Source organism: Pimephales promelas, chromosome 24 (genome assembly GCF_988280905.1).
Source record: "Pimephales promelas chromosome 24, fPimPro1.hap1.1, whole genome shotgun sequence".
Taxonomy (NCBI): Eukaryota; Metazoa; Chordata; class Actinopteri; order Cypriniformes; family Leuciscidae; genus Pimephales; species Pimephales promelas.
The window spans coordinates 3,089,844-3,209,631 of NC_142792.1; the positions used below are offsets into that span (position 1 = coordinate 3,089,844).

Here is a 119,788-nt window from a genome sequence, read left to right on the forward strand (position 1 = left end):
AAGCAGAAGAGACCTCTTTCCAAAACATCAAACATTGACCGGTAGTGTCTGCATATGTTATATTATAGTGTTGGGGACGGCTCTGTCTGCCCGTGGAGCGCACGTGTGCAGCGTATGTTTCGCTCAACTAGATTAGAGAGAATTAATCTGTCATTTCAGCTCCCATGAACCAATTAATGTTCAACACACGAGCCGTGCAGATTACGGGCAATTTGTTTGAAAAATGAAAGCAAGAAAAATGGGAAAATAAAAAGAGTTATAATACTCAGTCATAATTGTTTTGAGCCTGGATTGTGCTCGGACCACGTAAACCCCGAGATAACCGTGTTGTCTCTCGTCTCGCGTCTCGCTCCTCATCCTCTTTTCTGCCTCAGCTTTAAACTCTCCAGCGTGATGACGGTATTAAAGAAGTGTCAAAAGTTTAGTCGCTGAGGAGCGTGAACAAACCCGTGTCAAATTTGTTTCCACTGACATTTCCAAATGAAGGGTGTCTGATTTTAACAGTAGCCTATGTTCCCATACTTTATATGCTGAAAAGTCCTACTGAGACATTTCATGTCATTTTGAATGTTGGTGCGATTAATATTTTTATTGTTGTGTGTTTTCTCAGCTCATGCATTCCCTTGGGAACCGAACCCGTGACTTTGTTGTTGCGAGCATCAGAGTTGAGGACAATAGATCTTTTATGTGATGATATTTGGGACACACGCCGAATCATAGCGATCAAATCTCAGTTTCCACCCAAATCAGCCGAAACGGACGTAATCCAGGAGTGAACGTGATCGTGTAGGAAAAGAGACGTGATGCACGATGATGAAATGCATGTTTTGATCCAACAAGGGTTCCGCTTCCTCCAGAAGTGCATTTAAACAGGCCTCCATCTGTTGCCATAGCAACATCTCCCTGAATGATGCCATTCGCAGATCATCTCTTCTCTTATACGGTGGCGTTGCATTGGGTGTTTAAACACACACACACAAACACGTGCTAAATCCCCCAAACATGCTTTAAAGAAACATATTTATCATTTCTTTTCCTTTTTAATTATGCAGCTTTCTCTAGTTGAGCTTGGAGTATAGTCAAATCCGCCCGGAGACTTAAAGCGCCCTCAGCCAGCTCAGAAGAACAAAGCCACTTCAAAGATTTTAATTTGGGATAAAACCTCATCGCACAGACACCAGAGCCGAAGCTGGACGCGTGATGATGTCAGAGACGAGTATTCTCTCTGGCGGAAATCCATCACGCGTCTGCTTGCGTTTGATAAGCGACGGAGGAAAACCCCCTCGCTCCCCCGGCAGGGCTAAAAATAGCAGGCTATTAAAAGAACGGGGCGGAAAGAGAGAAAGTGAGCGAGTCGGGCTTCCACCCATCCATCGGTCAAGCGTTTACAGCCATTAAAGCGCGTTGTCTTCAGGCTAGTGCGATTAAAGATGGCATATGCCTTGATTTTGATTCTGGGCTTTACTAAAATAGGTTTTCAGCATTTTGCCACTGCATTTAACCCCACTTTTAGACATACACTTCCCTAAGCACTTTTCCTCGTGGCCATTTTGAAGTGCGCTCAGCTTGGTCAAGTGGACATGGGTTGTTTATTAGGACAGACCCTCGACCCCTTGATTTTGACAGAGGGAGTGAGTCTACTGAACATGTACACTTCAGGCAGATCCAGAGACCACAATGCAACACAATTACATTTATTCATTTAGCTGACGCTTTTATCCAAAGCCACTTACAATTGCTATGTCAGAGGTCGCATGCCTCTGGAGCAACTAGGAGTTAACTAAAAAACTTCAAACTGTTCAAAGGGCTTTAAACGATTCCAGACGATGAATAAGGGTCTTATCAAGCGAAACGATCGCTCATTTAATAAATAAATAACAAAGTTTAGGTTTTATATGCTCAAATGCTCGCCTTGCTCTGTTCTGTGACGCACGTTTGTGACTCTCCTGTTCGAACTCGGTCATCAAAATGAACGAATCTTTTTCTGAGTCAATTCGTTCGTTGAATGAATCAAATGACTCGGACATCAGGGCGGAATTAATGAGATAATTTCCATTTTTGGGTGAAGTATCCAGTTTAAATGAACTTTTACGCTATTGTGGCTGTTGTGTAACTTTTCCAATTATTTTGCAGTGCATTTTGGGATTGTGAAGCATTTGGCCAGAATAATGTATCTTAAAAGACAGCATGTGTTCCTATCTACCATATCTTCACGTGGATTGTGCACCTCTGAGGCCTTAAATGCTATGCAGGTCTGTATGAACAGAGCAAATAAAGTTGAACAATATCATTGTGTACACTCCAAAAACAGGCGATGAAGCTGAAATGTGTCGGATGTGGATTTACACACACCGAGATTGAGCGAGTTTAACCTTCACGAAGGTCTGTTCTCTCCGGGTTGGCTGGGCGTCTGGACGCGGGTCTCATTCGTCTCTGTTGAGGAACACTATTTGTATGCAAATGATTTGGGCTCGCAGGCTGAATCGGGCTTATAATGGGCTTCCATCGATCATCACAAGAGCAAACTTTACAGCGCGAGTATATGATCAGTCTATCTAACGTGCCTCCTGTTACCGGCTGACATTGTGAGGAGAGGAAGAGCGTTTTATCAAAGCAAATGTCCTTGGGCTGCCGGGCGGCTGATAACACACTTCTGTGTGAGAAACAAAGATTATCGGTCATTCGGCTCACGTGAAGTTTCATTAAAACAACTCTGTGAGCATCATGAATCTCGGCAGACCGCGAGTGTGTGTTGCAGTGATTTCAGCAGGTTTAAGAAGTTGCTGGTACAAATTAAAAGATGTTTTGATAGCCAAAACATTGCTTTGTAGTTGCTGAAGGTTGTGAATTTACTGAATCACTTTTGCTAATTTTATCCACCTGAGAATAATCTAATCGACTGCTTTGAATAAGTTGCTTGCTGCTATTTATGATTATATGTATTTAAATCACTAACATTGAGCAAGATTGACTGTGAAGTTTGACTTAGAAAGCAATCACAGCAGACTGACACATCCGACCAATCAGAGCAGAGTAGACCAATCACAGCAGACTGATACATCCGACCAATCAGAGCAGAGTAGACCAATCACAGCAGACTGATACATCCGACCAATCAGAGCAGAGTAGACCAATCACAGCAGACTGATACATCTGACCAATCAGAGCAGAGTAGACCAATCACAGCAGACTGACACATCTGACCAATCAGACCAGAGTAGGCTAATCACAATAGACTGGGTCATCTGACCAATCAGAGTAGACCAATCACAGCAGACTGGATCATCTGACCAATCAGAGTTGACCAATCACAATAGACTGGGTCATCTGACCAATCAGAGTTGACCAATCACAACAGACTGGGTCATCTGACCAATCAGAGCAGAGTAGACCAATCACAGCAGACTGGGTCATCTGACCAATCAGAGTAGACCAATCACAACAGACTGGGCCATCTGACCAATCAGAGTTGACCAATCACTACAGACTGGGTCATCTGACCAATTAAAGCAGAGTAGACCAATCACAACAGACTGGGTCATCTGACCAATCAGAGTTGACCAATCACAACAGACTGGGTCATCTGACCAATCAGAGTTGACCAATCACAACAGACTGGGTCATCTGACCAATCAGAGTTGACCAATCACAACAGACTTGGTCATCTGACCAATCAGAGTTGACCAATCACAACAGACTGGGTCATCTGACCAATCAGAGTTGATGAATCACAACAGACTGGGCCATTTTTAGACAGACTGGACATAATTTAGGTGATGTGCTTCAGAACTTGGACAAATATTTATGAACCCACTAGAAGTGAATACTATCATTAAAACTTGTGATACATCATATCTGTTAAAACATTTCAAATTAATGAATATATTAGAACTAAAAAGTAATTCTATATTAAAGGGAAAGTTACAGGCCAAAGCTTGATGCTTCGGGTCAAACTCCAACCGTGAGCAATGAAACAATCACAAGTAATAATCGGATTTGTGCAAGAGCATTGAGTCTGTTGTCACGTGTGTTTTCTGGCGTGTTGCTTGACGTGCGCGGTCGGCGTCACACGTGCGCATCAGAGCGTTTGATCCTGAGGACGTAAGGAGAGGCATGTTGTATCTAAGCAACAGGATGGTTGCCAGGTGACAGACACGAGGTCCTGAGAGCAGAAAGGGTGTGTTTGGTGTTTCTTAGGAGGCGAGAGACCAATCGAACTGCCAGTCAAAGCGCTGACAGAGATTCGATTGTGTGCAGTGTGAATCTGAACTCTCCTCTGAGATCACATGCAACATGTTAATGGCAAACGGGTTGGGATCATCTTCTCAAGACGGTTCTGACAGAATCAAAGAAGATGCGGCAAACCTCATCAGAGCCGAGCATTGATCGCCCAGCGTGAGCAACAGATAATGAGCTCTCCTTTCAGCCTCCCATGATGCTCTGCTCTGATCTGACCCGACACACACGCTATTATCACATGTGCAACTGAGTTTGACATCATTAGTGTTGGTAATGCTAAAAAGTTTCTGTTGGCAGCAGATTTTCAATTAAAGGCTTGGACTGTGCCTCTGGTATGCTTTTTGTGAAGATTACTATATTCTTTGTCATGCAGTGTGTAATATATCTGGTCGATATAATGTAAAAGGTCTTCAGAGTTTGATTCTTGCTGCCGACATGTTGAGAAGACTTGAATTGATCAGGGTAAAACTGATGCCATTATTACTGTTTGTATCACTGTGTATGAGGAAGATCGGGAGGTGAAATTCAGATACAGTAATGTGCGATTGGTTTCCGGCACATGCTGTAAGTGGTAGACCAATCACAACAGACTGGGTCATCTGACCAATCAGAGCAGAGTAGACCAATCACAACAGACTGGCAAATCTGACCAATCAGAGTAGACCAATCACAACAGACTGGGATATTTGACCAATTAGAACAGTAATCTCTCGGTAAGGCAGGGTTTAGAGAGACCGAATCCTTTATTGAAGTGTTTGAGACACATGTGAGAAAAGAGCTGATGCTGCAATTATGAGAAAATGAAAGTGTTTTTGACCTTGGATAATAGGGGCACTTTAATAGTAATGTGCATTTGGTAACACTTTACAATAAAGTTTCATTTCTTAACATTAGTTAATAGAACTAACAAAGACCAATAACTCTACAGAATTTATTCATCTTAATTCATATTCATTTAAATATTTACAACATATTAAGATCAAAAGTAGTTTGTTAACATAAATTAATGCCGTTTGAAATAACATGAACATTATTTTATTAATCAACATTATCAAATAAACATGTTAATGCTGTAAGTGCTGTAACTTTTTAATTGGTTAGTTTGTTAGTTAATGCATTAACTAATGTTAACAAATGCGACCTTATTGCACAGTGTTTACATGTTTCAATAATTAAAGCTTTTAATAGATATCATCACCATACACCCGGTTTTTAATCATATTAAGACAACAAGTTTTCTGAAATGTTTTCATTTGTAAACAAGGCATCTATTTTAATCATGCCATAATTTGCATATAATTTCCAGATCAGAAAACTGAACATGTTTTACCAGGTTTCAAATATTTGTTGACAGATATAGAGTTAAAGGCTTTTTTGGATATCTCTTTTTATTACGCCATTAATCAGAAAATTCTGAAAAATAACAACTAAATCAGGCAAATTATATATTTATATATAGCTTTTCATATAGTTAAAGCCTTTGTAAAATCCTTCAGAATGTAGATTGGAATAAAAATGTAAAGTTTAATGTAGGTAAAGATTTCTGACTCAAACTTACCGCTTTAAATATATGTATTTTTAACTACAACACTCTAAAATTGCTGGGTTGTTTTAACCCAACTTTGGGTCAGATATGGACAAACCCAGCCATTGGGTTAAATTTCTTAATTACATTTTTAACCCAGCGTTTGGGTTTGTCCATATTTGATTTAAAGTTGGGTTAAAACAACCCAGCATTTTTAGAGTGAACCTACAGATGCAAATAAGACGTAATTCTAGTTTAATAAAGTATTTGGGATTTTTTTCTTTCCACTAGTCTTAAAGAAAATCAAAATAAACCAAAAAAATCCAGTCCTTATAGTCTTACTTTTAGTTACTGTATTATTACACTGTAAAAAATCCTGGGTTGTTTTAACCCAAATTTGGGTCAAAAATGTACACTAAAAAATGCTGGGTTGTCTTAACCTAATTTTGGGTCAAATGCAAATTTTGGATTAAAAAAATGCAATTAATAAATTCAACCCAAGATTTGGGTTTGTCCATATTTGACCCAAAATTGGGTTGAAACAACCCAGAACTTTTTAGAGTGTAATTAAAAAATGTACAGTTGAAAGTGAAAGTTGAAGCTTTAAATTTCATTTTTATCCCAGGATTGGGAATATTTGACCTAAATTTGGGCTAAAACAACTCAGCATTATTTAGAGTGCAATAATCATAAATGATGATACATTATTGAGAAGCAAACTTGAGCAAGTGTTATGATGGCAGTTGTGTCGTAGTGCCCTCTGGTGGGCAATGCTGACACTATCCACAGCTTCTGCCCAAGGTTATTGTAATTTTGGCTCAGTGTACACAAGACAATTTTGCCCCAATACCTAATTTATTAGACTACAGTACAGATCTCTTATTATCTCATTTGTTTCATGGGCTGTGTGTAATTGGGTTGCTGTATTGGTTCTTTTGAAATATGCTGGTCACACTGCAAGAACAAAAATAGCATGGTATTGCATTGCCTTGAAAAAAAAAATGCATTCATATTGATGTTTTCATAAATAGAAATCAAACAAATCTGTTACCAAAAAGCATTAAATGGATATTGTTCCAATGCACAACATCTTGATTTTCAGTTTTTGAGATTAAACCGATTGAGACACTCAGAGTTTCATTTTGTTTTTTTAATGATTTTTTTGCCATGCTACAAAAATAGAGTTGGCACTGATGGCAAAGTAATAGTTGTCATTTAAGTAACTAAGTTAAGTAATTAAAAAAAAACAAAAAAAAAAAACATTTTACTAAACTGATATCAATACCCAATATATCAAATGCAAATATCAAAACTAGTTTCAGTACAACGTCCGTAATTGTGAAATACTCGCATAGGAATGTAACCACCCTCTCTCTCTCTCTCTCTCTCTCTCTCTCTCTCTCACACACACACACACACACACACAACACACAATGCATCATTCCTGAAAGATCCCGACAATCATTCAGTTCTTCAGATTTGGCAAATGATCTTGATTTATACAGTTATTTCATTAGCACTCATTTGTGGCTAAAACTACTGAATGTCATTTTTTTTTACATGTGAACGTTCTTATATTTGCACACTCTCTCAAAAAGGTAGAAAATAACATGATAATAATGCAATAAACTTTACAATAGAAGCTTTACATAAGCTGGATGTCTAGTCCTCCACTCGCCGTAAACATTTGTCTTTTGTTTGGAAACCCTTAAGAACATTGGAGTGCATTCAGACGAGCGATACAATCACATTTGCAGCACCGCACAATCCTCCAGGGCCTTCTGAAACAGCGTGACGCACCAGACCAACTAAAGTGTGTTTATCGTCGACCACACTGCAAGATCTACAACACTGACGCGTTTATGAAATACTTGAAGAAATCCGGCCTATAGTCATCAATACATTCATCAAGCGTTTGATAGGGATGCACCGTTCAAGTTCTCTGATTGCTGTTTTTATATTATGAATCTAGTTTTGTGTTTGATTTATAAAAAAAATACAATGAACCTTTAATCTTAATTGCTGTTTCGTGTAAAATTTGATATTTTAATGTATGTAACGCCATAGGCTGTATATATACTTCCAACATTGACCAATAATTAAAAAAAAAGAAGAAAATATTTAATTTATTTTATTTTATCGGTTTCCAGTTTTGGTCATAGGAGAATATTTAAATTATTATTATTATTATTTTTTTTGTTTTTGTTTTAAGAAATCTGTTTAAATTTGAGGTAAAAATAATCTGCTTCTAATATTGGCCAATATTATTATAATTATTATTATTTTAAGATGTTTAAGTTGGGGTAAAAATAAGTCATGATTGTATCGGATTCTAATATCAGCCAATAATTGAAAGAAAATAATCAACCTGCCATGGGTAAATAATTAAATTATCATTATTTTAAGAAACATTAAAGTTTGGTCCAAAGTATGCCCTGATTTTATATACCAATATTTTATTTTAAAGGGATAGTTCACCCAAAAATCAGTATTTACTCACCCTCATGTTGTTCCAACCCCGCAAGACCTTCGTTCTTCAGAACACAAATTAAGATATTTTTGATGAAATCTGAAAGCTGGATCACTCCTCCATACTAGTCCATAGGCTTCTTGAGGGATTGAAAAGTCATTAAAGACATCGTTAAAATAGTCCAAGTGACTACAGCTCAATCTTAAGTTTATCAAACAACGACAATACTTTTTGTGCGCAAAAACAAACATAAAAAACGACTTTATTTCAACTATATATCTCATTTCCTTATCTCTGGGCCTCGAGTCAGGTTAACAGTGTTGTTGTACGTCACACACATCACACACACGACCAGTGCCGGCCAATAGTGAGCCTACGTGTGACATAGCTCTACGCAGTTATAGTTAAACTGACTAGAGGCCCAAAGAGAAGGAAATGAAATGAAATGAAGAAAAACGATGTCTTTAATAACTTTTCGAGGCCGGCAAGTTTCAATCCCTCAAGAAGCCTATGGACTAGTATGGAGGAGTGATCCAGCTCTCAAATTTCAGCAAAAATACCTTCATTTGTGTTCCAAAGTTGAACGAAGGTCTTGGTTGAAACGACATGAGAGTGAGTAAATATTGACAGAATTTTAATTTTGGGGTGAACTACATGTTTTAAGTTGAGGGAAAAATAAGCCAAGATTTTATCTGCATCCAATATAAAATAGTCAAAATTGTCCATTACCGACATAATCACTGATAAATAATCACTAATATGAATAAATGTACAGATTCTACACCTGAAAACCTTTTCTCTAAACACTTCAAATATCAGGGTTTCTTAGCAACTGAGAGAAGGAAGAGGCGCTCAGACACACTGAACTCTATCCGGCGGGCAGTGACGCGTGTCTTTGGTCGACAGACGTGAGCGTACAGCTGAAAACACACACACACACAAACACACACACACATTAGCGCTCTCCTTTGGGATCACGCTAGCAGAAGGGCTTGTGGAGTGAGAGCGAGTGTTTAAAGTGACTGCAGTGAACCATGTGATTCTAGAATACCGTAGCGAGCATCTTTTATTGCTCTCAAGTGCAAAATGAGTGACTTACATCATTGAAGTAACCACATAAAAGACGTATCTCGAACACTTGGATATTTTTGAAAAGGAGAGGAAAACATCACAGCATTGATGAATGAGGTCTGGTAAAGCGTTTAGTGTTTCCTCATCTGTACCTGTTTCAGACCTGCGCTATGAAGGCATGTCAAATATATACTTAAACTGAGTGAATCTCACAAAACCTGTCAAGATCATATTTCATCCTGAATCTAAAGAAATAGATTTTTTTTTTTTAAGCATTTAATAAGATATTCTGCCTTTTCAAACACAGCCATAAATTCATACCCGGGTTCGTGAGGAGGAGATCAAATCTAATAATACTTATTAATACTCTTTAAATTCTTCTAAAAAATGATAATAATTGGAATCAGCAGTTGAATTTTTAAACAGCTTCAATGTCTATGATAACAATCCTAAATCATAAAAATGACTTTAAAATGACGATTTAAACAACTTTAGTGTTTAATTAATACAGGTTTTATAAAATGATTTACCTTTAAACCATTCTGAAATATTATTACAACTTCTATTTTAAAATGTAATTTATTCCCATGATGCAAACCTGAATTTTCCGCATCATTACTCCAGTCTTCAGTGTCACATGATCATTCAGAAATCATTTGAACAATTTGGTGCTTTTTTACCATTTATCATTTACCAATGTTGAAAAGTTTTTGCTGCTTAGTAGTATTTTTGTGGAATGTTTCTTGAGCAGCAAATAATCATATTAGAGTGATTTCTGAATGATCATGTGACACTGAAGACTGGAGTAATTATGAAATTTAAAAAAAAAAAAATCAGCTTAGATCACCGGAATAAATTACAATTTAAAATGTATTCACACAGAAAAGTTATTTTAAATTGTAAAAAATATTTCTCAATTTCTTCTGTATCTTTGAACAAATTTTAATGCAGCCTTGTTGAGCATGAGAAGAACATTAGCGCATTTATGTGTATGCGATGATTTCGATTTTTAGTATTGCCAAATAGTATTTTTAGTAACTTTTTTATTGCCATACACCAGTTAAAAATGTGCAACACTCCACATATGCCGACGGGTTTGCTGGTATGAAAATAGGGTAAATGTGGATTTATTTCTTTAGATATCTCAGTGAAATGTGACCTGACAGGTTTTCGTGAGATAAACTCCTGCATTGTGGGACGAGTAAACCGACTGGTTTGCTGGATCAGTGCTGGTCGGGTCACATGGGCAGGTCGGTGCTGTTGTGTCGAGTTTTCCTGGATGTGCCGTCATCCCGTGGCTGTGCTTTCTGCAGGCTGGACATGGCAGCCGTGCGCTCGATGTCGATGACGGCGTACAGCTCAGTCCGCCGCGTGGGGGTGGGTGGTAAGGGTGTGGTGGGTGTTTTTGGGGTGTGAGGTCCACTGGAGTCCGACACTTTGTCCATTTCCACCTCGATGTAGTTGAGCTGCCGGAGCGGGTCGCCCACCCCGAGCCTTCGGAGGTCAAAGCTGAATACGGTGGGCTGAGTGCTGGAGAGTTTGTGTGCGCTGAGCGGCACCGTGACGTTCTCCGTGTTGACGTAGTTGTGCTGGGGATCGAGGGAATGGAAGCCATTCAGAGAGGGCGACTTGAGATCGTCCTCGTCCTCCGCCTCGCTGTTGGGTTTGCGCGTTTCCCACACGGGCGGCAACGCCGGCAGGTTCTCGTAGTTGAGCAGCGCAGTCCGCCGCTGGGCTGAGTTGTTGGCGTTGTGGGCGTCGGGAAGCGGTACAGGAGGTCTGTTTCGTCTCGCTCCGGACCCGACGGGTGCGACCACGCCGTTTTGCTGCTCGTGGGGCGTCTCTTTGCGCTCATCGCTATCGTAACCGGTGTCGCAGTCAGTCGCAAGGCCTGTGCAGCCATTTACTGTCTTTGCAGGAGAAGTGGCGTTATCTGTGCTAGAGCCGGGCACTCCCCCGTCCCGCTCGCTGAGATCTTGCGGGCTCTCCTTGAGCAGCATCTGTCTCTGGACAGGCGTAGGGCCTAAAACAAACTTTACACCCTCCGAGTCCAAAACCACGTGCGGCTCAGTCTCATTGGCCGACGTTGGGAGTGCGCTCTCGGGATTGGACGTCCGGAGCTCCAGAGGGGCGTGGCCACTGCTACGACAGCGCCGTTCCTCTTGTAGACCCGTCGTGTTGACGTAAGTGTGCACCTGCACAAGACAAAAATATGAATTAAGAGTTTTACATTTACACTACTATTTTTGATGTTTTCAAAAGAAGTCTCTTATGCTTATCAAAGTGCATTTATTTGATAAAAAAAAAATCGGGGAAAAAAACAGTAATATTGTGAAATATTAGAATTTAAAATAATGGTTTTCTATGTTAATATACTTTAAAACAGTGTTCAGACTCGGTCTCGAGACCATATTTTAATCGTCTTGGTCTTGTCATGGACTTGTGTGCATTTTGACTCAGAATTGACTCGTACTCGAACATATTAGGACTCGGACTTATTCCCGAGTCCCATTGAAAATATGTCATGAATATTACTGTATGTTAATGTTTCTTTAAATTGTTTGATTGAAACGTCCAATGATTGCTGACTTTCTTGTGTGCAACTGCGCATGACTTGAGACTATAACGTTCGCGGCATGCAAATGCAGCAGGACCCAGGTCAGGACCCAGGTCAGATGTGATGTGGATCCTCTAGCTCAACTATGTATCAAGAGCCACACAGAATTTGTGTGCAGTGATGTTATGTGAAAGAGCACTTACTGATTGTAATAATTGTAAGTCATAATTATATGTGGCCTTTATACCATTACAGTGTACATGATTCCATGGTATATTTAGTTTACTGTTTGAGTATGGTGCCAAAGTCTGGTTTGAGACCCAACCTTAGGTTATCCAACCTCTCTGGTCTCGACTAGGACTTGACTCTCTTTGGTCTCGGAGTCGACTCAGACTCGACTTTCTTCGGACTCAACTGTCTTTGGTCTCGGCCTCGACTTTATTTGGTCTCGGACTCGACTGTCTTTGGTCTCAGTCTCAACTTGGACTCAAGTATTTGGTCTCAGACTCGACACGGACTCGACTCTTTTTGGTCTCGGTCTCGACTCAGACTCGACTGTCTTCGGTCTTGGTCTCAACTCGGACTCGATTATCTTTGGTCTCGGCCTCGACTCGGACTCGACTTTATTTGGTCTCGGACTCGACTGTCTTTGGTCTCGGTCTCGACTCGGACTCGAGTATCTTTGATCTCGGTCTCGACTCAGACTCGAGTATCTTTGGTCTCGACTCGGAATCGACTCTTTGGTCTTGGTCTCGACTCAGACTCGAGTATCTTTGGTCTCGGACTCGACTCGGACTCGAGTATCTTTGGTCTCGGACTCGACTCGGACTCGAGTATCTTTGGTCTTGGTCTCGACTCAGACTCGAGTATCTTTGGTCTCGGACTCGACTCGGACTCGAGTATCTTTGGTCTCGGTCTCGACTCGGATTCGACTGTCTTTGGTCTCGGACTCGACTGTCTTTGGTCTCGGTCTCGACTCGGACTCGAGTATCTTTGATCTCGGTCTCGACTCAGACTCGACTCTCTTTGGTCTCGGCCTCGACTCAGACTCGACTCTCTTTGGTCTTGGTCTCGACTCGGATTCGAGTATCTTTGATCTCGGTCTCGACTCGGATTCGACTCTCTTTGGTCTCGGTCTCGACTCAGACTCGAGTATCTTTGGTCTCGACTCAGACTCGAGTATCTTTGGTCTCGACTCAGACTCGAGTATCTTTGGTCTCGACTCGGACTCGACTCTCTTTGGTCTCGGACTCGACTCTCTTTGGTCTCGGTCTCGACTCAGACTCGACTCGGATCTGAGTCTCGGTCTCGTCTCGGTCTCTACTCGGACTACAACACTGCTTTAAAATATCATTTATTTCTATGATGCAAAGCTGAATTTTCATGAGCCATTACTCCAGTCTTCAGTGTCATATGATTCTTCAGAAATCTTTCTAATATGTTGATTTGATACTCAGGCAACAAACAAAACCTTAATGTAAAGTGTTAGCCTATGTTTTTAAGTGAAGTGCATCTGTACCGTTTCATCATTGAGCAGCAGTGGGTGTGTTGATTCCTCCCCCACTGATGGTAACCTAGTGCTGCCCACTGAAGGATGGCGACTCGAAGGGCGCGAGGACGCGTCGCCAAATGACGGGTAACGGCCGATTCCATTTGCCACTGTTGGGACAGAGTAACCTGGAGCTGTAGAGAGAGCAATTGAAGAGTTAGTAAGAGAGTCCAATATGAATGTGAGATCTGGAAGTGTGTCTGTTCTTACTGGTGGGAGTGTGTGGCGTCACTGGAAGCTCAGGCTCCAGCACTGGTTCCTCCACAACACTGATGCTGTTGTTGTGCATGATGTCCTGCAGCATGTTAAAGATCTCCTCGGCCCGCGTACACTTAAACGCGAATATCCCTGAAGAGGAGTGAAGAATGAATATGAATGACACAAAGCAACAAATATCGTACAGTAAAAGCAGATGTGATGGAGAGTTAGCTCGTGAGTCTCACCTTGACCGGTTTGGCAGCGCCGGCCGCTCTCAAAGGAGAAGAGGTTGGAGTCGTACCCATATCGACGCAGGCAGAGGTAGGGCCACTTCACGGCGTCTCGTTTGCGCGTGTGCAGAATGAGCTCTTCCTCCGTTAACTCCATCACGCCCGAGCCCAGCTCATTACCATCATCATCCACGTTTATCACCTACAAACACACACACACCACTTTCAGCATATGCACACTGTTAAAATGAATAAAATAAAAATACAACTTTAGGGTTTACATAATGCGCATATTACACTGTGATTTCACAGTTTTGTGATTATTTTTATTTTTCCTACTTCATATTTGAGTCTAAACTGCGTCAAAACTGGTAGTAAATGTATATGGCGTAGTAAGAATCTGGCCTCGTTCTTCCATAGACACACACAGAGGCATCTTGGGTAAAGTAAGAACAGTTTCTGATCCTCTGAGAACACAGGAGCTGATTTATTTTCTTTTTAGAGCATTTAATGATTTGGTATGTTAATAAAAATGAGAACTTTACTCTCTGTAAAGCATGGAGTCTGTTCACCGCAGTACATGTGTGACAGACAGACACCTTCAGACCGTTTCGTTGCTCACTTTGAATTTGTTGTGATGGTTGTCAGGGATGACCTCTTTATCGGGACAGCTACAACAGCTCCCCATGGCGCCTTTAACACACCATTGGCCCCCTGCGCAAAAGAAACGATGTGAGAAACAGTTGAGATGGAAAAGTGCAGGGGGATATGAAGACATTTGAGAAACATCACACGTGTTGTGTTTGCTATACTGTTGTTTATTTAGAGGATGGTACAGCCAAAACATCCATCCGTCCCATTTCTGTAGATGTGTGTTAACTGTGATCGTCCAGCAGAGAGCGCTCCAATGCTCACCTACATCCAGCCATCAACAGTTCTGCTTCACAGCTCAACATCGCACTTCCAGCACATGTGCGTGTGTGAGGGAGAGAGATCAGCTTCCTGTGGAGGCAAAAACACACAAAACACGTTTTGTTATCATACTGTATTTTTCGTTTTATGCCAGAGACGGGAAAGAATGGCTCTGTGCTTCTTAGTTAAGCCCTACCTAGTTGTCAGAGAGGAGTATATAGAAAGATCAGAGATGTACACATATGATACTAAGTTATGATACCACGATTTTACAAGAAAATACTATTTCAGTTACGTTTAATTCAACGTTTTGCTTGCCGTTTCTTCGTAATTGTGAACTTAACTAGCAATTCCTGAGTGAAAATGGTTTCAAAGCACATTTTTTTTTCTAGTGTTGAGGATTTAAAACAAGCGTAAGCAAAGACCGGATTTTGACTCGAGTCCCCGGCAGCCCAGCACATTTATAATTCATGCACACACTTCATTTACATGAACATCGAGAAGTACGTCCCAGATCACAACAGCTGTTTGATTTTAATACATTTTTCACTGGTTTAAAAGGATTTTTTTTTGTGTGTTGTGCACTTGAGCTTGCTGCTTTTGTTGCCCCCGATTTCTCTTTCTGTGACCAATAACGTTGCGACTTCCATCATTTGAGTCTGTTTCTGGGGTCATTAAGAGGTCATGCAGTCCTGCTACATAATGAGTGATATATGGATGATGGACTGTATAATTAGGCTAGTTTCAGGCTCTTGGGAGGCTTTTACTAAGACGTGTCTTTGCGTTTAAAAACTGCTGGACTAAATGCACCAGCATCTTTAGAAAAGGCCCTGTTTACACCTGGTATTGGTCGACGGGATCACAAGTAGACGAGGGAGACAGTCCCATTTACGCCTGGTGTTTTAATCCATTTCTTTTGTCCTCTTTCATCCTCTTCCGTCTAAATTTATGGGCTTTTTTAGATCTCTCGATCTAATGGACGAAACAAGCGCGCGCAGTTTATAAATGAGACGTTTGTGCTTGTACGTTTCGCATCTTCAAACCAAACTTGGGTCTTCTTCAGCGCTCCCATAATGTTTAAGTATTACACTGTAAACCCTAACGGTCCAAATAATTCATTGGTTTGAGTAGGACAAACTTAAATTCAACTAATTAGTTCAGTCAAATTATTTTTTATGAGTATTTAGCACTTTCTTTTTCTTTCAAGTTCACAGAACTGATATATTTGAAGTAAACTGAACTGTTTCATTGTTTTGAGTTTTATGAAATTATTTATTTTAACTTAGACGAACTTAAGTTTAACTGAAACGGCTGGGATATCTATTTCCCAGCATGCTTTGCCGATGGCATTCGAAAGAGAGTGTAAATGCTAAAATTAAGTGCAATATAATGTTTTTTTTGTGTGTGTAAAATTAATATTAAGTGTGAGATGTTTAGTAGTGATTAATGTTTTGTTATGCTAATTTAGAGGAATTTCTGTTAATGTTGGCTTTCGGATAGTTACCATCATGGCGACAAGTGATGCATTCAGATTGATTTGAGAGCAAATGGGCTCTATGCACGGCGTTATTTCCGGTGAAGGATTAAGGATGCTCGATAACTTCCGCCGATCATAGAGTCCAATGCAATACCGAGAATTTATATTGAATTTTATACTCCATGGTGATACTAAAGAAACATTAGTCACAAAAACAGATAAAACAGACACCCCTTGTTGTGTTTATGCTTCTTTTTAAAATTATATTAAATAAACATAACTATATATAAAATTACATCTAAACGTATGTACGTTTCGTTTCAAAGACGGGAGGACATTAAATATTGAAGACTCTGCCATAATCCCGTTTTCTCCGGTTTTCCTCCGCTTTAATCTACACAACCGTAAATGGACGAGCATCCTTACGTCAAATGCGGAACTTATGCGTGCATATAGCCCATTATCCCTTTTATTGTTACGCTCATACAGCAAGTGCTTCTGTGCTTGTAAGTGCTTGTATACTTGTTAGCATTTACTATGTCAGCAGATTAGCTTTTAAAGCTAACTAAGTTTATACTATTAAAAGTGTTTTGAGTTCTGCCAACTTATTCGGGTTTACAGTGTACTTCATATATTTAAGTTATAGTAACTAATTAGTACTATTCACTTTATTTACCCAAGTTATCTTAACAATAAGTTATTTAGTTACTTGGAAACAAATAAATTTTTTTTATGCTTAAATTGTTTGAGTTAATAAACTTAAATGATTTAAGGCAATCGGTTGAACTAACTCATCAGGTTTTACAGTGTAGGTTTGCAGTCGCATTCGACCACATGAGCGTCTCTAGACTATAAAAAGCAATATGTTTACGTCTATCTCTGGCAGAAAGTGGACAAGCTCAAAACGTTTAAGACCATGTTTATGCCTGTATGTATTTAACACGAAACATTTCTTAACAACATGGTCAATGTTGGAAAAATTGCCCCAAAACTACAAGAATTCATTGCAAAGTTCAAATCGTGGCTCAACCTTTAACAAAAAAGACAACAGACGATTTTTTAAATAAGAATTTGCAGCATGACCTAAAGCTCAGTTCATTATCGCCACTCATGAGGATGAAACGTAAATAATTCACGACCTCCAGACAGTAAAGCTCTGCTCTAGTTTACAGTTCATCTTCCTGCAGGAAGCAAACCGCTCTTTCACTCACATTGTCACTCATCATACATGGTTAAATGGTTTTAGTACGCCACACACACACACACACTAAAAACAAACTCTGACTCGCTCAGGCTACAAAAGTCAATCTTCAGAGTCTGCACACCTTGTTATACGTCACACCTCCTTTATGCAAAATTAACAGTCAGCACTGCAGCGCTCAGTTTTCTTCTATATTTAATGAGTGAAGTATGTAGGGCGTAGCGTGCAAAACCTGGCACCAGCCCGAATGTGTCCCACCTGCCCAGGTATGCGAAGCACACAGGTACTGCTCACATTCCATCAGTTTAACATCCATCAACCACACTAATGCAAAACGCTCACAGACAGTGTCAAATCTCATTCGCTTGTGGGTTCAAATCAAAAGACTCGAAACATTCAGTGATTAGGCATGTTTAGGCAACTTGCACAACATTAGAATGAGCATTAAGGATCATCATGACACCCGCTGCAAATTTCAAGTCCAAACGCCTACGACAAACTCACCAGAGCGCACACCATCTCTGCCTCTCCGTACGAGACAGATTAGCAGCGGCACGTCGAGATTCACTCATTCCTACTGCATGTTTGGGCAATTATCACCCCACATAATGAGGGAGGTCATGACTAGCCTGCTAAACCACGAGCATGAGTCAGCCTTCTCAATCTCAACTCACAAAGGTCACATGACCCAAACTGAAGAGGTCATCATCGCGGCTCTACCTGGCGCGTACTTGATCAAATTGGTTGCTTGCAGATGTTTGTTTTTGCCGCGTGCAACCAACGAGGATCATGCTAAAGAAAGCTGGAGAATGTTGAGTTCATTTATTTTTATTTTTATAATTTATCCTTATCATTTATTATTGAGATCATTTATTTTCTCTCCCATTACATTCAATTTAAGCTCACAACTCAGCTTAAGCAAAGTTTCTTATGGTGTGATGCTAGAAATAGTCTGTCAAACACATTATGCAAATTTTCATGATCGTTAAGAAATTGAATGTGAAATCATAAACCATGTTTCAGTAAGAATGCTTATACTTTGATCATATACTATAAGTCTGAATCAATTATTTGTAATTGAAATAAAACCAAAAATGAGATGCAATGGTCGTCATTTAATTAAATAAATATATGCGCTGCGTGTTTCAGAGCGGGACTTTTCTTTTACACGCGTGCAGCTCATGCTCTGGTGAATTTATTTTCTCAGTTCATTGTAAATTTTGCTCCACTCGTCTCTGCATCGCTTATAACATGCATTTGGGAACGAAACATGCGACAAACATATAATGAGAAACGCTTATAAACCGGCTGTTGTCAACAAAACTAAAGTTAAGGATCCATGTGGATTTCTACCAAAACAAAAGCTCAACGATTTCATGTTTGAAAAGGAAGAAATTAAGAAAGCCAAAACTGGTATTGTTGCAGTTGTATCATTTATTCATTTTTATTTTATAGTTTTATTTAGTAATCATTATAATAAATGAAGAGTTCAGATGCAAAACCCTCTAAATGCCATTTGAAATTTTCTTCTATAATGACCATTTTTATCAAGCTTGTGTATTTAAGTTCAGTAATTTCACTTAAATGACAATTAATAGGTAATCTTCATTGCCATTTAAGTGAAATTACTGAACTTAAATATACAAGCTTGATAAAAATGATCATTTTAGAAGAAAATTTCAAATGGCACTTAGAGGCTTTTGCATCTGAACTCTTCAAATATTATTATTATAACTATGATTTTTAATAATATCTCTCTCCATCTTTGACTAATTATTATATTATATTCATATTTAGTTTGTATTCATACAAACTGTGCAAAACAAAACACCACTGCAAACCTGAGGCTTTTTAATTTTAAATCACATCACATATTATGATAATAATTTTTTTATTTTATTTAGTAATAATAATTAGTATTAGTATATTAGTAAAACATAATATATTAATATTGTGATTTTAACAGTTTATTAAATATTAAAATATAACATTACCTTTTTAACAGTGAAATTACATTCATATTCATTATTTTGTATTTTTATATGAATTTTACTTTGTAATAATAATAATAATTACTATTATTATTTAAGTAATATTCATATACAATTACAAATTTATCGTAATTTTTGGTGAAATTGTGAAACACAGCAAACCAGGGTTTTTTTTTTTTGTGTTCCTTTTCTTCTTAAAATCACATTTTAAAATCAAAATTCAATTTTTTCCCTCCTAAATGCAGACCTAAACATTAGTGTTTGTAAGAGAGAGCAAGAAAAACAGACAAGTTTAGTGTGAGAGGCGAGGGTCATACTGAGACCTCCAGGGAAAGATGGACGACAAGTCAAACACTTTCACTGAAAACACAGGGGAACCGCTGCGGGTAAAGATTGCACTCCTCTGACTTCATCGCCCTCAAACACGCACACACACACAAGTGTGTGTGTTGCAAACCATGCGATGACTGAAGCCACTGTGTCTCTCCCCCGCACAATGTTCACATTCCACGGGGCACAGGGTGTGGATACAGAGGTAGATTTTTTCATACACAAAAATGCCTCTCTATCTCTCTCTCTTCATCTTCGGCTCACCCACTCCTCCTCTGCCGGTGCTGCAGAGGCTTGTCATACGGCGGCCAATCTGTGACTCACTGGATTTGCATTCTGGGAACGGTGTGGGGTCACTGGAGCACTGAAGTGTTATTCTGCATTCGTAAAGAATTCTAATAGTATAAACAGCAGCGCGCTGGAAAGAATGAGTCAGGAGACGCTCTTAACTAGCACTTTAGAGCTCTTATTAACAGCCATTTGAAGCCATCACATGCAATTTGGTTCAACATCTTGCCAATTTGCTTGTTACTTGCGGTCTATCACATAAATTAAAACGTACAACCCTGACAGGTAACTGAACTGTATTGTGTGCCATGCCATCACACAGACAGCTTCGCAAATTCCAGCGTGACTGCATCTATTTATATCGGCTGAATAATTAAAAAGGGGGACAGAAGAAACATTTGAGGCTAACAGCTATTCTGCTATCGGGTTTAAGTGCTTATACCACATGTAAAACTTGCTATTCAATAGGTCTTTTGACCAAGCAAATGGTTGCCAGGGTGTTGCTAAATGTTTTTGAGCGTGTTTTGAGACCATTTCAAGTGCAAGAAAAAACATTGTAAATGGCCAAGGCTGCAATTTTATTAAATTAGTTTGCAGTGAACGTTCGCATTAAATACTGCTTCACACTTTTAATGAGAAGCACTTTTAAACCGGCTTTAAGGACTCAAGATAAAATCTCAATGGTTCAACATTTTGAATATGAAGACATTAAGACATTAGTATTAGGCCCCGTCCACACTACTGCGTTTTCGTTTAAAAACGGAGACCTTTTGCTACGTTTGCACCTCCCGTCCACACTAAAACGGGAAAAACGAAGACCTAAAACGGAGAAGTTTAGAAACGCTGCAGCTGCGTTTTGCGTTTTGAATCTCCGGAGTGCGTTTTAGTGTGGACGAGACAAAACCATACAAAACGGAGAACTTTAGAAACGCTGACGCTTGGCTCTATGATTGGGTGTTATCAATCATGACGCATCCTTCCCTGATTCGTCATTCACTGTTTACACCGGCACGCGCATGCCCAGTGTTGGTGAATGGTCACGTAATCTGCGTTTTCAGTCGTTTTAATGTGGACGGAGATCGTTTCTAATACGCAGATAAAACGCTGGTGTGGACGGAGATCGTATTCGTTTTAATTCTCCGTTTTTAAACGAAAACGCAGTAGTGTGGACGGGGCCTTAGTATATTATCAAATGATTAAAAAAAGATACATTAGTATTGAAATTTTACAGTTGTACTGTAAAATAAAATTATTATTTTATTCAATACTCTTCTTTAAAAGTGAACGATTACATTTTTTTAAACATAGTATTTGTTTTATTAATATTTCGAGTTAGCCTTTTCATGTTCATTTTTTGTTTAATATATAGTCATTTTATTAGTTTTATTTATTTAAATATTTCCTTAAATATTACATTTTTTTCAACTAATATTTATCATTTTATTTTGGCTTTATTTCAATGAACATAAATGTTTGTTCATATGAATGAAAAAAATATGAACGCTCTGGATCTGAATTACATTACATGCATGCATTTGGCAGGTGCTTTAATCCAAATCAACCTGCATTGCATTCAAGGTATACATTTAATCAGGTCATGCATTCCCTGGAAATCGCTCCTGTGAAACCTTGGTGTTTCTGGCGCCACACTGTACAGTTGCTACAGGAATGCATTAGCATGGTACAGGGATGTGCACTGTACATGCACTGTGAGAATGATGGTGGAAAGTCATGAGTGGGGGATTAGCATGAACTAACCCCACACCTTTGAACACGGCATTCCAAGCCTGGGAAAAAAAACACGTCTCCGTGCAGCGACCCTCCAGTAACTCCTCACGCAAAGCTACGTTCTCCAGAGTCCCAACTCTGAAATAAAGACACACTCCTTCCCTTCACGCTGGAATGTAAACACCATTTAACGTTGGGTTTCTTGGGCTTTCTGGTTTGGAAAAATAGGATACAGAAATGCATGCTTGCTTTAAAGCGTCTATTCCCAGGGGAGGGCTATAGATATGACAGACAGCTCGTCTCCAACTGGCAATGAATAAGCGCCACGGGCACACCCACTCATTAGGACAAAGATTTATTTCAACTTTAATGGCTCTGACAGCAAAACCGTCCAGACAGGCATCAGATGATGCTGACTGGGACGAAAAGAGCTTTAGCTCTCAATCCAAAAACAGGAGGATAAATCAGATCCATTGATCAGAGACTCATGATAGGCTTTTAGAAAAGAGGAGGAAATCCATGGGTTTTAGCAAACATTCAATTGTTCATTGAGAATAGCTAAATAAACACCAGCCTTTAACCCTACTGTGTTATATTTGACGTGCGAATTTCGAAGGCCTCTAAACGTGATCAAAACCTGTTGCATGCAACCTAATTGATTAGCCTTTTAGTATAATTGCAAAAAACATCCACCATCTTTGATAGAGTTAGAAAAGTTTATTTTGTTGAACTGGACTGAAGCAAACCGGTTTACTTGATTATCCATTCATTTTTTAACCTTCAAATGGTTTTCGTTTCCCGTTTACACTTCGGGGTCTATACGACCCCAACAATTGATTGAGTAATTGTACAAAAAATATACATTTTTAAACATACAAACATATGTTTACTTCTCATCTATTTATTAATGCTGTTAAAGTACTTTTGTATCCATATACCACACAATTCCTCAACTACATTAGCTTGCATATCAAATATTATTTTTATGATACATTGCACTAGGCCTTCATTTCTGTGTAAAAACTTTCAGATTTATGGCGGATTTTTTCCTTTTTTTTGACACATGAAGAAAATATATTTCGTTTTTTTTCACATTTCCCATTCATTTCAATGTGGGGTCATATTGACCCCGAAGACCAGAAGTGTAAACATTTTTTTTTTTTTACATACCTTCAGAACAACTGAATCAAGCCCAGTTTTTTGTGTGTGTATAGATAGATAATGTATGAAATGTCACAAAATCATATTCCACTGAGATGAAGGGAACATTTTTTATTAAGTAAAAGTCGATTGGGGTCGTATAGACCCCATGACCCGATTGAGGGTTAAAATCCATGTTAAAAATAGTTTGTCTGATCAAAACCTACTCTATTTTGGTGTAAATTCATCTCTCACTTGGTAGAAGTCATTCAGTTAGACAGATCATGGACATACAGGATGACAAGCCTTCATCCCTTAAAAAAGCATCAACATAAAAAGAAAATAAAACCTCAAACATACCAGCTGACTAAAAACAAGACTTTTTCCAGTTTCAGATCTGCAACATTTAGAAGGAGACTAGACATTTCTATGTTGAGACAAGATACAGATGTCGCAATTCCCTAGTAAGCAATAGCACGATTGATTTTTGGGTTGGGGTCACGGTCCTCCAGAGGACTATTGGCATTATGAACAGTGATGCAGAAATGACAAGCTTTAATGAGTATTGACTAAACAAGCTAATTACAGAGCTGAAGTTATGCCGTATGATCAGCCATATGTGTAAGAGCAGCTGCATGAGTGTGTGGGACGGGTGGGAGGCAGAGAGCTCTCCAGTGAGTGCGTACACTAATACTGTACTCTCCTGGCATGTGAGAGAGAGAGAGAGAGAGAGAGAGAGAGAGTGAGTTCTTCCTCGTATGGCTAAGTCACCCTGGTAACCCAGTGCTCCCAGTATGGCCAGCTGGTGAACGCTGAGCGGCTCACACACTTCAAACGAGCGCCAGAGTTTACTTTACCTCCCACCAGAAACACAGAGGACGAGAGACACCGTGTCAGAGCGGGGGAGGAAAAATAGGAGATTAACTCATACCAACTCTGGTTTGAAAGAACCATTTACTACAGTCTAAAAATGCTGGGTTGTTTTAACCCAATTTTGGGTAAAATATGGACAAACTCAGCCATTGGGTTACATTTTTAAATTACATTTTTAACCCAATGGCTGGGTTTGTCCATATTTTACCTAAAATTGGGTTAAAACAACCCAGCATTTTTTAGAGTGTACAAGGCAGAAATGATATATTTGTCTTGCAATATCTGAGTATTGAAATTGGTGTATGCTTTACTGTATATCCTGATTTTTTTTTATTTCAAACTTGTTTAACACTTCCTCTCTCTCCTTAAATGTAAGATTAATCTCACAAAAACATTTCCAGGTCACAATTCACCCCAAATCAAATTAAAAAATATATAACGCATTTTAAGGCCAGTACTTTATTCATTCACCCCAAATTCATATAATGAATTAACTTAGAATTTGCGTGATTGAAGAAAGAAATGAACAACTTTTAATTGGTTATTTTTAGGGCTGTCAAACGATTAATCGCATCCAAAATAAAAGTTAGTGTTTACATAATATATGTGTGTGCACTGTGTATAATTATTTTATATATATATATATATATATATATATATATACATGAACATGCATGTATATATTTAAGAAATATGTTCATGTATATATTTATATATATAAAATTTATATTATATATAAATATTTTATATATAAATATTATTTTTTTCTTAAATATACATGCATGTGCATGTATTTATATATATATATATATATATATATATATATAAAATAATTATACACAGTGCACACACATATATTATGTAAACACTAACTTTTATTTTGGATGCGATTAATCGTTATTTTATTTTTATTTTTATTTTAGTTATTTTAGATAGTTATTTTTATTAAAGTTATTTTATTTTACTGCGATTCACAAATGAATACTAATATGAGGAAAAAAAGTATTCATATGAAATATTATTGAAATATGACCTGGGCATGTCATGGTTACAAATAATTGCGATTAATTGTTCATATCACTTACAGTGTAAACTTGTTATTTTTTATTTGGAATAGTTTATAATATGATACATTTTAATCAGAATAGACCCATATTAATAATATTTGTATAAGGACTTTATAATATAATGTACTGTAACTGGCAAAACATGATTCAAATTTAAACTGCACAATGAATACGGTTATCACAAATAATTGCGATTAGAAAGAATAATCAGATCAGACGATTAATTGATAATTGTGGCAGGCCTAACTAGGCATGATCTTGAAAGCTTTAGCAAGATTCATCCTGTAAATGGAGTAAATAAATCAAACTCGGGTCTCCAATAAAGGATGAAAACGAGGAGCCTCCAGTGAAACTATGAAATAGTGGCTATTAGCTCTACATAGCAAACAAGCTTAAGCTCGTGTGGGAGGCGCAAGATCAGAAAGAGAGCGGCCGACCTCGCGGCATGATCCTTCTCAAGAGAGGACAAGAGAAGGGGGAGGGAGTGAGAGAAAGATAAAGAAAGTCCATCTGAATACTGAAATACAGAAATCAAGCACAGGTCAGTTCAGTTTCTGAGGACACAGAGGCCGGCGTCCGCTGACCTGGGGTTACACTCGTGGTGAAAGTTTTTATCATTCTTCGCTTTGGGGGAAAATATGTGAGCAGATACTGTTAAAGAACCAGCATAGAGAGCGTCGTTTCAATGTGTTAATATGAACGGCACGCTTTCCTTTCAATAACGCAAGAAAATAGACAGTGGTGGGAAAATAGTTAAAGGAGTACTGAACGTTGGGTATATTGAATACTGAAGAACGGTCCAAACAACACAGGAGGACCCCATTGACTTTCAATGTACAGAAAAAAAATGTGAATGTTGTGAGATAAAATATAGACAGTCAGTTTCTCATTAACAAGTAAAACACTTTTAAAAAGGAGCTCAGCTGTTTATGTGCTCCTCTAAACTAAAACTCAGAAGTGTAAAGGTTCAGAAGGTAAAAGGCAGTGTTGGGTTTAACTAATTACTAAGTAATTAGTTACCGTAATTTAATTACTTTTCCCTTGAAAATGTAAAGTAAGGGATTACTCTTCATTTATCTGTAATTTAATTACAGTTACTTCTGATGTAATTGAGGTAAATACTGCGTATAGATCAATCCGATCTCACAGCGATTTGTATGCATTTTATGAGGTGTCTAAATATTCGTACAAATTCGTATGTGATTATTGTAAAAAATGTATGAAAAAAGTGTAAAAAGTCATGAGATCAGACATAAAACAATAGTGGGTTTAACATCAAAATTTATTGTCTGATGTTAAAAAGTATGTTTTTATAATGTAACCTCCACCTTGGTCAGTTTAAGGATAATTCATGCAATTTTATAGTATTTATTTGAAAGAATTAAAACAGATTCATGTCTATTCTTGTATTATTCAGCTGGTTGAGTTTGAAATGGGATTTTGAAAGTAATGAGTAATTAAAAGTAATTAAATACCTTTTAGAGAGAGTAATTCATATAGTAATCTAATTACATTGTTGAAGAGGTAATTAGTAATTAGTTACTTTTTAGAGTAACTTACACAACACTGGTAAAAGTCCTCCTCACTATTTTGTTCTAATCACCTGGATTTGCTAATTAGTAGATTTAATCAGCCAGGAGTTCATGAGTGGAATAAAAATATGGCAGGACTTTTACTTTGTGACGCCTCTGCAAAAAACTTGATTCAAACTGAAGGCTAAACACTGAATATTTCTGGTTATCCATTGCGTCATTGAACGATTGTGATGATGATTCAGCTCAATTCTACCATGGCTATTATGATAGAAGAATGTTTTTTCTCCAAGTGTTTTCATAAGAGCAGCGAGGCTGCCACCGAAAAGAACTGGACGGCCTTCAGAAGTTTTGCTCCATTATCTGCAATTCGACATTTCACAAATACGGAGAAGAAAAAGCTTTCTGCCATAAATTGAGCATGAAAATGATTAGTAGACATGCCAAGAGAGCCACAACACTAAATGCTGAATCTCACTGAGCATAAAACGAGAATGGACACCTAACCCAATATCAATACAAAGTTAATGTGTTTAAAAAGCATCCTTGCTGTTAAGAGTACATGACGCAATCGTGCGTCAGAGAAAACGTCAAACGCAATAACGGGAAACCATAAAGGCAGTGTTGCTGAGTCACTGGGCAAACAGGAGAACCACAGTCATCATCAGCACACACACAGATTTGAGGGAGCGTGTGCATTTGACGTCTTTACACTGTCCTGCTTTTTGACATCTATCAGCAGCACAAGGCGGCGTTAGAGACTTTTGCCTATGGGCGGAGATCTTCCTGGCCGTCACACCCAAAGGTCCTTCACTTAAGCGCAATCATGACTCCAGGTGTGGTGACCTAGAATACACCGCACCCATTAGAAAATTGACTAATTTGTCAGCTCATGCCATCGCCAGGCCGGTGATTTGTAGTGGAACATCTGGAGTTATTAACTATGAAGCAAACCAATACCCACTCCTACAATTGCATGGACCAAATCTATCTCTAAATAACCCACCAGACATGTGCATGTCAACCTGGGTGATTTCTGGATTCCAGTGCAATAAGGTCCTGCTGCTGAATCAGTTCACATAGAAAAAGTGAAGGGCATAACTGCTGCATCACTGCTGACCACTGCTTTCCCAGAAACAAGACTACAAGCGAGGTTCTAGGAAACACGTGACCCTTGAGGAGCTCTGAGGATCAATGCTGCTGATGGAGCGTTATGGATCACACCATGTTAGTTAAGATACAACCTGCATGTCTTTTAGCATATATGGTCATGGTGAACAGAATACTAACAGTATACAAAAGTATTCAATGCGCTTTTTACATTACACAACATAGAAAAACATCAGAAACGTTGCATAGCTTGAGCTAAAATGTGAAAACGCATGCAAATACGAGTAAGTGTGAATGGAGGGAATATGTATATGAGCAGTGTCACTGATTATTATCAGGTTTATGAATTAATAATCATACCCTTGATTGCCCTCTGAAAGTCAAAGTAGTGAATTATGTTTATATAGGTTTATTGAAAAATCTGAAAACCCACAGAATGTAACTTTAAAATATAATGAATTATAAATAAAACAATTACGTATGTGCGGTATGATGGGTAACCTAACCCACCAGACCTGAAAACTATTCGCCATAAAAAAATTAACTTAAAATGCATTTTTAAGTTACAATGAGTTGTTTTATGTGTTTTTTAATATAAACACAATATTAGTTCATCACTTAGAACTAATAAATAGGATAAATACACACACCAGTTTAACTTTTACTAGGGAATTCATGTTTATTGTGCATATTTGAGCCAAGCACATCATATTTGTAAGCTTATCAGAATGTTTTGATAAACACACACACTCTTGCATCAAAAATGTTTGAACACACCGATGCTATACTTTATTACATCAGCGGTCAAACACGTTTTAAACTCTTTTTTGCACCAAAATAACAAACCAATAGGAGAAAATATGTCATAAAACCCAAAGTTTTCGCTGGTTTGTATTATATAATAGTTTGTGGAGCTACTATGCTAATTACGTAGCCAGCTAACGTAACAACTAATCACAGCAGAACAGATCTGATTTCTATAAAAAATAAGGTAAATGTGTACTTACTAGTCATATCTCCACTGCTGAGTTTAATAAGTGGTTAATTGTGTAGATAAGCGTAATAACTGAGTGTTTTCCAGTCAAATGTGTAAAATCTCTTCACGGGACTCATCGCCCGAATCAAACTCCCTCACAGACACCAACAAACAGCGAAACTTTTCCATCTATCCATGTCCTGTAGTCCGATACGGCTGGGAAACAAAAGGAAAACGCTTGAAAATGTTATTCCGATACTGATTTTGAAGTCTAACAGTTAGTTCACAGTGAATTGTATGTAAATAAATGCGATATTTTCGATGGGCAGCAGCAGAAAGTGAAGGCGCTCGCGCAGACTCAATGTGAACTCGCTCACTCAGCTCTCACTCTCATCAGGCCCGAGAGAGAGAGAGAGAGAGAGAGAGAGATAGAGAACTGCCCCATTACTACTGCATCCGGGTCGTGTGTTTCTGAGTGAGGCACTAATTTCTGAAAATATAGAAAAACTTATGACTAAAGGAAAAGGATTCATAGACAACCCTTTCAAAGCATTAAAGCCAAATAAATAGCTCTACCTTTGTAAATGTAGCCTGAAATAGTCTATATAGGCTATCTGTTTTAAAAAAAACATGCATCTTTCCTTTTTAATACAATATCATTCTTATATTATGTGTAGTATACTACATATAAGTCTTGTCCTTTATACTTTCCCCTTAAATATCATTACCACAATGAACAAATCTCAGAAAACTATAAAAAGTGGCTGGCAATTGCTGTATGGTAGTGCTTTAGCAGCCTCTAGTGGAAGTTTATGTTTACATGTATTCATTTAGCTGACGCTTTTATACAAAGTGACTTCCAATTGCTATACATGTCAGAGGTCGCACGCCTCTGGAGCAACTAGGGGTTAAGTGTCTTGCTCAGGGACACATTGGTGTCTAACAGTGGATTCGAACCTGGGTCTCTCACACCAAAGGCATGTGTCTTATCCACTGTGCCAGTATTTTATATGCATTTTAAACACTTAAAACAGCATTTTTTTTCTTTTAAACATCTCATGGGTTGCAATTGCACACAAAAACACATACTTCCCTACTACAGTGTCCATTATATGCGCACATCATAATAATGCAGAATTAGTAGGTCATCCGGGTACATTTTGCCTACTCTTTTATGAGTACTGTGAATTTAGACATACTTCTTCTCTCATTCTTTTTCACCTTCTATATAGCAGAGAAGTATGCAATTTCAGATGCAGACAATTTGCTTTTAGATGCAGCCATTTTTTCTTCCCAGTCACTGGTTCATTGTGGGCTTTGAGGGATGATGTTCTGTAAAGCTGCTTGAAACAATGTGCATAAAAATGACAATGTATTGTTATATCATACTCAAAACTGGATGGTAAGCCTGACTCGTAAAAAAAAAAGTTTTATTCATACAAAAAAAGTCGAAAGGTCATGTATTGCCACACATTTAGCTGGACAAGAAAGTGGTTCACTACTAAATATACTGTCAAACTTTGAACCAGAAAACTAAACTGATCAGTCCCACAAAAGCATAACAAATCCTACAGCGCGCATCATCCTCAGTGATCTTTCATCTGGTCGTCCTCCTCCAGTCTGCGTATCTCTCCCTTCAGGAAGTTGATGTTTTCTCTGGAGGCTTTCAGTCGCTCCTTCAGCTCTACGATCTCCAGGCTGGTCTTCTTCTTTGCCGCTTCCACTTTTTCTCGTGTTCGTATTTCCAGCTCTGCAACTGCAACATGGGACACTGAATGTTTAGTTCACATGATTAGAACTGCGGACTAATTAGGGTTTGATTATTTTAGCACATCCAATGGGCTGTTCAATAGGAGCTGCAAAGGTGAAAAGTGAAGCACTCACACTCGGTCTCGTGTTTGTAAGCACCCAACGTCAGCTGTCTGGTGGTGTTCAGAAGTTGCTGCATCATGGCTGTCGGGTCTTGAAATATCTGCAAAAACACAGGTTTTAGGCTTTATGGTTGTATTAATACTATAATGTCATAATGTGCTGTTCTGATCAAATTCGCACCATCTCGTCGTAGAACTCGGACACGACTGTCTTCTTTGGCATGGCGCTGGAGTCTGACTGGAACAGCTTCAGCAGATGATATAGGGTGACCTGAAGAAAAAACACCACAACATCAAACCTTTGCTTTTACTATTCTTTTAATATGAAGGTACAGTAATACAGGGGTTTATTACTGGTAATTGTATAATTACACTGTAATAAGGACCCCTTAAAATAAAGTGTAACCAATTTTTTCAAATCAATAAAAATAACATTAACTAATGGATTAAAAAGTAAATAGTTTGATTAATATAAATAAATTAATATATAGATCTGATTTATTAAAATAAGTTAATAAAATAAATAAAAGTTGATTCAAATCAATACATATTTTTGAATTAATTACATTTTATTTAAATTGAATAAAATCTTTTTTTATTCAGTCCTCAAAAAGTCATATAATAATGCCATTTACCGGTCTCTCATTTGGATCGATGAAGAAGATCTTTATGATGATCTCAAACTCTCCCCATCCCGTCTCTGTAATCTCATACGGAGGCTTCGTAACCACTGAAATAAAATGAAGAGTATTTGATCAGCTATGTGTGTTAATTAAGCCATGAAATTTGAAACTATAAATAATACAGTAATAAGATCAACTGAATAGCACACCTCTTAAAGGATTCCCATAACTTTCGTGCAGTTTGAACTGTATTTTTTTGACATAAGCAGACATATCCTGGGGGAATACCAAGGGGGAAAGAAAATAACACGTTAGTGAATTTTATCATTTATATACAGCAATTAAAATGCCTACAAAAAGATGTAAGTATCAACCTCATTTCTGTAAGGCTTCACATAAACTGTCCACTGATGAGTGTGACCATCGTCTTCTCTTTTCTTGCCAAAATATCGTGCAACGTTTCCAAACACGATGGGTTTTACGATAGTGACTCCCTGAGAATAAAGTCATTATGGTTAATTCATAAATCACCTGTTATTATAAATAAACACCAAAGGCATCAGCATTAGCCTTATGATAGCGTTGTTACCTACCTTTACACGTCCCCCCGAATCTGGACCAAATTCAGCCATCCTCTTAAACATAGTATACAGAGAGGATAGTATTTATTCGTATTGGCTTCTATGAAATGGGTACAGTTATGAAATTAACTAAATTACTGTATTGAAATGCCATTAAGCACAATATAAATGCTCTTCAATGAAGAAAGACATATGAAGCGCTCGTCTCTACGACAAGAACAGAAGTTTTTAGGCAAAATTTCAAATTAAGAGTCCTAAATATTTACTAGTGACTTGCGTGACTTTTTATCCCACTATTTTGACTTTTTAAGCCAGGATTGCAAAAAAAACAAAACAAAACAAAAATTTCGTGTTTATATCTCGACATTCTGACTTTTTTTCCCCAGAACTGTAAAATAGTTATGAAGTTCAAATCGACTCAAACTTTATTTTGAAATTGTGTATCGCTCATCAGGCAGACTAGTTTTTTCCCCGCTTGCTTCTGACTTCACGAATAGGCGTCTCTCTTCTTCACGCGAAGACCGAGGAGGAGGAGGGAAACAGAAAATGGCGGACGGTGTTGACCACATCGATATTTACGCTGATGTAGAAGAGGAATTTAATCAGGTTGGTTTACTTGATACATATAGATTACCTTAGTAATATATCTCTTACGTGTTGCACATAAAGATTAAAGAGAGTTCAATACATGCAGCTCTCTAACTAAGGAGCTAGGGCGTCTGCTAACTCTAGCAAGCAGCTAAATCGAGCCGCGTTTGTGTAACTTATACGTTAAGATAGAGGTTAAAATGGTTATATATCATATTTGTAGTTGTTTGCCGAAATAATGTCTGTTCTATGTTAGAATGCATTTGGAACGCGTGTTTGTGACGCGAAACGGATTCTGCGGCTCGTGCGTTCATTGTTTGTGGTCTCGTGCAAAAACAACAGGCCTAGCGCGAGGCACAATATCGCGTCAACTGGTCTGGGCACTGGGCAGATTAATATTTATGATCAATAAATGCTGTCTCAAACGTTTTCACGTTTTATTATAAATGAGTGTTGGTTGTTGCAGGTTTTATTTCCCCACAGACTGGGCATTTTAACAAAAAGCTAATTGGATTTGGTAGCAGGAGCTCAAATCAGGGAATCAGATTGATCACGATATTTGTTTTATTCAGAAATATTTACTTTTAAGGTTCTCTTATTGTGTGCTTTATTAAATAATGTCATATGCACTTGCGTGTTTTTCATACAGGGGCCGTATTTTAAACATTTACATTTTATTACCCTTATTTAAATTTCGATTATCTTTATTGATATTACCCATAATAATTTAAATTATGCTTGATTTCTTACAATGTTGATCAGAATTTGCTCATGGTTGAGTTTGTGTCATATTTATGAAATGTTTATTTGTCATTATCTTCAAACAGGAATCAGATTATCCTGTCCATGAGCAGATTGACCTGTATGATGATGTCATCTCGCCATCTGCCAACAACGGGGACGCACCTGAGGACCGAGATTACCTGGATAACTTGCCGGCACCCGGAGGCAATGAGGGCTCCAAAGGAGCTCCACCAAACGTCGTCTACACCTACACTGGCAAAAGAATCGCTCTTTACATCGGCAACCTCACATGGGTTCGTCTTGTAACTCTTCATTTTCAAAATATCTTGACATAATGAGCATTGGCATCTTCACACTATCTTGCTCACAGAATCTATATACACTACTGGTCAAAAGTTTGAAATAAGTTTTACACGCTTTTTAAAAGTTAATTCTCAACAAAGCTGCATTTATTTGATCAAAAATACTTTAAGAACAGTAATATTGCGTAATATTTTTTTTAACAATCTTGAAGAGAAATATTTTCTTTTTTAATATATTATAAAATCTCATTTATTCCTGTGATCAAAGCAGAATTTTCAGAATCATTAAGTAGTCTTCAGTGTCACATGATCCTTCAGATTATGCTGATTTGATGCTCAAGAAAATGTTTCGATGTTAAAAACAGTTGTGCTACTTCATATTTTTGTGGAAACTATGATATTTAGCCTATATGTTTAAGTACAAAGTAGTGCACTGCACACTCATGATTTTTTTTTTTTTGGTTTAATCAAACTTGCAGGGTCATTAACAACTAATATTATCACTTTTGCCTGTAGTGTATATGTATAAATAAATAATATTCTTTTCCAGTGTTCAGATTGTGACGTTGTGCTTTCCTCTTTACAGTGGACCACTGATGAAGATTTGACGGATGCGATTCGCTCCATAGGCATCAATGATGTGCTGGAGATAAAGTTTTTTGAGAATCGGGCAAATGGCCAATCAAAGGGGTGAGTCAATTCTGTTTAATCAAAGCATTAATGTACAGCTCAGCCCTGTTTTGCCTTTCGACTGCATGTCTTTCTAGATATCGGCACCGAACTTAAACAACTCACACTGGTCGACCGCCATCTTTTGATACGTAATGGTTTGGGGTTGATAGTATATTTTAATTGGGACATTTCAAACATATTTGCTGATATTGCATATTTGCTGATATACTTAAAGTCTATAAAGAAGAATGTGAAAACTAATAGATTTATTACAATAGTTATGCTTTCGTTGCTATTTTGGCTGTTGGATCTGTCATTATTTTGTCCTTGTTGGTTTTGTTTATCTAGTATCATGTAAGCAGAATTAGAATTAATAGATAATAATAATAATATTAATTATTATAATAATAATAGACAAAGAGAGAAAAATGTGTTATAATTGAAGGTAGATTATATCTGGTTTGGGCTTGTCGTATGTGTATATGCATGTGTATATATATATATATATATTTTTTTTTTTTCTTTAAGTTTTCTGTTGTTTGTCATTTTATGTTGGTGAGGTCATCTAATTTGTGAATCTTGTTTATAGGAATGGGGTAGGAGCTTATAAGATTTTTTTTCTTCATCCTACTCCTGTTCTTTTTTTTGTCAAGGAATGTACTTTGTGTTGGTTTGATTTGTTAAATTGTTCTTGTGGTATTTTGTGTTGCATTACCATGAAAAGAGAGAATAGAAAATAAATGAAATGAAATATGATCAGCCTCTGTGATTTACACTGCACGTCTCCCTTGAACTGAACTTGCAGCTGCATAACGATAGTAAGCTCTTCTGACCTTCAAGATATAGGTAACAAAGACACAATGCACAATGACACTGTTGGCCTTGCTTTAGCTGCATAATAGTAGTCTGTTCTTTGGCCTTCAGCATGTGATAAATGTTTCAAAACAGGCTATGCCACTATAGGGAGTAGCTAGAAGATTTGATAACTGGATGAGCTAATTAGAAAGTGCCCAACTGTATGTTTTTGGGCAGACTGTCTACAAATAAAGAGGCAAACAGCTGTATATGAGGTCCCTGGTCAAAAACAGTATAAAAATGAGTTGTGCGTGTAATCATTAGTTGTTCTGCTGGCATCTCTGCTTTGTTGTCTCCAAGCTTTGGCATATGAATCTCTGTGTTTTGATCGATTTCGACAACTTCTCATCCGTTCTGTGCTCAACAGGTTTGCGCTGGTTTGCGTAGGTTCAGATTCCTCGTCCAGGAAGCTGATGGATCTGCTGTCTAAACGAGAGCTGCACGGACAAAACCCCATCGTCACCCCTTGCAACAAACAGTCGCTCAGCCAGTTTGAGATGCAGTCCCGAAAAAGTGAGACCGTAATTCGTGGATGATTCGACAGTTTCCATTTCCTTAAATTTATTGATTGAACATGGTTTGTCAACCTATTATTGTGTGTGTGCTGCAATCCCACCAGGCACACAGTCGGGACAGATGTCAGGGGAGGGAAAGGCTGGGCCTCCAGGAGGAGGTCGCAGTGGCTTCCCTCTCGGCAGGGGTCGAGGGCGCTTTCCGGGCCAACCTGGCCCAGGTGGAGACCGTTTTCCTGGACCTGGTGGGCCTGGTGGACCCCCGCCACACTTTCCAGGTAATAATTTCTAAATCAGTTTAGGTAACATTACTGACTAAAATAGTAGAAATTGAAATAATTAAAAAAAATCAAGAAGCACGTACTAAAAAAGGAATTTAGCGGCATGTCATTTCACCAAAGTCAGAGAACTATAAGCTTACAAATGTGGTGTTAAATTGTACAAATATTAACTAGAGCCAGATATTATCGGTATTACCGATATTAGGCATTTTCCATAATATCAGTGTCGGCAGTTATAAATGGCCGATAAATGAATATTTAAAAAATAAAATAAAAACGGACGAAACACGCTTTAATCATCTCTCCCTGGCCTGTTATATTGAAAATGTATGTTTTACAATTTGCAGTATGATGTTATCTATTGCTAAATTATGGCTCATCATAGACTAGCTAACCACAAAGCAAGCTAATACCACTATCATCAGTGGAAGACCGCTAACGTTAACATTAATGAGCTTGGAAACCACAATGAACTTTTTCTGCTTAAATAAAGTAATTATTACTGTATTTATAACTAGCATATCTCTAGTTACAGTCCCTGCATTGTAAAATGTAAGTTATACTTGCGAGGAGTGAACGTTTAGACCTAGAGAAAAGTATCAAACGTATCTTGTGCAGAAAAGTTAGCTTTTCTTTTACACGTGTGTGAAATCCAACAATATTTAATTAAAAAAAAAAATATCGGCCGATATATCGGATTTTAAAACCCAAAAATATTTGTATCGGTTTCGGCCCTCAAAATCCTTTATCGGTTGGGCTCTAATATTAACTTTAAACTCTCAGATAGACTTAAAGAAAATATTTCAGGTCAAAGGGATTTGGCTGAGAAAACGTTTTGGGAATCCCTGCCCCACATACCTTATGCAGTCTTTCCTCAAAATGCAAGTTGTAAATAATTATTTTTCCTCTTGGAGGTATGCAAGGACCACCGCGTCCTCCCTCTGGCCCACCTGGGCCTCCGGGACCCCCTGGCCCCCCTCCACCTGGACAAGGTCTACCGCCGCCTCTCGGTGGACCCCCTCACAGAGGAGACCGCCCTCCACCTCCCGTCATTTTTCCTGGTCAGTTTGGCCAACCTCCAATGGGTCCGATGCCTCCTGGCCCCCCTCCACCAGGATACGGGCCTCCCCCAGGCCCCCCGCCACCTCAGCAAGGTCCACCCCCTCCCGGACCCTTCCCACCCCGTCCACCTGGGCCCTTGGGACCCCCTCTTGGCCTTGCACCTCCACCTCACATGCAGGGACCCCCACCTGGAGGTCCACCACCAGCTCCTCACGTCAACCCAGCCTTTTTCCCTCCACCTGGAAACAACAACATGCCACCATCCGACGGCAGGGGTCCTCCACCCGGCGACCCCTACGGCCGCCCTCCTCCTTATGACCGAGACTACGGCCCAGGTGGCAGGTAATAAACCCCTCACCTTCACTGTACTGTAATTCTCTCCCTGTAATGAGATCTCTGGTGTTATTGGTGGAAACTGTAGTGTCCCATTTGTTGACCATATACTAGGGCTGCAAAAATATTATTTAATTATAATTTATCAGTAAATTGCTATAGCTATTCAAAACATTTGCAATAGTGATTTATTTATTTATTGCTGTTTTTGTTTTAAGCTGCGTTTTTGTTGTGCTTGTTTGTAGGGCTGCACAATTTGGCCTGAAATTGAGATTATCATTGTAACTATAATAACAATAATAATAATACTTTTGATGACTATTTTAATATTTAGTAATAAGTAATTAAATATTCTATTTTAAAATGATATTCAAATAATTACATTGTAACATTAAAGTATTTAAAAATGTGGTTACACTTTCTTTCTTTGACATGTACTTACTATAGTAATAGCAGTAAATTATGCATAATTACATGCAACTAACCCTCAACCAAACCCAATCCTAGCCTATAGTAAGCACATGTTAAGTGAAATTACACTTTAAAATAAAGTTTAACCAACATGTTTTTACCGCACAATTGTGTGCAAAGCTGCTGGTGTAAAAACTATGCCACTCCGAAGAATGCAGTGCATTTAGTTAAATCGCACTAAGCGTTATATTGCGAACTGGGGTTTATTCTAATTAATCGTGCAGCCCTACTGCATACTACTATACTCCAGTATTGGGCAGTGTTGGTAAAAAAAAAAATTGAAATGTGTAGCTTAAACTGACCCTGAATCTCCTCTCTGGCCTTTCTTCAGTAACTTCAGACCCCCTGTAATATGTGGCTTTGAGCCCTGGATAAACGAGGGGTTGGTTGATGTGAAAAACTCTGGCCAGCACTTGCACAATACAAGTGATCAAGGGTTAGTGATGTGACCGTCCGCTGAGACCAGGATCCCGAAATGGGACCTTCGTTTCAGGCTTGTGTTGAGTGTGCAGCATTTCTGCAGTGATTTTTTTTTTTTTTCAACTAGTGATGCACCGAAACACAGAAAACGAAATCCCAATATAAAGTTACAGTAATTGAACTTTATGCTGTTAAAGGGATACTTCACCTCTGGAAAGATGAATGTGTATTTAAAATGGGTCATCGTTTATGCAGAAGAAATGTGAAATTATTTTTGAATTTGGAGCTTTCTAGACTGAGAATGTATTTTTGGCTTATGTGGATGAAAGACAACAACTCCCAGAATTAGTGATGCACCGATGTGAAAATTTGTGGCCGATACCGATAACCGATATTAACATTGCTGTTATGGCCGATACCGATATTTACCGATATCGATATCCCTGTATAGAAAACACATAGCGAGGATTAGGGCTGCACGATATTGGTAAAAAATGACATTGTGATTTTTGATTTTTCTGCGATATATATTGTGATATAAAAACAATTTCACCAGATTACTTGAATTGCTGTATTTGGAAAGAATGAATCATTCTAGAATGACTGGGGTAGTTTTGTCATGGAGTAAATCTGCATAGAAACTAATATTAATAGAATGTTAACAAAATTTGTTAACATTCTATTAATCTATTAACCTTACACTTTACAATAAGGTTCCATTTATTAAAGTATACATTTAATGTGCACTTTAATAAATGGAACCTTATTGTAAAGTGTTTCCGATTTATGTATCTTGAGCTCAGTGTTGGACAGATCAGTTGTTTTAACCATTCATTAAAGTGAATCGGTTCAAAGGAGTCATTAGTTCGCGAATCGGATGTGTCATTAACGGAACCACGGCACACGTTGTGATTATCCAGGCAGTTTAGAACATCGCACGAGATTTGTCTCGACCTATTTTTACAGTCTATGGTCTCGACAGTCGACACAGAAAACATTTCATCAACAGATAGATTTTTTTGGTTTATTGAAAGTGTGGTTTCACAATTCACAACCAGTAGTTCAGAAGAAAAAAACTTCGGTCTTCCGACCTTTTACCGTCGTGTATTCTCAAAGATATTCAGTCAACTCAATTCATAAACATGCGGGAGGGAGGGAGGGAGAGAGAGAGAGAGAGCAAGACATTTTGAAGACGGCGCGCGTGACCGGTGCTTTCACTCTCTCTTGTTCCCTCAGTTAAACAAGCGCAAGACATTTTGAAGACGGCGCGCGACCGGTGCTTTCACTCTCTCCTGTTCCCTCAGTTAAACAAGCGCAGCAGTCACTCATCTACATCACTTACCGGTCAAATATGGCTTTGGCGGGACAAAAATACGCATTAGGAAGGCTGGCAGAAAACAGCTCACCAGTTCCAGTCTTCGTGGCTTGATGTTTAAACGCACTTGCGCTTTTAATACGCGTGCAAAAACAAACATCCCCGCCCCCACACTCACACCTACACGCACGTCAAATACACAGGGATGATCATCGGCCTGTTCACATCGGCCCTATTTTGACATCGGAACGATACCGATGTGTAAAAAATTGACCAAATCGGCCGATATTATATCGGCGGCCGATATATCGTGCACCACTACCCAGAATGCACTTGCTTCGCTGCCATAGGAGGTAACAGGGCAGTAGTTAAACAAGTCTAGGCTACTAGTGAGTCTTCGTGATGAGAAAATGTGTTTCGAGATCGCCCAAAATGTCCGATGTTCGGCTTTTCCATTCTACAGTCGCCATTCATCATGTTTACTGTGGCGAGCGGGACGAGTGAGGGCCGCGGGAGAACGGCACTAGGCCGGTGGGGTGATTACCGATGAGCGACACCTGTGAGACGCACCGGTCTCGTATCTCTCACAGAGGAGCGGGAATTTTCTTAGCAATGTTTAAACGCACATCAACCGATCACTTGTTAAGCGTTCATGTAAATACTACATTCAGATTCACCAATCAGAATGAATTCAGTTTGAAACAAAAGCTGTGCATGTAAACAATGAATGGCGACTGCAGAAAGCAAAATCGATGGCCGGACATGCCCGGGAAAAAGAGGATGGTAACCCCTACTACTCAGTTTTCTCCACAGAACAAGAGCCTGCTAGCTTAGCTTCCAAAAACAGATGACTGACACTGTGTTCATTCTGTTAGTGAGATCCACCCTCTATGGGCGGGTTGAGGACATGCAGGACAGACCCTACAACTGACTGTAGTCTTTAGCCTCTGGCCAAAAAATCCTCCGATGACACAAAGTGACGATTTCTGCATCATCTGAGGATTTTTTCCAGACAAAAAAATACATAAATCGCTCGTCTCAAGGGGATATGAGGGAGGAAAGCATACTACAGGTATTCTACTAATAGAAAGCTTAATGCTAAATCCTGAAGTATCTCTTTAAGGGTCTCGTGTTCTTCGATCATAAATTAGTCCTAGTAAAGTTCTTTGGCAATAAAGTTTAAATATTGCAAAAAATTTTGGTCTTTGTAAAATGCATCCTCACATGCATAAAATAGATGCTTAAAATCAATTATTTTGGCCCTCCAAAACGGTTTCGGCCCAAACCAAAAATATTTTTTATATCTGAATATATTTGGTTGCCGAAATGTTTGGTGCATCGCTATTTTTAACGTGATGCAATGCAATATGATTCAGCGTTAACAGCACTGCTGCACTGTGTGTGAATTTGGCCCTCGGTGCATTTGTTTTATTCTGACTTATGCTTTTACTTTGTGTATCTTAATGCAACTGCTTTTTCTTTTGTAGGGACATGGATGCGTCTCGCACTCCTCTGAGCGAAGCAGAGTTTGAGGAGATCATGAATCGGAACCGAGCAATCTCCAGTAGTGCTATCTCAAGGGCCGTGTCGGATGCGAGCGCAGGTGTGAATGTGATTTTAAGTCAGTTTTGGTTTGTATGGTGGCGGATAAATTGTCTTTTTTGCAGCTGATAAGTTAAATTAAATAAATACTAGAAGTTTTTTTGTAATTTCAAAGCCACATATGATCAAGTTGTTTAATAGGTGCTGCTTGTCATTTTCGAGATTCAAGATGTGGTAATTTATTGAAAGGTTAAATATCCTTCCTTGTCATCATGCCTTTTTTGTCAAATTCAAGGACTGCGTTGTTTTTAATGTTAATATTTAACATTTTTATTTTGTAATATGGCTTGTCTATTTAATGCATCACCTGAATATATTTTCAAATTGTCTTCTTTAAATTTACAAGTCCCCCTGTAGTCATTTTTATTTCTCAACTCATCTTTAATCACCAAAATCAAAGTTTTCCCCCCTCAATTTCATGCCTTAAAATAGCTTGAATATAACTACACCCTTGACTCATTTAGTATATGTGCAGTTCTATGAATATGCAAATAAGCCCCGCCTCCACTCACTCACACCAGCTCAGAGATCCACTCTTTGACAGGATTGGTTGCAAGGTAGATTGTGACGTCAGAAACACCGTGTTTGTGTTACTGCCTTTGGTTCACTGCCGTTTTAAAGGAGAAAATACTCAGCAATGGTGTTGACTTATGAATTTGCTCATGGTTTGTCTTAAAGCATATTAATAACACCACATGGGCATATCAAAAACATTAGTAGCTTGATTTTCACCACAGGGGGACTTTAAATGTTTGTTGATTTTGTTATGACTTCAGTTATTCACTTTGTTCTCACCATGAACTTGACATGGCTTTAAAATAATGCTGAATTATACATTTTTCAGCTGATTACGGCAGTGCTATAGAGACTCTGGTGACGGCCATCTCTCTAATCAAGCAGTCGAAGGTTTCCGCTGATGACCGCTGTAAGGTTCTCATCAGCTCACTGCAGGATTGCTTGCATGGAATTGAATCTAAATCTTATGGATCTGTGTCGAGGTAAATATTTTGTGGATCTGCATGGGATTTTTGTTTTTGTTGTGGATTAATGTTTTTTAATAGCTGGTGTAACCCAGAAAAAATCAGGGATGGGACCCAAATAAGGAACCAAACATGTTCTTTTTCATGCATCCAGATGGAAAAATATAGTCTTGCTCTGTTTTTTTGTTGTTGTTGTTGAATATTAAATTACTTCATGCATTTTTAGTTTGGATCAATGCATTAAATTACTGCATGAATTGTTTCCATTTACATCAATGCATTAATTTAGTGCATGGATTGTAATTTTGCATGCATGAAAAAATGTAATGCATTGCAGCAAAAGTATTTCATGTGGTTTAATATTCTTTAATGCTTTCACCCTTTAGCAGACGGGAAAGGTCTAGGGAGAGGGACCACAGTCGCTCTCGTGAAAAGAACCGTCGGCACAAGTCTCGCAGCCGAGACCGGCACGAGGACTATTACCGGGAGCGTAGCCGCGAGAGAGACCGCCATCGCGAGCGAGACCGTGACCGCGAGAGAGACCGAGAACGTGAACGGGAATATCGCCACCGCTAGTTGGATAGGAAGGTGTGTATCCTGTTTGTTTCTCTGTCTGTCTGTCTTTCTCCTCTTCCTTCAGGATTCAGATCTTATCCTGCAGAGGTTGGGATATCACAGGTAGGTGATCAGAAAAGGTGAGCCTTTGATCCTACAATGTGACCAAGTACTGTAATTTTTCCCTACGGCTAATCTATTTTTTTTTCTCTTTTATTTTATGGATGTAGCATGATCTGAGTACTCGGATCCTTTAAATTTGTGTACCGCTCTTGAAGCCATTTAATGTTCAATATCAGCTCCAGAAACTATAAACTGTCCGGCACTGTTATAGAAAAAAAGTAATTGTGTTGTGCACAATCCAGTTTGTCTTTGGAGGGATTTTATGTGTATTTTAAATGTTATTTAAAAAAAACAAACCGAGAATGCCTTTATTAAACATTGCACTTTAGTGTTTGTCCATTTTAGCTTGAGATTTGCTGCAAGTTTAAAGACTATGCCAATTTTGTCAAGGTCAAACAGAAAGCTACCTTTATCATACTTTGCCTAATTGACTAATTGTTTGATAAAAAAAAATCAGGATGTATTTGCATGTCTTTAGGGTTGCAATTCTGAAATATAAGTTCCACCTGTAATCATAAATGTGAAGAGAATTTGGTTTTAGTTGGATGAGAGAAAATGAATGTTTGTATTTCACATTGAAACATTTACTGATTTCAGTGAATGAGCAAAATCATGTTTCTCAGGTTGTGCATTGACATTCCTGTAGGCAGATTTGATATTGACATAATGGTTTTCCTAGTGTTTAGTTCCACATTGAACTGAATGTTGTGAAAAACAAATGAATGGAGTCAAATTGATCTGCTTTGGCATTTAAAAATGCGTTTGCTGTAGTGTTATGTCAGGTTGAGTTGTGCATGGTGTTGGCCATATCAAATTTTTCCATGTTGTGCCTTAAGTATTTAGTCTTGAACATCTGTACAGTATAATTTCAGAAAAGCATTCTGAATGTCTTCTGTCAGAGCAAGTTAAATGTCTTTGGGTATTTCTGCAAGGTTTACAGTCATATTTGCAGGGTTTTAGTAGTACAGTTTACCCATCTTAAAAGTTAATTTATCTGAGTTTGACATTTTCTCAGTTGACATCAATTCGGTATTCATTTATTTTCCATGTTTGTTAATGTTACACATTAGATAATTCAGATGTAGCAGTTCTTCACCATTTACACCCACTTAGGCATTTGTTTTAACTGTAAAATAAAACTACAGATCTGCAATGTCAGAATGTGGCCCGACTGGGCAAACATTACCTTACATATTCATATATCTCCCTCAGTGCTTTTATGAATGGAGAAGAACTGCTATCACTTTTCCAAAGTGAACATTTTTACGTTTTTCTTTTTTTATTTATTTTTTTTCTATCGGTAAACATACTCATGTTTGTAATGATTTACGATGGCTTTTATTTAATATGCAACCAGTATTTAATAAATATTTTCAAAGTCAGTATTTAAATTTATGTAGCATGTCCTCAGTTCAAACGCTGTTGGTCTTAGTTAAATTTCTGACCGAGACAATTTACTGTCACTGTCTCACTTGTGGCCTGTTGCTTCATGGCTCTGTGTGACTGTTTCCTACAGGCTACATTTTGTACTGTATGTAAATGCTGAGGACACCATAATATCATGTGTGATCCATTGTGAGTGACCTCACATTTGATTTTAGATGCATAGAGACGTTATCACTGTCCATAGACTAAATTATGAAACTAAAACTGCAACAGAAGTTGACTCATTTTTAGAAAATAGATTGCAATCATTGTAAATGCATAAACTTAAGCACAATTACTTTGTCAATTTTGTTTCATGTAATTCTGGCAAGAAAAACTTCCAAATTGTTGTTCTGGCCTCCAAGCCAAAAGATTCTGAAATTGCCAATTTTTTTTTTCTTTTTTCTCTCTGTATTATCAACTGTTAACTTTAATGTACAATCTATAATTGCAGCAACATTAATCAGGGAAAGACTATTGTGTTCAAAAGCCATTAGCTGCAGAATTTACCTTGCACTTTTAATACATGCTGTTTCTCTCATGCCGGGTTCAGACTACATAATATCGGGCCGATTTTGACTTAGGGTGCCGTGGTGTACACACGGAGCAAATGCTTTAAAATCCTTCAGTGTGCAGTGCATAAAAATCTTTACTCAATCTCACCTGATCTAAAATGCTGTCTTTAATGTTGGGTTCAGACTACACAATTTTTTTGTCTGTCACGATATAGGGCCCTATGATTTCCGCGATGACTGAATTATCGCGGAATTTTACATATTTGGTTTGAAATTCTGTTTTTGTGTGGGAGAAGAACGCATGTCTGGTGAAAATGCAGACTGGGGGGAGGAAATCTGGGCGACACAAACCCCCCCATCCCGTCATTTCAGCTACAATGACGAAATCAAAACAATCAAAGCATGGCGAAGCGGCTCTCCTTTCGTCGGCAAAAAGTTAAGAAACTAGTTCGCACGTGACTTATGCAGTGTTTCCCACACATAGACTAATTCGCCGCCACTTTCTGCGTTTCATTTTATAACACCATTTAAAACACGCAGCGCATTCTTTCAGTTGTATTTCTCCGCTCTCCCTCCCTCTCGCTCACATACACACAACGTGCACACTAGAGCCAGACCGATTTATCGGCAGGCCGATATTTGGCATTTTCCAAACTATCGGTATCGGCAGTTATAATGGCCGATAAATCAATATTTCAAAAATAAAATAAAAACAGATGAAACGCGCTTCAACCATGTCATGAGTGTTGGAGTTGTATAGTTTGTCCACCAGAGGGCACTCTACACCATCCCTGTTTGCAACACTTGTCTATAACTGCTGATCCAGGTTGCAGGTATCTTATAAGGCAATGTAGGGACTAAATTTTATTTTATTTATCAGAACTTTAATATTTTTTGATGTTCCTCTGTTCTGCTGTGACGATAAAAGAAACAAGTTTCTTTTTAAAATGCATTATCATATTATTTATTTCAGTTAACTCAAATAACTACAAATAACTAATGTTAGGGAAATCTGTAAATGTTTTGTTGCGCTTTTCTGGAAAAAAAAAATATTTCGGCTGATATATCGGATTTTAAAACCAACAAATATTGGTATCGGCCTTCAAAATCCTTTATCGGTCGGGCTCTAGTCTGAACCTGACATTAAAGACAGCATTTTAGATCAGGTTTGCGTAAAGGTTTTAGAGATTGAGTGAAGATTTTTATGCACTGCACACAAGGTTTTTAAAGCATTTGCCCGGTGCGTACAGCCCTGTTGCATGGGTTTTATTGGGATATTTGGATGTAGTGTCCATCTGAATGGGGTAATCTGCGGAAATGACTGTTTTCCAAGGTTGTTTGTGTAGTTTTTTCTCAAGTAATGGTCCTGACACATTGAACGGTTTAATCCCCACCCCCTTTCCTCTGTTCAGTGTTGATCTTATAAGATTCTGTCACAGGATTGGACAAACTTGTGTTTTTGTGGTAGTTACAGGTTGTACTAATACTTGTCATTCCAAACAAACTAAACTGTGATATCCTTAAGTCAGTCCAAGAGTTTTCATGTGTTAATGTCTAGTTAAAGTCAAATTTAATATTTATGAAATTTCTGTTGTACAATGGGCCGAGACTTATATGAATATGGCTATAGTAAGACACAGGCTAATGTTTTAATAAGAAATCACATCTTCAGTACATTTTATTTCATGTGCATATCTCTTGTGATTAACAACTCAAAAGAATAATTAGTTTCTTAATTATTTGTCCAACCCTGTGTACTGTAAATCCAGTGTCCACCGAATCACTAGAATCAAGCTTGTCGTTCATTTGCTGTTTTTTGTTTTTAATGTAGCTTCTAGGTCACATTATGCATAAACTCAATAGTAGAAAACTGTAGATCATTGCATCTTAAAATTAAAATGCTTTTTGCATTGTGTAATCAAAATTGAAATGTGGATTTGATGCTTATTCTTAGAGGTGCAGTGGACACTGTACATTTTATGTGCTTCACAAAACGTTGTTCTCCATGGGGGAAATAAGATTTTTCCTGTTGTAGCAAAAATACAGAACTCATTTAATTTAGTTTAATTGTAATTAACTAGTTAACTGCTCTAAAGAGACTTAAATGATTGGGAAAAAAATCAGTAAAAGGCATAGTATCTTTAAGTAGTTAACCATGTGTAGATGAGTCGTTAACTCATCATTACCCATGATTGAAGGATTGTTTTGGCGACATTAAATCTGAATGTTCTGTTTTACTCCTTTTTAGATGTGAAAATATGCCATTAGAAATAGATATGAAGTGTAAAAAAATGAGCACTGATCAGACCTGATCACTTCTAGCTTATAGATTTATAGTTTACCTGTGAACTTGATTTTGTGCTAAAAAAAAAACAAACCCTCAATTACTATGAGTTAACCTTGTTGTTTAAAGCCATAAGAGGTCAAACATGTTTTACACCCAGTGAGACAAACCAATCAGCCAAAATGTGTCAAATCAGTGTCATAATGCAGGAATTGCCTTCTAACTTATCGATCTTATGCAATTCAATCGAATAAAGTGACTGCATGTTCTTTTGTTTTGTCATATTCAAAATTGTAGTTGTCTATCCTCATCTTGTTGTAAACCTGTATGGGTTTCTTATTCATTAAATCAGCTAAAATATGCCCTAAAAATTCACAAGTACTTGGAAAATCAATTAGATGCTGATTTGTATGAAGTTGTTTGATTGATTTGTCTCAATTGGACTAAAAGCTACATTTTCATATGACTTTAATACATATTTTGAGAACTGGTTAACTCTTATGAATTACAGTTTTGATGCGATTTATTGTGCGTCTGCATACTTATAAGGTTTCTAATTTTCATTGACTAAGTAACCAGAGTGAAAGTGAAGTATCTGCTCAGTTGTGGTGTTGAGTACATGTGTCATAGTTGTGCATGCCAATGTCTATGCTTTTGTGTCATCTTTTCACATTGTATTGATGCACTGATTCCAGGGGCTTGTCTTTAAATAGTGTTGTATGTTTTTAGCATTTCCAGTTATCACTGACTACATTTACATGTGCACCAGTAATGTGATATTTTCCAGGCCTTAACTGCAGCAAGATGTTATCGTATTAATGCCATTATTCACTTACAACTCACATAAAGTAGGCTTGTTACTGTCTTTTCGCTAGTTCTCTTGTAATCTACCTTTTTTTCCCTGGTGATGCGCCTCAGATGCCTCTATTTCAATGTTTTTGACTATTAATATAGTTCCCCTAATAGTCGACGAGAAGCCAAATTTTAATTAACATTCAAGTCGCTTGTTTCTTCAGGAACAAGTGTTTACATGCCCGTTTAATGCTACTTAAAATCAATATCCACCACATTTGACTACGATTACGGTTGCTAGCTTAAATTGCCTAATTTTTAATGGCAATATCTCATTGCTCACGTTGAGGGTGCATGTGAACGTAGTCACTGTTCTCCCTGACTGCAGTTAATATACTTTTGTACCTAAATTCTGTGCTGATGTGAAACTAGATTATTACATTGACCCTATTTTGCTATAATCAATATGAAAGAAAGTGCCCCTTAGGCTGATGCTGTTATAAATTGATTGAACGTTTGCATGCCTGTGTATGTCTGAGCGTGTGTAGATGTAGAGGGGAAAAACATCTTTGTGTGTTTCTGGGTTCTGTGCCCCAAAACAAACTGCCACCTTCGTTTTGACACCTTTCAGCTGAACGCAAGAGGAGGAGGAGAGACGTCAGGAGCAACGTGGACTCATCCGACAGCATCCCGCGTCGCAGAGCGCTGGACTCCGGACACAAGGAGAGTTCTGTCAAACATTACATACTCACTCTTAATTCCCAACAGCTCTCGTTTTATTTTTTACTTTTATTTGGAAGTAGCTGTGTGCTAAAGTCAGTTCAGCTTTTGACAAATTATTTGCCTGCTCATTCGAAACACAGAAAACTTTCCGACTGCTATAATGTTGTAAATTGTCAGTTAGCTAGATTTGTTTTTATAGGAACTTTCTTCTTTTTTTTTTTTTCCCTTCCCCCTCGTCCATATAATGTTTGTAAGTGTCTTTTGCCTTGATTATTAAATAGAATCTGTGTTGTAATAAAGTGTGTACTGGGGTTGTTGCTTGTTCATAATTTAGGTTTATACTTCCAATCTCCATTTTAGCCAAAATACTTAACTGCTCAGAAATGCATATTTTCCTAAATTTGTCCTACCTATTTTTTTTTTTTTTTTTTAATCTTTACTTTCTATAAATGCTGTGCCATTGTGCCTTTTCCGGTTTTACCCGATTTCAAGAGTTTCCATGCAGTGGTCTCAGTGTTAAAAGTTTTCAAGTTTGGGTAGATTTATCATTAATTTTTCCAAATAATGTAGGGTTTTATCTTTCCATGAAACTTTTCAGTGGTTTTCCTGATTGTAATTGGAATCACACAATTCAAATGTGAAATGCTCCTCTAATTTTTGTAGTCAATTTATTTTTAGAACAAAAATCACGAGTCGTAAATATTACTACAAACTATTCCGCGTTTGTAATGCATTTCCTTTATGCTTATATCCTATGTTCATGTGTGTATATACAGGCCTTTTTGTAATACTGTTTGATTCTGCTAATTTAAAATTTAAACGTGAGATTTATGCATTGTGTGGCTTTATCTCAATTTCTCAACTTGTCTGTCCCTTGTAAAAAGGTTAGTTTTTAGATCTTTAGGTCTCACTTCACTTACGGCAATGTTTGCCAGTGATGTAATGAGCAATGTTGGCGCCTAGACCCATCACTGCTTACTGTAAATATGCAAGTACTTTATTTTGAAACTTTGAATGCATAAATAGATTTGAGAGATGCACTTGGACTATGGGGTGTTTGTCTCACTGACCACTGTGTGCCTGTGCATTGGTCAGGTTTCATCTGTTGAACAACAGAATATAAGATTCATGTGGACACAATTACTCCCTTGTGGCCTGTGTTTTTAATGGTTTTCCAATGCAACCAGAGTAAGTGCAGTGCTAGTTTCTAGTGGTTTTTTTTTTACAACTGAATACTCTGGTGGTGAAGTGGATGAGTGACCATATTGTGGGTTCCTGTTCCCTGGACTGAGAGGTAAGTCGATTTTGTCTTGTATATGTCTTTTTGAAATTGATACGGCTGTGTTTTTTACAGCTCTTTGAATGGACGTTTTGTTGTAATATTGCTAGTTATGCTTCAACTATATTCAGTATATTATGTAATTTCATTAATTGTTCATAGACATTATTGTGGTTCAGTCCACATATTATTAAATTCGTGATTAATGTGGGCTACCTGATTTCAAAATATTTTTGCCAATCAATAAAATTTTCTTAATTTTTTTTCTTGTCTTGTATGTGTTTTCTGTTTGTAGTGCTTTCGGATTAAAGTCAGGAGAGGCAGAATTATTGAATGCTTTTTATTGTAACTTAGTGCATGTACCTGTAAATCCTGCTTTTTCCTGTAGTCCTACGAGAGAGGGGGCTCTGGTCAATCTGGTTAATATTTGGGCAAGTTAAATTAAACGGTTGCTGTAAATATTAGATCTTAAATGTCCATATGAGGGCGCCATTTAAACTCTAATTAAGATGTGTACAATTGCATGATTTCATCAGCAAAAGACGCGTTTCCTGCGGAAATAAGTCACCTAGTCCTGAAATAGGGTAATTGATGAAAAGTTTGATAACCTTATCCATGGATATGAGTTAATTTAACAACACAAACTAATTGCTTATAGTTTAAACGCATGCTGTGTATTCTTAATAAAGCCAATAAAATATGAATAATAGGATGTAGTCAAACAAGTTTCAAATATGCATTTTTTTTTAATTATGGGTGGGGTGATTTGGGGAACTAGGCTGAAGGTGTGGTCAAATTCTGGGTGTGAATGTTATTGTTACTGAAATAATGTTGCTTTGCAACGTTAACTAACCATAGCCAACCTCGAGTAACGTAACGCGAGTAACTAACCATTGCAACCTCGAGTATTATGCCTTTGGTTGTTACATCCAGATGTGTGGGCTAATTGTGTTATCAGGCCTATAGAACACTACAGTAAAACAAAACTATTTCTATTCCCAGAAACTATGACTCCTGCAGTTGCGCAGAATGTGTATGGCGGGCTTGCGCTAACTTGTCTGAGGTCAGATATATTTATGTGCAATCTTTATTCTCTATTCTTGATCCGAGCAAGGGTGCTTCCCTAAAGTAGCCAATAATAGTCCAGACATGTTCTTGGATTTTCCTGTAGATGATCCATAATTAAACGCATAATTATAAACGCCTAACGACCTATTTTTACTCGCATTGTAACATTCTTTTAACGTTTACGCATGTTCGTAGCCTAATTTTCCAAGCAAGAATGTTCTGAAAATGTTCTTAGAACGTTTTCTCTCAAAGTTATGAGAACGTTCAATTACAAACAAAGATATTCTAAGAACAAATGAAAAGAGACTCAATGAGGTAGTTACACTGTAAATAAATAAATAGGCTGGATAAAAGTTTTTTTGAAGCTGTAATTTATAAAATATTTGAGTTGCCGTTTAACAGGAAAATTCTGCTTCAAACTTTTAACTATCTAACGCGTTACTTGCCATCTTTGCAAATGTTAGTAAAATTCACTAAGGAATTTCGAAGTTAAAATAGTTTCAAAGTGAATCCCAAGCCCTTTTTTGCACACTGATGAATAGGCTATATGAACATTGCTTACACTCTTAAAAACAAAGCTTACAAAGGAGGGTGGGGAACATTTTAACAATCCATAGAACCTCCTATAAAGAACTTTCAACTACCTTTTGTGCAATACGTGGACCAATGGCAGGACCTTTATTTTTCTAAACTTGATTCTGCTCTGATCATGACATGAGTAATTGCTAAGATAACCTTATAGGCCTACGTCTTATACAGGCATATTGTGCAAGTATAGATGACGGTGTAGTCTTTTTTCTATTGTCTTGTGGCATAGACATGATTGTTTCTATTGTCGTTACGACTTTTGGTTGTGTAAAATTATCGTGCTGGTTTCCCATCCAGCGTGTTTTTCTTCATGCTGTCTGGAATTCACTATGATGATCTTTTGCATAATTATGCCGGTATCGCTATCTCATGTTGTTTATTACCAACAGCGTAAAAGAATGAAACGACAACATGCAGGCAACAAATAGTTTTCAGATAAAAACAAAAATGTTGTTTTGCTTCAGCTGTGAAACACTGCAGACTGTTCCATTATCTGTTAATCATTGCATTATGAAAGACGTTTATGATAAGAAAACATGCATGAATTATTTATGGATTTAAATTTTGAAAGTATGAACAAAATATTGATGAACAAGCTGAATTATGGCAAGCCTACTAGAATCTATCAAATCTGTATAAGCATTCTTTAGGACTGTTTAAACCTTCAATATATTTTCTTTCCGTAATCAAAGCCAATTTCATTCATTTTTTTCTTGGGCAATATCAATAGTTTGAAGACTTTAAGGTTTGTGTCCTTTAAGATAAAGGCAGGCTATAATAAAAAGAAAAAAAAAACTTTTACAGAAAAAACTTTTTAATGTAGTAAACAAACGTAAAAGCTAGTACATTTACAGAATCACATTTATAGAGTTTAGTAATTTTATAACGTATTATATTGTTGAAGGTTGAATCTGCAATAGCCTGTGGTGCTGATAAATTAAAATAGCAGCAAACCTAACAACCCTTACCAGTCCTGAATAAGGGAGTGGGCCAGACACTTTTAGTTTAAGCTTAGTAAGTGTATAGAGAGAGAATGTTTGGAGTCACACCCAGTTCACATACGCACGCACGCACACGCTTGTGTCTCCATCAGCGCTCCGCAGAGGCGCGTTCACTGCAGCTCTGTGGCGCGCGCACACGCGTTGAGACGAGAGAGAGAGAGAGAGATAGAGTGAGGTTCGGAACATCTTCACCCGGCGTGATTCATGTTCAGGGTAAGGCAAGGTATTCTGCTTTCTAGCCTACTGTTTGAGGACAAAATGTAGCTTGACATTTTAATCCCGGAATAACCGTTAGAGAAGAGAGAGAAGAAGGGACGCGGTTTGTTGACGCATCCTTGAGGAAGAGAATCATGATCATGATGGTCTGGATGCGTTCACATGTGGCTTGAAAACGGATTTAGGTTGTTTTGGAAATGAAATTTTGACGAGTGAAGTGTGTAAAATCTATTCAGCAGATCTATCGACCCGGAGCAGCTCTCAAACCTTGTTTACAGGACGCGTTCTTGATGCTTTCCGTCTGCGGTGCGTTAGCCGGGCGTCTTTTGCCGCTGCGTTTTAAGATGGTATGTCAAGAAGTACAACTTTGACAATCAAAGCGTTTAGTTCTAGCTTGTTTTAAATTCCCGAACGCGCGAATAAGCGCGCGTTAGAGGCGTTTGACGTGGGTCTGTCTGCGGACGCTGCTGAAACGGACGTGTCATCTGTCACTATATAGCCTAAGAATCATACTAAGTGGTTACAATCCACTTTCTTACTGTGGTTTCTTGTCACATCCGTGTTTAAATATGAGCTGCGGTGGCGGGATAAGCAGAAAGCGGATGATGGATGACTGTGAGCGCGCGGCGCCAAAGCTTCAGTTCAAATGTTACAGTGAAGCACAAATGATTCTTGAACTGTTGAGGTTTGGCGCGATCGAATCATTCTGGCACTTGTGGATGAATCTTTTCCGGGTTATATTTCATCCCAAAATCAAAAGAAAAACTTTTGTGTTGAAAAATAAAGGAAAAAATCTTAGCTAGAGTCATTAATCGCTTTTATTTACGGTTTTGGGGTGGAATATGTGATTCTGGACATGTTTTTGAACAGAATGTTTCAATTGTATTGTATTGTACATACTCTAGTTGATGTCTGAAGGGACATATGTGTGCTGCAGTAGCAGTAACAACATTAAATAGAAACTCTTCAATATTCAACAGACTGTATAACACACACCCCTGTGTTATATAGAGAGAGAGCTCAAGTACTGTAGAATGTAAGGAGACATGCCAGCAAGTTCATACAGTCACGGCACCTGCGTTACGCTGTGCTTTGACTAAAAGAGCTGTGCTAAATATGATGTCTGGACCTGATACTGATCTGCAGGAGACAGACAGACAGACAGACACAGACAGACAGACAGACAGGCTCATCTCTGCAGACAGTGAGCCACAGTCAGTGTCAGTTACATCATTCATTCAGATATGTATCCAATGATAAACATGCAGGAGTGTGAGACATATCTTGTAAAGAAGTCACAATGAAATCCAATAGGCTATTTGTATAGAATATTGCAGCATATATTATAAATAAATAATCCGTACACCTCAGTATATTCTAAATTCATTAACTCGTGTTTACTTGCGTGAGGGTGGGGCAACCTGTCACTCACATGAGATCGACCAATAGCAAACCATCTAATCAATCCCCATTAGTTCTTGTTCCAGAAGCCATTTCACTTAGATCACCCTAGGGAAGAAAAGATGATTGCAACTTCACTTTCATGCCGATTTTGAAGGCCTGGCTCTCGTTGTCAATGACAATGAATCCTCATTGTCAACTGATCTATCATCTTACTGTATCTCTGACCTTTACTTTGATCAGTGTTCTCCAGCCGTTCAGTTTACCCTGAACACACTCCGACAGTCTATTAGCAGCTCAAGGTGAGGATGTTGAGATTAGAGCTGACTTGATGATCAGCAGGCCTTGAACTCATGAAGAAGTGTAGCCCACCAGTATATTTAGACATGTGAATCTGTGGTATTCACTCTTAAAACGGACACGGAATTAAACGCATAAATAATTCTCGCACCTTTAACCATGTTGACACTGTGAAGATGGTGTTATGTGATTTGTGGCTTATGCACAAGCTGAAAATCATAACACGAGCAAAGCAGATCAGATTCAGCATTCATTTACATAGAACCAAAGCCTAAAACCTAAACTTGAACCAGGGTTATTAGAGTTAACATTAATAATAACAAAATACAACTTTAATTTCAGTTCGCAACATTTTTCATTTTCATTTAGTTTATTATGATGCTCTAAAATATATAAATATAAAAAACGTGTGTATAGAAATGACAAAAAAATGAACTTTTCCTAAAACTTCAATGTAGAAGTACACTCTTAAAAATAAGGTTCCAATAGGTTGTTTATTGCAGTGATGGAATGTAAAGATGGAACCATATATTCAGATAAAGAACCATTATTTTTATGAGTGTATATAAAAATAAATGACACCCGAATTCTATTATTTTGTTCCTGGCCTACAGTTGTTAGCCGAGGATGTAGTGCTTCTATATTTACATCGCACAGTCCTGTTCTCTTTTTACTCATAATAGATTTTGTAGTCATTTTAACTATGTATTTCCCTCTGGACTGGACTATAATTAATGTGACTTGGAGCTGCTATTTATACTACAAGCCTAATTAGCCAGAACCACTTCTGACAGAACCGCTAGACTAGCAACAATCCATTCCTGCCCTATTAAACAGGTGAATTATTGATGTATTTATAGGAAGTAGCTCCGGATTCACCCATACAATCGCCAAGAGTCGGATGTGATTGAAATGATACATATCCTTATACAAAGGTTTTCTCACCTGCTTTTTTACAGACTAAAATCACAACAAGTCAAATCGGTTAAAGTTCTAAACTAATAAATACATGTTTAAATGAATAAATAAAATAAATGACTTTTTTTTTAGCTGAAAATGCATAGCAAAGCAAGTTTTTGTGAGCACCCTACACTCTCAGAAAAAAAGGTACAAAAGCTGTCACTTGGGCTGTACCTTTTCAAAAGGTACACTTTTGTACCCAAAGGCTGCATATTGGTACCTTATTGGTACATATTAGCAACTAAAATGTACATATTAGCACCTAAAATGACATAATTAGCTCCTGAAATGTACATATTAACACTTAAAATGTACTTATTAGCACCTAAAATGTACATATTAGGACCTAAAATGGACATATTAGCTCCTGGAATGTACACATTAGCACCTAAAATGTACATATTAGCACCTAAAATGGACATATTAGCTCCTGAAATGTACATATTAGCACCTAAAATGTACATATTAACACCTAAAATGTACATATTAACACCGAATGTACTTATTAGCACCTAAAATGTACATATTAGCACCTAAAATGGACATTAGCTCCTGAAATGTACATATTAGCACCTAAAATGTACATATTAACACCGAATGTACTTATTAGCACCTAAAATGTACATATTAGCACCTAAAATGGACATTAGCTCCTGAAATGTACATATTAACACCTAAAATGTACATATTGACACTGAATGTACATATTAACACCTAAAATGTACATATTAACACCGAATGTACTTATTAGCACCTAATATGTACTTATTAGCACCTAAAATGTACATATTAACACCTAAAATGTACATATTAACACTTAAAATGTACATATTAGCACCTGAAATGGACAGAAGTTTACCTTTTGAAAAGGTACAGCCCCAGTGACAGCTTTTGTACCTTTTTTACTGAGAGTGTACAATCAAGACTCCCAAACACATCTTGCAGGAAAATATGTTCTTTAAATAAAAGTGATGAATGCCCATGTAACTTTTCATGTGACTCAATAAACCCATAACCTCAAACTGTCATACCTGCTCTTCTGTTTGTGTCCGACATGCTAAAATGTTTCAGCAATGAATGATTTCGACTCACAGAACATGCACTTCGGTAACCTCAGGGCAGGTCAGACTATAGAAAGTATTTCATTCATTGCTTTTGCAACCAGGACACACTGTGGGTGTAGCTCATCAAAATGTAGCTCATCTGTTTCTTTGGAACTCCTCATTTGTTTGACTTTCATGTTTTGAGGCATCTTGAGCTGCTACATTCTCTGATGTGAATCAGTGGCTCGGCAAGTAAGTGAAGGAATGAATGATTCCTTCGGCAAGTTGTGAAGTTGGTTTCTTTTTATGAAAGGATTTTTGTGATGAAAAATTGCATTATATAGTAAATGCATGTTTTTTTTTATATAATGAAAGGTTATTTATTGTCATTGATGATTCAATGAAGAACATCCACAGAAACTTTCCATGTAATTTGACATTATATTAACGTTTGCCTCTGCAAACTCCACTGATAAACGTGGATGTATTGTGCTAGACTTTAAAGTGTATTGTTCTTATGAGATGTCATTATTGGCCATCTCTTAATGTACATCGAGTAGTGAGTGTTAGAGTCATGCATTAGCTAATGAGGCTAGCAATCTGCTCTCGCTGTTCCCAGAGGATGTTTAACTGATGTAGGGGAAATCAATCAAAACACACACACACACACACTCAATGCTGTAATGGGACTAATGGCAGCGAGTAAACATGCCTACTATCAGTATTAGTTTGTCGTAGAACTTTCTGAACTTAGAAATTTATTCCTGTGATCAACACTGAATTTTCAGCATCATTACTCCAGGCTTCAGTGTCACATGATCCTTCAGAAATCATTTTAATGCGCTGATTTGCTGCTCAAGAAACATTTATGATTATCATTGGGTCAAACACACAAATATCCCTAAAGGTTTAGCTTCAAAACATCCACTAGTATCAGTGACATTCGGACAAGTGAAATGTCTTTCCCATAGACTTTCTTCACCAACTCTCATCAACTGTGATGATGATAAAGTTATTGACCCTGCAACCGCCCTCTAAAAATCGGTAATCCGTGCGGATCTTGAACAGATCTGAAATCCTTTTCCTGTTTGGGAAGCTTGTTTTCGGTGGGTTCATGCTTGTTTTGTATACGCCGTGTCCTTTAAAACCCCAGACGAGGTTATGTCGACCGGTGAGAGTGATTGTGTGTTGGGTTGCTTCGTGATTGTTTCTTCATTCTTGGAAGAGAAGCAGAATAAAGAGAACCAGATAAAATTTCTCTCGCCGAAACTTTCCGTAATTCAAGCCCAAATAAAAAGACTTAGTTGTGGTGTATTGTATCAGGACTGTATCAGATCGCCGCTGGAATATAGCTGGTAGGCTATCTGACACTACTGAAGTTGTACATAATAAATCGCACCGGTGTTGCTACGCTTTTTGACATCTTTCTTTAGTGTGTAAAGTTGCTGTTTGAGCATAAAAAATGTCTGCAAAGTTACAAAGTCACTCCAAAGGGAGATATTCTTTTATATCCGTAAGCAAGTTTATTTGCAATTGTGTGTGATTTTTTTTTTTTTTTTTTTTGAGGAAATCACTTTAGGAATTATAGTTTTAGGAAACACATTTCTTTTTCAGCCGGATTATGCTGAAAGCTGGCAAATGTACATTTGTTTATAGGGTTAGTTCACTCAAAAATGAAAATGATGTCATTAATGACTCCCCTCATGTCATCCCAAGCCCGTTCATCTCCGGAACACAGTTTAAAGGAGTAGTTCAGAAATTAAGGTTTTTGATGAAAACATTCCAGGATTTTCTCCATATAATGGACTTCAATGGGAACCAAACGGTTCAAGGTCAAAAAGACAGTTTCAGTGCAAACTGCAAACTGTTCAAAGGGCTTAAAATTATTCCAGGCGAAGAATAACGGTCTTATCAAGCGGAACGATCGCTCATTTAAAAAAAAAAAAAAAGTTTAAGTTTTATAAGCTCAAATGCTCGCCTTGCTCTGTTCTGTGACGCATGTTTGTGACTCTCATGTTAAAATCAAAATGAACGAATGTTTTTTCGATTCATTTGGGTCATTTTTCGAGTCATTTCGAAATCTCTTGACCATTTCAACAACTTATGAATACTTATGGCTTTCCCCCCACTGGTTTTGATGTTATTGTTTTGTCACATTAAGAGTGATGCAAAAAAACGGTTTGAAATACGTTTTGAGCGTCCAGACTGAGAAACATCTGTAAAAATCTGATTGGAGTCGCATTTCAAACCACCTCGATATGTGTCCGATTTTTATGTGTTTTTCTGCTGTCCAGACGTTCAAAAACTCATCTGGGTAACATAGCAATGTCATGGCTTCTAAAAAAATGTGAAGCAGCACAACTGTTTTTAACATAATAATGGTAACACTTTACAATAAGGTTCGTTAGTTAATATTAGTTATTAGTTAATATGAACTAATAATGAATAGCACATATTCAGCATTTGTTAATCTTTGTTAATGTTATTTTCAACATTTACTAATACTTGATTAAAATCTTGCTAACATTAATTAATGCACCGTGAACTAACATGAACAAATGATGAACAGCTGTATAACAAAGATGAACAAATGCAGTAACAAATGTATTGCTCATGGTTAGTGCATGTTAGTAAATACATTAACTAATGTTAACTAATGAACCTTATTGTAAAGTGTTACCATAATAATAATAATAGGGCTGGAGTTTGGAGGAAAAGGTAATGCAGGATTAACAGAAGAAGCACTGGAAAGATCTGAACAATGCAGCACAATTGGTCTGAGTTTTGTGAATGGGAAATAAGTGTGAAAGTCAGTAACAGCAGTTGAGAAGAGTGTAGCCAGAGGGAGAATCCTCACACCTGCGGAGTGAGACACTGTTCTGAGATCAGCTATTAGCAGTTAACACACTTTCATGCCATCATCACACGTGTCTGAATGTACTGTATTAAATACCTCTTATGGAAGCAGCTTGTCCAATTAAATTCACTGACCTTCAAAAATACCATGAGATAATTGGCTCCCTGGTAAGACAGATTGCTTGTTGCTGTCGTGTGTGTGTGTGTGTGTGTGTGTGTGTGTGTGTGTGAGAGAGAGCGAGAGCAATGTCAGATTCATTCATAGTGTTTTCAAGTGTGAACGCTCTCTGAACTGCAGTTTGGTCTTCCTCATCCCAGTCAGTCGTATTCCCAGTGGGGTGTGTGTGATGGTTGGTTTGCAGGAGGTCAGAGTTCAGATGAGAATCTGTGTGAACCGTAGACTTGAGGAGCTCAGCAGCTGCTAGACTCACGCCGCGCCGGGACTCGTGTCAGTGATGTAATAGCTGGAGGAAAATGTAACCAGTCATAAATCGCTGCCACCAGACTTGATGTACTTCAGTCTCTTAAAGGAGTAGTTCACTTTAAAAAAAACTTTTGCTGATAATTTACTCACCCCCATGTCATCCAAGATGTCCATGTCTTTCTTTCTTCAGTCGAAAAGAAATTAAGTTTTTTGGTTTATTAAGACAATTAAGTTATTAGGGGTCCAATGGGGTCCAAACGGTTCAAGGTTGAAATGAGAGTTTCAGTGCAAACTGCAAACTGTTCAAAGGGCTTTAAATGATTCCAGGCGGTGTATAAGGGTCTTATCAAGCGAAACGATCGCTCATTTAAAAAATAAATAACAAAGTTTAAGTTTTATAAGCTCAAATGCTCGCCATGCTCTGTTCTGTGATGCTCCTATTCGAACTCGTTCATCAAAATGAACGAATCTTTGGTTCATTTAACGAATTTTTATATACAATTCTCTCTCTCTCTATATATATATATATAATGTAGTTCATATGTGTGTGTATGTATATATTATATTTCTTTTCACACAGGTGTTATGGATTAAACCATGTCAGCTCTGTACAAACACAAAAGCAGCAGGCTGAATGATTCAGTCAAACGTTTGTACACACCTACTCAATGTTTATTAGTGGCGTTTGCCAAGTCAACCATTGCTGTTACTATTGCTCACGCAAGTGCTAAACAAACACCCAACACTAAGTATTAACATTCAGTGTATGTGTGCAGCTTCTTTACTGAATGAGCAGACGCACGATTATCACCTAGTGGATGGTAATACACTCTTATCTTATAGACACGTGAAGGCCAGGAGGAAACTTTTGCATTTGCAACACTGTGAACTCTTTTGCAACCACAAACAGTTACTGTGGAAGACGGGGCGTAGCAAAGGGACAAATCCTTTTCTAGTCAGTCTTTGTTTGTCACTGCTGTAGAGCCAGTTGACTGTATTTTTCCGGTTGGCAGAGTGAACAGAGAAAGTTCAGTCAAACAGTCGTATCTCTTACTGATGAGCTGGCATGTTTTGACTGGTAAATTGTCTTGGTTCCTTAGTGTCCAGGAGGACCGGCGTTCATCTGTCATACTCATCATGACCTCGATCTCGGAGTGGTACGCGGGGAAGAACGTGCTGATCACGGGGGCGACGGGCTTCATGGGAAAGGTGCTGGTGGAGAAGCTCCTGCGCTCGTGCCCCGAGGTCAAGGCCCTGTACATCCTCGTCAGGCCGAAGGCGGGTCAGTCCATGTCGGAGCGCGTCCAAGACATGATGAAGAGCAAGGTGAGGAGAACTTTTGCTCACCATCCTTTTTAAGATAAGGGAAAAAATGTATTGAATTGTGTACTTATTTATTGTTTTTCTTTGCTAGTTTGTTGTGATTATATCAATATGACAAAATATTAATAATTATATTTTTGCTTTGCTAGTTTGTTAGGGCTGGGCAATTTGTCCAAAGATTTTGTGATAATGTATTAATATGACTATAAAATAATAATGATCATAATACATATTTATATTTATAATTATATTATTATAATTAAAATAATGATAATAATTTTTTTGTTGTTTTCATTGATTGTTATTATTTGTATTAGTATTCATATTATAATAATTATTATATTAATATACTGTATAATAATAGTATTATTATTATTAATATTAAAGGAAGAAATGTTACTATTGTTTATATATATATATATATATTAGTTTTTAAACATCAATCTATCAAGCTTTTGTTTTGGTAGAAATCCACATGGATCCTTAAAGCTTTAGTTGTGATAATGTATTAATACGACTATAAAATAATAATGATGATAATACATATTTATATTAATAATTATATTATTATAATTAAAATAATAATAATAATGTTTTTTTTTGTTTTCATTGATTATTATTTGTATTATTATTCATATTACAATAATTATTATATTAATAGTATTATTATTATTCTTCATATTAAAGGAAGAAATGTTACTATTGTTTATATATACATTATATATATTTTAGTTTTTAAACATCAATCTATCAAGCTTTTGTTTTGGTAGAAATCCACATGGATCCTTAAAGCTTTAGTTTTGTTGACAACAGCCGGTTTATAAGCGTTTCTCATTACTAGTTTAGGAATATTGGTTGTCGCATGTTTCGTTCCCAAATGCATGTTATAAGCGACTCAAACTCAGAACAGATGCAGAGACGAGTGGAGCAACATTTACAGTGAACTGAGAAAATAAATTCACCAGAGCATGAGCTGCACGCGTGTAAAAGAAATGTCCCGCTCTGAAACACGCAGCGCATATAAAGACGTTGGGTTCAGGACTTTTGCTACCTTTCTAAAACATCTCCCTTTTCAGGTTTTGCAAAAAAAAAAAAAAGCCCAATACAGTGCATTGTCTGGTATCTTTCATGACCATCTTTCAGTCACAGGATATTTCTGCCTTTTAAACGGATGGAATTTGATCGCGTCCTAACTTTCAGTCTGTAGGACGTGTTGATCCTTAAAAAGTTAGTTACATGAAACCATGCAGAACCGGTGCAGGTGCACAAAGCTTTCCAGAGAAAACCCTGAATCCATCTGTGTTTACTCGTATGCGGTCGTCAGGGTTTATCTTTATTGTTTCCCTTGAACTTGATACTCTGAAAACAGGCAGGAAAGGTCTCCCTAAGGGCTCTTTGATGGTTGCCGTGGCAACCCCACCACAAACGCCTCCCATATATGGTATCGTTCAGAACTCAGAAGTCAAACGGCATTTCCATACACACTGCGCCCCGAAACCACAATGAGGTGATGAATCGCCACAAGTGTTTTTCCTGATATCCGGCCCTAAGCGTTTATGTTTGAGGAGTGGCTCTATGGATTCCAATGCAGGGATGGATTAAGTGTTTTCTTTATGTGATAATGGAGTAATTATTTTTGTATGGCAGTTTGCTGTAGTTGCTCACATGGTTTACTTTATCAGATTCAGAACATCCCAGAAAAGAGGAACGCTTAAAATTTTGAATAGGGATTGTAATGTCAAATGTTTTTGGATATTGCGGTTTATTTATCGCAGAGATGGACTTTTTTAAAACTTGGTCCACTATCCTACCGCAACATCATGCCAACAATTTAGCAACCTAATATCATATATATATATATATATATTTGTTTTTTATAAATAAATACAATAAATACAAATACATTTTTTGTATTTCAGCTACTTTATTCTGTTTCAAGTAATTAAAATATTTTTATTTTTTTAGTTTAAATTAACTATAATAACCCTTTATTGGCCTGTCACAATTACGAATTAAACATCTGTATATATCTGTATATCTTATTCAATCTAATAGCATTTTATTTTTAGATAACCTCAATATAGGGCTGTTTAAATTTCGATCACATTTTGCTATTCAAATGAAGGATTATATTATATTATATTATATTTAATACTAATACTAACCACTAATTATAGAGATGTTATTAATTTTCACAGCATTAAAAATAGGTATTAAATATGGGCTTATTTTTATTATCATAATATATACGATTCCAAGTAAAAAATAGGCTTAGATTGTAAACGATATGAATAAAATAGATTCAAATGAATTATATGATTAATCGTCAGTACAAAATTCATAGTCATGACAGGCTTAATGTTTTCTAGGTTGTGAATGCTGAATGTTTGAGTCGTTTGATCTCAGTACACACTCGCCTGCTGAGACTTGTGACGGAGCGATGTGAGATCTGAACCCCAGCCAGAATGAAGCTCAAATATTACGAGACGCAGATTAACATTATGAGTCAGATGGACAGATTCTGTCAGCGCTGTGCAAACTCTGTGACCTCTGATATAAGCCCTCATTAGGTCCCACCGTGTGTGTGTGTGTGTGTACATGTAACGAATGCTCAGAAGCTCAAACAGGCAGATCTTGTGACTGGTTGTGTGTTTCGAGAACAGAATATTGAATGTGGGATGCTATTATTCATCAAACAAACGTGTCTATTGTTTGGTCATTTAAACAGCCTGTCTCCAGATTCTGACCGACCAACAGATATATATATATATATATATATATACATATACAGTATATATACAGTATACATACATATAGTGGTACAAAATGATTATCATATTCATATACCACAGGTTTTACTAGATACTTTAATGCTATAGAAATACCTGTTGTCCAAAATTTTTTACAAAAAACAACATATTAATAGACATATATATGTTTAATATCTGAAAGGCACTGCAATGGCACTTTTTGGTACTTAATATTAGTATATTTTTATATATTAGTAGATATTAGTATATTTTTAATCAAATTTTTTCTCTTTTTATCAAATTTCTTTTATCTATTATTTATATTTTTTTAATGTTTTTTTCTTTGTTTTTGTTCCAGCTTTGTTTTTTTAAAATGATACAGTCTGATAATATTATGATAAAATAGTGCTTCAAGGTAGTTTTCCCAACTTTTCAGTGTATGATTAAACATACACAGTGCATCCTTGACAAGACAAAGACAAACATGAAAATATGTCAGACTCAAGTACACCACTTATTAGGAGCTTGTAGTGTTTTTTTGCAGACAATCATTTCGACTCGTCCCTCAGCTTGTGATTGTGAAGCCGTGTTTACAGTAGTGGACGTCTATGGGGCTGAATAAAGACACACTTTATGACTTGTAACTTTAGCTCTCATTAGTTTGTAGAACATGTTTTGGAGAGTTGATGGCATTTTTAGTCTTGTAATTAAGTATTAATGAATTAGTCTCGTCCGGGAAGGGCTATTATCTACCTGTGATAAAGTGGCTCTCTTACATTAACTCTACAGGATCATGAGTGTCTTCTGCCATCAGGTCGCCCTGTTCCTCATACACACTTCTTTCTTTCTTTTCAGCTCATTCGGTCACTAACCTTCATCCTTCTTTGAGTCATTAGGCCGTTTCATTCCTAGTCTAATGTGATCCTGCTCTATAGTTCTTCAAACACATAGGAAAGAGAGAATTAATGGACCCATTTGTGTAATTTGAGGACATTTGTGTACATTTACCCAAGGGCATACCAGTAAAGCAACTCTCTCTCTCTCTCTCTCTCTCTCTCTCTCTCTCTCTCTCTCTCTCTCTCTCTCTCTCTCTCTCTCTCTCTCTCTCTCTCTCTCTCTCTCTCTCTCTCTCTCTCTCTCTCCCTCACTTACACACAATTGGATTATTTGTGCCAGAGGGCCTGGTGGTGGACTGGCACAGAATACCACCATCCCACAATACACTATTTGCTATTTCCGCCACAGAGTAAGCAAATGTTTGCAGTGGTCGACCTCGGTGACCCCCTGACCTCAGGGCACTGAACGTGTTCTCTCCTTTATCTACATGCCACCCAGTTTTAAAATAATGAGTCTGAACTGTTGGAGAATATTTCTCAACGCTCTTTCTCCTAGTGTGACTCTAGTAGCACTGCTGATGTTATTGTCTGCATAAATGCCGATTTTTTTTTTTATATATGTGGATTTTTTTTTTTTTCAATACATTATTTTAAATATAAAAGTAATCTAATAATACATACACTCTAAAAATGCTGGGTTGTTTTAACCCAATTTTGGGTCAAATGTGGACAAACCCAATTGAAATTAAAAAATGTAATTGATAAATTTAACCCAACAGCTGGGTTTGTCCATATTTGACCCAAAATTGGGTTAAAATATCCCAGCATTTTTTAGAGTGTACATATACTTTGATGTTTAATTAGATCACTTTTATTTTAGCCAGATATGTGTATTTATTAAATATGTTCAAATTAATTGAAATATTTTTCACATTCAATATATAATATATGTTTCCTATATAAATTGAATCGAATTAAACGTATAGTTTCTATGTTTATTTACATTCACTCTAAAAAACGCTGGGTTATTTCAACCCAAATGTGGGTCAAATATGGACAAACCCAAATGTTGGGTTGAAAATGTAATTAAAAAATGTATAGTTGAAAGTGAAAGTTTAAGTTTTAAATGACATTTTTAACCCAACATTTGGGTTTGTCCATATTTTACCCAATTTTGGGTTAAAACGACCCAGCATTGTTTAGAGTGTATATGTTTGATTAGTATACTTATATATTTGCTAGATATGTGTATTCTTTTCAATATTTGTATATATTTAAATATATTATTTTAAATATAAAAGTAGTCTAATAAAACATACTTTTGATGTTCAATTAGATTATGAATTTAATTGGATTACTAGATATTATACTTATAGATTATATAGGCCAGATATGTGTATTTTTAAAAATGTGTATACTGTATATTTAAATTAGTGCTGCCAAATTGATTAATCACATCTAACATAAGTTTTTGTTTACAAAGTAAGTGTGTGTGTGTTAGGGCTGTGAAACGATTAATCGCGATTAATCACATCCAAAATAAAAGTTTGTGTTTACATAATATACGTGCTGTAGTATAATTATTTTGTATATATAAATACACACACATGCATGTATATATTTAAGAAATATGTGCATGTATATACTTTATATACAAAATTAATATCATACATAAATATAAACATTTGATAAATTAATAACACATTTTTCTTAAATATATATATGTATTTATATAGGCTATACAAAATAATTATACACACTACACACACATATATTATGTAAACACAAACTTTTATTTTGGATGCGATTAATAGCGATGAATCGTTTCACAGCCCTACTGTGTATGTGTGTGTTATATCTGTCTGTGTGTGTAAGATTTGACATCACCTCTTTAAATACATTTTATTTTTTTACGAATATTTAAAAAATACGCATAAAATACACATGTTGCCTATGTAAAAGTAATTTGATTAACATATACATTTGGTTTAAACATAAACAGCACATGCAGTGAAAAAGAAACATTCAGGAACACAGTGCAAATCGGTGACATTAAGGGCATGATGACGTTACTACTTAATATAAATAAACACAATATAATAACTTTAGATGACTGTATATGTGCATTTAAACATATGTGAGGATGTTGAAGCGTCCAGCGCACATATTCTATATTGCACATTCGAATTGTAAGCCGTTCTTGTTGAAGAACAGCATATGCTCTGTTGTAATCTCTCCGTGTGCTGAGGCATGTACAGTTCATCATAGCATGCGGGCAGGGCCGGCACTAGCCATTTGGGTGCCCTAAGCACAAATGCTTGGTGGTGCCCCCATACCCCCCACCCCACCCCCCAACCACCCATACCCATGTATTTTAGCATTGACCCTGCATTCAGAAATACAAGACAAAATATTCATGGATTCTACTGAATCACTAACCATCATACAAAAATATTGCACACATTAGTCTTTTATATAATATAGGCCTATGTGTCACTGGAACATTTAAAACTCAAAACTCTATTCTACCTTTAAAAGAGGTCTGATGAGGCACAATATAATAATTCTGTACATAATTTGTAGGGCTGGGAAAAGATTAATCGTGATTAATCGCATCCAAAATGTTTGTGTCTACATTAATGATATAGGCCTATGTGTGTGTACTGTGTATACTTATTTTGTATATATATATATATATATATATATATATATAAATGCACATTTGCATGTATGTATTTAAGAAATATTTGTTATTTATATATAAAATATTTTAATTTATATATAATATAAATTATCTATAAATATATACAGTATATACATGCAAATATTTCTTAAATATATATGTGCATATGTGTGTATATTACAAAATAATTATACACAGTACACTCACAGATCATGTAGAAACTTTTATTTTGGGTGTGATTAAGCTTTTCCCAGCCCTAATAATCTAATCTAATAATAATTCTAATTGCAGTTTCACCAACAGATGTCGCCCTTGGGCCTTTGACCGCATTATCCGCATAGAACAACAACGAAAAAACGTATCTAAGCGGTCTTCCTTTTCTTCTCAAACAAACTAACTGCATCTTAAACAGCCCAAGTTGAAAAATTCCCCCGGACCCCCGTTAAAATAAAAGATTCTACATGCTGAGCAAAGCCCTGGATCATTTGCACAACTACTAGCGACGCCCCCCTGGACATGCATACACGAAGCAAGGGCGCCTACAAAACTAACACTTTTATTTAAAACATTGTCTTAACTGCAAGCGAGTATTATCCCGCTGTCTCTTCTTTTCCCCTTTTCCCCCCGACTCTTGGTGCCTTTTCGAGGCCATGTCTGATGTCGATCAGGTGTCTGTCTGCCAAATTTGACACTGATTGAGGAACAGACCACTGCAAGGTGGGGAAGGGGGGGCACCAGAGGGAGACTGGCACAGGAGATTCACCTTTTTCTCCAATTTGGTCTAGCCTAGGCATATTGCTTTTGTATTGCTTTTGTATATTAACATGCTTTAGACATATTTTATTTGTTATTTATACTAGTAGCCTATTGTGATGATTTTTCACGACCCAGATTTTTTGGTGCCCCCCCAAGCACTTGGTGCCCTACGCGCAGTGCGTGATGTGCGTGTGCGGAGCGCCGGCCCTGCATGCGGGCACAGGGTGTGTTGTGTTTATGTTGCCCGGTGACACACACCGCATCAAGGAAGTTTGGCTGACGTAACTGAGCACCGTTTCCTTCACTTAGTGTATTTTTGAAACGCTTTAACATGTCTGAGTGATCCAGTGCCTCGCATTCCCTCGAGTTTGAGTTTACCTCTGTAGTTTTCTGCCCAGCGTGTGTGTGTGTGTGTGTGTGTGTGTTGTGAGCTTTGCTAGGATATTTAAAGACTGGGTCTGGGCCTGAACTTCACCCGTATAAACCATAGGTATAAACCCAAGTGTGTGTGTGTGTGTGTGTGTGTGTTGGTTAGACTGCACATTAATGGCCCATATGTTGTCCAATGTCTCTATAATCCGAGTTAATGGCACTCATGACCACACTTATGCATTCAGATTGTATTCCCATAGTACTTACATGTTTAAGTGTGTGAGGATTCAGCAGCTGTGGGATATTTTACCATAATGATTTTCCATATTAAAATCATAAAATTTTGTTCGCATTTGAAAATTCACTTTATTTTACAGTGTCCTGCATGTAATAACTATAAATTATAAATGAACCAGCAATTAACCATAAACAAATCAATATTTCGAACCCTACAGTAAGTAAATGTAGTTAATTATTTCTCAGTACTTCAATGGAAAATTACACTGTAACATGGACATTCACTGATGTCAGATAGACGAGATAGTTATTAATTGTGCAAAAACTGTTATGTCATTTTATGATATCTAAATAGTTTATGCGCTATCTAATTGATGAATAATTCGTTTTTTGATGATTGTTTTTATTCATCTTTCTCTTTATGTTTTGTGGATCACATTAAGTCAGATTTACTATAAGCATTATGGTTTAATAAATAAAATTAAAAAAATCTCCTATGGCAACTGTTCTAACTGAAATTTTGAAATTTCCTGTCAATTGTGCAAGAAAGCAAATTAACTTGTACATCTCATGCCTCTGACAACATCTTCTGCATGACTAAACCAACTCATTGCAAAAGCAAATACAATCATCCTGTGTCCTGACATGCAAGCAGACTTTACAAGAAGACAACATGTACATCCAGAGAATTTCCCAGTGATTCCTGGGCAGAAGCCAGGAAGAACTGGATTGTGACGTGTATTGCTAGTTCTCGTAGTTCAGGAAGGTTTTGATGTGGTGTTCAACAGGTAAAAAGGACAGCTGTGCTCATTACAGTGTTAAATCTCCATTGCCCTAAGTTTCAAAATCTAATCTAGAATTCAATGATGTAATTGCATATTATGGTCAGTACTTGCATGCACTCCTAAAAATTAGGTTTCCAAAAGAGGGTTTTCTCGGCGAGGGCATAGAAATAGAAAACCCATTCAGTGAACAGTGAAATAATAAAAAAAATCTCATTTTGATGAACGTTCCAAAAATCTAAAGAGCCTTTTTGCATTATAAATACATTTTTGTGGAATGGAAAGTCAACATTTTTACCCCTTAAAACTTGTTTTTTTCTTTTCTTTTAATAATGCATTAAAATAGCTTTAATGTAACTCTACACCCTTCCTTTATGTAGTATATGTGGAGTGGCAAATATGCAAATTAGCCCCACCTCCACTCATTCACACCAGCTCAGATTACCTGATCCACTTGCTCAACCTTAGTGAATGCTATACAAAGGCAGGTGGTCAATTACGTGTTATATAGTAGCAATTGCATGTTATAAGCTCAGAATTGCAAGATAAGGTCGATTTATTAAAGCAGTAGTTCACTTTAAAAAAAAACTTTTGCTGTACTCCCCCATGTCATCCAAGATGTCCATGTCTTTCTTTCTTCAGTCGAAAAGAAATTAAGGTTTTAGATGAAAACATTCCAGGATTTTCTCCATATAATGGACTTCAATGGGAACCAAATGGTTCAAGGTCCAAAAGACTGTTCAAAGGGCTTTAAACGATTCCAGATGATGAATAAGGGTCTTTTTTAAGCGAAACGATCACTCATTTAAAAAAAAAAAAAACAAAGTTTAAGTTTCATAAGCTCAAATGGTCACCTTGCTCTGTTCTGTGTGACTCTCCTATTCGAACTCGTTCATCAAAATGAACGAATCTTTTTCAGAGTCAACTCGTTCATTTCGTTCGTTGAATGAACCAAATGACACGAAAAAAGATTCATTCATTTTGATGAACGAGTTCGAACAGGAGAGTCACGAATGTGCGTCACAGAACAGAGCATTTGAGCTTATAAAACTTAAACTTAAAGTATAGATCCACTTTCAGTTTATTTATCCAAGACAAAAAGAAGGGAAATACATCAAAATGCAATACAAGACATTTAAATTAACACAAAAATGAATTGCATTACAATATAGCCGTTTCATTGACACTAAAACTTACCTCGAACTATTATTTTGAGGCCGTGCAAACACTGTTTTCTTTAGGAAATGCAAATCTGCTGTTGGATAAATATGTGTAAAGCGCCACACTGGCTGTGTTGGAGAGAGTGTGAGAGAAACAGCTGTCAGAGGCATCACACCGCATCTGTCTGGCCCTCAGCTGGTGCCTGCTGGTGGGGTTACGGCGGGTCACTTATTATGTCCAGCTCTGATACTGAGAAAGGATTCTGATTGGCTGTGGCTGTCGGAATGTGCCACTGCCAGACGCTTGGAATTGTGGGTAACATAAGTCAGCACATGTGTGTCAGCTCGAGCCGAGAGGACACAGAGCCTCTGTAAATCCTCTTTTGATATCAGATTATACGCTGACAGAAATCACATTTGTGATCTACGAGCGCGTGCACGATGCGGTGAATAAACACTGCAGCCTGCGGTTTTCTTCATTACATAAACGCTGAAATCGGTGACATAATATGATGGGATTTGTCATTAGTATCTTCATAATATCTTCTGAAAGAGTGGATACTCACAAAGACATGTACAGATCACATTTTACCACAAAATCAAAAGTGAGAAATTGCATGAAGTATAAAGAAAATGATGCATGTTTTTTGGACCGTTCTCATTGACTACCCAGATATCCATTATTGAAATGTTGTCTTTATTTTTATTTTATTCATTTATTCATTCTAGTTATTCGCAACGTTGACTCTCGATAGGATTTCAGATAATACAGTATTTGCTTATTTTATTTATTTAATCTATTTATTCTGTTAATGTTGATTCTCATTAGGTTTTCAAATAATACAGTATTTATTCTAGTTATTCTCAATGGTGATTCACACTATGATTTACCTAATTTATTTACGTATTAACCTTATTTATTTATTCATTCACTCAATTTAATATATTTCATTTTTATTTTTTAGAATATTTAAATCATATTTATTTTTATTAAATAATAAAATATTAAATAATATTGAATATTTTAAATAACAACATTTTTATTTACCCAAATCTTTTTTTTTTGCTAATCTTTTTTATTTACCTAATTTTTTTTAAAATTTATTTTACTTATTCATTTGTGTTTATTTGATTTATTCTCATTAGGTTTTCAAATAATACGGTATTTTTTATTTTATTGGCATACCAGTAACATGCTACCCAGATTGAATAAGTACTTCAGTGAATGTGATGGTTGATAATTGAATTTAATGTCGGTACACTCTAAAAAATGCTGGGTTGTTTTAACCCAACTTTGGGTCAAATATGGACTAACCCAGCCGTTGGGTTAAATTTTTACATTACATTTTTAACCCAACATTTCAGGTTTGTCCATATTTGACCCAAAATTGGGTTAAAAGAACCCAGCATTTTTTAGAGTGTATAGTCATGTTTTGTGGCGTTATAATGATGTATCAGCATTGACGTGAGTGTGTGTGTGTGTTGGTTTTGCAGCTGTTTGACCGGGTGCGCGAAGATAATCCTGAGTTTCATCAGAAGATCATAGCCATCAGCAGCGAGCTCACACAGCCCGGCCTGGCCATCAGTCCAGAGGATGTGCAGACACTCACTTCACATATCAACATCATCTTCCACTGCGCCGCCACCATACGCTTTGACGAACCACTGAAGTGAGTGACAGGAGCCTTGCACACATGCCACAACATTTCCTGAATATTTGCACTGTGAGTCTGAAGGGAGTCATCATTCAGAGAGGGATCGACAATCATGAGGACATAGATAGATAGATAGATAGATAGATAGATAGATAGATAGATAGATAGATAGATAGATAGATAGATAGATAGATAGATAGATAGATAGATAGATAGATAGATAGATAGATGGATGGATGGATGGATGGATGGATGGATGGATGGATGGATGGATAGATGGATGGATGGATGGATGGATGGATGGATGGATGGATAGACAGAGATGGATGCAGAGAGTCGTGTATCCCACGGACCGTTTGCATAATTTTTATTCTAAGGAAAATAAAAACAGCATTAGTTTTTAAAATGCAGTATTTTTAATTAGTCTTCTCACCGCAGCAGCATAAATGACCTCTGTTATTTTAGTATCATTGATATACTATTGTAGTTTTTATAAATATTTTGTAAACATAATTTTTTTTTTCTTCCCAATTTTCATTTATTTTGTCACAGGCTGTACGTTAATGATTACTGTGTAAATTTTGCTCTTAATTTCAATTCGATTCAATTCAGTTTTTTTTGCCAGACTCAACAAACAAATAACAACAAACAAAACAAAAAGACAAATGCAAAAATTACTGACATTTCAGCCAATGTACTCGGTGAACGTGATTTCACCAAGTACCACATGTTCCTGGACCAACATCTTCCAATCAACCAATCAGATCTGAGGGACAAGTTTACAGTTTATGTCAAGTTTAGGCTTAGAATCAGGGTGAAGTACTTAAACATCAGTGTTTTTTTTACCTATCATTACCCTCTGATTTTAGGGGAAAATTACGGGTATGGTTAGGTTTAGGGGTAGGGATTGGGTAATGACTAAATTTGGGACAGGAATGTTAATCCATAATCAACAAAATATGTTGATCCAGGACCATGTCTTACTTGGCAAAATCACTCCCAGTCTACACCAAAATCTTAAATGTCACACTCTTGGAAAAAAGCTTCTTTATAACTCTATTGTTCTTGACTCAATTTTAAAGAACCCTTTAAGCCAAAAACTTTGTTTCCGTGCTGCTTAATTCATAAAATGTAAAATGCATAAAATGGTCCCAGTGCGTGCCGTACCGTGTGATGCTGAGATGCTCCGCTCACATCTCCCGCAGGCATGCCTTGCAGCTGAACGTCATGGCCACACAGCAGCTCCTCTCTCTGGCTCAGCAGATGCAGAACCTGCAGGCGTTCATCCACATCTCCACCGCCTACGCCAACTGCAACCGCAGACACATCGACGAGGTCATCTACCCTCCTCCGGTCGAGCCCAAGAAGCTCATCGACTCTCTGGAGTGAGTCCAGTTCATCATCATCATCATCATCATATAAATCTGAATTACACAATCAACACAGTGTATTACAATATCCAAGTTACATTTACTGCGCTGATATTTTACTTTTATAGTTTTAATATTTTGAATAAGTATTTTTTTTATTTATTAGAATTTAAAGCTTTTGATTTTAATTATTTATTTATTTTATTTTTTCAAATATGCCTATATAGTTTTTTTTATTATAGTTTTTTATTAATTTATATTTCATCAATTTAAATGAAATGTGTCCTAGGCAAATAGCTGAAATAAAAAAAAAACTAAATTTTATGTACAGTATATGTATTAATTTTTTTCTTGTTTGAAACCCACTTGTCATTGCATGTCTGATTTTCCACGTTATTTGACGCTGACAAGCCATATTGCATCTGAGCGCTGATGTTTTGTCTGACACACTGTACTGACCCTGAAGCAGAGCAGTGATTTATCGGTCTGACGTGTGTGTCTGTGTAGGTGGATGGATGATAATATCATCTGTGACATCACACCACGCCTGATAGGTGACCGACCCAACACGTACACCTACACCAAAGCGCTGGCGGAGAGTGTGGTCCAGCAGGAGAGCGGCAAACTCCACATCGGCATCATACGACCCTCCATCGTCGGAGCCAGCTGGCAGGAGCCCTTCCCCGTGAGTGATGGATCTGCTGTCAGACGCTACACCGGAATAGTTTACAACTTTGAGAGCTCTGGGACTTTTCTGAGCGATGTGGCTTAATGGTTAAAGATCTGGGCTGGTAACTCAGAGGTTGTAGGTAATGAATGCATAAAACATAGGCATTTCTACATAGCAGAATATCATAAAGACTTTTGAGGCAGGGATAAAAAAGTTAATTACTTTATTTATTTTACAATATGTATATGTTTGTGTGTATATATAAACTTATTTTATTTCAGATATTGATTTCTGTTTAGTGCAAAATCAAATTATATAGACATATTTAATAAAAATGTAAAAACACAACAAAATTACCAAAATTGTACTAAAATTAAAAACAGAAAATAAAAATAAAAATCTTATTACTAAAAATAACTAAAACTAAATCAAAATTGTATTTACATTTTTTTTAAACACAACAAAATTACTAAAAACAAACTAAAATTAAACAAAAGATTATGATAAATCTAATTCAGAATATTAACAAAATCTGTAATAGGTTTTTAAAAAGAAACAGCTGTAATATGTTTGTATAGACTTAGAAAATGTTACATGGTTTAATTGAAATTCAATAAAAAAAAATAATAATTTAAGTTGAAGTCTTAGAATAACAAAAACTAAAAACAATATCATAATCATATAGTTGTGATTATATTTATTAAAAAAAATAAAACAAATTAAAAAGGCAAAGACACAACAAAATTACTATAAAAAATTAAATATATAAGAAAAAAAAATAAATAAATAAAACTCACAATTGCCTCTTTTTCTGTTTTTCTCAGGGTTGGATAGATAATTTTAATGGACCAAGTGGTGTTTTCATTGCTGTAAGTATTGTCATATTTTCTGCTTCATTATGTGTTACAGTAGAACGGTTACAGTACGGTAACCTTCTGATATGTGAATTTCTAAGGCCTCTAAATGATCAACACGATCAAAGCTTTGCAGATAAACCATGTTTAACTCTCTTTAGTGTGTAATGTTGCCTGAAAAGTCCCTCCATATCAGTGTCAGTGTTTCTGAACTCTCTGAAACGCCTCCATTGTAGTCTTTAGTTTCTTCCGGGAACAAACACATCACAATATTCCTTAATTTAAATAATTCATACTCAGAATTAAGGGGCGGGGCCTGGTCGAGTTAGTTAGTAGTGTGTTGAAACTGGCGGTTATGGAAAGGGGCGGGACATTTCCCAAACAAACTCGAAACGCTCGACCAATCACAATACACTGATCCAGCCGACCAATCAGAGCACAGTGTGCTTTTCAGAAGGAGGGGCTTCATGGAGACAGGAACTAAACAGAGCGTTACTGACAGACTGGGAAGAGAGGAGCCGCAACAATGGAGAATATGAGAAAAAAAATAGTTCAAGCATGGAAACCTGTTATAGTAGAGCCCAAAAACAAAATCAAGGCATAACAGGTCCACTTTAACATCCAAAAACATGACACTCTTGGCACAATTCACCTCCTCACATCACTCGTTGACCCAAGCAATGAAAACAATCTGCTCTTCTTTTTAATTAGTCTGTATTTCTTTAGCCTCTGTGGACAAACTAAGGCATATGGTGCTTCTGGCTCCAGTTTTATCGTGTGTTTTCTGTGTTTGGGTGCAGGCTGGGAAGGGCATCCTGCGCACCATGAGAGCCAGTAATGACGCTGTGGCGGATCTGATTCCCGTAGACATGGTTATAAACCTGACGCTGACTGCTGGCTGGTACACCGCGGTGCACAGGTACACCTGCAGCTTCCTCTCCAAACCACTTTCATTTGCTTATGTTAGACCTGCAGATGATTAAACGGATAGAGACGTGGGATATTGGCTTGGATAATCCCTCTGCGCTTCTATATTTACATTAGGGGAATATATTACATGCAGCACAATGTGACTGACTTGGTTTGATCTTTACATTTCAGACCGAAAACTGCACTTGTGTACAACTGCACAACAGGAGGCATTAACCCCTTCCACTGGGGAGAGATCGGTGCGTTACATGCTTTTCTAACCTGCACTGTATATACTGTAATCTACACACTGTAAAAAAGTACATAACTGTAGGTTCATTTACATTGCAAATGGAAGGTCTAAGAGTCAAATGCAGAAATAGTTATTTTGCATTAATCCAGCTCTGACTACAAATGTCTTTAGTTTTTGGCATGATCAACTAAAGAGTCAAAGGAGAGTTTAAAAATCATATTTGATACCGTTCCATGTTTATTCGTCATGCCAATTGTAACTTTATAAATGTGTTTACATTTACTTTTGATAAATGTTATGCATCCTTGCTGATTTAAAGTATCTCTTACTGACCCCAAACTTTTAAAAGGAAGTATATTATATTTTATAGAAATAAAAATAAAATATCCATAGAAAAAATTATAAGTAATCAAAAAAATTATATAAATTATAAATAAATATAATTTATTTATAATTATATAAAGTATAAATAATTATATAAAATTATAAATAAAAAAATTATAAAAATTATAATTATAGAAATAAAATATGTATAGATAAAATACATTCTATGATTATATTGTTATATTATAGAAAAATAAATGAATAAATAAAACAGCAGGTTTTACATTATTATTATGTAAATGATAATCAATAATACATTATTATAGTACATGATTATATTATAGAAATAAATTAGCTACATAAAAAAATTAATTAGAACAAGCACATATGTTATTTTATTGTTATGTTTATTAATATGTGTATTATTATTATTATTATTATTATTATTTTATGAAACTTAAGTGTCTCAAAGGAATAGAAGTATCTTATTATTTCACACTGTCAAGTTGAGGGCATTGCATTGTGGGATACAGACAGGATTCCTCACAGTGTTTTGGTTGTATACGTCACATTTTAACACGATAGCACATAGTATATCATTCGGATCACAGCCACTGTATGCACGGTGTATGTTGATGCCAGAGGGCAGAGCAGCTGGAGTCTGGCATTGCCATGGTAACAGCAGAGTGTGCGGTTACCATGAGCAACATCTGGCTGCCAACATCCCCATGCCAACAGGCAGAAGCAGATTCAGTGAGGATCTTCCTCTTCCATAAGCATTCCTCAGCCGTAGACGTGCACGATAATGCTGATTGTGCATAATAATTAGAGAAGAAAATCGTGATCGTGATTAAAATACAGTTAATTGTTTCTAATCTCATGCCTCCGTCATAGTGGTTTAGTCATGGTGTGGAACGCTGTCATGTGACAGCCGTAAAATATCATATCTGCAGTGCCATTAGGACATTACACAATAACTCAAGCTCCAGTAAGTATGACTGAACACATATTTGTGCCGCAGAGCATCACGTGATGTCCTCGTTCAAAAGGAATCCTCTAGAGCAGGCTTTCCGTCGGCCCAACGCCAACATCACCTCCAACTATCTGATCAACCAGTACTGGATCCTCGTCAGCCACAAGTTCCCAGCGCTCATCTATGACCTCTTCCTCAGACTGTCTGGCCAGAAACCACAGTGAGAACAATTACATCAGCATTTCTGTTCTGATAAAAGTATAGTTTTCTATGTGAATATATTGTAAAATGTAATTTATTCCTGTGAATTTTCAGCATCATTACATCATATGATCCTTCAGGAATCATTCTAATATGATTTCTGATTTCTGAATGATTTCTGAATCTGCCGCTCAACGTCAGGCAGATTTTTAATTTTAAAGGCCAGTTATTTTATGGATCCAGGATAATATGCATCTGCAATATAATCTGCCTGACTCTATGGGAATTTAACATAGGGGTGTCCTGACTTATGCACCCTGTATTTTGTGGAAGAACATTTATTTATTTATTTATGATACATTATTCATACACAAAAAATTGGTGTCCTTAAAGGTTACATTTTCCCAATTTTAGGCAACTTTAGCATCGGTGTCTAAACTTATTCACATCACTGTATATATATATATATATATATATATACTACTATATATTTATTATGGTTAATATAACCTTAACCCTAAATATAAAAAACCTTAAATTTAAAAATGTAAATTATGTTTTCTTGTTTTGTTATTGTTAAATGTATTGTTAATGTTGAGATAATTGTGTGTATGTGTGTGTGTGTATATATATATATATATATATATATATAATACTGTATATAAATACAATTATAATATTTATATTATTATGTTTATTATAATATAATTGTAACTATAATTATTTGTATTATACACACACATACGATAATAGAGTAATTGTCATTGGCTGCTCAGAGAGGTGCTGAGTGTGTCTGTGTGTTTTCGTTCAGAATGATGCGTATTTTCAACCGTTTGCACAAAGCCATCGGTCTTCTGGAGTACTTCAGCAGTCAGGACTGGCAGTGGAGCTCTGACAACCTGAACATGCTGATGAGCCACCTGAGCGCTGAGGACAGGAAGGTACACACACAAACAAACACAGCTTTAGGATCAATGAGATGCAAATACTAACATTTAGAGAGGAAATACTGTGTTGAATTCATCCTTGTGATCTTTCAGACCTTCAACTTTGACGTTCGCCAGCTCAACTGGCCGGAGTACATCGAGAATTACTGTATCGGCACCAAGAAGTACGTTCTGAACGAGGACATGTCAGACATTCCCGCCGCCAGACAGCACTTGAGGAAGTACGTCCACCTGCAAAATAACCCAATCAAAAACCCAAACAGTTTAAACATAAAACCTACATCAAAAGACTAATAAAGACAATAAATGAAGGAAAATAAAGCCTATTTTTAGCAATGCAAAATATTTCCTAAAAGCATTGCTTCATATTATTTTCATCACAAATAAGCACATTTTTTTGCATTAATTTATAAGGTGATTCTCATTACTGTAATGTAGTATTTTTATAGTATTACAGTAAAAATATAGGTAACACTTTAATTTAAGATGAGTTACATATTACTACATGTATTTACTATAGTAGTAAATTATGCATAATTACAAGTAACTAAACCAAACCCTAACTGTAAATCAATAGTAAGCATATGTAGTGTGTAATATCACTCAGTACTTATACACTGTAAAAAATATTTTCAAGATTTGTTATCACAACATATTTTCTTTTGTCAAATCAACTTTAAAAAAAATTATTTAGTTGAGATAACTTATTATTTTGAGTTTGAATTAATCTCCTTCATTGTATTAACTCACTTTTTCCAGTTCAATCAACTTAAAATGTTAAGGCAACCAGGTTACTTACTTTTTTAAGTTAAACCAACAATATTTTTTTACAGTGTAGTAATCACAACATTTGTTCTTTTGTCAAATCAACTTAAATAATTTATTTAGTTCAGATAACATATAATTTTGAGTTTCTGATGATTAAATCATTCTCCTTCATTGTATTAACTCACTTTTTCCAGTTTAATGAACTTAAAATTTTAAGGCAACCAGGTTACTTACTTTTTAAGTTAAACCATCAATATTGTTTTACAGTGTAGTGCAATGTAACTACATCACATCAAACTAGTGTAATCAAAACTTATACAGTTATTATAACTAAAAGGAAAATTAAAACCATAAAAATAGTTTAACTTTGAATAAACTTTAGCTCAAATAAAATAAAATATTTTAAAAACTTATTTCATTTTAGCTATTTTCCAAGGCAACATTTCTCATTTTTGCTTAGTTCAACATGAAAACTGATTCAAATGTATAATGTTTTGAATAATAGATTATATATATATATATATATGAAGAGTTCAGATGCAAAAGCCTCTAAATGCCATTTGAAATTTTCTTCTAGAATGGTAATTTTTATCAAGCTTGTATATTTAAGTTCAGTGATTTCACTTAAATGGCAATGATAATTACCTATTAATTGTTATTTAAGTGAAATTACTGAACTTAAATATACAAGTTTGATAAAAAATCATCATTAAAGAAGAAAATTTCAAATGGCATTTAGAGGCTTTTGCATCTGAACTCTTCATATATATATATACAGTACACACACATTAAAACTCCTAAAACACTGAATCCTGTCCATAAAGAAGAGGAAGGTTGAGTTTGAAGGTTGGTGTGTTTGATTTATTCAAATTGCTGAATTATTAACTCTCTTCCTCCCGTTCTCAGGCTGAGAAACATCCGATACACGTTCAACACCGTTCTGCTCGTCTTCATCTGGCGCGTCTTCATCGCTCGCTCTCAGATGGCCAGGAACATCTGGTACTTCGTTGTGAGTTTGTGCTTCAAGTTCCTGTCATACTTCAGAGCTTCCAGCACACTGACCCAATGACCGGAGCGCACAGGAAGTGTGTGTCCTCGTCTTCCGAACACTTCCTCTTCCAGACAGGTGTCTTTCATCCATTCACGCGCACACACAGTTGTTTCTTTAGCTTTCCTCGCCGGCCGCTCGCCCGAACCCCTCCTTCATGATCGATGCGAGTGCTATTTTATAACGACTCTTCTTAATACCATTTATATATGCAACCACGTTTTACAGTGTTTCTCCTTTACATTCTTGTCGGAGAAGCTTCCTTTGTGTCTTCTGGTGACAGTGTTTCGTCACAGGACTAAAGATCTTCGTCACTGATGGAGCTCAAAGCTTTGTTTGTCTTTTGACGGTTTGTTTCTGTCCTGTCTAATGCCATTTAATCAAGCCGGAAACCTTTTGTAGGCAACCATGCGGTACTAAAGCCTACAGGAACATAGTTTAGCGTTTTCTATGTGTTTTTGGTTCGGGTTTTATATATTTTTTTTTCTCTGTTTTGTTTGCTGCATTCAGAGGGAAAGGCCACAGATCTGAAGCATATTTAACAACACATTTTTGTTCACCTGTATTAACATAAATACCCAAAATCAAAGGGAAAAAATATCTAAATGAAGCCTATATTTAGGAACCAAAAAGGGATTTGTTTAACTTCATTTTTAATTACAATTAAGCAAATTACCCTCAACTTTAATGCATCCATTATTACATTTGAAATAAAATTTTATATAATGATTAATTAATATATATAGCATACTTAACTTTACGACATGTTCTCGACAGGTTTGTTTGTTATTTTTTTCTGTTTGTACAGCAGAAAACAATGAGTTTAACGTCAGTCTCTTTTGGTGAGCTTTAAATGAGGATATGTCTGCAGACGGGCAGGTTCATCGGTCTGTAAATATTCAAAGTATATATTCCTTTTCCGATATACATACCAAAAAAAAAAAAAAATGTACAAATGTATATTTGCGAGGGTGAATCAAATGACTGGTGAGAACATCTATTTCCGGTGTTGTGCCGAATTTCGACCCCCGCCAAATTATTACCCCCCTAGTATTGGTAGGTTTAGGATTAGTTGTGGGGGAGGGGTTAAAATTAGGGGCGGGGTTGGGATTAGGCAATCAGGTACTGACTTCAACGAGGGGGGTAATAATTTGGCAGGGGGTCGAAATTAGGCACAACACCGGAAATGACTGAGGGCTTCCCATATTTTTTGACGAAAAGCGAAAAACTGAAGAAAAAAGTGTCGAGTCTCTGTTTTAATGTTGTTTTATTTGTTATTAACCACTATTTAAAGTGCTCTGAATCTAACAGGACCTGCAGACGTATTGTCAGATTTCAGGAGGGAACATCTAGATGCGTTTTGTAGTTGTACCCTTTCCTTTTTAACCTTTGCTCATTTTCTGAAGCATTTTTATTTACGTTTGCTTTGAAGATGAACCAAATGTGTGTATTTATACAGTTTTATGAATCTACAACCCTGCCAGAGGTCAAAGTGACGGCTAATTTTCCATTTTCAGACGGCCTCATGATGACAGCACTAGCCTATTTGAGGACATCATGAGCTTTCGTTTTTCTACACTGACTGCCCCCTGGTGGTCGATTGCCAAATTGTATTTTTAGATTGCTGTTTTAAGACGTGTCTGCCTTCCGTCACCTGGTCTTTCGTATGTTTCGCACACAGTTTTTCATGTTTACCGCACATACGTCTTCCCCAGCTTACTTATTAATAATAGAGAGATTATTTTAGAGGATTCTCCTGCATGTCAGAAACATTTAAGCTCCTCGGTAGCCTATCAGTAGAGAAGCACATGCACACTAAATCATTCCAAATGTGAAATACACAGCCATTTTTCTACTAGAATCGAACACCTTGGTGTCTTAATAATAGCAACCCTTCATTTTGAGCCAAGCTGAGTTTTCAATTGAAGCTTCTACTGCCAACGTGATCTTTACAATCTCCAACGTTTCTGCTCAGAAACATGGCCGACGTTTTTAAATCGCTGCTTTGGCTTTGTGTGGTGAAGTCCTGATGCGATTCAGCTGGATTGATTTGGGTTTGATCAACTGGATTACATAAAAAAAAAGTGGAAAAAAGTTTTTTAATGGAAAAAAAAGTCCCCTATTGAAAATGTTTCTTTCATCCTTTCTTGTAACACGTGCATGTTTGCTTTTAGAGATGTTCACAGCAGTGAAGTTGCTGAGTTGCTAGACCTTTACTCAACATTTGTCTCCATGTTGTGCTGTCAAACAAGTACGGTCGAGGTCTTTGGATGGAAAACTGTTCTTTGATAAATTGTGTGCTTGACCGTTAGTTGCAAAGAGTTTATGAGAAAATAAATTGAAATAACCATGTTCATGTGTACTGATCCTGGATGTCTTCATCCTCACACTTTAAGGGTCATGAAACCCCAAACCAAATTTTCTGACATTTTAACAGAGGTATGTGTCGAACACCATTGAAGACAATGTTAGCATCTGTTAGATTTAATAGTAGGGTCAAAATGGTTAAATTAGATTTTTTTTCTCGCTTTTTTTGTCTTCCGGGTTTAAAATCCATCTCCGATCTTTTCGAAACTCTGGATTCTGATAGAGGGCCATGAGACTTAGACATGAGTGCAAAAATGGACTCTCTAGACCCTTCCAGAGCTGCGATATGTAGCATTTATCCCATTTTAAACCACTATTTTTTTATAATGGGATAAATGCTACGTGGGATGTCCATATCTCAGCTCTGGAAGGGTCTAGATCCTCCATTTTTGCACTCAGGTCTAAGTCCCATGGCCCTCTATCAGAATCAAGAGTTTCAAGAAGATTGGAGAAACTTCTATCTATTGGCTACTATTGGCCAATTGGGATAATAAAGTTCAGAAGTACTACGTCACACTGGGTACATTTCGCCAACTGTTATTTAAATACTATGTATTCATAATACTTTTTCGCACACTGTATAGCAGTATTTGATTTTGGACAAAGTACAACTGTTCCTTTTCTGTCTTTAAACAACCAAGCGATGGGTCATGTTTTCATAAATCATGTCTTCCGATGACCCATCCGTGATCTTCTCCCTGCTATCTTGTGGGCTTTGGTCTTTCTCGAGGTCGGTCGCAGATGCTGCGTCTCCTGCAGAATGACGACGGACCACCGCATATACCTCGGTCAGCGAGGAGGCGCCCCAGATCTCTCCTGACGCCGGCTCCGCATTCGTGAAGACGATCGAGGAATAATGAAGAGATTCTGCTGTTCTTGGTGTAATGGCTGACTGCATGTCTTTATTTTCGTAAACAACCACTTCGTCACCGTTGGGAACCGTGGCCTGATGGAGCAGAAACACAGCAGAATCAGCCGAATGCCCGTTTGTGATGTCTTCAAAAATGAATAGTGTGAGTGTGTGTGTTGACTCACTGTTTGAGACAGTATGAGCCCAGATGTGTCGTCTTGTCTGGTTCCTGAAGGTTTGGGATTCCTTCTTCTGAAAATTGTTTTTAGGTCATCAAAAAATGTATTCTTAAATAATATGTCAATCAGAATCACAAATTCTCCTTGTGATGAGGCTAGTAAAGTAAAAGTCTCATCAAATCAATGTGTGATCGAACTGTTTGACTTCACACTGCAAAAAACAAAAAAAAAAACAAAAAAACGTTCTTCTGTATTTTTTGTCTTGTTTTCCAGTACAAATATTATGAACATTCTTAAATTAAGACACATTTACATGAGAAGCAAAATGGCATTGTTTCCTGAAAAAGATATCAAAATTAAGATTGTTTAAAACAAGAGCAAATATCTGCCAATGGGGTTAAAAAAGTGTATCTCTCTGAACACATTGGCCTTTTTCTGAAAACAAGACTTAATATCTGAAGTCATATTGCTTCTCAAGTAAAAGTATCTTGATTTAAGAACGTTTAGATATTTGTACTGGAAAACAAGACAAGCATATTTTGCAGTGAAAAGCCTCAACAAAGAATAAGCCTCAGCTCAGTTCTGTGATAATCATGTTTTCTTGTCTTTCCTCAAATGGCTTTTGTCTGATGTACGCACCGTTCATTGTAGACTGCTATGATGCACAAGATCATCATCGCTGATGCGCCGACAGCAGCTCCGAGCAGCACAGATTGCTGATGGAAATCTGGAAAGCAGTGTTTTATTACTCAGAGGTTGGTCTTTTATAGCTCAGGACTCTTAATGGAGATCTCACTGTCTTTTAAGTGTCTCATATGTTTCTCAGGAGGGCTAAAAATGAATGCGAAGTGCAGCTCAGATCATTTGATCATTGATTCGATTTGAGTTCATACTGAGATCTCTGATGTTTAATGACAGACTTTATAGTGTCTTGGCAAATATAAGAACATTTCTCTGAAGAAAAGTGTCCTCGTTACTATAGTAAAAAATTATGCATAATTACATGCAGCTAACCGTAAGTACATGTAGTTAATTATTATTACTCAGTACTTAATATATAATTACTCTATAACACGGACACCTTCAAATAAAGTGTAACCGGAAATTGGTCATGCATATTTAAATATGTTTTTAATTACAGATTTGTAATGAAGCTGATTTTAATATACCGGTATTAACTCTAAATGTAATATTAAAAAACACACTACAAATAAAATTATAATCGAGTACTTTGTGTGCTTTTGATAAGTTAGTCAACACATCAAAATAAGTTGATGATAAAATCACTTTATACTAAAAAGGTTCTAAGGAGAAATGATTGCGAAAATACATTCATGATTAACAGGTCTTTCAGTTTTTTCTACTGATTAAGTATATGTTTACTAGCTGTTTAATTAATAAAATGTAATTAAAACAAAAAAAAATTAACCAAAACAAATTAATGACAACTAAATCCTTAAAATCATACCTAAAAGATTTCCAGAAATGTTTTTAATCTAAGAGTGTTACTTTTATGATTTGAAGTACACTAAAAGTGCACTTTTTTCATAAGGGTTAAGATACTCCAGAGATCTCATTTGTGATCATACTTGTTGATCAGATAAAGCTGTTGTTGTGCGTGTCAGAGAAGCGAAACTCACTTGTCAGAGTCTGCGCGATGGGATGAAAGCTGGCGCTGGCGGTGCCTAGAGTGTTTGCACTGAAACACAGCAGGACGTCCGTTTCGGTGAGATGCCGATGGATGATTAGGACGCTCTTCGAGCTTGTGCTTCCTAAAGTTTCATTCCAGATGACTGTGTTTGTGGTGTTAGCGAGAACATTTCCAGATAGACGCCACTCTAGTTTTGGCGAGGGATTCCCATGAGCCTCACAGACACACGTGATTACGCTGCTTTTGCAAGAACTGGAGATTTTGGGCGCAACTGAAAGAGAGAATAGGATCATAAACCGAAGTTTCTGTGTAGAATCTGAGCAAAATAAAACGGCTTGAATTGACCTGGGCCCGTATTCATAAAGAATCTCAATGCAAAGAGTAGCTCCTACTGACAAAACTCTAAGAAAATTCTTAGAAATGTGGCTATTTACTCTTAAAATTAAAGAACAAATCTTAGTAAAGAAAAAGTCATTCAGAAAGCAATTCAAAAAGTAATTCTTAAGCCTTAAAAGAGGTCTTACGGTCAAAATTGTTAGTAGTACGGATGAGGACTTTTAAGAGGCTTAAAAGTTTCTTTAGCGGAGGAGAAATGTGATGCAGACAATGGATGACAGTGAGTATATATATATATGAAGAGTTCAGATGCAAAAGCCTTTAAGTGCCATTTGAAATTTTCTTCTAAAATGATCATTTTTATCAAGCTTGTATATTTAAGTTCAGTAATTTCACTTAAATGGCAATGAAGATTACCTATTAATTGTCATTTAAGTGAAATTACTGAACTTAAATATACAAGCTTGATAAAAATGGTCATTTTAGAAGAAAATTTCAAATGGCATTTAGAAGGTAAACTCTACAGTCTACACTTATAATTGCTTTCTTTTTCCCTCTTGGACAACCAACCAGTCACAGTCTTTTTGTCCAGTCAAGATTGTGTCACACAAAGCAAATGAGGTCAATCCCGCCTCCTCACTAAGATGAAAGTTTTTGTCTTTTCCTTGCTCTCAGATCGGTCCCGAATCGCTCTTAAGCTAAGACTCCAACGTAAAAGTTTTTAAACTAAATTAAGAGTTTTCTGAGAGGATCTTTATGAATACGGGCCCTGTTTTTTTTAGCACTTAAGAAAAACTACTGAACATCTCACGTGCTTCTCACATTGGAAATACAGTTAACTGTGGGTCACACTAAAAACCGTGTTTACAGAATTCTCGGTTCTCGTTTTTAAATTGGGGTTAACATTTATTCCTGAGTATTTATGAACACATTCCTAAAACATTCCTTTACCTTGGTGGTGTTTAAAACGACGGTAACCTGGGGTTAAGTGCAGTGTGAAACCCCATAAAGTCTGAGAGTTTGTAGTGTACTGAAGTAGAAAAGAGAAAAAAGCCACAATTTCGAAGTTGTGGTTACTGTTTGTTCCTCTAACTGCAACACGTTGTGAAAATGCTATTATTGTGCAGACAAACTCTTTAAAGCTGCCTTTACTCTGTCAGAGGCTTTGTCCTCAGTGGCTGGCGGTGAGGCCCTAGATTTCCACTCTGGTGGTTGTTGAGGAGAGACCCCGACATGATTTTGGGTGTACAGTAGAAAGCGTTATGTAAGGCTGAAAAAACTGGTTGAAGAGAAAATATCTGACCAGTGGTCTATGAAACAAAGGATCTTGTTGGAATTAACATTTGACTCCCTCCCCCTCTACCTTTGAGACAAGTCTCACGTCATCTACTTTCTCTCTCTCTCTCTCTCTCTCTCTCTCTCTCTCTCTCTCTCTCTCTATATATATATATATATATATATATATATATATATATATATATATATATATATATGTATGTATATGTATATACGACAATGCGAATGATTATCATTAAGGATTGTGTTTAGTATCATTTTAAAGGTCTCAGGGTGACTGGTACAAAGAATATAGAAATATCTTGCACACAGAAGGGTGTCTTTGAGTTAACACCTTCTGAGCCTCTGTCTGAATGCAAATTTACCACGAGCAAATGGTTACCCACCAGTAAATTTCCACTGGAAACTCATGTTTACTTTTGAAATGAGGCCTGTCTCTATATAAGGAAAACGCAACGAGAGCTCAGGGCTTCTTCTGTATCTCAGATCATCCTTCATGTCTAACATGTTTGAATGACAATAAAGTAAACTAACTAACTAACTAACTAACTAACTAACTAACTAACTAACTAACTAGAAAAGACGCCATTGGATCGACTTATACGGCCTTAGAGCTATATAAATGCTTCATTCATTCATCCACTGAATGGATGCCTAAGAACATTTGTGAATGAAATTAAGGAATGTTGTAGACAGCAAATAATTTATTTTTGCTAGACATTTTCGAGCGAAAATATTAAATATAAATGCATTCAGTACTTAAAATGCTTACTTTTAAAGATAAACAAAATAGCGAGTCATACGGGTTTTGGATGACAAATAATAAATTACATTTTTGTGTAAACCTTTAATTCAAGCTTTACACTTATTATACATTTAGTTTAGTTTAGAGCTTTATTAATCTCCGTGAGGCAACAGCATTTTCTCTACTGATTCCATTTATATTTAATATAAGCAATTTACATGGTGCTCTGCTTGTAAAGTGTGGCTCTGGCACTTTTTTTTTTTTACACATCTTAAACAGAAGTACAATTTTAGAGATGTGAAAATGTTTGTTCTGGTATAATGAACTTTTTTTTTTTTTTTTGAAGTAACTCATATATTACTCATCTTATTATATTTTCCCATTACTTGAGCATGCTGCGACTGAAATGTTTAAGGAATTTTAGAGAATTTGAGATGTCAGCTACTAGTAAATTCTTTTGTCTCATACGCTAATCAAATTGCGTTAGAATTACAAAAAGGACGGTTGACAACTTCTTGCAATTTTACTGGCTTCAGTGGAGTTTCACAAAGGTTTCATATCGAAACCTTGCATTTCAAAACACTAACGTAACTTGTACATGTGGTGCTTTAATATGAGCTTTTACTAAAGAGGAACCAAATCCACAGCAGTCTTTCCATAGAAATTTTCTGTAAATGAAGAAAACACCCATGCAAAAAAAGTACTACAGTGTTACACACATTTCACAGCATTTCATGCAAATTGAACTGCAGCTGTATTGTTGATCACCGTTAGCCTGTCACACATTTTTTTCCCACGGCCAGTAAAGCCTTCATATAAGATATTAAACCTTATAGCATGTGTGTAGTGTAGTTTATATGATAAAATGGTCTTTAACTTAAGCTATACATCAATTTGAAGTCATTTAAACATGTATTGTGTGTTTTTCAACTCTTCAATAGTGTCTTTTCAGGGCTGAAGGTCATTGTGACTGCGTAAAACCATGTCATCACATGCTTTTATGGTAAATATCACCTTTTTAATCTCAATACATGTATATTTTCACCACCATAAACATTGCACTTTGCATCCAAATGTAATGCAATCAATGTTATGCTTTTGCTGTAAGGGATCAGATATAATGAGTGAATATAACAGTGCTGTAATTTTTCTGTGTACTCACACTGAGCACTAATAGTAAACACAATGAGTTACCACTAGTGGAAGTATTTGCAGTAAAAGTGAAGGGTTTCAAATGAGTTAATATTTGAACTAAATTTAAATACATTCAAATGATTTGATGTGTGAAATATTTAATATCTGAAGTCTAATATAGTAATGTACTGTGTGTAAATTAGAAGAGACTCTCGATACTCACACTGGACGTCCAGCATCACTGATGCGTTCTGAGTGCCGTGTTCGTTCTGAGCTGTGCAGACGTATCGTCCGCTGTGTGTCGGGTCGGTGTTGCTGATGGTCAGGTTCTGTCCGCTCTGCACTGGTTTCAGTGGTTCTTCAGTGTCTCTGTACCAGGTGTAGTTGAGCACCGGTGGGTTTGCGTCACTGCTGCAGCTCAGAGTCACTGAACGGCCCTCCACAACAAACCCAGATCCAGTCACATGAGCAGAGGTGTTTTTAGGGGCGTCTAATGGAGGAGAAAAACATTTAGGCCATCAATTAAAAAAAAAAAAAATGGTAACGTCATTATTGCGATGAAATAACACTAATGTAAACATGGGAAGTAATTAGTGAAAAATAAAAATGCTTTTTAAATGGTACACATTTTCTCATCCATGTAAAAAATGTCTGCTGTCAGCAGGTTAGAGGACTACAAAGTCATGTTTATTATATTAGCATTCAATTCTTGTTGTTCACTATACATTTACAAGCCTAGTAAAGGTTGAAAAAACTGTTTAAGTGAAGATCTTTCATAGTAACGGTTGGTAATGCTACTCTGTGCAAAACGACTGACTTAAATATTTTGAATTAAAGTAAGTAACATTGAAGGTTTTATATATTTTGTTTAATATATATATATATATATATATATCTTTTTTTAATATTGTATTTTATGCATTAAATACTTTTATTGTTGATATTTACATGAAAATGTATGTATGTAGAAAAACTGTGATATAAAACCTACACTATACCTTTATTTTCAAATATTAAAAGTGAAGTTTTTATATTTAAATATATATATAAAATAATTGTTAATGTAATGTAGGTAATGTAATTTATATTTTGTGTATTTATTTACACAATTCCTCTCTCTCTGCATATGAAATAAATTATATGCAATATTTCATATACTTCTAATATATATGTGTGTATGTATAAAGAAGAGACTCTCGATACTCACACTGGACGTCCAGCATCACTGATGCGTTCTGAGTGCCGTGTTCGTTCTGAGCTGTGCAGACGTATCGTCCGCTGTGTGTCGGGTCGGTGTTGCTGATGGTCAGGTTCTGTCCGCTCTGCACTGGTTTCAGTGGTTCTTCAGTGTCTCTGTACCAGGTGTAGTTGAGCACCGGTGGGTTTGCGTCACTGCTGCAGCTCAGAGTCACTGAACGGCCCTCCACAACAAACCCAGATCCAGTCACATGAGCAGAGGTGTTTTTAGGGGCGTCTAATGGAGGAGAAAAACATTTAGGCCATCAATTAAAAAAAAAAATTTGTAAAGTCATTATTGCAATGAAATAACACTAATGTAAGCATGGGAAGTAATTAGTGAAAAATAAAAAAATGCTTTTTAAATCGTACACATTTTCTCATCCATGTAAAAAATGTCTGCTGTCAGCAGGTTAGAGGACTACAAAGTCATGTTTATTATATTAGCATTCAATTCTTGTCGTTCACTATACATTTACAAGCCTAGTAAAGGTTGAAAAAACTGTTTAAGTGAAGATCTTTCATAGTAACGGTTGGTAATGCTACTCTGTGCAAAACGATTGACTTAAATATTTTGAATTAAAGTAAGTAACATTGAAGGTTTTATATATTTTGTTTAATATATATATATATATATATTTTAATATTGTATTTTATGCATTAAATACTTTTATTATTGATATTTACATGAAAATGTATGTATGTAAAAAAACTGTGATATAAAACCTACACTATACCTTTATTTTCAAATATTAAAAGTGAAGTTTTTATATTTCAAAATATATATATATAATAATTGTTAATGTAATGTAGGTAATGTAATTTATATTTTGTGTATTTATTTACACAATTCCTCTCTCTCTCTGCATATAAAATAAATTATATGCAAAATTTCATATACTTCTAATATATATATGTGTGTATGTATAAAGAAGAGACTCTCGATACTCACACTGGACGTTCAGCATCACTGATGCGTTCTGAGTGCCGTGTTCGTTCTGAGCTGTACAGACGTATCGTCCGCTGTGTGTCAGGTCGGTGTTGCTGATGGTCAGGTTCTGTCCGCTCTGCACTGGTTTCAGTGGTTCTTCAGTGTCTCTGTACCAGGTGTAGTTGAGCACCGGTGGGTTTGCGTCACTGCTGCAGCTCAGAGTCACTGAACGGCCCTCCACAACAAACCCAGATCCAGTCACATGAGCAGAGGTGTTTTTAGGGGCGTCTAATGGAGGAGAAAAACATTCAGGCAATTATGTTATGATTTATAGCACTAACTCTAGACGATCAGACAGTATTGAATGAAAGAATCCCTGTCTTACACTGAACACGTAGGGTACGGGTCTCGTTTTTTGTGATCTGCTGCTGAAGCTGGTGTGTTACAGTGCAAGTGAAATTGGCTGAACGATGACGGTGAGTTACAGTGAAGATCAGATCAGAGATCAGCTCAGTTTGCTCCTGACGCTGCTGTTGAGTGACGCTCTCGTCGAGGAGGTGTTCAGGAGACGAGCTCCATGTGAGATTTGCTGGACGAGAGGAACAGAAGATCTTAGTCGAGCAGCGCAGATTCACAGAGCTTCCCTCCTTCACCTCTTTCACCTTCTGCTGATCCTTTAACAGACTCACTTTGGGTTTGGGTGGAGAACCTACAACACATTAACAGTCAAATATTACAGGGTGTAATAATAATAATAATGTAGTTGAATTATTTTTCAATGCAACTCATTTTGTATTGGGGAATTGAGCTGTTTTCTTTGAATGTAGGAGACGTCTGATTCATTAGCCGTGCAGCCGTCTTTAGAAGTAAGTGTTTGAACTTCTGTTTTTGCAGTATTTCTTATTCTGTTGAAGAGTAGCTGGTGAAGTGGATTTACTTATTGTGGAGTTAATGAAAGTTATCATGAGCATTTTAATGTTTGTAATGTTATAAAATAATAAAATAAAATAATCCCAGTGTGCCAGGAAGATTTTAAAACGAGCCAGAACACATACACATCGAGCACAGAGCTGAAAAGGGCCGGGGCTACATAAGTTATATACTAAAAACCTAGAATAAAGTGTAGTAAATGGTAAAACTATTTTCACATCAGTGTGTTTATGATTATGATAACTAAAAGAATATGATAATTATCAGTTTGCAATATTAAGCATCATAACGGACTGTTTTGTTCAGGTCTGGAAGTGAATGACACCAGAAGCTTCACACTTTCACCTTACAGATGGCCACATCACATTTATATTAAGATAGAAGCAGCATGAACAATATGACACTCACCAATGACAGCAATTTCAACTTGGGTGAATTTAGGTTTCCTGTAGCTATATTGCAATCGACCACTTTCAACTCTGAAGTAATATAATCCATTATCACTCTGACGGACATTGTGGAAGCGGGTGGTGCAGTTTTTGTCTGTAGAAGTGCCAAATATTTCTCCTTTTAACAATCCAGCGTTGGGTTGATCTGAGTTAAACACTTCAGTGAGAGGCGTTTCGTCTTTATGCCATTTTCTCTTTGCATTATCAGTGAGGTATTTTTCATATTCTTGATCAATATCAAATGTGCAGGGTATGAAAACACAGGATCCTTTTAGAGCTTCTACTTTCTTCGGCAGACTGATATAAAAACCACAAAGAGCTCCTAAAACACACAGACAAGAGGAACTGATCACACAAAGTTTACATGCAGAATAAACTGCTGCATTTATTCATATGAAAATGCTTTCAGAATATTAATTCAGCAGAGGAGTAATCTATAAGAATGAAACCTTGCATCAGACATCCAGTGAGGAGGAACGTCACAAATATTTCCATCATTCACTTCACCTTACAACAGAAAATACAAACACAAAGTATGCACTCTTAATACAAAAACAAAGTATGCACTCTTAATACAAAAACAAAGTATGCACTCTTAATACAAATACAAAGTATGCAATCTTAATAGAAATACAAAATATACACCTTTAATAGAAATACAAATTAAACTCTTAATACAAATAAAAAGTATAAGTCTTAAAATAAAGGCTATTGGCATTGATGGTTTCTTGAAGATCCTTTAATATCCATGTAATCTTTCCATTCCATAAAAGGTTATTTAAAAAGGTGAAAAAACAATGTTCTTTAGATTATAAAAAGGCTCTTCATATTAAGAAAAATGGTTCGTTTAAGAAGTGTTTACTGAATGTTTCCATAAATTGTTCTTCTATGGAAACGCATGTGAAAATCCCTTTGGAACCTTTAATTTTAAGAGTGTTTAAACTTAATAACAACTTAATAACAGTTATGTCCTTTTTAAACTTTGGTGTAAACATTATTTCTAAATCCAAAACTTGTTTTAAAGTTTTTCATGAGTGAGAGAAATGTCATGAGAAAACAAATATGAAAGTCTTATTTTATTTATTTTTTTAAAAAATAGTTTAATCTTAAACATGTTTTACAACCTGAGTGTCAAAAAAAAAAAAAAAAACTGACAGTCTCAAACCAACGAAGTGTGTTGTGTGTAAATGACTTACCAGAGAAGAGTGAAAGAGCGACTGTGTGTGACTCTTCTACACTGGATAGAGGGAGATCTGTGTGTGAAAACAACACTTTTGTACTTCTATTACAGTTTTTACCACTTCCCCTTTTAGTCCGAACTAAATTACTGTAGCCTGACTGTGGAATATTGAGAGTGAGGAGTCACACATGCCGATTTGGGCGGAGTCTGAGCCGGTCGACCATGATGGTAGGAGACGCTATCGGTTGCCAGGGGCAACGCCTTCAGAACTTCAGAGCTCGGTATTTTTGCGTCATTGTAGGAGGAAGTGAAAAGGGTAAATAGCGGATTTGGACAACGGCCTAACCTGTAAGAAATCAAAAGGACATAAGTACTCATTCATTCGACTTTTGGCCTATAATCTATATTGAACTTGCGGAATCAACAATAAAATCTATGTTAATTTAACGACAAGCAGGTGAAAGAGACACTTTTAGCCGTTTAGCCCCATAGACTCCCATTTATTCTGCTCTCGCCCGCGATCACCTCCAGTGGAATTCTAATGGAACTGCAACCAGGATGATACACAATGGGGCTAATAGGAAGTGCCAAGGCTCTCCGTTAGACGGGCTCTGACTTGATTTGCAACGGTGTAATTCACACAAATCACCACAGGAGGGCGCAACACCTTTATGTTTATTTATTTAGCAGAATAACAGAAACCGAAGCGCAGTTTTCATCCGCTCCACTAGGCGGCGTGAGCGGGCATCACTGTCAGAGCGACTCCTTCGGGTCCTTGGCAACATTGACGCTTGTTGATGACAGACGCTACAACATGTGCAGATGACAGCCACACAACTGGACATATTTCAGCAAATAAAACGACATACAGTCCGATAACATGCGGGAATTGAGTGTCATTTAACTTCTCGGTAAGTAACTTTGCACATAAAGTGAATTTCTTTTGTAAAATGATATTTGCGAAGAAAATGATATAGACGCTTAATGTTTTGTATAATTCTATGTTTCACTGATGCATCGTTCTGCTGAAATGTCATCATAGCAGGGCTCGTCAGTGTAATGTTCATGGTGTCTGTAAACTAAATGTTATTTAAGTTTGTTATGAAAGCATTCGCGTCTTTTTTCTGAACACACACTACCTTCAGAAGAGCAAATTAATCGGGTGTTGCTTTACATTTATAATCAGAATAATAAGGAATGCTGTTTTATATTTTTTTTCTTTACATGCTGTTGTTGTTATTGTAGTCTTACTGTAGGTAATATACTGGATTGATGTTTGTTAATAGAGTCAGTTGCTCTGATGTTTCTGCTGCTTCATGCTTGTGTAGAGCTCAAGTGATTTTACTTCTAATGAAAACCATCATACATACAGTCCAGAACAGAACAGAACAGGGTTAAAACCGTGTGCAGGAAACAGCCTTTTAGGATTACTGTCCATTTAAAACTTCAGCTAGTCCCAATTATGGTTCAATCACGTAAGCTGCACCAGTTATTTTGTCAAGAGATTTCTTGTTTATTTTTGTGTTACATTGATGTGTCATTGCACACAATACTTCTATGCAAGCTAAACTATAGCTCATCCCTAATCTCTCCTCAGCAAACATACACAAACACACTCTGATTTCTCAAAATATAATTTAAATAATTTTATACTTTTAATGTATTCAATTTCCTTCTATTGACTAGTCTTTAGACTAACTTTCACATTCTCATTTATAGATGTAGAATATATAGAGTATTTCTAAAACTATCTTTTTAATCTTTAAAAAAAAACAATAATATTCTTTTTTGTTCATGTCTTTCCTTACAGAAGGAATGTGTTTAGACCATTACATCCAGTCATCAGAAGCAGAGCTGTGGGACGTGTGGACAGACATTGACTGTAATGATGGACGTCTGCTGATGGACAGGTAATGTAAATGCTTGTTTTACTGTACTAAACATGTAGGTTCCCATCATTTTCTTTTTGAAGGGCCTCCCCCTTTGAAAAGCAAATGATGGGAACCTAAGCGGGTGGGGAAGGGACGAGGAGGCGAAATTTTTATAAAAAAAAAAAATTTTTTTTCCTTGTTTCCAAAAAGCATAACCCCTGCTGCTGACTGTCCCGGAAGCTCCGGGGGGAGACCGTACTGGTATCCCCCTCCTTTGGGCGCGCCACTCACACAACATCCACTCCTATCGCGGAGATCTGGCTGGGATCAAACCAGCAACCTCTGAACCCGTGAGGCAGCGCTCTTACCTGTGAGCCACAGATCTCGTGCTGATGATGTGCTGGAACTTATATTTCACTGTTATCCTGAGAGTTTCCAATAAAGCAGTTAAAGTGAGATTCGAACCCACGTCTTCATCAGTCTTGTCCTCAGAGAGTGTGTGTTTATCCGCTCGCCCATCATGGATTTCACGTTGACAGCTGGTTTTGGGGCCCCTTGTCTAATGAGAACTATTGAAAGTCAGCAATAGTGGGACTTGAACTCAGGACGCTGTGATTGAAACACAACTCTTTCTCTCCTGAGCCACTGAGTCTGCTGAGATGAAGAGCATTTTCAACCGGTTTGATCCAGAGTTGTGTGTTAAATGATGAATAACTTCAACAAACATGGATCTGAAACCTGGGATTTGAACCAGGACTGTCTGGTTGGTGAGGTTGACAACTATCCACTGAGCCGCAGAGACTGTGAATCAATGATGTTGTTTTAGATTTCAAGTTTAAAGTTCTTAGCGTATGTTAAAGATTATTGTCATTGATTAATAATTCATTGACTACTCAGATCTATTCTTTATAAAATGATTTTATTTTTAAGTTATTCTTTGTATCAACTGTATCAGTGTGCGTGTTGTGTCCTATCGTCTGTCTATATAAATATACATGCAAAAAAGTCAGATCTAAAATTATTTTCGCCCTGCTGTGGTGATTTGTGTGAATTACACTATTGCAAATCAAGTCCAATAAACATAAGAGTGTGCCCTCCTGTGGTGATTTGTGTGAATTACACTATTGCAAATCAAGTCTAATAAACATAAGAGTGTGCCCTCCTGTGGTGATTTGTGTGAATTACACCGCTGCAAATCGAGTCTAAAAAACATAAGTGGTGTGCCCTCCTGTGGTGATTTGTGTGAATTACATATAGAGAGTAAAAGAAAAGTGGTGATTGTGTGAATCACACCGTTGCAAACCGAGTCCGATCGAATCTAAAAAACATAAGTGTTTCGCCCTCCTGTGGTGATTTGTGTGAATTACACCGCTGCAAATTTCTTCTGTCTTCTCTGTTCTGTCCTTATGTTAAAATACATACATACATAACGTTACACACACACACACACACACACACACACACACACACACACACACACACACACACACACACACACACATATATATATATATATATATACAAAAAACTAGACTTTCTCATTCAAAGGAAATCATTATTTTCTGCACCACAGAGCTTGTCAAATATGTTGCTGCTGTAATTTCACAGGAACTTTAATCCAAAGTCTCAGATGTGATCCGAGGAGAGTAAAATGCAGTTTTCCTCCGCTCCTCAAGGCGGCAGAAGCGGGTTCTCCTTCAGTCTGACGCTTCTGCTGCTTGACAACATGACACTTGATGACAATCACAACAACGCGAGCAGATCCTGCAGATAGGAAGATGACAGCTCTTAATGTCACTTTAACAGCACATATTACAGCTCAACCGCAAATAAAACCGACGCAATCAAACGACACATAAATGAGGAACCGAGTACGGCACAAGACTCACCTGTAAGTAACTTTTACTTTAGCATGAAGTCAAGTTCTCTTGTCAGTCGCTATTGTAGCGTTACCTTTTTAATCTTTGAATGAATCGCCCTCTGATATTCACACTGTAAAGTGTAATAAGAAGGACTCAGTTGATATTGCAGTGTTTTCTGGGTGTATGTGAGAGTCAGCAGGAGTTGTGTCTTGTGTGAAGCTCTGATGTTCTCCTGTTGCTTCCTGCTTTTATTCTACTTCCTGTTATGACTGGGATCTGAGAGTGAAAACTGCCTTTAGAATGGTATGCAATTAAAATGTCACAGTATTACTACAAGCATGAAACAATACAAGTAAAGAGCAGTGACTAGACACTTTGCAATTGGTTTTCTTTGCATAGCATTTCTAATATTGTTCTGATGTTTTGTAGGTTTGGCTTTCTGTGAATGGGGAGTTAGTTTTTAGTTCTGTGTGTTCAGTGTTTTTATAATTGTGTGGCCTGTAAGACAGTGATTAAGTTGAATCTCTAGTTGTTGTTACATGTATAAGATTCAAATGAATCGTCCTCTGATTTATGTGTAGTGAAGTAGAATAATAAGCGATTGTTTCTAGTCTCTTTTGTTATTAGTTGTCTTACTTTAAGTAATAATAATCTAGTGGATTGATGCGTGTTAATAGAATCAGTTGATGTGTGTGTGAGTGTGTGAAGTGTGTGTCTGCTGCTTGTATTGTATCGTAGAGATGCAGTGCCTTTCTTCTAATGAAAACTGTCAGGATCAATCCTTGTGCAGGAACATGTCTTTTAGGGTTACTGTTGTGTGAAGGAAGGTTTCATCTTAAAGTTATAACTCCACTTGGGCAGTTCTTTACAGTGTACATGTTTAAGCATCAAGCGTCAGCGCTCGCACCGAAGGCTTTATTTCTATTCAGCGTTTGTGTCCATTTGTAGCCTGTAAAACTGTAATTCAAATCATAGATTATTATTGATAAAGCCTTACTGAACTATACTATATTATTATAATAGTAATATATTTTCACACTGTACAACTTTAGGCTTTTAATTTATTCCATTTCCTTTTATTAACTAGTCTTTAGACTAACTTTCACATTGTCATTTATAGATGTAGAATATTGAGTATTTCTAAAACTAATCTTTTTTTTCTTGTCTTTCCTTACAGAAGGAATGTGTTTGGACCATTACATCCAGTCATCAGAAGCAGAGCTGTGGGACGTGTGGACAGACATTGACTGTAATGATGGACTTCTGCTGATGGACAGGTAATGTAAATGCTTATGTTTTACTGTACTAAACATGTAGGTTCCCATCATTTTCTTTTTGGAGGGTGACCCCTTTAAAAAGCAAATGATGGGAACCTAAATAGGTGGGGAAGGGACGGCGGGGCAAAATTTTTAGACAGCTAAATTTTTATTGTATAAAAAAAGCATAACCCCTGCTGTCCATTGTGGCGGGGCTCGGGGGGGGACCCGAATCATCCCCGCCCCTTCACACATACAGCATTCTCTCGTATCGTGGAGATCTGGCTGGGATCGAACCAGCAACCTCTGAACCCGTGAGGCAGCGCTCTTACCTGTGAGCCACAGATCTCTTGCTGATACATGTGCTGGAACTTATATTTCACTCTTCGAGCCCTGCGATTTTACAATAAATCATGCTGAGGTGGGGATCGAACCCACGTCTCCAGTGAAACCCATCAGCCGAGATCGTGTGTTGAGCCACTGCACCACTGTGGCTTTCACACTGAGATCTGGTGTTTTGGCCACTTTGTTTGATTTCATCACATCAATTTTGCGCTCAATTCTCATTTACTAAAGGAAAGCCTTTGTGCTTAACTGTTCACACACTCATATCGCAGAGACCCGGCTGGGATCGAACCAGCAACCTCTGAACCCGTGAGGCAGCGCTCTTACCTGTGAGCCACAAATCTCTTGCTGAGACATGTGCTGGAACTTGTATTTCAGTGTTATCCTGAGAGTTTCCAATAAAGCAGTTAAAGTGAGATTTGAACCCAATAGCTTAGCTGGGATTTGAACCTTAACTTCAGCGCACCCTTACCTTCACAGAACATGTATTTAACCACTGCACCACTGTGGTTTTCACTCTGAGAGCTGGTGTTTTGTCCACTTTGTTTGATATAACAACTATTGATAACAATTTTATTTAAATTACTGGGACCAAAAATGCTGAGATGGGATTTGAACCTTAACCTCAGCGCATCCTTACCTTCACAGAACATGTGTTTAACCACTGCACCACTGTGGCTTTCACGCTGAGTGTTGGTGTTTTGGCCACTTTGTTCGGTAAAACAACTATTGATAACAATTTTATTTAAATTATTGGGACCAAAAATGCTGAGATGGGATTTGAACCTTAACCTCAGCGCATCCTTACCTTCACAGAACATGTGTTTAACCACTGCACCACTGTGGTTTTCACTCTGAGAGCTGGTGTTTTGTCCACTTTGTTTGATATAACAACTATTGATAACAATTTTATTTAAATTATGGGGACCAAAAATGCTGAGATGGGATTTGAACCTTAACCTCAGCGCATCCTTACCTTCACAGAACACGTATTTAACCGCTGAACCACTGTGGCTTTCACGCTGAGTGTTGGTGTTTTGTCCACTTTGTTTGATAAAACAACTATTGATAACAATTTTATTTAAATTACTGGGACCAAAAATGCTGAGATGGGATTTGAACCTTAACCTCAGCGCATCCTTACCTTCACAGAACATGTGTTTAACCACTGAACCACTGCGGCTTTCGCTTTGAGAGTTGGTGTTTTGGCCACTTTGTTTGATAAAACAACTATTGATAACAATTTTATTTAAATTACTGGGACCAAAAATGCTGAGATGGGATTTGAACCTTAACCTCAGCGCATCCTTACGTTAACAGAACATGTGTTTAACCACTGCACCACTGTGGCTTTCACGCTGAGTGTTGGTGTTTTGTCCACTTTGTTTGATAAAACAACTATTGATAACAATTTTATTTAAATTACTGGGACCAAAAATGCTGAGATGGGATTTGAACCTTAACCTCAGCGCATCCTTACCTTCACAGAACATGTGTTTAACCACTGAACCACTGCGGCTTTCGCTTTGAGAGTTGGTGTTTTGGCCACTTTGTTTGATAAAACAACTATTGATAACAATTTTATTTAAATTACTGGGACCAAAAATGCTGAGATGGGATTTGAACCTTAACCTCAGCGCATCCTTACCTTCACAGAACATGTGTTTAACCACTGCACCACTGTGGCTTTCACGCTGAGAGTTGGTGTTTTGGCCACTTTGTTTGGTAAAACAACTATTGATAACAATTTTATTTAAATTATTGGGACCAAAAATGCTGAGATGGGATTTGAACCTTAACCTCAGCGCATCCTTACCTTCACAGAACATGTGTTTAACCACTGCACCACTGTGGCTTTCATGCTGAGAGTTGGTGTTTTGGCCACTTTGTTTGATAAAACAACTATTGATAACAATTTTATTTAAATTATTGGGACCAAAAATGCTGAGATGGGATTTGAACCTTAACCTCAGCGCATCCTTACCTTCACAGAACATGTGTTTTACCACTGAACCACTGCGGCTTTCGCTTCGAGAGTTGGTGTTTTGGTCAGTAGTGCATAGATCAGTAGTGCATAGATATATGCAGCATAGATATAGAACAGTGCTATATCTATGATGCATATATCTATGCACTAATGAGGGGGGCGCCAAGTCCGGAGAATTCGCGGGGAATTCGCGGAGAATTCGGGGACTTGGCGCCCCCAGGTTCCAGCGTCATTAGTGTATAGACATATGCAGACATATGAAGCGAGTGGTTGCCGGTTCTGTTCCTACTTCTTCTTGCGTTTAGATGTGCAGTGGTTAAAAACATGTTCTGTGAAGGTAAGGATGCGCTGAGGTTAAGGTTCAAATCCCAGCTAAGCTATTTTGGTCCCAATAATTTAAATAAAATTGTTATCAATAGTTGTTTTATCAAACAAAGTGGCCAAAACACCAACTCTCAAAGCGAAAGCCGCAGTGGTTCAGCGGTTAAACACATGTTCTGTGAAGGTAAGGATGCGCTGAGGTTAAGGTTCAAATCCCATCTCAGCATTTTTGGTCCCAATAATTTAAATAAAATTGTTATCAATAGTTGTTTTATCAAACAAAGTGGCCAAAACACCAATTCTAAGCGTGAAAGCCACAGTGGTGCAGTGGTTAAACACATGTTCTGTGAAGGTAAGGATGCGCTGAGGTTAAGGTTCAAATCCCATCTCAGCATTTTTGGTCCCAATAATTTAAATAAAATTGTTATCAATAGTTGTTTTATCAAACAAAGTGGCCAAAACACCAACTCTCAAAGCGAAAGCCGCAGTGGTTCAGTGGTTAAACACATGTTCTGTGAAGGTAAGGATGCGCTGAGGTTAAGGTTCAAATCCCATCTCAGCATTTTTGGTCCCAGTAATTTAAATAAAATTGTTATCAATAGTTGTTTTATCAAACAAAGTGGCCAAAACACCAAATCTCAGCGTGAAAGCCACAGTGGTGCAGTGGTTAAACACATGTTCTGTGAAGGTAAGGATGCGCTGAGGTTAAGGTTCAAATCCCATCTCAGCATTTTTGGTCCCAGTAATTTAAATAAAATTGTTATCAATAGTTGTTTTATCAAACAAAGTGGACAAAACACCAACTCTCAGCGTGAAAGCCACAGTGGTGCAGTGGTTAAACACATGTTCTGTGAAGGTAAGGATGCGTTGAGGTTAAGGTTCAAATCCCATCTCAGCATTTTTGGTCCCAGTAATTTAAATAAAATTGTTATCAATAGTTGTTTTATCAAACAAAGTGGACAAAACACCAACACTCAGCGTGAAAGCCACAGTGGTTCAGCGGTTAAATACATGTTCTGTGAAGGTAAGGATGCGCTGAGGTTAAGGTTCAAATCCCATCTCAGCATTTTTGGTCCCCATAATTTAAATAAAATTGTTATCAATAGTTGTTTTATCAAACAAAGTGGACAAAACACCAACACTCAGCGTGAAAGCCACAGTGGTGCAGTGGTTAAACACATGTTCTGTAAAGGTAAGGATGCGCTGAGGTTAAGGTTCAAATCCCATCTCAGCATTTTTGGTCCCAATAATTTAAATAAAATTGTTATCAATAGTTGTTTTATCAAACAAAGTGGCCAAAACACCAACTCTCAAAGCGAAAGCCGCAGTGGTTCAGTGGTTAAACACATGTTCTGTGAAGGTAAGGATGCGCTGAGGTTAAGGTTCAAATCCCATCTCAGCATTTTTGGTCCCAGTAATTTAAATAAAATTGTTATCAATAGTTGTTTTATCAAACAAAGTGGCCAAAACACCAAATCTCAGCGTGAAAGCCACAGTGGTGCAGTGGTTAAACACATGTTCTGTGAAGGTAAGGATGCGCTGAGGTTAAGGTTCAAATCCCATCTCAGCATTTTTGGTCCCAGTAATTTAAATAAAATTGTTATCAATAGTTGTTTTATCAAACAAAGTGGACAAAACACCAACTCTCAGCGTGAAAGCCACAGTGGTGCAGTGGTTAAACACATGTTCTGTGAAGGTAAGGATGCGCTGAGGTTAAGGTTCAAATCCCATCTCAGCATTTTTGGTCCCAGTAATTTAAATAAAATTGTTATCAATAGTTGTTTTATCAAACAAAGTGGACAAAACACCAACACTCAGCGTGAAAGCCACAGTGGTTCAGCGGTTAAATACATGTTCTGTGAAGGTAAGGATGCGCTGAGGTTAAGGTTCAAATCCCATCTCAGCATTTTTGGTCCCCATAATTTAAATAAAATTGTTATCAATAGTTGTTTTATCAAACAAAGTGGACAAAACACCAACACTCAGCGTGAAAGCCACAGTGGTTCAGCGGTTAAATACATGTTCTGTGAAGGTAAGGATGCGCTGAGGTTAAGGTTCAAATCCCATCTCAGCATTTTTGGTCCCCATAATTTAAATAAAATTGTTATCAATAGTTGTTTTATCAAACAAAGTGGACAAAACACCAACACTCAGCGTGAAAGCCGCAGTGGTTCAGTGGTTAAACACATGTTCTGTGAAGGTAAGGATGCGCTGAGGTTAAGGTTCAAATCCCATCTCAGCATTTTTGGTCCCCATAATTTAAATAAAATTGTTATCAATAGTTGTTATATCAAACAAAGTGGACAAAACACCAGCTCTCAGAGTGAAAACCACAGTGGTGCAGTGGTTAAACACATGTTCTGTGAAGGTAAGGGTGCGCTGAAGTTAAGGTTCAAATCCCAGCTAAGCTATTGGGTTCAAATCTCACTTTAACTGCTTTATTGGAAACTCTCAGGATAACACTAAAATACAAGTTCCAGCACATGTCTCAGCAAGAGATCTGTGGCTCACAGGTAAGAGCGCTGCCTCACGGGTTCAGGGGTTGCTGGTTCGATCCCAGCCGGGTCTCTGCGATATGAGTGTGTGAACAGTTAAGCACAAAGGCTTTCCTTTAGTAAATGAGAATTGAGCGCAAAATTGATGTGATGAAATCAAACAAAGTGGCCAAAACACCAGATCTCAGTGTGAAAGCCACAGTGGTGCAGTGGCTCAACACACGATCTCGGCTGATGGGTTTCACTGGAGACGTGGGTTCGATCCCCACCTCAGCATGATTTATTGTAAAATCGCAGGGCTCGAAGAGTGAAATATAAGTTCCAGCACATGTATCAGCAAGAGATCTGTGGCTCACAGGTAAGAGCGCTGCCTCACGGGTTCAGAGGTTGCTGGTTCGATCCCAGCCAGATCTCCGCGATACGAGAGAATGCTGTATGTGTGAAGGGGCGGGGATGATTCGGGTCCCCCCCCGAGCCCCGCCACAATGGACAGCAGGGGTTATGCTTTTTTATACAATAAAAATTTAGCTGTCTAAAAATTTTGCCCCGCCGTCCCTTCCCCACCTATTTAGGTTCCCATCATTTGCTTTTTAAAGGGGTCACCCTCCAAAAAGAAAATGATGGGAACCTACATGTTTAGTACAGTAAAACATAAGCATGTACATACCTGTCCATCAGCAGAAGTCCATCATTACAGTCAATGTCTGTCCACACGTCCCACAGCTCTGCTTCTGATGACTGGATGTAATGGTCCAAACACATTCCTTCTGTAAGGAAAGACAAGAAAAAAAAGATTAGTTTTAGAAATACTCAATATTCTACATCTATAAATGACAATGTGAAAGTTAGTCTAAAGACTAGTTAATAAAAGGAAATGGAATAAATTAAAAGCCTAAAGTTGTACAGTGTGAAAATATATTACTATTATAATAATATAGTACAGTTCAGTAAGGCTCTATCAATAATAATCTATGATTTGAATTACAGTTTTACAGGCTACAAATGGACACAAACACTGAATAGAAATAAAGCCTTCGGTGCGAGCGCTGACACTTCATGCTTAAACATGTACACTGTAAAGAACTGCCCAAGTGGAGTTATAACTTTAAGATGAAACCTTCCTTCACACAACAGTAACCCTAAAAGACATGTTCCTGCACAAGGATTGATCCTGACAGTTTTCATTAGAAGAAAGGCACTGCATCTCTACGATACAATACAAGCAGCAGCAGACACACACACACACACACACACACACACACACACACACACATCAACTGATTCTATTAACACGCATCAATCCACTAGATTATTATTACATAAAGTAAGACAACTAATAACAAAAGAGACTAGAAACAATTGCTTATTATTCTACTTCACTACACATAAATCAGAGGACGATTCATTTGAATCTTATACATGTAACAACAACTAGAGATTCAACTTAATCACTGTCTTACAGGCCACACACAATTATAAAAACACTGAACACACAGAACTAAAAACTAACTCCCCATTCACAGAAAGCCAAACCTACAAAACATCAGAACAATATTAGAAATGCTATCCAAAGAAAACCAATTGCAAAGTGTCTAGTCACTGCTCTTTACTTGTATTGTTTCATGCTTGTAGTAATACTGTGACATTTTCATTGCATACCATTCTAAAGGCAGTTTTCACTCTCAGATCCCAGTCATAACAGGAAGTAGAATAAAAGCAGGAAGCAACAGGAGAACATCAGAGCTTCACACAAGACACAACTCCTGCTGACTCTCACATACACCCAGAAAACACTGCAATATCAACTGAGTCCTTCTTATTACACTTTACAGTGTGAATATCAGAGGGCGATTCATTCAAAGATTAAAAAGGTAACGCTACAATAGCGACTGACAAGAGAACTTGACTTCATGCTAAAGTAAAAGTTACTTACAGGTGAGTCTTGTGCCGTACTCGGTTCCTCATTTATGTGTCGTTTGATTGCGTCGGTTTTATTTGCGGTTGAGCTGTAATATGTGCTGTTAAAGTGACATTAAGAGCTGTCATCTTCCTATCTGCAGTATCTGCTCGCGTTGTTGTGATTGTCATCAAGTGTCATGTTGTCAAGCAGCAGAAGCGTCAGACTGAAGGAGAACCCGCTTCTGCCGCCTTGAGGAGCGGAGGAAAACTGCACTTTACTCTCGTCTGATCACATCTGAGACTTTGGATTAAAGTTCCTGTGAAATTACAGCAGCAACATGTTTGACAAGCTCTGTGGTGCAGAAAATAATGATTTCCTTTGAATGAGAAAGTCTAGTTTTTTGTATATATATATATGTGTGTGTGTGTGTGTAACGTTATGTATGTATGTATTTTAACATAAGGACAGAACAGAGAAGACAGAAGAAATTTGCAGCGGTGTAATTCACACAAATCACCACAGGAGGGCGAAACACTTATGTTTTTTAGATTCGATCGGACTCGGTTTGCAACGGTGTGATTCACACAATCACCACTTTTCTTTTACTCTCTATATGTAATTCACACAAATCACCACAGGAGGGCACACCACTTATGTTTTTTAGACTCGATTTGCAGCGGTGTAATTCACACAAATCACCACAGGAGGGCACACCACTTATGTTTTTTAAACTCGATTTGCAGCGGTGTAATTCACACAAATCACCACAGGAGGGCGACACTCTTATGTTCATTAGACTTGATTTGCAATAGTGTAATTCACACAAATCACCACAGCAGGGCGAAAATAATTTTAGATCTGACTTTTTTTGCATGTATATTTATATAGACAGACGATAGGACACAACACGCACACTGATACAGTTGATACAAAGAATAACTTAAAAATAAAATCATTTTATAAAGAATAGATCTGAGTAGTCAATGAATTATTAATCAATGACAATAATCTTTAACATACGCTAAGAACCTTAAACTTGAAATCTAAAACAACATCATTGATTCACAGTCTCTGTGGTTCAGTGGATAGTTGTCAACCTCACCAACCAGACAGTCCTGGTTCAAATCCCAGGTTTCAGATCCATGTTTGTTGAAGTTATTCATCATTTAACACACAACTCTGGATCAAACCGGTTGAAAACGCTCTTCATCTCAGCAGTCTCAGTGGCTCAGGAGAGAAAGAGTTGTGTTTCAATCACAGCGTCCTGAGTTCAAGTCCCACTATTGCTGACTTTCAATAGTTCTCATTAGACAAGGGGCCCCAAAACCAGCTGTCAACGTGAAATCCATGATGGGCGAGCGGATAAACACACACTCTCTGAGGACAAGACTGATGAAGACGTGGGTTCGAATCTCACTTTAACTGCTTTATTGGAAACTCTCAGGATAACACTGAAATATAAGTTCCAGCACATCATCAGCACGAGATCTGTGGCTCACAGGTAAGAGCGCTGCCTCACGGGTTCAGAGGTTGCTGGTTTGATCCCAGCCAGATCTCCGCGATAGGAGTGGATGTTGTGTGAGTGGCGCGCCCAAAGGAGGGGGATACCAGTACGGTCTCCCCCCGGAGCTTCCGGGACAGTCAGCAGCAGGGGTTATGATTTTTGGAAACAAGGAAAAAAAAAATTTTTTTTTTTTTATATAAAAATTTCGCCTCCTCGTCCCTTCCCCACCCGCTTAGGTTCCCATCATTTGCTTTTCAAAGGGGGAGGCCCTTCAAAAAGAAAATGATGGGAACCTACATGTTTAGTACAGTAAAACAAGCATTTACATTACCTGTCCATCAGCAGACGTCCATCATTACAGTCAATGTCTGTCCACACGTCCCACAGCTCTGCTTCTGATGACTGGATGTAATGGTCCAAACACATTCCTTCTGTAAGGAAAGACAAGAAAAAAAAGATTAGTTTTAGAAATACTCAATATTCTACATCTATAAATGACAATGTGAAAGTTAGTCTAAAGACTAGTTAATAAAACGAAAGTGGAATAAATTAAAAGCCTAAAGTTGTACAGTGTGAAAATATATTACTATTATAATAATATAGTATAGTTCAGTAAGGCTGTATCAATAATAATCTATGATTTGAATTACAGTTTTACAGGCTACAAATGGACACAAACACTGAATAGAAATAAAGCCTTCGGTGCGAGCGCTGACGCTTGATGCTTAAACATGTACACTGTAAAGAACTGCCCAAGTGGAGTTATAACTTTAAGATGAAACCTTCCTTCACACAACAGTAACCCTAAAAGACATGTTCCTGCACAAGGATTGATCCTGACAGTTTTCATTAGAAGAAAGGCACTGCATCTCTACGATACAATACAAGCAGCAGACACACACTTCACACACACACACACACACACATCAACTGATTCTATTAACAAGCATCAATCCACTAGATTATTATTACATAAAGTAAGACAACTAATAACAAAAGAGACTAGAAACAATTGCTTATTATTCTACTTCACTACACATAAATCAGAGGACGATTCATTTGAATCTTATACATGTAACAACAACTAGAGATTCAACTTAATCACTGTCTTACAGGCCACACACAATTATAAAAACACTGAACACACAGAACTAAAAACTAACTCCCCATTCACAGAAAGCCAAACCTACAAAACATCAGAACAATATTAGAAATGCTATGCAAAGAAAACCAATTGCAAAGTGTCTAGTCACTGCTCTTTACTTGTATTGTTTCATGCTTGTAGTAATACTGTGACATTTTAATTGCATACCATTCTAAAGGCAGTTTTCACTCTCAGATCCCAGTCATAACAGGAAGTAGAATAAAAGCAGGAAGCAACAGGAGAACATCAGAGCTTCACACAAGACACAACTCCTGCTGACTCTCACATACACCCAGAAAACACTGCAATATCAACCGAGTCCTTCTTATTACACTTTACAGTGTGAATATCAGAGGGCGATTCATTCAAAGATTAAAAAGGTAACGCTACAATAGCGACTGACAAGAGAACTTGACTTCATGCTAAAGTAAAAGTTACTTACAGGTGAGTCTTGTGCCGTACTCGGTTCCTCATTTATGTGTCGTTTGATTGCGTCGGTTTTATTTGCGGTTGAGCTGTAATATGTGCTGTTAAAGTGACATTAAGAGCTGTCATCTTCCCATCTGCAGGATCTGCTCGCGTTGTTGTGATTGTCATCAAGTGTCACGTTGTCAAGCAGCAGAAGCGTCAGACTGAAGGAGAACCCGCTTTTGCCGCCTTGAGGAGCGGAGGAAATCTGCACTTTACTCTCGTCGGATCACATCTGAGACTTTGGATTAAAGTTCCTGTGAAATTACAGCAGCAACATGTTTGACAAGCTCTGTGGTGCAGAAAATAATGATTTCCTTTGAATGAGAAAGTCTAGTTTTTTGTATATATATATATATGTGTGTGTGTGTGTGTGTGTGTAACGTTATGTATGTATGTATTTTAACATAAGGACAGAACAGAGAAGACAGAAGAAATTTGCAGCGGTGTAATTCACACAAATCACCACAGGAGGGCGAAACACTTATGTTTTTTAGATTCGATCGGACTCGGTTTGCAACGGTGTGATTCACACAATCACCACTTTTCTTTTACTCTCTGTATGTAATTCACACAAATCACCACAGGAGGGCACACCACTTATGTTTTTTAGACTCGATTTGCAGCGGTGTAATTCACACAAATCACCACAGGAGGGCACACCACTTATGTTTTTTAGACTCGATTTGCTGCGGTGTAATTCACACAAATCACCACAGGAGGGCACACCACTTCTGTTTTTTAGACTCGATTTGCAGCGGTGTAATTCACACAAATCACCACAGGAGGGCGACACTCTTTTATGTTTATTACACTTGATTTGCAACGGTGTAATTCACACAAATCACCACAGGAGGGCGAAACATTTCTAAGTTAATTTAGACTCGATTTGCAACTGTGTAATTCACACAAATGACCACAAGAGGGCGAAACACTTTTATGTTCATTTAGACTCGATTTGCAACGGTGTAATTCACACAAATCACCACAGGAGGGCGAAACATTTTTAAGTTTATTTAGACTCGATTTGCAACGGTGTAATTCACACAAATCACCAAAGGAGGGCGAAACGCTTTTACATTCATTGGACTTATACACACACACACATACATACATACAAAAAAACTAGGCTTTCTCATTCAAAAGCAAATCATTATTTTCTGCACCACAGAGCTTGTCAAACATGTTGCTGCTGCAATTTTACAGGAACTTTAATCCAAAGTCTCAGATGTAACTAATGTAATTAAACTTTAATTTAACTGCATCATCTCCACTGTCTCAGTGGCTCAGGAGATAAAGCATTGCATTTCAATCACAGTGTTCTGAGTTCAAATCACACTATTGCTGACTTTCACTTGTTCTCATTAGACAAGGAGTCCCCAAAACCAGTTGTTGTTGTAAAATCCATGGTTGAGTGGATAAACACTCTCTGAGGACAAGACTGTGATGAAAACATGGGTTCAACTCTCACTTTAACTGCTTTATTGGAAACTCTCAGGATAACACTGAAATATAAGTTCCAGCACATGTCTTGAAAGATATCTGTGGCTCACAGGTAAGAGCGCTGCCTCACGGGTTCAGAGGTCTCTGTGATGGGAGTGTGTGTGAGCAGCAGGTGCTTGAAGGAGAAGGAAACCAGTACAGTCTCCAATGGTGTAATTCACACAAATCACCACAGGAGGGTGACACTCTTTTATTTTTATTACAATTGATTTGCAATGGTGTAATTCACACAAATCAGGGCGCAACACTTATGTTTTTAGACTTGATTTGCAACGGTGTAATTCACACAAATCACCACAGGAGGGCGACACTCTTTTATGTTTATTACACTTGATTTGCAACGGTGTAATTCACACAAATCACCACAGGAGGGCGAAACATTTCTAAGTTAATTTAGACTCGATTTGCAACTGTGTAATTCACACAAATGACCACAAGAGGGCGAAACACTTTTATGTTCATTTAGACTCGATTTGCAACGGTGTAATTCACACAAATCACCACAGGAGGGCGAAACATTTCTAAGTTAATTTAGACTCGATTTGCAACTGTGTAATTCACACAAATGACCACAAGAGGGCGAAACACTTTTATGTTCATTTAGACTCGATTTGCAACGGTGTAATTCACACAAATCACCACAGGAGGGCGAAACATTTGTAAGTTTATTTAGACTCGATTTGCAACGGTGTAATTCACACAAATCACCACAGGAGGGCGAAACACTTTTACATTCATTGGACTTATATTGTTTTGTTGTTTTTATTTGCAAATATATCTATTTGAATTTTGAACAGAAGACAGGACGGAACATAGATAGTGTAAATAGTTCTGTTTGGAAGTTCTTATGTTTTTCTCCTCTCACCCTCTTACAGAAGTGTAGCGCATTTACACTACCTCGTTAGACGATGTAGATTACATAGATCTTCGCTGATGGGTTAAGCTGATTCTCGGTAATAAGACTGAATTCGCAAGGCCTACAATCACCACATGAGGGGGCAACTCTTTTATATTTATTAGAATTGAGGTGCAATGGTTTAATTCACACAAATCACCACAGGAGGGCGACCCCCGTTTTACATTCTTTGGACTTATATTGTTTTGGTGTTTTTATTTGCAAATATATCTATTTGAATTTTGAACCATCGTGGCTTTCACAATATCATCTGTTGTTTGGTGCAGTTTGTTGGATATGCATTTTAACATAGGCAATCTAAGATTCAAACGCAACCATTTATTTATTGAACTCTTTTGAGTTTATTGAGGGCTTTGTTTTCTGTGATAAAAATATTAGCAACTGTGGGATTTGGACCAAGAACTGAATGAAAGACAAATGATTAGCCACTGAGCCATGGCATTTGTGATGTTTGATATGGTTCATTGTGGTTGTTTTTTTAGTTTAGCAACAGCATTCATTAAAACGACAATTTATTGTTCAGCTGCTAGAGCGTTTTTTTACAGGGTTGGAGATAAACTCAGGAAAGTGGCTCGTCAGGAGCAGGATTAGGGACTTTTTTTTAAATCTCTTTCCTCTTCATGCTGTTTTCATATATTAATGCAGATACACTTAGTGTCCACAAGGTGGGGTACATGAACACATTAATCTGGTCTCTGGTTTCATGCACACATGCCTGCTCTCCATCCAGGATTCTCCAAACACTTGTCCTATGTAGAGAAGCTGGAGTCTGTCTGAAGGCAGAGAAACACAGGACACTGTGTCTGTTATATTAGGCAGTAAAAAGCGGCCATTAGACACATTTATAGTCAGCTGTTTTACCACAATAATAATATTTTATCCCAAATATTAAACAATCTTTACTATAAATGTAAAATCAGTGTAATTTTTGTGTTTTTGAGTCTGTAAAAGCGAGTCTCGCTCCTCCATTCACAACATCCATACCTCACGAGCGTCCAGAGATCCAGAGACTCACGTGCTCCTCACAACATGGTTCCTCATCACGTGACAGACAGACGAAGATCCAGCCAAGATTGACTATAAGTGCTGCACGAATCTGCTGCCAAAACTACACAAAGTCATTGTCTCATTGTCAAAGTATGTGCGACGCTTTGTAATATAATCAATCTGAAGCTGAATCAACTTTGTGTCTCTTTGCACTAATAAAATAAAGACTCGTCAAATTGAAACTGAAGCGCAGTTTTCCATCCGCTACACTAGGTAATTCACACACATCACCACAGGAGGGCGCAGCACTCATGTTTTTTAGACTCGATTTGCAACGGTGTAATTCACACAAATCACCACAGGAGGGCGAAACACTTTTACATTCATTGGACTTATATTGTTTTGTTGTTTTTATTTGCAAATATATCTATTTGAATTTTGAACAGAAGACAGGACGGAACATAGATAGTGTAAATAGTTCTGTTTGGAAGTTCTTATGTTTTTCTCCTCTCACCCTCTTACAGAAGTGTAGCGCATTTACACTAGCTCGTTAGACGGAGTTTACAAAAGTCTCCGCAGGTGGGTTAAGCTGATATGCGGTAAAAAGACTGAATTTGTTAGGCCTAAAATCACCGCATGAGGGGGCAACACTTTTATGTTCATAAGACTTGACTTGCAATGGTGTAATTTACAGAAATCACCACTGAGGGTCTATACACTCTTTTATGTTGATTACACTTGATTTGCAATGGTGTGATTCACACAAATCACTGCAGGAGGGTGACACTCTTTCATGTTTATTACGCTTGATTTGAAACGGTGTAATTCACACAAATCACCACAGGAGGGCGACACTCTTTTAAGTTTATTACACTTGATTTGCAATGGTGTAATTCACACACATCACCACAGGAGGGCACAACACTCATGTTTTTTAGACTCGATTTGCAACGGTGTAATTCACACAAATCACCACAGGAGGGCGACACTCTTTTATGTTTATTACACTTGATTTGCAACGGTGTAATTCACACAAATCACCACAGGAGGGCGACACTCTTTTAAGTTTATTACACTTGATTTGCAACGGTGTAATTCACACACATCACCACAGGAGGGCGCAACACTCATGTTTTTTAGACTCGATTTGCAACGGTGTAATTCACACAAATCACCACAGGAGGGCGACACTCTTTTATGTTTATTACACTTGATTTGCAACGGTGTAATTCACACAAATCACCACAGGAGGGCGACCCCGTTTATTACACTTGATTTGCAATGGTGTAATTCACACAAATCACCACAGGAGGGAGAAATATTTCTAAGTTTATTTAGACTCTATTTGCAACGATGTAATTCACACAAATCACCCACAGGAGGGCGCAACACTTTAATGTTTATTAGACTTCGTTTGCGTCAGTGTAATTCACACAAATCACCACAGGAGGGCGACCCTCTTTTATGTTTATTACACTTGATTTGCAATGGTGTAATTCACACAAATCACCACAGGAGGGAGAAATATTTCTAAGTTTATTTAGACTCGATTTGCAACGATGTAATTCACACAAATCACCACCACAGGAGGGCACAACACTTTAATGTTTATTAGACTTCGTTTGCGTCAGTGTAATTCACAGAAATCATCACAGGAGGGCGAAATATTTTTAAGTTTATTTAGACTCGATTTGCAACGGTGTAATTCACACAAATCACCACAGGGGGGCGAAACACTTTTATGTTTATTTAGACTCGATTTGCAATGGTTTAATTCACACAAATCACCACCACAGGAGGACTTATATTGTTTTGGTGTTTTTATTTGCAAATATATCTATTTGAATTTTGAACAGAAGACAGGACGGAACATAGATAGTGTAAATAGTTCTGTTTGGAAGTTCGTTTTTCTCCTCTCACCCTCTTACAGAAGTGTAGCGCATTTACACTACCTCGTTAGACGATGTAGTTCACGAAGATCTCAGCAGGTGGGTTAAGCCGATTTGCAGTAATGTCACCACAAGAAGGTGAAACTCTTTTGTGTTTATTTAGACTCGAGTCGATTTGCAACGGTGTAATTCAGACAAATCACCATAGGAGGGCAAAATATTTTTAAGTTTATTTAGACTCTATTTGCAAAGGTGTAATTCACACAAATCACCACATGAAGACATTTTTATTTACCAAAAATTGACAGATAAGAGTGGAAGAGCCAGTGGCTTAGTGGTCTGAGCGTTAGATCTTGGCGTGGGCAATCCAGGTTCAAATCTCTCTTGCGGTGTTTAGTTTCATTGGTTTTTCAACAAATAAAAAAGACAAAATTACCAAAAATTGATGAGTAAGAGTGGAAGTGCTGGTGGCTTAGTGGTCTGAGCGGTAGATCTTGTTGTGGGCAATCCAGGTTCAAATCTCTCTCTTGCGGTGTTTAGTTTCATTGTTTTTTCAACAAATAAAAAAGACAAAATTACCAAAAATTGATGAGTAAGAGTGGAAGTGCTGTTGGCTTAGTGGTCTGAGCGGTAGAGCTTGTTGTGGGCAACCCAGGTTCGAGTCTCTCTCTTGTGGTGTTTAGTTTCATTGGTTTTTCAACAAATAAAAAAGACAAAATTACCAAAAATTGATGAGTAAGAGTGGAAGTGCTGTTGGCTTAGTGGTCTGAGCGGTAGAGCTTGTTGTGGGCAACCCAGGTTCGAGTCTCTCTCTTGTGGTGTTTAGTTTCATTGGTTTATCAACAAATAAAAAAGACAAAATTACCAAAAATTGGTGAGTAAGAGTAGAAGTGCTGGTGGCTCAGTGGTCTGAGTGTTTGATCTTGGTGTGGGCAACCCAGGTTCAAATCTCTCTCTTGTCGTGTTTAGCTTCAATGGTTTTTCAACAAATAAAAAAGACAAAATTACCAAAAATTCATAAGTAAGAGTGGAAGTACCAGTGGCTCAGTGGTCTGAGCATGTCCTCCTGGGGTCAGAAGGATCTGGGTTCAAACCCCAGCCTGGTATGTGAAGCATGGTTGCGTGAAGGACATCCAGTCGTGAGCTGTGACAAGCTGCAAAACTGAGCGGATCAGGTCATGACCAGGATGAGAGAAGGCAGGACACGAAGGGGGGAGTACATATCCAAACCGCTCCCCCTGGGACTTCCAAGACAATCTCAAGCAGCGGTTATGTAAAAGGAGTCCAAATTTTCGAAAAATTACTTGTAAAATTTTTCCCAAAAAAGCCTAAGTCAACATTTTGGGCGTGGCTTATGGACACTCCTCCCTTTGGGGCGTGGCTTATGGACACCCCTCCCTTTGGGGCGTGGCTTATGGACACTCCCCCTTTTGGGCGTGGCTTATGGACACTCCCCTTTACTGTTGATTGTACCTGCACTCCATCAAGGTTCAAATCTCAGCTGTTGCTTTCTCTGGGGAAACCAACCAGCACTTGAAAGGCGTTCCCACTTACTCACATGCTGAAAAATTCAGACTACAAATACATTAATAAACTGGATTTCTAATGAGGAAATCTTAACTGGTCTGTTTTATCTTGGCAATCATTAAATTGCAAATCAGTCACAGCTTGTCCAAATTAATAGACAAACTAAACCACGTGGGCCACACATCATCTGAATAATTAGTTAATTGACTGATCAACAGAGTCAGTAACAGCAGGTGTTGATGTTTAGAAAGCCAAGATCAGCTGGAAATCATGAACAGCACACAAATGTCACATTTACCATTTTATTGGACACAAACTGGAGTAGATCATTGTCAAAAACATGCCAGTTCAAAACAGAAACAGGTTGAGTCAGGAAAAGGCTCAGATGCATAACAGTTCGGCGGTTGCTCCTCTCAAAATACTCCATGCAAAGTCACTCACTGCTTTTCCTCATGACCTCCAGCAGCTCAAACCAAGAGATCCCTACAAACAGACAGCAGTGAGACAATCAGAAACACTTCAAATTTCACTAATAACTTCCCCTAGGAAGCTACAAATCTCAGAAAGAAACAAAGTGATTGTTTATAGAATAAATATAGATCATAGGAGGTGAAAACGCATGCTCATTTTATGAGCAATTAAACCAATGCAACAGCATCTGTAAGATATCAATCAAGCTACAAAATAGAATTAAATGTCACTTTGATGTCAATCCAAAACAACAAGTTAACATACAGACTCCTTCTACGAGCTATACAAGTATTTTACAAGTATTTTGCAAGTATTTTACAAGTATTTTACAAACCTGTTCCAAGAGCCACACCAACATTGCACACCCTCGACGTCTTTCTTATCTGACCCATATATGTCTGGTTTTGGAGTCTCTACTAACGAGCTGATGAGTCGATTCAGGTGTGATTGATTAGGAAGAGTTGGAAAATGTGTTGTGTTGGGGTTCCTCCAGCTATTTTACCTGCAAGTGACGTGTGTTTAACCACTGCACCATCGTGGCTTTCACAATATCATCTGTTGTTTGGTGCAGTTTGTTGGATATGCATTTTAACATAGGCAATCTAAGATTCAAACGCAACCATTTATTTATTGAACTCTTTTGAGTTTATTGAGGGCTTTGTTTTCTGTGATAAAAATATTAGCAACTGTGGGATTTGGACCAAGAACTGAATGAAAGACAAATGATTAGCCACTGAGCCACGGCATTTGTGATGTTTGATATGGTTCATTGTGGTTGTTTTTTTAGTTTAGCAACAGCATTCATTAAAACGACAATTTATTGTTCAGCTGCTAGAGCGTTTTTTTACAGGGTTGGAGATAAACTCAGGAAAGTGGCTCTTCAGGAGCAGGATTAGGGACTTTTTTTAAAATCTCTTTCCTCTTCATGCTGTTTTCATATATTAATGCAGATACACTTAGTGTCCACAAGGTGGGGTACATGAACACATTAATCTGGTCTCTGGTTTCATGCACACATGCCTGCTCTCCATCCAGGATTCTCCAAACACTTGTCCTATGTAGAGAAGCTGGAGTCTGTCTGAAGGCAGAGAAACACAGGACACTGTGTCTGTTATATTAGGCAGTAAAAAGCGGCCATTAGACACATTTATAGTCAGCTGTTTTACCACAATAATAATATTTTATCCCAAATATTAAACAATCTTTACTATAAATGTAAAATCAGTGTAATTTTTGTGTTTTTGAGTCTGTAAAAGCGAGTCTCGCTCCTCCATTCACAACATCCATACCTCACGAGCGTCCAGAGATCCAGAGACTCACGTGCTCCTCACAACATGGTTCCTCATCACGTGACAGACAGACGAAGATCCAGCCAAGATTGACTATAAGTGCTGCACGAATCTGCTGCCAAAACTACACAAAGTCATTGTCTCATTGTCAAAGTATGTGCGACGCTTTGTAATATAATCAATCTGAAGCTGAATCAAACTTTGTGTCTCTTTGCACTAATAAAATAAAGACTCGTCAAATTGAAACTGAAGCGCAGTTTTCATCCGCTCCACTAGGCGGCGTAATCGAGGTTCAGGTTCATTCTGTCAGCAGCAGCTTCAGATGATTGACAACATGGTGCTTGATATTGATAACAGTCAAAGCCACAACATGTGCAGTTTGTTTTAATAAAGCTGCACATTCTGTAGATGACAGCTCAGTGACAGACTCATAATGTCACTTAACAGCACACATTTCAAGCCATAAACAGAGAAAACAGACAAACCTTGTGACGAAGAGCAGGAATCAAAGATGTCACACGACTCAGCCTGTAAGTCTCCTTCACTTACATTGTTTTCTCTTATAACAGTATTAGCTCACATCTAGCAGCCCTTATTTGTTGGAATTAGGTCATTATTTAGGTGTGTGTTGATTCTGAAAGCTGCTCCTCTGGTAATTTAGACTCTGTTTACATTCTGCTCTGTTGCTGAACTCCCTGTCAGACCTTCACAACAAACAAATGAATAGGTTGTTGTTGCGTTACATTTGTAATATTTCAACGAATCGCCATCTGCTGTTTATATTATGAAGTGGAATAATAGGAGATTGTGGTCTTTGTCTCTGTTGTTGTAGTGTTACTGTAGGTAATATTCTGGATTGATGCTTGTTCATAGAGTTAGTTAGTTTGTGAAGCTCTGATGTTCCTGGACATGCAGCTTCATGGTTTTGTAGAGATGCAGTGATTTGTTACTATTACTCTTGTTTATTGTGAAGCAAAGTCTCATCTTAATCTTACTTGAACCCAAAAAGTGTAACGTACTCTGTAGTATATGTTTCAAACTGTACAGATTTAGGCTTTAAATGTATTCCACTTACATCTATTAACTAGTCGTGTTTCACAATCTCATTTTTTAGATGCAGAAAATGAAATAATGTCTATTTTTATGTATGTCTTTCCTTGCAGAAAGAATGTGTTTGGACCGTTACATCCAGTCAACAGAAGCCGAGCTCTGGGCCGTTTGGACGGACATTCACCGTAGGATGGACATCAGCGGCGGACGATTTTTTTTTTAATTGCCATTTTCATTTTTTCCAGTCAAAAGCATAACCCCCTGCTGGACATCGTGCGGGAGCTCAGGGGTGGACCCCATGATCCCCCACACCTTCTCACTCGCACCACAGCATTCACTCATATCACGGAGATCTGGCTGGACTCGAACCAGCAACCTCTGAAACCGTGAGGCAACGCTCTTACCTGTGAGCCACAGATCTCTTGTCTGAACATGTGAAGGAACTTATATTTCACTATGTATGTGAGCTGGGATTTTACAATAAACCAGTTAAATGACACATCTCTAACTCACTGAGCTATGGGGTTTGAACCCATGACTCTGCCTCAACCTTGTCTCCCAGTGACGTGTGTTTAACCACTACACCACCGTGGCTTTCACACTGAGAGCTGCCGTTTGAGGCAGTTTTGTTGGATATAATGCAATACATGGTCTTTAACATAAACAAGAGCAGGATTTGAACTCAGGACTCCTGGATCACAAACCAACGCTTTGTATCATGAGCCACTGAAACCTGTGAGTTGATGGTGTGTTTGGACTGGTTTTATGGAGAGCTTTGTGTTATATGATGGAAAAGGGTATTCAATTGTGAGTTTCGAACCCATGCTTCCTTGTCTCCCAGTAACGTGTGTTTAACCACTACACCACCGTTGTTTTCACAATATCATTTGTTGTTTGGTGCACTTTGTTGGATATGCATTTTACAACAGATGATATTTTACTATGTATGTGAGCCAGGATTATACAATAAACCAGTTAAATGACACATCTCCAACTCACTGAGTTACGGGGTTTGAACACATGTCTCTTCCACAACCTTGTCTCCCAGTGACGTGTGTTTAACCACTACACCACCGTGGCTTTCACACTGAGAGCTGCCGTTTGAGGCAGTTTGTTGGATATAATGCAATAAATGGTCTTTCGGGGACTTGACGCCCCCAGGTTCCAGCGTCATTAGTGCATAGATATATGCAGCATAGATATATACTGTGCTATATCTATGCTGCATATGTCTATGCACTAATGACGCTGGAACCTGGGGGCGCCAAGTCTCGAGAATTCGAGACTTGATAAATAGATATATTTATAGATAAATATATATAAATAGATATTTATAAATAGATAAATGATAAATAAAATGAATGATAAATAAAAAAAAATGAATAGATAAATGCAGCATAGATATATGCACAGCTGTGCTATATACTGTATTCTATGCTGTATATATCTATGCTGCATATATCTATGCACTAATGACGCTGGAACCTGGGGGCGTCAAGTCCCCGAAAGACCATTTATTGCATTATATCCAACAAACTGCCTCAAACGGCAGCTCTCAGTGTGAAAGCCACGGTGGTGTAGTGGTTAAACACACGTCACTGGGAGACAAGGTTGAGCCG

At 37.4% G+C, this 119,788-nt stretch overlaps 5 protein-coding genes and 5 long non-coding RNA genes across 17 annotated transcripts; 4 read left to right on the forward strand and 6 right to left on the reverse strand.

Annotated features, from left to right (window-relative positions):
• Positions 1-9,282: 9,282 nt before the first annotated feature.
• Positions 9,283-28,868, reverse strand: frs2a (fibroblast growth factor receptor substrate 2a). Of its 2 annotated transcripts, none has more exons than XM_039660807.2 (7): positions 28,496-28,868; positions 14,755-14,841; positions 14,462-14,553; positions 13,855-14,041; positions 13,622-13,759; positions 13,382-13,545; positions 9,283-11,500 (listed from the first exon to the last, which is right to left on the reverse strand). In XM_039660807.2, exons 3-7 carry the CDS (start codon positions 14,525-14,527, stop codon positions 10,544-10,546), a joined length of 1,512 nt encoding a protein of 503 aa, XP_039516741.2. In that variant the 5' UTR covers positions 14,528-14,553; positions 14,755-14,841; positions 28,496-28,868; the 3' UTR covers positions 9,283-10,543. The 2 variants fall into 2 exon arrangements, with proteins under 2 accessions (XP_039516741.2, XP_088983208.1); XM_089127082.1 differs by lacking the exon at positions 28,496-28,868 and adding an exon at positions 17,934-17,979.
• Positions 28,869-29,877: 1,009 nt separating this feature from the next.
• On the reverse strand, positions 29,878-31,765 carry yeats4 (YEATS domain containing 4). 2 transcript variants are annotated; one of them, XM_039660539.2, is made up of 7 exons: positions 31,552-31,765; positions 31,333-31,452; positions 31,168-31,234; positions 30,971-31,065; positions 30,517-30,606; positions 30,349-30,436; positions 29,878-30,235 (listed from the first exon to the last, which is right to left on the reverse strand). In XM_039660539.2, exons 1-7 carry the CDS (start codon positions 31,600-31,602, stop codon positions 30,051-30,053), a joined length of 696 nt encoding a protein of 231 aa, XP_039516473.1. In that variant the 5' UTR covers positions 31,603-31,765; the 3' UTR covers positions 29,878-30,050. The 2 variants fall into 2 exon arrangements, with proteins under 2 accessions (XP_039516473.1, XP_039516474.1); XM_039660540.2 differs by having other exon boundaries at positions 29,878-30,220; positions 31,552-31,763.
• A 235-nt stretch (positions 31,766-32,000) lies between these two features.
• Positions 32,001-49,635, forward strand: cpsf6 (cleavage and polyadenylation specific factor 6). 5 transcript variants are annotated; one of them, XR_016150016.1, is made up of 11 exons: positions 32,001-32,145; positions 32,955-33,164; positions 33,760-33,863; positions 35,068-35,213; positions 35,308-35,490; positions 36,408-36,897; positions 37,691-37,795; positions 40,582-40,697; positions 41,541-41,694; positions 42,063-42,354; positions 42,462-49,635. XR_016150016.1 is itself a non-coding variant. In XM_039660575.2 (11 exons), the coding sequence occupies exons 1-10, from the start codon at positions 32,086-32,088 to the stop codon at positions 42,250-42,252; spliced, it is 1,758 nt and encodes a 585-aa protein (XP_039516509.2). In that variant the 5' UTR covers positions 32,001-32,085; the 3' UTR covers positions 42,253-42,264; positions 48,002-49,635. The 5 variants fall into 5 exon arrangements, 4 of the variants coding, with proteins under 4 accessions (XP_039516509.2, XP_039516510.2, XP_039516511.2 ...); XM_039660575.2 differs by having other exon boundaries at positions 42,063-42,264; positions 48,002-49,635; XM_039660576.2 differs by having other exon boundaries at positions 35,320-35,490; positions 42,063-42,264; positions 48,002-49,635.
• A 2,466-nt stretch (positions 49,636-52,101) lies between these two features.
• On the forward strand, positions 52,102-80,263 carry LOC120470932 (fatty acyl-CoA reductase 1). 2 transcript variants are annotated; one of them, XM_039660638.2, is made up of 12 exons: positions 52,102-52,242; positions 60,330-60,555; positions 71,623-71,798; positions 72,989-73,168; positions 73,661-73,838; positions 74,648-74,692; positions 75,478-75,596; positions 75,779-75,846; positions 77,185-77,356; positions 78,149-78,278; positions 78,378-78,505; positions 79,959-80,263. In XM_039660638.2, exons 2-12 carry the CDS (start codon positions 60,367-60,369, stop codon positions 80,119-80,121), a joined length of 1,548 nt encoding a protein of 515 aa, XP_039516572.1. In that variant the 5' UTR covers positions 52,102-52,242; positions 60,330-60,366; the 3' UTR covers positions 80,122-80,263. The 2 variants fall into 2 exon arrangements, with proteins under 2 accessions (XP_039516572.1, XP_039516573.1); XM_039660639.2 differs by having other exon boundaries at positions 52,124-52,252.
• Positions 80,264-80,947: 684 nt separating this feature from the next.
• Positions 80,948-93,999, reverse strand: LOC120470931 (B-cell receptor CD22). Its single transcript, XM_089126642.1, has 11 exons — positions 93,401-93,999; positions 92,654-92,711; positions 92,164-92,526; positions 91,211-91,534; positions 90,847-91,113; positions 89,866-90,132; positions 88,882-89,148; positions 85,137-85,418; positions 84,136-84,223; positions 83,503-83,569; positions 80,948-83,413 (listed from the first exon to the last, which is right to left on the reverse strand). Exons 2-11 carry the CDS (start codon positions 92,700-92,702, stop codon positions 83,096-83,098), a joined length of 2,292 nt encoding a protein of 763 aa, XP_088982768.1. The 5' UTR covers positions 92,703-92,711; positions 93,401-93,999; the 3' UTR covers positions 80,948-83,095.
• Positions 94,000-94,143: 144 nt separating this feature from the next.
• On the forward strand, positions 94,144-96,276 carry LOC148965128 (uncharacterized). Its single transcript, XR_016149735.1, has 3 exons — positions 94,144-94,295; positions 95,195-95,294; positions 95,466-96,276. It is a non-coding gene; the product is annotated as an uncharacterized LOC148965128 (long non-coding RNA).
• LOC148965129 (uncharacterized) lies at positions 96,158-98,380 on the reverse strand. Its single transcript, XR_016149738.1, has 2 exons — positions 97,145-98,380; positions 96,158-97,019 (listed from the first exon to the last, which is right to left on the reverse strand). It is a non-coding gene; the product is annotated as an uncharacterized LOC148965129 (long non-coding RNA).
• A 5,898-nt stretch (positions 98,381-104,278) lies between these two features.
• LOC148965130 (uncharacterized) lies at positions 104,279-106,390 on the forward strand. Its single transcript, XR_016149736.1, has 2 exons — positions 104,279-105,456; positions 105,582-106,390. It is a non-coding gene; the product is annotated as an uncharacterized LOC148965130 (long non-coding RNA).
• LOC120470936 (uncharacterized) lies at positions 106,269-108,873 on the reverse strand. The gene is made up of 2 exons (XR_016149737.1): positions 108,512-108,873; positions 106,269-107,356 (listed from the first exon to the last, which is right to left on the reverse strand). It is a non-coding gene; the product is annotated as an uncharacterized LOC120470936 (long non-coding RNA).
• A 6,774-nt stretch (positions 108,874-115,647) lies between these two features.
• LOC120476693 (uncharacterized) lies at positions 115,648-117,258 on the reverse strand. The gene is made up of 2 exons (XR_016149739.1): positions 117,120-117,258; positions 115,648-116,908 (listed from the first exon to the last, which is right to left on the reverse strand). It is a non-coding gene; the product is annotated as an uncharacterized LOC120476693 (long non-coding RNA).
• Between the last annotated feature and the right edge of the window lie 2,530 nt (positions 117,259-119,788).

Bases quoted from the DNA above. Each gene is read 5' to 3' on its own strand.
- LOC120470931 (XM_089126642.1), bottom strand. From the start codon at position 92,702: ATGATGGAAATATTTGTGACGTTCCTCCTCACTGGATGTCTGATGCAA. The intron at 91,535-92,163 runs GTGAGTGTCATA...AATGTGTTGTAG, and splicing joins AGTTGAAATTGCTGTCATTG to GTTCTCCACCCAAACCCAAA. The intron at 83,570-84,135 runs GTGCGTACATCA...AACAATTTTCAG, and splicing joins ATAGCAGTCTACAATGAACG to AAGAAGGAATCCCAAACCTT.
- cpsf6 (XM_039660575.2), top strand. From the start codon at position 32,086: ATGGCGGACGGTGTTGACCACATCGATATTTACGCTGATGTAGAAGAG. The intron at 32,146-32,954 runs GTTGGTTTACTT...ATCTTCAAACAG, and splicing joins TAGAAGAGGAATTTAATCAG to GAATCAGATTATCCTGTCCA. The intron at 35,214-35,307 runs GTGAGACCGTAA...GTGTGTGTGCTG, and splicing joins TGAGATGCAGTCCCGAAAAA to CAATCCCACCAGGCACACAG.
- frs2a (XM_039660807.2), bottom strand. From the start codon at position 14,527: ATGGGGAGCTGTTGTAGCTGTCCCGATAAAGAGGTCATCCCTGACAAC. The intron at 14,042-14,461 runs GTGAGCAACGAA...GTGTGTTTGTAG, and splicing joins ACCATCACAACAAATTCAAA to GTGATAAACGTGGATGATGA. The intron at 13,760-13,854 runs GTGAGACTCACG...ACTCCTCTTCAG, and splicing joins GCGCTGCCAAACCGGTCAAG to GGATATTCGCGTTTAAGTGT.
- yeats4 (XM_039660539.2), bottom strand. From the start codon at position 31,602: ATGTTTAAGAGGATGGCTGAATTTGGTCCAGATTCGGGGGGACGTGTA. The intron at 30,607-30,970 runs GTAAATGGCATT...TTTTTTCTTCAG, and splicing joins TCGATCCAAATGAGAGACCG to GTCACCCTATATCATCTGCT. The intron at 30,437-30,516 runs GTGCGAATTTGA...GTGTTTTTGCAG, and splicing joins CCGAGTTCTACGACGAGATG to ATATTTCAAGACCCGACAGC.
- LOC120470932 (XM_039660638.2), top strand. From the start codon at position 60,367: ATGACCTCGATCTCGGAGTGGTACGCGGGGAAGAACGTGCTGATCACG. The intron at 73,169-73,660 runs GTGAGTCCAGTT...GTGTCTGTGTAG, and splicing joins AAGCTCATCGACTCTCTGGA to GTGGATGGATGATAATATCA. The intron at 77,357-78,148 runs GTGAGAACAATT...GTTTTCGTTCAG, and splicing joins CTGTCTGGCCAGAAACCACA to AATGATGCGTATTTTCAACC.